The 129,602-nt window shown below is 49.9% G+C and overlaps 3 protein-coding genes across 4 annotated transcripts; 2 read left to right on the forward strand and 1 right to left on the reverse strand.

Annotated features, from left to right (window-relative positions):
* The first annotated feature begins 6,592 nt into the window (after positions 1-6,592).
* CCDC69 (coiled-coil domain containing 69) lies at positions 6,593-47,006 on the forward strand. The gene is made up of 10 exons (XM_047076843.1): positions 6,593-6,600; positions 8,832-9,033; positions 23,576-23,645; positions 26,109-26,215; positions 26,741-26,828; positions 36,413-36,486; positions 37,459-37,560; positions 38,031-38,150; positions 39,073-39,170; positions 39,914-47,006. Exons 1-10 carry the CDS (start codon positions 6,593-6,595, stop codon positions 40,089-40,091), a joined length of 1,047 nt encoding a protein of 348 aa, XP_046932799.1. The 3' UTR covers positions 40,092-47,006.
* LOC124510129 (platelet-derived growth factor receptor-like protein) lies at positions 41,969-52,274 on the reverse strand. The gene is made up of 6 exons (XM_047076857.1): positions 52,217-52,274; positions 46,280-46,610; positions 45,359-45,510; positions 44,817-45,110; positions 44,223-44,362; positions 41,969-42,667 (listed from the first exon to the last, which is right to left on the reverse strand). The coding sequence occupies exons 1-6, from the start codon at positions 52,272-52,274 to the stop codon at positions 42,452-42,454; spliced, it is 1,191 nt and encodes a 396-aa protein (XP_046932813.1). The 3' UTR covers positions 41,969-42,451.
* Positions 52,275-64,205: 11,931 nt separating this feature from the next.
* On the forward strand, positions 64,206-113,458 carry ANXA6 (annexin A6). 2 transcript variants are annotated; one of them, XM_047092272.1, is made up of 26 exons: positions 64,206-64,310; positions 75,033-75,076; positions 80,161-80,251; positions 80,952-81,046; positions 81,594-81,707; positions 82,762-82,852; positions 83,788-83,867; positions 85,956-86,012; positions 86,712-86,805; positions 87,236-87,331; positions 88,479-88,537; positions 89,621-89,743; positions 90,787-90,845; positions 92,177-92,255; positions 93,868-93,949; positions 95,172-95,266; positions 95,903-96,016; positions 98,163-98,253; positions 98,971-99,050; positions 99,832-99,885; positions 105,835-105,852; positions 106,615-106,708; positions 107,831-107,926; positions 109,302-109,360; positions 110,710-110,832; positions 113,034-113,458. In XM_047092272.1, exons 2-26 carry the CDS (start codon positions 75,059-75,061, stop codon positions 113,091-113,093), a joined length of 2,022 nt encoding a protein of 673 aa, XP_046948228.1. In that variant the 5' UTR covers positions 64,206-64,310; positions 75,033-75,058; the 3' UTR covers positions 113,094-113,458. The 2 variants fall into 2 exon arrangements, with proteins under 2 accessions (XP_046948228.1, XP_046948231.1); XM_047092275.1 differs by lacking the exon at positions 105,835-105,852.
* Positions 113,459-129,602: the final 16,144 nt, after the last annotated feature.

The raw sequence follows: 129,602 nt of genomic DNA on the forward strand, positions 1-129,602 counted from the left end.
CGTCCGTTCTTTCGGGACCCGTACCCCAGCAGATCCTTGCATGCTTTCTCCAACCCGCCCTACCAAAGTTAGCTTCTGTTAACATACCTCCCGCAATGGGGCACTCACTCCCGCTCAAACCAGACCCCCGAATCTTGGGCCAGTTGACAGTTCTTTCCTCCCAAGGAGACGGACTCTACATTCCAGGGTTCCTCTACCCACTGCTTCTGGTTTTCCGAGACAACTAGGAGGACTCCTCATCTTCGAGTGCTCTAGACGCAAAAGTGCGTCGAGGGGGAGTGGGGTGAGCTGGAGGTTCGACCTCCTTCCAGCCTTGCCCAACGTCCAAGCCCTGCCTGAACTCGGGCTTTTCCAGCAATCCAGGTTCCCGCGGCCGACACCCTCTGCAGCTGCTTCTTTAAGAAGTGCCAAGGGGCTGGTCCTTGCTACTGTCCTTGGATCCTGTCCAGGGCCCTGATTTAAAAGGTATTGCAACGTTTTTAAAACAAAACAAAAAACAAACATGTGTTGTAACCCAAGGCCCTGGTAACCACAACAGTGCTGGCTTCTAGCTGCCACCTCCCAGGCTAAGCGGGGAGGAAACAGCTCTCCGCCTACCCGAGGCACCCCATACTCTGCAGTGCCCGCCCGCCGTAGTTACCATATTATATTAGGCTGGGAGCTCCGTGAGGGCAGGGCCTGAGCTGGACCCCGGGGGCTGCAGTCCTGGACCGAAGTGTCTTTTGGACCCTCACCAGTTCTCTTAGGAACCATTCCGGGGGCTACTGGACGGCTCCAGGCCAGTGCTCTCTGTCCACTCTCCACCTGCACCCCAGAGTGAGCGTTTATAACAGCAGTCTGATGGTGCCTCTCCCACTGCCCACGGGACAGAGTAAAAGCAGCTTGGCTGGGCCTTCAAGGCCTCTCCCGCCTGTCTGCAACTCCTGCGCTCCCCCCGTTTGCCAGCCCTCCAGCCATACTGAGGCACTGAGCCGCCCCGAAAACCCACAGAGCCCTGGGCCTGAAAGGTCTTCCCCACTCTCTTTCTTCCTTTTTTTTTTCTTTATTTTTTTTTAAGTGCATTTGTTTATTTTGAGAGAGAGAGAGAGAGAGAGAGATTGTGTAAGCGGGGGAGGCGCAGAGAGAGAGGGAGAGAGGGAGAATCCCAAGGAGGGTCTCCACTGTCAGCGCAGAGCCCGACGTGGGGCTCAGACTCATGAACCCATGTGATCAAGAGGCTCGGGGCCTAACTCACTGAGCCACCCAGGCGGCCCCTTTTTTTTATTTTACTTTTATACATGTGTAAACTGCAAAATTATCACCACAATATGGTTAGTTACATCCATCACTTTCTTTACAAGAAGAACCCCTGCTTCATCTACAGTAGCCTGCGCTCAAACATCACATCCTTGGTGAAGCCTGCTGTGTCCTGCTCTCTCCCAGGCGGAATTCGCTACTCCTGCTTCGTGGTACTTTTCCATACCCCTTGTTACATTACTTGTCTACCTGGAGCAGAGGCAGTAGCACCTTCTGCAAATGTTTTATTTAGCTTGCATGATGGGGGGGGGGGCTTATACATTAAAAAACAAAATAAGACAAAAACGGATTTCTCGTCTCTCTGTCTCTCTTTTTTTTTTAGTTTATTTATTTCTTTTGAGAGAGAGACAGAAAGAGAGAGCGCTCGGGAGAGGGGCAGACAGACAGGGAGAGAGAGAATCCCAAGCAGGCTCCATGCTGTCAGCTCAGAGCCTGACCCAGGGCGCAAGCCACCGTGAGACCATGACCTGAGGCGAAATCCAGAGTCAGATGCCTGGGGCGCCTGGGTGGCTCCCGTCGGTTAAGTGTCAGTCTTGGGCTCGGGTCATGATCTCATGGCTTGTGGGTTTGAGCCCCACATCAGACTCTCTGCTGTCAGTGAAGAGCCTGCTTTGGATCCTCTGTCTCCCTCTCTCTCTGCCCTTCCCCCACTTGCTCTCTCTCTCTCAAAAAATAAATAAACATTAAAAAAAAAAAAAAGAGGGGCGCCTGGGTGGCGCAGTCGGTTAAGCGTCCGACTTCAGCCAGGTCACGATCTCGCCGTCCGTGAGTTCGAGCCCCGCGTCGGGCTCTGGGCTGATGGCTCAGAACCTGGAGCCTGTTTCCGATTCTGTGTCTCCCTCTCTCTCTGCCCCTCCCCCGTTCATGCTCTGTCTCTCTCTGTCCCAAAAATAAATAAAAACGTTGAAAAAAAATTTGAAAAAAAAAAAAGAGTCAGATGCTTACCTGACTGAGCCATCCAGGGGCTTAGTTTCTCTTGAACACCTGGAAGTCAAGCCCTCCTGATGCCCGTCCGCTGTCACGTACCCATTGGTGCTCCTTGCAGATGGCTGTGTGATTTCCAATTGGCACCCCCCTCCCCACTGATGTACCTACCCAGCCCTGTAGGCATTTCAGCTTTAAGCCGTGGACCTAGATCATTCCTCTCAGATATTCTGGCTCACTACCATTTACCAATATTTGACTTCCTTGTCCCCATAAATTCTCGTATCCCAGGAGTTCCAATATGTTGGCAAAGTGTAAACGAATGAATAGAATCGGGTCAATACAAAATACAAACGTCACAAATTCCTTTGTTAAATCATGTGTTCCAATCTTTGACTTGGAAAGCTCGGTGTCCGTCCTCACCATTCTCTGACTCTCATCCCAGTTACTTTCCTGCAGGGAAGATGCTCTCACTGGAACAGAGCAAGGAGGGTAGCATCAGGGCTAGGAAGAGCAGAAGGGCAGGGATGGGGCAGTTATCGGTGAGGAAAGGGTGGCTTAAATCGTGATTACATAGCAGTACACATAGGTGGACAAGTCTTCATTGTTCAAATTAAAGAACCGGGCGCCTGGGTGGCTCAGTCATTAAGCATCTGACTTCAGCTCAGGTCATGATCTCATGGTTGTTGAGTTTCAGTCCTACATGGGATGAGCACGAACCCTGCTTCGGGTGAGCTGGAGCCCTGCTTCAGGTAAAAATATGAGCCCTTCTCTGCCTCTCTGCCCCCCTTTCTTTCTGCCCCTTGTGGGATATTCTCTCTCTCTCTCTCTCTCTCTCTCTCTCTCTCTCTCCTTCTGCCCTTCACTCACTTGCATCCCCCCTCTAAAATAAATAAATAAAAATAAATGAAGCAGAGTGCTAGAAACAAGCATATACAGTGAACAAGGATGTACAGTAAATATGTCTGAAGCTGAAAGGAATTGAGAACATGCAGAACGTACAAACCGTCCTCTGATAAGGGATATGAGGGGGGTCACGTAGGAGGGGCAGGCCAATTACTGACTTAGGTGCCTGGCTATTCATCTCTGATCTGGAAAGACCCCAGCTAATGTTGGAGTCCCACTCATTCAGTTACATTTAAATCAACAAATGCTCATCAGAGGACCCTATCTAGGACTCAGTCTTAGTTCCTAGATATAAGGTGGCTCAGGGGCTGGTTCAGAACCCACAGCACAGTCCCTTGTGTTTCACACGGAGAGGGCAGTACAGGTAGGGGTGACTTAGACATCAGCCCAGCCAAGGATGTCTCAAACATGGAAAATCGGGCTCACACATAGACTCACTGAGCCCTGGACCTCACTTCCTACCTCATCTCCAAACTCATGTTAAAAAATCACCGTCAGGGGCGCCTGGGTGGCGCAGTCGGTTAAGCGTCCGACTTCAGCCAGGTCACGATCTCGCGGTCCGGGAGTTCGAGCCCCGCGTCGGGCTCTGGGCTGATGGCTCAGAGCCTGGAGCCTGTTTCCGATTCTGTGTCTCCCTCTCTCTCTGCCCCTCCCCCGTTCATGCTCTGTCTCTCTCTGTCCCAAAAATAAATAAACGTTGAAAAAAAAAAAAAGTTTAAAAAATAAATAAATAAAAAAAAATCACCGTCAGACATCAGGAGGACATAAAGGTCAAGCAACTCAAATATAAGCACACATCCAAATTGCCTGGAGGACTTGTAAAACACAGATGCCTGAGCCCCACAGCCAGCATTTCTGATTCAGGTGGTCTGGGGTGGGGCCGAAGAATTTCTAACAACTTCCCAAAAGATGTGAATGCTGCTGATCCCTGAGAACCACTGATATAAAGAAATGTCCACCCCTGTCCATTGCTAATATTTCCAGAACCTAGAGCCCACTTAAAGAAGTGATCTACAATTTTCCTTAGAGAAACTCATCGTGTGACATTGTGCTTTTCCTACTCTGTATTACCGTATTGAGATCCTCGAAGACTTCCAGCTGAACTCTATTGAACAGATAAAATGCTAACCAATGATGATTGACGTGCATCGACTCTTGGTAAAGATGGTAAAGTGAATCTTGCCTGCCGCCTCTCCCAAGGCAGCCCCAAATCCACGGGTATCCTGGGACAATAGGCAGGGGCGGCTTTTCACTAATTAGCATTACTCAGGCTCCATTCTCCTTTCCAAAAACTCCCCCATCAATTAGCTCAACACAATTCAGCATAATTTTTTTAATGTTTATTTATTTTGAGGGAGAGAGAGAGCAAGGGAGGAGCAGAGAGAGAGAGAGAGACAGAGGATCCGAAGCAGGCTCTGCACTCTTAGTGGGGCTCAAATTCAATGACCGTGAGATCATGACCAAAGCTGAAGTCGGGTGCTTAACCAGCTGAGCCACCCAGGCGCCCCTCAATATAATTTTTTTAAGTTTATTTATTTTGAGAGAGGAGAGAAAGAGAGTGAGCACGGGGGGGAGGGGCAGAGAGAAGGAGAGACAGAATTTCAAGCAGTCTCTGCACCTTCAGCTCAGAGGCTGATGCGGGGCTCGAACCCACGAGGAGGACTCCAGATGATTCCTTGAGAAACACTCTAATTGAAGCCAAAGGACTTGGGGTACCTGGTTGGCTCTGTCGGTAGAACACACTAGTCCTCAGGGTCAGTAGTTCGATCATCACCTTGGGGTAGAGCTTACTTAACAACAACAAAAAGCCTAAAGATTCAACAACTTTAGGTTTCCTCCCATTTTTTTCTCTTATATATAATTTCAAGAGGAAGCTATCAAAACCAACATTTCCATCAAAGGTCTGGCAAGCCCAGGGTACTTTTCTCAGCAGAGCCTCACTTCCTATCTCCAGAACTGAAGCTGGGGTACACACAGTGTCTCCAAAAGGAAAATATTCTAAGTTCAATGTAACAAACCTTATGAATTGGTTACAAATTGCATTCTGTTGCTAGTGACAAAATGTCAATGGCAGTGGCTTAAACAAAGTTGTTGTTTATTCTATTATGTGAAAAAATTAGGAAGTAGTTGATCAAGGCTGGTATGGGGGCTCGATAAATTCATCAGAGATCAGGTTCGTTCTATCTTTTTACTCAGGGTAATAAAATGGCTGCTGGAAGTCGGCCATCATGTCTGTATTCTGGGCAGGAAAAGGGGGATCCCTCCTCCCAGCTGAGTCATTTCCCTATTAGAAGTTTTCCTGGAAGCCCCAACCAGTAATTTCCCTTGACATATCACCAGTCACCCCCAGATGCATGGCAAGCTGGGTAAGCAGCCTGTTAGCCCACACGTTGCTGACCCAGAGAATATGATTCTGTAATTAAGGAAGAAGGAAGAATGGAAGTTGAGTAAGGTGTCTGGAAGTCTCTGCCACAATCTACAAAGTTCCAGATGGGGAAGGAGGGAGGAGACGGGAGCCATGTAACCTGCAGTGCATTAGCACACAAACTAGAACTCGGAGGAAAACTGCATGTGTGCTGAGAGAGCTGTGGAACAGGTACCACAGGGTTGTCAGGAGGAGACAGCATTTGAGCTGCTTCTTGATGTTCAGGTGAAACTATAACCCACAGAGATGGACGGTGCAGGAAGTCACTCCAGGCAGACAACACGTCTGGGGACCAACGGAGCTCAATCAGAAGAACCTGAACAAAAAAAGCTTTCAGAGCTTAAAGACATTTAGCAGCCACTGAGTTCAAAGGTTCCTAACCTGAGGGGCATCCGGGTGGCTCAATGGGTCCTACTCTTGATATCAGCTCAGGTCATGGTCTCATAGTTCATGGGTTCCAGCCCCGCGTAGGGCTCTGCTCCCCCCTGAAAAATGAATAAACTTCAAAAGGTTCTTAACCTGAGATGCACACATAGCCTTACTGCAGGGGCTTCAGGGGTCCCTGAATCACTTGAAATCCTTTTTTTTTTTTTTAATATTTATTTATTTTGAGAGAGAGAGAAAGAGTGTGTGTGAGCAGGGGAGGGGCAGAGAGAGAGGGAGAGAGAGAGAATCTGGGGGCTTGATCCCACCCCCCTGGGACCATGACCTGAGCTGAAGTCAAGTCAGTCGCTTAACCCACTGAGCCACCCAGGCGCCCCTGAATTGCCTGAAATTCTATGCAAAACTTTTTCTACGTGGGTATACTGTCCTTCTCTCATGAAAGATGTTCAGGATAATCCCCATATTATTCCTTCCAATCTTTCCCAAAAGAGCGCACCTCGTCCCCCAACTTGAACTCTACACACAACCCAGCCACCAACTCTAATTCCTCATTCCTCAACTCCCCCACCTCCACACTCTACCCTGACTGCACTCATGCTCTTCCTCCCCCTCCCCCCCCCATAGTTGCTCCTCTCTGCCTCTCCTCTTCCTCTACATATGGCAAGGTAAGTAGTGGTCTCCCCATCACTGGAAGTACAAAAGCATAGACTGCACAAACACCTGCAAGGGACATTGTAAGAGACGTTTGTCTTAGTTGCAAGCAGCAGAAGCCGGCCTGGGACTCTAGGATTCCTTTCAGCATGAAGGTCCTTTGGCTGTGCTATTCCTCCTGGAATTCCTCTTCCCTCTCCTTACCCACCACAGTCTCTTACCTTCTTTAATCCTAATAATTTTCCCGAGGAGTACACAACTTAACATTAGCTTTATCACCTGTTTTCTATTGTTCTCCCTCTTTTTCTATGTATAGGTGTAATGTAAGAAAAAGAAAAGGCAGATTATAACTAATTCAAGGACAAGACCTGAGTCTTCTTCCCTTTACGTTCGCTATGCCTTGCCCAAAAGGTGACCGATCATCCCAGTGGGCCCAGGACTGAGGAGACATGGGACCTTCAGAGCTAAAAGTGCAGAAACACTGAGCAAACCAGGATGAGTGAGCCACCCCACTTGCCCAAGAAGAGGGCACATCGTACCTGCTCATTGATTGGTAACTACGGTAGACATTTCTGCTGTTGGCCAGTATTTCTGGTTCTCTCCTTCCGGGTACGTATTGTACTTTCCCGCCCCCTTGAAGCACAGCATGACTATGTGACTTGCTTTGGCCAATAAAATGTGAGTGGATTTCAGGTGTGTCACTTCTGAGCAGAAGCATTTAAGACCCTTTGAACCATTCCCTTCTATATGCTCTCCTCTTGCCCTGGTGAACCCTGAAGGCATAGGGTTGAAATGACTGCATCATAGGACGGTGCAGAATGTCTGCGTACTGCAGGGCCCCCTGCCTCCCCACGCTGGACGTGGAGTGTGAACAAAACTTAGCTTTACTCGTGGTGAGTCACTGCAACTTATGTGTTTCATTACCGCAGTAGAACCTAACCTAACCTAACCTGACTGGTACATCAACCCCTGAAAATTCCATTAGCCAACCTTATTCAAACTCAGGTTGCAAAGCAAAACACAACACAACAAACAAACAAAAACCTTGCATGCTCGTGCATGAGCAGGGGAGGGGCAGAGGGAGAGGGAGAGAGAGAGAGAGAGAGAGAGAGAGAGAGAGAATCCCAAGCAGGCTGCATGCTATCAGTGCAGAGCAGGATATGGGGCTCAGTCTCACCAGCCACGAGATCGCGACCTGAGCCGAAGTGGCACACGTAACTGACTCAGCCGCCCAAGCACCCCGATAATTTCTATTTCTAACTAAGATATCTGATACTGTAGGCACTGCTGATTTGGGGACCACATTTTGTGAATCGCATGTCTTATATTATTCTTCCTTCCATGAGCCTAATATCATCTGGGTCTTTAGTTTCCTTTCTTAGAGCCTGCTACAATTGGTCTTATAGTCTGTGAAGCGGGAATATGTGGTCTCATATTCTTTCCTCACTCACGACCGCGAGCACCTTTTACGTGGCCATACCTCCCCAAGTGTCTCGGGGCCTTGTATAATTTGCTAATACACACACACACATGTACACTGATTTTCAAAGTTAGGTGTGCTTTTTCTGCACTGCCACTCCCAGAAACCTCAGCTGGTAACAAAGTGAGGGTAAATAAAAGTTCTTTTCCCCGGGCATTGACATGTGATGTCCCTTATTCCCACCGCATCTGCCCGTCTGCTCCACAAGGTTGTTGTGATGGGCAACATCTATCCAGGATGGACAGAGTAGTACAGACGCTCGTGAACTGGAAAGAGCTATGGACCCAGAAGTGACGAGGCATTACCACTGAACAAAGTATCATTATGTATGTGTAGGGACGTGGCTCGAAGCTTAGGTTCAGGAGCTGGAACTGGAATTTATTTGGGCTCTGGTACTTCCTAGTTTTGTGAGCTAAGGCAAATCACGTCTCTGATCCTCGTCTTCGTAACCTGTAAAGTGGAAGGAATAATACCTTCGTGGCAAGGAGATGGGAAAAAATAAAGTAATATGTACAAAGTAGCCAGGGCAGACCCAGCTCCCAGTAAATGGTAGCTGTTGTGTTTACTAAGTCATTGTTTTCATTTTTCTTCCTGGCCTTGTCTCTGCCAAGGGTCGGGGAAAACATCCATTGTTCATAGGGATCTTCTCTGCCCTGCCCCAAAGTTGTCACCATTTACGGAGAGTCTGGTCACTTGCCGCGGGCGGTGCCACCGCGAACCCCGAGGCCCTGCTCTTCGGGTATTTACGGCGCGCGGCCGCCCCAGCTCCGACTCAAGTCTGCGCTTCCAGGTTCAGTTTCAGGGTCTCGCCGGCAGCCCCGGCCGGCGGGCGCGCAGCGGGCGGCGGGGCCCGGGCGGCTGGGTCCTCGGGGGGGGCCCCCGGAGCAGGCAGGCGGCGTCCGGGAGTCCCCGGAGGAGGATGGGCTGCGGACACAGCCGGCCGAGCTGCTGCAAAGCCCCCAAAAAGGTAAAGGGCTCCGGCGGCGAAGTTTGCCTTCAGAGGGGAGGAGGGTGCGGAACCGCTCCGCCGCAGGGACTGTCGGCGCCGCCGGCCCCCCGCCGGTCCCCGCCCCGGGGTGCCAGGCGGAGGACGGCCAGAGGCCGGCGCGGAGGGAGGCGGGGAAAGCTCGGCCGGGCGACGCTCTTTCCCCCACCAACCCCCTGGCCCCGGGCTGAGCCGCGCGGGGCAGCCGAGTTTAGCCACACGGCCCCCGGGCCCGGGAAGCGCAGCTAATTCCGGCTGCCTGAGTAGGGAAATGTCTAGTGCTGTGGCAGGTGCCCTCTTCCTTCGGTCTGGGCGCAGCTTCGCTGTGTGGCCACGGACTAGTGACTTGACCTCTCTGGGCCTTCCGCTTTTCCCACCGTTCGGAGGCAGATTATCTCTAAGGCCGCTACTCGCAGAATGGTCCACGGGTTTACAGCAGCGGCACCACCCGGGACCTGTTTGAAATGCAGAATCTCAGGCTCTGCCCCGGACCTGCCAAAATAGAACCTGACTTTGTTAACGAGATACCGGGTGCTCACAACAGGCTTTAAAGTTTGAGAAGCGCCGGTCTGGAGCCTCCTCGAGGCCCCAAAGCCGGTGCATGTGGGCTGTCCTGGGGGTAGCTGGGAGGGGCCAAAGAGGGAGGAGATCTGCAGCCTGCTGCTGCCCTTCCTTTCCTTCCTGTCCCTCCCCCGAGGGGCCTCGGAGCTGGGTTAGGACCCAGGAGACTCGACTCGGGTTTCTGACAGTGGGCCCAGCTGCCCCTTGAGGTCTGACCAGCCCAGAAGGTCAGAGCCTGGGGCCGGAGGACTGTCCTCGGGGGACAGCCCCGGGCACAGAGAGGGAAGAGGGGACCCTCAAGTTCTAACTTCTCTTCCTACTACTGCCTGCCCTTCTGCCAGGTTGGGGACAGGTGGTCCCATAAACTTGATGAGCCTCTGGAGACCTTGAGAGGCTCCAAGCTGCCATAAAATGTAGTTATTTTTCATAAAACTTGAATCTCCCTGCTCTCTGCTCCTGCTTTGCTAAGGCCAGGACAAGCTTTCCCTGCCTCGTGCCTAGTTCTAGTTCAGGAAGATGAGTTTCCCCCCCCCCCAAGTACAATGCCTCTCCCACTTTCCTTGCTCCTCCTTTATTCCTAGTTCAAAAAACCTCACCAAGCTCTGACCCAGAAAGAGTCCCATCTTCCCTTACTCCCACAGGGAAACTGAGGCTTGCCTGAAGCAGTGGAAGCAGAGGGCTGGCTGACAGGGATGGTGGGCAGATACAGCCGAGCCTGGCTTGCGACTGGAATGAGCTGGTGATAGGTGGACGTCAGTTCTGGCTCTGCCATAAACAGGCTGTGTATCCCCGAGCAAGCCCTCAGCCCTCTCGGGGCCTCGGTTTCTCCCTCTGCGTGGAGAGGAAGAGAGATGAATGGGATGACTTCTAAGGGTCTGAGGGTCCGTGTTCTCTGAACCCGTGTCATCATCTGAGTCTGCAAAGTGAGCCGAGTGTGATTTCCATCTAAGCAGGGACAGAAGGAGACTGGAAGAGGAGCCCTGGTCTAGGCATGACCCTTCCAACAGTGAGCATGGGTTCCCTTGCCTCCTGGCCCTTCTGAGAGCCTTACCAGCTGTCCCTGTCTGTCCTTGGTACAGCCTGAACTGGACCCTCCCGCCCCAAGCTTTGAAGGGCAAGTCAAGTCCACACAGACTATCCGAGTGGGAAAGGGCCCTGGGTACCTCCTGGGCTGATATACCCAGTACACAGATGGGAGGTTAAGGCCTGGAGAAGGGAAGGAGTAACTTAGAGCGGACCCCGGGTATCCAGCCCCCTAGTCCAGTGCTCTTTGTCCCCACCCCAACTCTGTGCTTCATGTGGCTTCTTAGTGATTCCAAAGCCCTCTGGCATCAAAGCCTTCACTCTGTGGCCTCAGGGCAGTCTGGCCTTCCTTCCCTGCCCCAGCAATGCCAGGCCCCTGCCCCTGTGCGGCGGGACTTACAGGCCAGTTCTGTTTAAAGTTCATGCCTGTTTCCATCCCTGCAGGCTGTGCTCCTGCCCAATGTCTTATCCAAGGATGCTCCCAAGGCCATCCTCACAGGCTGTCAGTCCCCTGGGGGGACACAGGGCTCTAAGGATGGGAGGTGCAAAGATGAGCTCAGACTACAGAAGGGTCAGATCGAGGCAACGATGACTCACCCTTAGAGGCAGTTGACAGAGTACTCACGCTCACATCCTGCGGGCCTCGCAAAAGCCCTGGGAGCTAGGCTGAGCTGCAGGGTCTTCACCACTCCACAGGTGAGGACACCAAGGTTCAGAGAGGCGTGATGTGTCCAAAGTCATAGAGCCGGCTGGGGATAAAGCTGTGCAGCTGAGCTTGGTTTGCCACACCCGGCCTGATGCTCATAGCAGGTACAGAGCAGGTGCTGTGGAAATATTCGAGTGAGCAAATGGGGGCAAACAAGAGCCAGGCTAAGCCAGGGTGAGCCTGGGGTGCAACAATAGTACCTCCTTCAGCCTCAAGAGATACAGGACGGCTCCTTGGATTGGGGCAAAGTGGGGTGTGGGGATGCCTTGACTGAGTGCTGAAGGTTTGGGAGGAGTTACAGTCGAGGCAGAGGGAAGAGCCTGAGCCAAGGCTGAACCAGAGAGAGCCCAGTATGGTGGGGCTCCTTGGGGAGAGTGGAGGCGACAGGCGGCGAGGAATGAGTCTGGAACTTTCAGCGGGGACTACCCTGGCTACGGACAGGGGCTTGACCACTAGGACCTCTCTGTCCTTCCAAGTTCAGGGATGAGAGGGTTTGCTGAGTTCTGTAGTCTCCTGTGCCTGGTGGCCTTAGCTGAGAGACCCGGCCTGAGGCTAAGCCACTGATTGGGATGAGTTGACATCCTGACGAATGCCTGAGTGGGGATCGCTGGCAGCTGGGTGCTGTGGAGCCATCCGCATCACGTGGTCCTTCCTAAACCCATCTTGACTGAGACCATGGGTGATGTGGTCATGTCCCCAGGAGGCCTTGGGCGGAGGATGGACAGAGGGGAGGGACCAAGGAAACAAATTTTCCATGGACTTGCCTGTAGAAGTGACACGGGAGTACAGAGGGACCTTCCATCCCCGGTAGCTTACCAGGGGTGGGGAGGGGCTCCCAGTGCCTCGCGGTGGCCCCCCTGTGTGTGTGCCTGGCATGATGTCAGAACTGCCCAGTGCCCCGGGCTTTGGCTCTGGCCCCGGCACCTCAGCCCTGAGTAGAGTGTCAGAGAACTCACTTGGTCCTGCTCCCACGGCTGGGTCCTCAATGGGTGTCTTTCAGGAGCCCTTCATGAACACTTCCGGGTAGCAGGCCAGGAGAGAGAGAGAGGGAGGGCTGCAGAAGTGATTGACGTGGAAGAGCCCAGGCCTAGGCATAAATAATTCCGAAACAAAACCACGGACGCTAAGGGTGTGGGCTTTAGAGCTGGGTTCACACATTGTTTTCTTCCCTCTGCACAGCAGGCTCTGGGCTAGGTGCTGCTTCAGTCCTGGCTCTGTCGCAGGTCCATGAAGTGACCGTGGAAAGGACGTGGCTTCTTCGTGCCTTGGTTTCTCCATCTGTAAGATAGGCATGAGATTAGCTGCCAGGTCATAGGGTTGTTCTAGAGATTAGATGAAAGAATGCACGCAGGAGAGTCCCTGATACACGGGCTGGCAAGTAGTGTGCTGTTGATAAGAGGGCATGTGCATAATGTCAAAAGGGAGACCCAGTTATACTTTAAGGACAACACTGCCTGGATTGGACCCGAAGAAAGCAAACAGGGATGTGAGAGACAGGGGGACATGAATGTCCTTGGAAGGCTTTGGGGATTGGGGCAATGAAGCCTGGAGCCTGGCCGTTACCTCCAACCCTCTGAAGCGTTGCCAAGGGGGCTTGGGGAGCAGCCTTGTTCTCTGTTGTTCCAGAAGGCAGAATTGTGACCAGTGAGGGGAAGCTAAAGGAAGCCAGATTCTAATTCTCATGGGGAAGAAAGGTAGCGAGTTCTCCGTCTCTGGAGGAGTTCAAGCAGAGGTCAGGTGACATTTTGACAACAGAAGGGGGGATTAGGACTAGCAAATATTTAGGATTCCGCTTAAGAAATCTAATTCTGATTATTATAATGTTTAAGGCAAAATTTCGGAACTTGGAAAAACATAAAGAACTTTAAAAATCACTTTTAATCCCACCATTAAGACATAGCCTCTGTGTATATTTCGGTGTCATTCTATTTTCCCTACTATATATATAATATACATGAGGGTGACTATTTTTACACAATTGGGAATATATATATATTTTTCTAGAGAGTGCGCATGTGGGTACAAGCAGGGGAGGGGCAGAGGGAGTGGGAGAGATTATCTTTTTTTTTTTTTTTTAATTTTTTTTTTCAACGTTTATTTATTTTTGGGACAGAGAGAGACAGAGATGAACGGGGGAGGGGCAGAGAGAGAGGGAGACACAGAATCGGAAACAGGCTCCAGGCTCCGAGCCATCAGCCCAGAGCCCGACGCGGGGCTCGAACTCACGGACCGCGAGATCTCGAGATCCCGCAAGATCGCGAGATCGTGACCTGGCTGAAGTCGGCGCTTAACCGACTGCGCCACCCAGGCGCCCCTGGGAGAGATTATCTTAAGCAGGCTCCACACTCAGCAGGGATCCATGACCCTGGGATCATGACCTGAGCCAGAATCGAGAGTTGGATGCTCAACCGACTGAGCCACCCCCGTGCCCCAGGCATATATTTTAAAGTGGCTATACTCTCGTTAATATTTTGCTGGGTGCATTTTTGTTAAATCGTCCACGGAAGCATGATTTTTAATGGCCACCTAATATTCTGTGGATGTTCCATGGCTTATTTAACCAGTTTGGACCCTTGGTTGTTTATATGCCCTAGTCCTATGCTCATTTTTCGTGAGCATCCTTGTGTTTTCATGCTAAGGAGGGAGAGGGTGGCTTTGAGCTCAGAGGGGAGCAGAGGGACTGAGGGGTGGCTTCCTGAGACAGCTGGGTTTTGAAGGTTGGTGGGATGGGGGCTAGACAGTTGTTTTGGGGTAAGTGGGAAATAGGAAAGTCCGGGCCCCTGACATCTGGTCAGTAGGAACAGGGCAAATCTGACCTTTTAGCTTCGTTTGCTGAGGGTGGGGTGGTCGGGAGTATGAAAGGAAGCTGACTTTCCTGGGCACCGAGCCCTCTGCCCCAAGCATCGTGGAGACGTTGGTGTGTATGTAGCCTCCGAGCTAATGATTTTTGCCCAATCCGTAAAATCATGCCAGCTAAAGCCCTTACGGGCTTCCATACATATGCATTCTGAAAATCTTGTGAGATTGAAAGCCAGATTTCTGTTTTATAAAGGGACATCTGTACCCTGTGACCTAAGACGATTAGAAAAATTTCTAATAATCCTTGCCTTAGAGACTCAATCTTTGGCAACACATTTTCTGCACATGTACATGTTTTTAATTCTGTTCTTTTCCTTTGTAGTTGAATTCCCAGGTGGCTGGCATAGGTCCCTCAAGGGCCCCCAGCCACCTAAAGACTTGCATCTTTGCCAAAATTGGGTGTTGAGTTTGGAGCCTGTGCTTCATGTCTTTTGTTGTTGTTGTTGTTGTTGTGAAGAGAACAGGAAAGATGAAACTTCAAATTAGTTGCCCAGAAGCAGGCTGCTATGTCGGTCAAGCTGGTGACACTCTTGGGCCGGGGCGGGGGCGGGGGCGGGGGCGGGGGGGGGGGGATGGCCACCTGACCTCTCAGTATTCGTAGATCAGGTAGTAAACGAGTGTCTGAAATCTGCCTAGGAAAGGGTTTCTAAAGGGCCTCGGTAAAACATTCATGTTCGAAGAAGAAACCGGGAAAAAGTAGGAACACCCTCCAATAAAAGGAAGAACCTGATGGTTGGCCCGAGTTCTGGGGGCACTTGGGGTTCCATCTTTGTCTTCTCAGTGTCCTCCACCCTCAGAGCACTGTGATCCGTGCAGGATGACCTGGAGGGAGAGCAGGACCCGGAGGGAGAGCAGGACCCGGAGGGAGAGCAGGGGGAGCCCCTGTGAGTACACCGTGGGCAGAGAGAAGGCTCAAGAGAGCATCCATCCTTCTTCAGCGTGTGGAGATCTAAACCTGCCCGTGACCTGAAGACAAGTCACCTGGCATTTCTCGCCAGGTGAATTTTAATCCCTGAAAATCGTTGATCTTGTCACTTTATTTTCAAACCTGAATCTTCCCGAACATCTAGGCCAGATGCCTTACAATACCTAAAACACCCCTCCCACGGCCATGCTTTCCCCCAGATAAGTGATGTACAACCTGACCTACTTCCACGTCTCCCTCTCCCCCAATGGTGGAGTTCTTTCACTGAGTGTGCCAGAACCTTGTAGACCTCCTTGCCATTTCTCCACGGCTCCACACCACCCTACCTGCTGCCACTCCTTAAGGAAATAGCCTTGATGTTAGGAAATTTATCTGTACTGGAAATTTATCTGTACCCCCCCCCAACTCATGTGTACCTAGAACCCATGAATGTGACCTTATTTTGGAGATGGGATCCAGTTAGGATGAGGTCATACTGGATTAGGATGGGCCTTCATCCAATGACAGTTATCCTCATGAGAACAAGAAAATTTGGACAGGGAGAAGGCCATGCGGTAACAGAAGCAGAGATTGGAAGGATGCGGACGCACAGGCCAAGGGACACCAAGACTTGCTGGCAACTGCCAGAAGCCAGGAGAAGGAGCTAGGACGGATTCTTCCTCAGAACCTCCAGAAGGAACCCACTCACCTGACAACCTTGCTTTTGGACTTGTAGCCTCCAGAACTGTGGGAGAGCACACTTCCGGTTTAAGGCTCTGTCTTTGTGGTGATTTGCTACAGCAGCCCTGGGGAGCTTGTATGTCTTCGGGTTAATGGCTCCCACCCTCGCGCTCAGCCTTCGCCCCTGCCTTGCCAGCAGTCAAGGTGGACAGCAAGAGCCCACCCTTGGACCCATGGCTCACCAGAAGAGTAGGGAGCATGGCAAACGCGGAGGTGCTTGGACGAGGAGGCCCAGATGCTTTTGGCCACCGGCCACCGGCCGCGGCACCTGCGGAGGAAAGGGCCGCCCTGGGAGTCAGCAGTGGACGGACTCCTGCCTCTTCCACTAACTTGCTGTGGGATGGCAGATAGGAGGTTCTCTCCCTGGGCCCTGGCTTCTCCATCTGTAAAATGACTGCCGCGGCTGCTTTTAGGCTCAGAGACAGGTGTTTCTTCTCGTTAATTTCTTTGCACACAAGTAAAGTTTAAATACACTGTTGTGGGTTTTTTAAATTTATTTTTTATGTTTTTACTTTATTTTTGAGAGAGAGAGAGAGACAGAGACAGAGCATGAGTAGGGGAGGGGCAGAGAGAGAGGGAGACACAGAATGTGAAGCAGGCTCCAGGCTCCAAGCTGTCACCACAGAGCCCGACGCGGGGCTCGAACCCACGAACCGTGAGATCATGACCTGAGCTGAAGTCGGACGCTTAACCGACTGAGCCACCCAGGTGCCCTGGAATACACTGTTGTTTAAAAAGTCCTAAGAATGAAGGTAAAACTAATGCTACCCCTCCTTGGCCACAGCAATCTTCGTCCTTTCTCTGGAGATGACAAACAAGTGCCATCAACTTGTGCTTTTCTTGGCCCTTTACTCTGTTCTTTTGTGCGCAGTAGAAATAGTTTATTTGCATATTGGTGGTCTACCAGATGCCTTTCCAACTGGGTATGTAACATGTGCTTCAGTTTTTAAACTTACGAGTGACATCGCAGAGTATTATGTATCTTAGTGTATCGAGCCAGCCCCCACTACAGACGTGAGGCTGGTTTCCAGTGTGTTTCTGTTACAAACGACTCTGCTGTGAGCGCCCTGGGGGTGCCGTGTCCTCACTGACGGGCGCCTCGCTGCTAAGCACTGCGATTGCAGGGGGGTGGGGTATGCCGCCTGTGAGCTGGGGTGACTGCTGAGGTCCCTGTCAGCTTGCCCTTCCTTTTACTGCCTCCCCACAGGGGCTGCTCGAGAAGAGAGGGTGGTGTGAAGGGTGCAGGACACCCACCCAGGCCCTCCTGAGCAAAGGCACCTCCTTTCTTGTCCACTGGAGAAGCCCTCTTCATGCAGGGGTTGACGGCTGAGTGTGTCGGATCACCTGCCCTGCTCTGCCCAGAGCAAACGAGTGTGACGGGATTGATACAGGATGAGGTGTCCGGATGACCTCCCTCTGCCCCTTCTTCTACATCCCAAGCGTGTCAAAACCAGAAGGACTCCGATGTATCCCATTGCCCAACTCCGTGCCAGAAAGAGGAGGAAACAGAAGCCCAGAGAGGGTAGGGTACTTTCCCAAGGTCACACAGCAGGCACGTGGCAAGCCAGGGTTTTGACTCTGAACACCCACTGGGGAGTTTGCCATTGGGTTGGGGAGCAAGGTGGCTGTCTGGCAGGGTTACCTGTGCTCTCGGCACATCTCTTGCCCTGCCCCGGCCACTGACGTCGTTTTCTGCCCCACTCCTTCAGGGTCTCAGACTGACCCAAATGCCAGAAATGGTGCAGACTGCCGTGTCCAGCACCAGGCCCTCTAAGGTGATCAGAACTGGCAGACGCCCTGGGAAGCTGGTAGGCGGCCGGAAAAGGTAGGCTCTGGGGAGGAAGAAAAGGAATGTGGTGCATTGGAAAGCCTTTGTCTGGGCCTCGGCCTCTCTGTCTGTGAATGAGGATGAGCTCTGCATTCAAGGCCTGCCGCGCCGACTGCCATGGTCTGACTCAGTACTGCTGGTGCTTAAGAGGCAGGTGGTTCTGTCCTCCCCTGAGGTCTCATTCATCAGTCGATCAGATAGGAGCAGTCGAGACCACATCCGCCCCTGACTGGGGTGCTCTGGGGGCATCACAGGTGTTCAGAGAATAGGCGGTGGCCCCCCAGCCCAGCCGAGTGCAGGCTGGCCCTCCTCCCTTTAGGTCGGTCGTATCACCACACTGATCTGTATCCCCGGGGCAGTCAGTTGTGGCTGACCCCACGCTGTATGATATGAACAAATTGAACTAAATCTTCACCGCCCCAGGTACTGGGAAAATGAAATCAAATTCCGGCATTACTTTGGCAAAATACTTCTGCCCATTTTAGAGGTAGGGAAGCTGAGGCCTGTGTGTATGGTGATCAGAGCCTCTGTGATTTGGGTGGGAACGCTAATTTCTCAACCGCCCTGAACTTTTAGGCCTTGCCTTTCCTCCCGCTTCTGGAGGGGGCCCTTGGGGCCTCCACCCCCACCTCCTTCCTGCCTCTACCTCAGCCAATAGGCTTGGCCTGTGGTTGGTAAGCTTCTGAAACTACTGGTGTGGGGCCCCACCCACGCTGAGTCCAGACACAGGAAAGGCAGCTCAGATACTGCAGGGACTGAGTCCCTCGAGGCCCCAAATCATCTATCCCCTACACTTCAGCTACTGGGATAAATCTGGTGTTTGCATAAAGGAAACGGAAGGGCCTCCAGCCTCCTTGAATCCGGGTTCTCATTAGGGCTCTGCTCCCCTGCTTTGAGGCCTCTGGCAAATGCTGCCCATCCCACCACTGGGCCTCAGGTTTTCCATCTGGAAATGGAGGTGGGGATTGGAATAAACTGTCTCCAGGGGCCCTTCCAATCCTGCCTTCTGGGTTCCAGGAAGCGTTCCTCGGCCAGGATAGGTGTGATAGAACTATGTGGCCAAGGCAAGTTAGGGGACAGGAAAGGAACAGGTAACTAAAGGGTCCTTTGATTACTGAACTCTCTAAGCTAAGCAGGAATAACGAGGGCATATGTCATACCACTCCAGCAGAAATACACAAAGCCCGAAGGCCCACGGAAAGCATGGAGTGATGGTCCCCACAGCGAGGTTAGTGATGGTCCTAAAGTGTCTTCAGGAGGCTGAGCTATCCTCAGGGCTGCCCTTGGCTTCCACCGTAGCAGGAGTCCCAAGTGAGGAAGAGCTGGGCGGCTCCATCCAAGCTCCTTGTGCCTTACTCACTCCTGCCTGGTGCGGCTCAGAATTTGAGGGAAGTAGATATGGAAATTCACCTGTACTACAAAGTGCTACAACCCGGGTAATACTCAACAGAGCCCTCTGATACAATGTTAATGCTGGTGGGTTTCACATCCCATCTGCACTTTATGCTTAGCGGAGGTCTTTCCTTGCTGAACATCAAGGATACTTCACAGAATTTCAGACTGTTGGAGTTGAAGGTCCGCTGTGATCTCTCAGTCCAACCTGCGAAATGAAGGTTGCCTCTTCTTGCACACTACCAGTGACGGAGAACTCACTACCACCGCCAAACCCCAACCTCTAGTAAGGCAGGTTATCTCTGTTCCGGGGACAGTTCTGAAATTCTTCTTCATGCTGAACTGAAACTTCTCGAAACTTCTAGTCCTCAGCCACAGTCCTGCCCTCCAAGGCTGTGGGCCGCACACTAGAGCTTCCACCTTAGGATAGTCCTGTGAGATTTGAAGGCAGTGGCCAGGTTTTCTTGTCTGTTCTTGAGGCGGACCAACTTGTTCTGTTCACAGCACCTCCCATACTTTGGTTTTGTGCCTCCTGCCACGTCTTGTCACCTCCTTCTGGATGCATTCAGTTTGTCAGTTTACCCTTCAAAATGCAAGCATATTCTAGGGGTCTCACTAGACCCGATGTGAGCTCATCTGGCACCGCCCTCCCTCTCTGCCCTGACTGTGCCGCATCCCGTTACAGACCAGGTTTGCTTTAGGTTGAACCCAAGGCAGGGGTCTGGTCTGCTTGAACAAGAAGATGGGCCCCACAACCATGGTTGCTGCCAAGATATAAAGGCCCTGTTTCCAGCCTTATTAGTTGAAGGGCTGCCCTTGAGTTCAAAGGAACTGAAGAGAACACCTGTTCCAACCCTGGTGCATGACAGATAGAGAAACTGAGGACCAGAGTGGGGGACTTGCCTAACGTCTCATAGTAAAGCCGGAACCCGGGTCTCCAGGTGTCTCCCCCAGTCCTGGGTTCTCCCTACGTCCTGTGCTGCCAGCTGCCCCTCGAGCCCTCTTCTCCCAAGTTTCTCTTAACTCAGGAAACCCCACTGACCTTGCTAGCCCTCCTGCAGAGCTCAATCCGAATGCCCCACCCCCAGCCCTGGGCCTCCCCGCTCTGCTTTTGGAAGGGGAAATTCTTGTGTTCCCCTCCCAGCTCCTGTCCTCTCCCACTGCAGGGTGAACTCTGCTCCGTGGCCTCTGAGGAGGAAGCTGCCAGAGTCCCAACCTGGGGATTTTCCATGCAGTAGTTGCTTATCAATTCCTACTCGGCCCTGGGCTCTGTGTCCCCAGGCTTTCGTGATATCTGAACCACCTGCATAGATGGGCAGATGGGAGCTTCCTGGCACGTGTACCACCCCTTGGATTCTGTGCGTCTAGAACTGGGCCTGCGGGCTGTGTTAAACAAGCATTCTAGGTGGTTCTAATACGGGAGGCCCATAGGCCACATTCCTAGAAATACTGTTCTGGGCATCATAACACACATGCTGGGACAAATCCCAAGTGGATTTCAAAAATGGTCCTGGTCCTCAAGGAGCCCCTTGGCCTAGCTGGAGAAACCTGGGTAGCCAGGTAGGTACTCACATGGGTGTCTGAACATGCACTGGAGCATAGAGCTGATAGGAACTAACTCAGCCCTGGGGAGAGACCGAGGAGAAATGTTACATGAACTCAGCCCGGAAGCCTGAGAGTGTACGTCATGCTGGGATGGTCTTGAGCAGCTTGGGATGCTCTTGGACATGTGGATGTGCATATTGGGACCAGAAGTCCAATAGGCCTGTTTAGTTGGGCCCAGCAAATTTGCTGATTATTTTGTAAAAATGATACTGTTCCATGTTGGCAAGGTTGCAGTGACGCCTGCCTTCTTGTGTGCTATTAGTGGGTGAGTTCTTTTAACCTTTCTGGAGGGTAGAACCCGTAGCTTTGGCTATGTAAAAAAGTCAGTATGTTCACTAAAACATAATTCGGAAATTAAAAAATGGAAATAATTCAAATACTCATGCAGATTATGCATTAAATGATTGAATTCATCCACAAGGATGTAATGTTTGAGTCGTGAAAATTAATATGTGTACAGAATATTTAATGCCATGTAGTAAATGATCATAATATGTTTGAAAAATTAAAATATCAGGAAGCATAGGTAACATTCCTTTAATGAATAAATTATTACTACTACTATAATCGGAAGAAGATGTTTACAAATATTTACTAAGGAAGGAAGGAGGCCGAGGAGGACGGTAGCCTGAGGACGGATGGTGATGAGTCTTGGATGTTATTTGACGGAGTAATCCTGGGGAGTGGTTTCGTTAGGATCTGGGGACTCAAGCGCACAGTCACATCCTGCCTGTGGTCTGGAGGCTGTTCGTGGAGAAGAGTTTTCACTTCTCTGTGGCTGCTGTTTGGGAGAAGACAGTTTCTCATGAGCTTTATGATCTGACTTCAGGCCAGTCTGAGGGAGATCTCCCAAAGCATTTCAGGGTCTTTGTTCTTCAGAAAGTAACAAACTCAGGCAATGTCTGAGCTCTTAGAATATGTCAGACATTATAGGTGCATTATCCCATCTAATCCTTAAAGCAACATTAGAAATCTGAGGTTTGGAGAGGCCATACAGTCACGCAGGGTTTGATTTAAGATTCGAATCCAGGTCTGGGTAATTCTAGAATCCCAGAGTTCTTAACCACGCAGCTCCAGTCTCTAAAGGGCTGAGGCTTGGTTCTTTTTTTTTTTTTTTTTTATGTTTATTTGATTTATTTTTGAGGCAGAGAGAGCAGGGGAGAGGCAGAGGGAAAAGGGGAAAGAGGAACCCAAGCAAGCTCTGTGCCGACAGCAGAGAACCCACCACGGGGCTTGAACTCAGGAACCGTGAGTTCATGACCTGAGCCGAAGTCAGACGCTTAACTGACTGAGCCACTCAGGCACCCCAGTGCAGAGACCTGGTCCTGATGTTGATTTTGACATCAGGGCACAGTGTGATGGTGGCTTACCTCCCTGGGCTTCAGTGTCCTTACCTGTAATAGCCCTGCCTGTCAGTGCTATTGAGAGGATCTGAGGTCATAGGCTCCGAGTATGAACACCATGGGGATCGACTAAGACCTCCTTGCCTCTCCTTCACAAAGGAGGGAGCAGGTGCCCTGAAGAGGGAAGAGATTTATCCAGCTTTGTAGAGCCAGGCCTGGAATTCAGGAATTCTCAGTCCCATGAAAAACATTCCCAGATTAGTGTAACCAGTCGTGGCAACGGGGATGAGACAACCATTTATCTCCTCCTTCCTGCAGCCCAGGATAGAGAGGCTGGCTCCCGTCACTTCCCCAGATTCCTGCTTTGACAGCTTCCCTGGCTTGTTCCCTGGCCAGGCACCCCCACTCCCCGGGGCAGGGGGAGCTGAGTCTAAACAGGGTGAAAGGAAAACCCACTTGTCAGGCACGCCCAGCCACTGAGCAGATTTGAGGCACCAGGTCCTAGGGGAGGTGCCAGGTTGGGTCCAGCTTGTCAGGGGCTCACACCGTACCAGGCTCTGTGCTGGGCACTGTGGGGCAGGAGCAGAAGGTTGTAGAAGCCTTCCCTTGACTTATCTTCCTCCCCAACCAGAAGTATGCTTCCTAGCAGCGTTTCAGTCATTCTTGATTGTCAACCCATATCAACTCTCCTATTAAAAAATACGATTTATGAAACTTGATTATCTGGGTGCCACTGACACTGCTTTGGGATATAGCCTTTGGCATCGGTTCCCTCCTTTGATCCGATCCAACCAATCCTGGCCAAAGTTGCCTAACGTGCCCAGAGGTATGGCTAAGATACCTGACTCTGCCAATTATCCACTAATCTGCTTTGGTTGAGCCCTAACGTCACTCGGCCTCAACTTCCTGATCTTTAAATTGGGCACATTCATATTTCCCAGGTTCATTCTGAAGATTAGCTAAGATAATATAGATAGGACATCATAGCGTCCGGTACATCCTGAGTACGGTGTCTTCCCCCCATCAGTCAAGGTAAGTACCCCTGCCTCCTTATAGTTGGGGAATACCCCCCTCTAACAAAGAATAAGCATGTAAAATCATGGCTTGGACTTCTGATGCTTTGTCCCCAATATGGGGAACTTGGAAGGAAGTTGTGGTAGCCATAGGCCCTGAGAGGAAAGGGGAATTGTCTCTGAACTAGAGGTTGGGAAGTTTCAGCCATAACTGGACTGAGGGTAATAGCAGAAGGTCTGGCCAAGTCCTGGGAGAAGAAAGAGGTGGGCAGGGAGGGCCCCGTGGATGGCAGCACAAACCACAAGGCTCTAAGGACAGGTCAACCAGCATCGAACTCCCCCGTGAGGGTTCGCCTGGAAATGATGAGAAATTCTGCTCTGGGAACCCCTTCCCCTTTGGCTAGTGGGGGAGGCAGCCTAAGTAGCTGGATACAGGGCGGGCTCTGGCATAACTGGAAGTTCTGTCTTGCCTTTGGAAGGATCCTACACCCATCCTCACACTGACCTCTACCCTCTACCCTCACGTCATTGTTGTCTCCTTTCTTCCAGAGGCGCCGCAAACCAGATCAGCTACCCAGACCACAGCCACAGGAACTAGGTCCCCTCAATGGGGACACAGGTGAGTGGCCAGGCTATATATGCCCTCCCCACCATCCATGAGGTTTCCTGCCTTATAACCAACAAAGGTGATATAGCTGTTTAATTATCTCATGAGACCTTAAGTCAGTTACATTAATAGGAGTATCATGTCTAAAATGAGGGAGGTGATAGTCCTGACCTGTACTGGCCTGTTCCTGGCTATTGATGCCATACCTAGAGTGCGGAGTTTATTTCTGGAAAGTACACTTTCAGAAGAATCCAGAAAAATTGGAGGGAGTACAGTGGAAGGCAGATCAGGCTGGTGAGGAATCTAGAAGCCACGGCCTATAAGGAGCAGTTAAAGGAGCAGAGGATGTTCTACCTGGAAAGAAGATACTGCAGTAAAACACAACAGTTCTCTCCAAGTGTCTGAAGTGCCCTCACAGAGAAGAAAGATAAGCCTTGTTCAGTGTGACTCAGAGGTCAGTAGAAGGGCTTCAAGGCGGCAGAAACAGGCAGGCAGAATTCAGCTCAATCTCAAAGGATTTTTTGTGTGATTGTTGTTTTAGAACCATCAGAGCTGCCTCGTAATGAAACGAGCTCTCGTCTCTGAAAGTGTCCAGTTACAGGCTGAAGACTGTCAGGGACACTATAGATGAAGGTTAAGTTCCAGATCAGCCATGGGACCAGAATTCAGAGGTTCTGTAACCTGCCTGTGCCCAAGAATTACTTGGGGGAACATCAAAGATACAGATTCTGGGGCCCCGCCGCCGACCAAGTAATTAAGAATCTCTGGGAGTGGGGCTGAAGACTATTGTTGGTGACGATATCTGTCTTATAAGCTTCTCCCTGGCTGGGGCCAGGTTGTGGACCAAAGTCTGGGATGCTGAGCCAAATGGTTTGTTTGAGTCTGGGGTTCTCTGTACTTGACCACTGCCATCCCCCAGGACTCAGGGCACTGACTCACTCCCCCAGTGCTGGCTTCCTGCCTGGAGCCCCGTTCCTCACCTTTCTCCCCGTGCCCTTTGCCAACCCTGTCGATGGAGCTCTGTAATAATAATACTAACGTTAATAATAATACCCACCGCACCAGTAATGCCAGCCCCTCTAATGCTTGTCATGAGCAATAATGAATATCCAGAGAACATTCCGTAAACAATAAAGAACATTTACTGAGCTACTTCTAAATGCCTGGCAGGCAGGATACGGTGGTAGTTAGGAGCGTTTGCCGTGGGGTCAGACGGTGTATTCACAGCCCTTCTCCCCGACTGTGAACTGGGTGACCCTAGACAAGTTGCATCACTTCTCTGTCTCTCAGTTTCCTCGTCTGTGAAATGGGGAGAGTGACAGTACCCACCACGTTGGGTTGTTGCGGGGACTAGGCGAGTAGTACCCATGAGGCACTTGGAACGGGACTGGCACGTTCCCGGGCATGATATGCTCTCCGTATTCCTTACCTTGCTACTATTATTGCTGTTGCCATTGTTTCCTGATTTAATTATCTCAACAGCCCTGTGAGGTGGGTATTATTATTATCCTGATTTCACATATTGGGTAACTGAGGCACAGAGAGGATGGGTCATGCCCTAGGTCACACCCAGAGCCTACTGGACTCAGATCTGCGTGGGCAGGGCGGGTTTTGGAGTTTCCCTAAGCAAGAGCGAAGCTTCCTGTTGGCGCCTCCTTCCCACTCACGGCAGCCCCTCTGCCTCCAGCTGGGGGTGGGGCCTGCTAAAGGTCAGGGGTCACACACTCAGACACCTTCAGGCCCCAGCAGGTAAAGCAGGTGATGAGGCAGCCTCAGGAGAGAGAGGCAAGGCCTGGGGTAAATGGCAGAGCCACACCCTGGACAAAGCAGGAGACAGGCCGGCCTCAGCTTCATACACTGCCAGTTCTCCTGCTCCTTGAAAACAAGTTGGACAGACATCTGTACATGAAGTAAAAGCTGCCCAGTTAGTAAACCTCAGCAACTAATTTTTTTTAAATGTTTATTTCCTTATTTATTTTGAGAGAGAGGAGAGAGACAGCGTGAGTGGGGAAGGGGCAGAGAGAGAGAGAGAGAGGGAGAGAGAGAGAATCCCAAGCAGGCTCCGCATGGTCAGCACAGAGCTTGATGCAGGGGTTTGAACGCACGAACCACGAGATCATGACCTGAGCCGAAATCATGAGTCTGACGCTTACCCGACTAAGCCGCCCAGGCACCCTGCAACTAATTATTTTTTAAATTTAGATATTAGCTAGAGCAGATTGCACCTTTACGGGCTGAGTCTGGCCTGCAAGTTACCAGCTCTGCTGTAGATCCTAGAGGACAACTCAAGAGGGTCTCCCAAGCCAGAGAGATGTGCGGGGTTGGGGGGGCCTCTGGAGGTCGATCTCCCAACTGAAACCGTTCTTGAGGTGGACACTGGAGTTCTCATCCCTTAGCCCTGGCCTCCCACATCCTCTCTGCCGGACCCTGGCTTCTCCTCCGCTCTGTGCACATTTTTTGCTTCCTCACTCACAGCCACAACTGTCCAGCTATGCGCATCTGAGGAGGCCGAGCGGTGCCAGAAGGATATAACCAGAATTCTCCAGCAACACGAAGAGGACAGGAAGAAATGGGCACAACAGGTAAGTCCAGGTGACACAACCCCACCTGTGTTGAGCAGGAAAACCTCCTGCTCAGCTAACCTCGCTAAGTCCCAGAGTGAGGACCAACTTTTGATTTTGTTGTTGTAAGTATCTCTTACTCCATTACCAAGAAGGGAGTCCTTTATCTTTTGAATAAATATTTGTAACTGCTTGCATGTAATTCATTATGTACATTATATGCAATGAAAGGTCGGGAAACACTCTGATGCAGTAGAAAGACTTCCTGCCTGGAGCGGACATCAGGGTTGGAAGACCCCTACTTGCCTTCCACCTAGACGGTTCTCTAGGAGCCCCCTTCCAAGCCCTAAAGAAGCAAAGTCAGCCACATCTGCTGTGTCTTGGAGGCCTTGTGCCCTCTCCGAACTCAGATCGTCCCCATCACGTAGACGACAGGGTGGGACTCTGATCACCAGCCTCTGCAAAGCTCCAGGGTTCCGGGAGTGGATAAGTGAGGCTGTGCTGAACCTGCTCAATCTCACGCTGCTTACCACTTTCTGTCCCCAGGTGGAGAAGGAGAGGGAGCTGGAGCTTCGAGAGAAACTAGATGAACAGCAAAGAGCCCTGGAGGGAGAGCATGAGGAGGCACTGCAAGGTAAGGATGGAAATGCTTCACTAGCATAGATGTAGAAGGGTCCTTCTTGCGCCCTCACCTCACCGAGTTCACAGGTGGTCTCCCACTGCCTCCTCCCTCCTGCCTCTAGCCCCTCCCCCCTGCCTGTAGCCCCTCCCTCCTGCTATGGCCCCTCCCTCCTGCTATGGCCCCTCCCTTCTCTCACTGGCCCCTCCCTCCTGCCTCTGGTCCTTTCCTCCTACCTCTGGCTGTCCCCTCCTGCCTCTGGTCCACAAGCAGTTGGCTGCCTCCGCACTGGAGTCTTCAGGATCCTTGGACTTGTCCTTTCAGGAGTGGCTTTAAAACTCTGACGCCATGCTTTGTTTAACCTTAGTTGAGACGTTTTTTTCCCTTAAAATTTTAAAAGCAATTCATATTCCTTAAAGGAAATTTGAAAAATCTAGACAAATAGGAGAATTTTTAAATATCCATATTCCTTCCCTACAATGATGACAGCTCTTAAATTTTATGGTTAGATTATTTATATGGTTAGTTATTTTTTTCAAATAGCTTTCTTTCCTTTTATATGTGATGTAACCATGATAGAAAATTTAGAATCTATGGACTAAACAATACGATCTTATAGCATAGTGGTTAAGATCTCAGGCTCTGCAGCCACAGTCCCTGGGTTTGAATCCCAGCTTCCCCTCTTACTGGCTGTGCAACCTTGAAGAATTTAGTTAATCTCATTCCTAGGGTGTTTATGAGAATTAAATGATTTGTTAGACAGATAGATGGATAGGTAAAATTTAGAACAGTGCCTGATATTTCATAAGATACTTAGCAAATAATGATTAGTACTTATTTTATTATTGCAAAAATTAAAATTGTGTACAATTCTACCCAGAACCAGTCACTAGTCACTGTTACCCCTTTAATATAGATCCCTTTCACTGTGTGTGTGTGTGTGTGTGTGTGTGTGTGTGTGTGTGTGTTTGTATACACCTGGGATATTCTTCTATACACACACACATACACTGGGGGGAGGAGATAAATTGATTTTTCTGTTTCAATGGTATTAACATCTTGTCATTTAACTTCTGTAATATAAGTTTTAGCAACTGCACAGCATTCCAATACGTACCCTTATTCATTGACTGAGCCCCATTGGTTAGGCATTTAGGTAATTTCAAACTTTTGCCACTGTTTATAATAGCAATGATACTTACACAGTGAACTCTTTTGTAAAATCTTTGCCACATTCATGATTTTATCTTTCAAAAAACATTCTGGTAGAGTTGGTGTGGCAAAGTATATATATATATATATATATATATATATATATATATATATATACACACACACACACATACACACATATACCCATATATATATATATGAGTAAAATACATACAAGACTTACCATTAGTGACATTTAGTACCTTCACAGTGCCCAGCAACCATCACCCCATCCCGTTCCATCCCGTTACCCTAAAAGTAAATCTCATACCCACCAAGCAGTCACTCCCTGCACCTCCCCAACCTCCTAGCCCCTGATCCACTGGTAGCCACTGAGCCACTCTCCGGTCATGGGTTTTGTCCATTCTAGATGCTCAATAAATGGAATCATACCATCTCTGACCCCCATGTCTGGCTTTCTTCACCCAGCATAATGTCTCCGGGTGCATCCATGGTGCACATTACATTTGCACTACATTTCTTTTTTCCCCTCCCATTTTAAAAGCTACTCCCTTCCTTTTTATGGCTGAATAATATTCTATTATCATTGGCCTGGACACACCACATTTTGTTATCCATTCATTGGTTGGACACCCTTTGGCCACTGTGCATTGTGCCACTAGCAGACGCACCTGCTTGTACACCTGCTTTCAGTTTCCCTGGGTGTACGTCTGTCCAGAAGTAGAGTTGCTGGGTCATACAGCACATCTATGCTTAACTTTTTGAGAAACCGCCAACCTGTTTTCCACAGCAGCTGCACCACTTTGCATTCCCACCAGCAGTGCACGAGGGTTCCAATTGCACCACATCCTCGCCAACACTTGCTATTTTCCATTGTTGTTGCTGTTGTTATTATTGCTGTCCTAGTGAGGCGTGGAGTGGTATCTCATTGCGGTTTTGATTTGCATTTCCCTAATGCCTAGTTTTGCTGAGCATCTTTACATGTGCTTTTTGACCACTTGTGTATCTTCTTTGGCGAAGGTTGCGTGTATTTTTGATGCTATTGAAACAGACCTAGAAAATGCTATACTGGTGTTTCTTTTATTCATCAGTATTTGCATGATCTTTCCCCAGAACTCTCTTAAAATACAGTTAGGGGGCGCCTGGGTGGCGCAGTCGGTTAAGCCTCTGAGTCTTGACCTCGGCTGAGGTCATGGTCTCACCGTTTGTGACTTCAAGCCCTGCATCAGGCTATGCACTGATATTGGGGTGCCTGGGTGGCTCAGTCAGTTAAGCGTTTGACTTCAGCTCAGGTCATGATCTCACAGTTTGTGGGTTTGAGCTCCACATTGGGCTCTGTGCTGACAGCTCAGAGCCTTGAGCCTGCTTTGGATTCTGTGTCTCTCTCTTTCTCTGCCCCTGCCCTGCTCATGCTCTCTGTCTCAAAAATAAATAAAACATTAAAAAATACAGTTAGGATTATTTTGTATGTAAAATGTTAAGATCCTGTTCTTTCCATTTGACATTGTTTCCAGCATGTTTCCAAATAATCATGGTGCTTCTAAACGTTTATAAAGGTTAGACCACTGCATACATGGTTTTCCTTATTTCCCGTGAGTCTAGACATCTAGATTTTAACTACTGTAAGTAACACTGCACCAAAAGTCTTTTGCATAAATCTGTGCAGACATTTCATGTTATGTCCTTAGATTCCCAGAAATGGAATAACTAGAACAGAGGTCTGAACTTTTAAGATTCTTGAAACATATTGCAACATTAGCACAAAATGTTTTGAAATGGAATTGAAGCCCTCACCCTGGGAATTTGAAGAGTTATGTTTTAATTCCAATGTGCTATGTGACACTGGGCCTGTCACTCAACTTCAGTTCAGTTTCTACATCTCTAGAATCTACCTTGGATCTCAATTCATTTTCCATATCTCTACAGTGTACCTTCCCCACCTCATGGTGCTATTGTGGGAAAGCAGCTTTGCTGTCTGTGCATTGCTTTGATACTATTTTTTAGCATAATAGATAGGTTGATAAGAAAATGTTACTGTTGTAAAAACCCCAGAGGAGAAGGGACTGCCTATCTTGAATTCTTCCCATCAGTCAGAATTCTTTCTTAGTTATTTCTAAATCACTTGGCTTATATAAGGTGGTACATACATGTGTATCAAATGAATGAATAAAAGCATAGTGGGAGGGGAAATACAGGATTCTATTTGTTTGGGGTGTGGTATACAGATAACTGGGAGAAACAAGTGGTGTTTTTTGTTTTTTAATATTCTGTGTATATCTTGAAGTTTTCTTTATTTTATTTTTTATTTATTTTTAATGTTTTTATTATTTGTTTTTGAGAAAGAGAGCAAGACAGAGTGTGAGCAGGGGAGGGGCAGAGAGAGGGAGACACAGAATCCGAAGCAGGCTCCAAGCTCTGAGCTGTCAGCACAGAGTCCAATGCGGGGCTTGAACTCATGAACTGTGAGATCATGACCTGAGCTGAAGTTGGATGCTTAACCGACTGAGCCACCTAGGTACCCCTGTTTTGTTTTGTTTTGTTTTGTTTTCATTTTCTTAACAATGTATGTTGCAAAGCAAAGCTTTTAATTTTGATGAATTCCAATTTTTTTTTCTTGTATTGATTATGCTTTTGGTGTTGTATCCTAAAAATTCTATGCCAAACCCCAGGTAACAAAGATCTTCTATGTTGTCTTCCAAAATATGTATGGTTTTAAATTTTACGTTTAGATCTATGACCCCTATAATGGTGTGATTTTTCTTCTTTGGACTGTTAATATGGTGGATTACATTGATTTGAGTTTCTTTCTTTCTTTTCTTTCTCTTTCTTTCTTTCTTTCTTTCTTTCTTTCTTCCTTTCTTCCTTTCTTCCTTTCTTCCTTCAAGAGTGCACACACATGTGAGTGGGGGGAGGGGCAGAAAGAGAGAGAGAGAGAGAGAGAGAGAGAGAGAGAATCTCAATCTCACAACTGTGAGCCGAAATCAGGAGTCAGACACTTTAACCAGCTGAGCCACCCAGGTGCCCCTGATTTGAGTTTCAAATATTGAACTAGCCTTGCCTTCCTGGCATAAGCCCTACTTGGTCATGCTGCTATTATTACTCTTTTTTATATGTTGCTGAATTTGATTTGCTAATATTTTACTGAAGATGTTTGTGTCTGTGTACATGAGGGCAATTGTTCTGTACCATCTGCCCAGTTGAAGTTTTAAAGTATGACTTGCCTCATAGAATGAGTTATGTCCCATTTTCTTCCATTTATGGAAGAAATTATATAGAATTGGTATTATATCATTTTTAAATGTTCAGTCGAATTTGTGAATGAAATCATCTGTTCTCACACATTTGTTATCCAGAAAGTATTTAAGTACAAATTAAAATTCTTTAGCAGTAATAGGAATGCCCAGGTTATGCATTTTACCTTGGGTGAATTTTGGTAGTTTGTAGTTTTTTGGGGAATTGGTACATTTCATTTAAGTTGTCGAGTTTATATGCCTGGAATTGCTCGTAGTGGTCTCTTACTATTATTTTAAATATCTTCTGTGTCTTTGGTGGTTTTCCCTCTTAATTTCTTGATATTGGTAGTTGTGTATTCTCTTTTTTCTTTGTCAGTCTTGCTTAAGGTTTATCAATTTTATTAATCCTTTCCAGAAACCAGCTTTTGGGTTCATTGATTTCTTCCCCCTATTTTCAATTTCATTGATTTCTGTTTATTTCCTTCCTTTTTTTTTTTTTTTTGCTTTATACTTAGCTCTTCTTTTTATGGTATCTTAAACTAAAAGCTTAGATTGTTGATTTGAGACCTTTCTCCTTTTCTAACATAAGGCTTTAGTGCTATAAATCACCCCCCACCCCAAGCACTGAATTATCTGCATCCCACAGATTGATGTTTTGTGTTTTTATTTTTGTTCAATTCAAAATATCTTCTGGTTTTCCTTGAGACTTCCTCTTTGGCTCATCAAACACTCATAAGTGTTTAGAGATTTATAGTTCTCTTTCTGTGACTGATTTCCAGTTTGTTTTCATTATGGTCAGAGAACATGGTTTGTATTTTGCTCATTTGATAATTTGTTAAGGTTTGTTTTATGACTCGGGATATGGTCTATCTTGTGAATGTTTCACGTGCACTTGAATAAATGTGTATTCTGCTACTATCAGCTTGTAGTTTATAAATTAATTAAATCAGTGTGTTGACAGTGTTCAGTTCTTCTATATTGTTACTGATTTTATGCTTCTTTTTTCTAGTGAATACTGAAGAGCATAGAAGTCTCCAACTATAATTGTGTCTTTGTTGCTCATTTCAGTTCTGTTAGTTTTTGCTTCATATATTTCAAAGCTCCTTTGTTATGTATATAAACAGTTAGGATTACTATGCCTTCCTGGAGAATTGACCTCTTTATCATTATGTAATGACCTTCCTCATCCCTGTAATATTCCTTATTCTTATGTGTACTTCATCTGAAATGAATACAGCCACCGCAACTTTCCTTTGATTAATATTGCTTTTTCTACCTTTTTACTTTTAATCTACCTATGACATATATTTAAAGTGGGTTTCTTTTGGGGCGCCTGGGTGGCGCAGTCGGTTAAGCGTCCGACTTCAGCCAGGTCACGATCTCGTGGTCCGGGAGTTCGAGCCCTGCATCAGGCTCTGGGCTGATGGCTCAGAGCCTGGAGCCTGTTTCCGATTCTGTGTCTCCCTCTCTCTCTGCCCCTCCCCCGTTCATGCTCTGTCTCTCTCTGTCCCAAAAATAAATAAACGTTGAAAAAAAAAATTAAAAAAAAAATAAAGTGGGTTTCTTTTAAATAGCACATAGTTGGGGGGATTTTTTTTTAAGATCCATTCTGACAATCCCTATCTTTTATTTAGGATGTTTAGATTATTTAGTTTAGTGTTGTTATTGATATGGTTGGATTTAGGTTGTCATTTTTGTATTTGTTTTCTGGTTGTTCTGTTTTTATCCTCTACTTTCCTTTCCCTGCTTTATTTTGGAGTATTCGAATGTTTTTAGTATTCCACTTTAACTTGTCTATGGTCTTTTAATTATATCTCCTGTATAGTTCTTTTTTTTTAATTCTTTGCTCTAAGAATTACAAAATACTTAAGAGACAACTTAGAATTAATATTTTAAGATTTTTTAATTTTTATTTATTTTTGAGAGACAGAGAGACAGAGCACAGGCAGGTGAAGGGCAGAGAGAGGGAGACAGAATCCAAAGCAGGCTCTAGGCTCTGAGCTGTCAGCACAGAGCCGGACGCAGGGCTTGAACCCATGAACCATGAGACCATGACTTGAGCAGAAGTCAAACGCTTAATCGACTGAGCCACCCAGGTGCCCCCAGAATTAATATTTTGCCATGTCGAGTGGAATGCAGAAAGTTTACTATTGCGTAAGTCCCAATCCTCTCTCCTTTTTGTTGTGTTTGTCTTAGGTATTACATCTGCATACACTGAATGCCCCATCAGATAATGTTACACTGTTTACATTGATTTACCACCAATAGTAGTTTAAAGAGCACAAGGAAGAAGAGGAAGAAGAATATTACCCAGGCGTTTACCAGTTTGGTTGCTCTTCCTATAGTCCTGAAGTTTCAAGTTTTCCTCTGGTATCATTTGCTTTCTGTCTGAAGCATTTCCTTAAGCGATTCTTTTAGAAGGTCTGCAGGTGAGGAATTATTTTAGTATTTTTTCATCTGAGAATGTCTTTATTTCACCTTCTTTCCTGAGGATATTTTCACTGGCTATCAGATTCTTGATTCACCGTTCTTTTATTTCAGCCATTTTTATTTCTTATTTACGTTCTTACTTTTTCTCCTCTCCAAGGTTTCTGATAAGAAATCCACAGTCATTCTCCCTGTTGTTTTCTCTAAGTAATGCAGTTTTTCTCTGCTTCTGTTCCAGATTTTTTCTTGGTTATTAGTTTTCAAAAATGATGTGCCTGGGTGTGGATTACTTTCAGTTTGCTTTCTTTGGGGCTCAGGGAGTGTCTTCGATCTGTAGGTTTACATTTTGCCACATGTGGGAAGCACTCAAACCATCCTTTCTTCAAACACAGTTTGTGTACTACGCTCTCTCTCTTCTCTTTCTGAGACTCTGATGCACGAATGTTAGACATTTCCGGATTGTATTATGGGTCCCTGAGGCTTTGTTCATTGTTTTCCAATCGTTTTATCTCTCTGTTGTTCAGACTAGATAATCTCTATTGATCTATATTCAAGTTCACTGGCTTTTACCTATGTCATCTCTGTTCTGCTACTGAGCCCACCCAGGAAATTTTTAAATTTCATTTATCACATTTTTTAGTTCTAAAATTTCCTTTTGGTTCTTTTTAATAGCTTCTATGTGTTTGCTCAGGCTTTCTATCTTTCCATGCTTTTCAAGACTATTCACCCTTACTTCATGAAGCATTTTTTTATATTAAAAAAAATTTTTTTTAATGTTTATTTTTGAGAGTGAGAGAGAGACAGAGTGTGAGAGGGGGAGGGGCAGAGAGAGAGGGAAACACAGAATCCAAAGCAGGCTCCGGGCTCTGAGCTGTCAGCACAGAGCCCGACACGGGGCTTGAACTCACGGACCGTGAGACCATACCTGAGCTGAAGACGGACGACCAACCGACTGAGCCACCCAGGCACCTAGATCATGAAGCATTTTTGTATCGGGTGCCTTAAAGTCTCTGTTAATAATTCCAACATCTGTAGCATCACAGTATTGACATCTGCTGAATATCTTTCCTCAGCCAAGTTAAGATTTTCCTGCTTTTGCCGTTTGGATTCGTATGCTGAGTAATTTTGTATTATATTCTGAAATGATGTGAATACATACGATTCTGAGTCTTGTTTCAGACTATCGGTTCCGTGGTACTTTGAATTCTGTTCTTCTTCCCCCCTCTGCCTGCTACCATTTACCTTTCACAGTCTGCAAATAACTACTCTATTCAGTCTGTCTAGGTTTCATAGCTACATTCAGTGGGACAAACTATATGGAGTTTACATTTTCCATCTTACCTGGAATCAGAACCCGTCTTTTTTTTTAAGGTTTTTGGTTTTTTTTTTTAATTTTTTATTTATTTTTGAGACAGAGAGAGACAGAGCATGAATGGGGGAGGGACAGAGAGAGAGGGAGACACAGAATCGGAAGCAGGCTCCAGGCTCCGAGCCATCAGCCCAGAGCCTGACGCGGGGCTCGAACTCACGGACCGCGAGATCCTGACCTGAGCCGAAGTCGGACGCTTAACTGACTGAGCCACCCAGGTGCCCCCAGAACCCGTCTTAATAGGCAAATTAACAAATTAGGCCCATGATTTGGAAAAAGTTAGCCTGTAGGTTTCAAACAGCTGATCTTTTCCATTTTGACAGCTCTGACACATTTATGTCACTGAACACTGTTTTTGTGTGTGTGTCACTGCCCACTGTGATGCAGGCCCATGTATACCTGGGCCTTTGGTCATATGAAGCTCTTTTTTCCCTGTCCTCTCTGTCCTATTTCCCATCCCTCCCACTGGTTGGTCACTTCTCAGTTGTCTTCTTTCAGCGGAGACAAGGGTAGAATTTTCCATAAGGAGCTCTACAGAGGAGGAGGGATAATAAATACAACTATACTGGGGCACCTGGGTGGCTTAGTCCGACCAAGTCCAACTCTTGAGACCAGCTCAGGTCACAATCTCGTGAACCACGAGGTCACGCTCTGCACCTCCTGCTGACCACACCGGGCCTGCTTGGGGTTCTCTCTCCTCTCTTTCTCTGCTCCTCACACGCCTGTTCACACACGCATGCCACTCTCTAAATAAATAAATAAATAAATAAAACTATATTGATTTGGGGGAATCAATCAAGGGAAAGCCCTTGAGTGTCCTTTTCTCATGCCATCCTTCGGCCATCCCTTAGTGACAACTCACTTCACAGTTGAGGCAATGGGACTTTTAGGTATTCGAGGTGATCTTCGCAAGGTTTCTCAGTAGTGAAGAAGCAGAATCAGGGCAAGGTAGATTTCCTGGCCCCGGACGAAAGGTACTGACTGCAGTTTTGTGCCAGTGGTTTGATGAGTGATGATTTAACGGTTTCAAAGTTTGGGTAACCCAGCTTGCAAAACATTGGCTCTGTGCACGGTCCATGGCGTGGTGAACAAAATGAACAAGGTGGCTGCAAGATCTTTGGGGTCTTGGCCTCAGTGAGGCGTGGGTGGCGCCACAATCTGGTAGGGTTCACGGTTCCTCTGAGGATATAATTTGTTTCCATTTCTATGAGATTTTGTTAAATATCTCCTATATTTCTGGCACAGCTGCAAGCCCAGTAAACAAAGATTGAATAAGACCGTCCCCAGACCCTCGGCCCCTGGGGGGCCCTGCTAATCACGCGGGTTCTCCCGCCCTCATGGCGCCTGCCAGAAAGCTATGGGGTATCTGAGCTCACAGAGGTCTCCTTTCCCTGCAGTCCTCCGGGCCTCACACGAGCAGGAGAAGGAAGCCCTCACCCACTCCTTCCAGGAGGCCAAGGCAACCCTGCAGGTGAGAAGAGCTGGGCCATGGCAGACTCTGCCAGGGGAGGGGAGGGCCTGCGGGAAAACAGCACGTCCTCCACTTAAGGTGTGAGGGACAGGGACGAGTGTCTTCCGTGTATCCAGCCCCTCCATGTGGCGACTGGGCTATCAGCTCAAGAGGACTCGCTCTGAGATTAGGGTTGGCCTGTTTTTCTAAGGACTGTTGGAGGATCTTAGAGACCTCACGGACCGGGCACCACAGTGTGACTGGGTTGGCAGGCGGAAGCACGAAGGAAGGTGTCTGAGCCAATTTGTCAGGTCAGGCACTTTCCAGAGGGATGAAATCTTAGCTGGAACCTGAAGGATGGGTTGGAATTCTTCAAATGAAGAAGGGTAAGAAGGATGCCCTGGGCAGAAAACAAAACAAAACTGTGCTTAAAGACTTGGAGAGGAGAGGGAAATATGGAGTACGTGTAGAACTGAAAGAAGTCCAAGATGCCTGGGGTGAAGGGTATGAGTGGGAGGGAGCTGAGGTTGGACAGGAGGCGAGGGCCAAACTGTGGGGCCTGGGGGCCATATCGAAGCCCTACTCTATCCTGAAGGTAATGGGCAAGGTTGGGGTGCAGGAAACTCCTGACAAGGGAGAGTAGGAGGCAGGAATGTACCCAGCAGCAGAAGGACTGGTGTGATGCCTGGCCGCAGGAACAGCAAGAGGGAAGACTGGGAAAGTGCAGAGCCTTTGAATGCCAAGCTAGCACCAGCCTCAAACACCGGGACATTGTCCCCAAGGGCATGGGGAGCCATTAAGGCTCTATGACGAGAGATAGGGCTGGCGTGTTTCAGGCAATGGTTGAAGCAAACCAAGCCTGCATTGTTGGGTAGGACAGAGTGAAGATAGATGGAAGAATCCTAAACTGACCCCTTTCCGGGATGCACAGAAGTCCACCTTCAGCCTTTATGAACCAGGCTTTGACCATCTCCCTCCCACTCCCTTCTCCAGGAGACCATTGATGGACTGTCCTCACAGCTGGAGGTCTTCCAGGCCAAGATGAAGAGGGTAGAAGAGTCCATTCTGAGCCGAGACTATAAGAAGCACATCCAGGTGGGTGGCAGAGAATACTTTTCCTTCTTGAATCTCCAGGGAGGTCAGGGTCTGGGCAGCAGGAAAGGCCAGGCCTTCCTCAAGGCCAGGGCTCAGACCTGAGCCTGGAAGAAATAGGGTCCCCGTGTCACTGTGGGGAAAGAAAGACTTAGAGCACAGGGGGGATGGTAAAATGCTCAGGTTCTGGATTCAGGAGGAACGAGGTGCAAAGAGCTGACCTACCACTTAGCGTGAGTGACTTACCCGATCGGCGCTGCGGTTCCTCAGCTGGGGTGGTAGTGGGGCCTGCCTCGAAGGGCGTCATTAGGCTAGAATGAGATCACGCGTAGTAAGCACTTACCGTGAGCCAAGAGAAGGAGGCGGCATGTGAGAGGCAAACAGTGATTTGGAGACACAATGGGGAAGAGGCAGGTAGCCCCTGCCCCTCTCTCCCTGCTGGTCTGGTGAGATCACTTCGTGTCCCCATCTAGGATTACGGAAGCCCCAACCAGTTCTGGGAGCAGGAACTGGAGAGCTTACACTTTGTCATCGAGATGAAGAACGAGCGTATCCATGAGCTGGACAAGCGGCTGATCCTCATGGAAACAGTGGTGTGTGACTGGAAGGGGGGGGCTGGGAAGATACACCTCGGGCTTCTGTTTTCCGGGCATTTCCTCTGTAAAGTGTGTGGAGGGAAGATAGTTTGAGGAGGCCCCAGCCTGGTCCACCCCAGCTTTGACCTGCCTTCCATGCTGGCCCTGGGGACGGCTGTGGCCTGTCTGTGGCCAGTACGGGTCAAGCAGTGGCTCCTTCTCATAGGGCCTCCGTGCTTTTCTTGACTATTCATGTTTCTCTAGCTTGGGTGACACCAGGGCAGGTAACCTGGCTAATCAGGAGGGGCTGGCAGATGTCCCCTGTCAGGCAGGGGCCGGGGAAGAAGCCGAGGCTGAAAAATCGGACCGACGTAGGAGGCCACAGTGAGCGAGGACAGGCCTGGGGAGTGGTGGGCGTTGGGCACACAGATGGCTTTGTCTCCAGGAGAAGGGAGGCCTTGGGAACCCAGGGCTGAGTCCAAACAGAGATGATGTTGCTCTGGAAGGAGTCTCCCCACCAGCGCGTACCGCACAGCCTACATTCTAATCAGGCCCGTCTCAGAGAGTCCCTGGGAATTCTGTTCAACCACGCTTGTGGAATAGTATAACAGACACACGTAATTTTATTTATATAGATTATATCCTTCTGACTTTGGGAGAACCAAAAATATCCATTCTCTTATGAACTGATGGAAATGTTATGTGGGAGTGGCTGTGTTCTTTTCCTACATCTCATGTGGCAAAATCGAAAGTTGGCAACCCTGTGTCCCCTCCTTAGTTACATACTTTTTTTTTTAAGTAATCTCGTTGTCTCACGAAATGTAACATCTAGTCCAGAATGAGTCGGTGTTTTCAGTGACCACAGATAAGAGGGAGGTGACGAAACACACTGTGCCATGTGAGTCGGGTGGCTTTCTGAGCTCCTTCTGATGTGTTGCAGAAAGAAAAAAATCTGATGTTGGAGGAAAAAATCACCACTTTGCAGCAGGAGAATGAGGAGCTCCATGTCCGGGGCCGCAACCAGATGGTTATGTCAAGGTAGCTGCCTCCCTGCCTCCTCTCCTCCCACCCCCACCCTTTTGGCCAAAATCTCTACTTAGGAGGGTCTCTGAGAAGCCTGGGGAATGGATTGGCAGGTAGGCCCAGGCCTTTCTGGGGAATGTCAAGAAAATGGGAGTCAAGAATCCCAAGGGACCCAGCTCTGCCTAGAAACCTGTCTCAGTGCCCTGACTGCTATCTGTCCCCATCCTGGCTGAGCAGGCTCCACGGCAAAGCCCAATACAGGAAGAGAGGACAGGAAATTTCTAGCTGAGGTGACCTAATGAATGAATGAATGTACATGAATGAATGAACTCGTTCGAAAGGCTTAGAAAATGAGAGCCTGCCTCATGGGTCAGACGTAATTCGTTGAATACTTTACATATGGTCTCACCTAATCGTCATAATTACTCGAAGAGCTGAGTCCTCCTATGATCAGTCCCATTGTACCCATGAGGACGCTGAAATTTGTCAAGAGTCAATAACTTGTCCAAGGTTACACAGCTAACTAGTGGGGCGGATCTGAACCCGGAGCTGTCTGCCTGGGAGGGCCGGGCTCCACTGTCAGCCAATCGAATGAATGGCCTCCTGCACACAGGCAGACGACAGGACGACAGGGCGGTGGGGGCCCTGGAGCGGGCTGGCGGCCCATCCGAGGAAGGCCTCCCAGAGGAATGGGTTGGTCTGTGCGGCAGCTGACGGGCTGCTTCCCCCTGGCGACGTCGGCCCATCTCCATCCACAGGCAGCTCTCGGAGGACCTGCTTCTCGCCCGCGAGGCCCTGGAGAAGGAGTGCCAGTTGCGGCGACAGCTCCAGCAGGAGAAGGAGGAGCTGCTATACCGGGTCCTCGGGGCCGATGCCTCCCCCGCCTTCCCTCTGTCCTCAGTCACCCCCACCGAGGTCTCCTTCCTCGCCAGCTAGGACGCAGGGCCAGGACGCCTGTGGTCACAGCGCCCTCTTGAGGATTTACCAGAGAAGACAGCGGGGGCCTCTCGTTCCATGCCCAGGAGGGGCGGAGGGCAGGAGCGAGATGGGCAGCCAGGGTGTGAGCCCAGGGAGCCCTGAGGGCTTGGGCCGTGCAGGATCACCCACTGGGCTTTGAGGCCCCAGAAGCACCTTCCCCTGAGTTGGCCCAGGAAACAAGCAAAGAGGAGTCCTTCCATCCCTCCCAGTTCTCTCCGTCCAAATCAGGGAAGTCCCGAGCTTTTCCCAGGGGAGCCAGTGCCACTGAGGCCATCTGACGAAGAAGTGACAACCCACTGGTCCTGACTTGTCAGCTCCCCCCCTCCCCGAGATGTTCCCACCTCTGGTCGGGCCCTCCCTCAGCCTCAGGTTACCTCTCCTCTAAAACAGCCAGGGGAACCCAGCGAATGATACTTGAGTCACTACAGTGCCCCATTCTAGGATGGTGCGAGGCTCAGACCAGGGGCTGGGGGACTGGGAAGGAAGTGGCCCACACCCTGGGAATCAACAGGGAAAGGCGGGCCGCTGGTAAGGGGGTCACTGGAGGCCCTTGGGGCTGGGGCTGGGTATGGTGTGGGGCAGGCGACTGCTCCCGGTCCCGGAGTCTTGCTCAGCCCAGGGGTTAAGCCAGAGCAACTCCTCAGCCCTCCTGGTCCCTCAGTCTCAGTGACACCCGGGTACACGCAGAGCTGGGACCTCATCCCTATACCGACAAGGAAACCAAAGTGGGGAGTGGTGCCCCCAAAACAAGGACTAGGACCTCCCTCGGTCATCCAGCTCTTCGTGTGTTGTGCTTGTTTTTCTCCCCAGGCTCTGGAAGGATCAGATGTGTGACTTAGTCTTTCTCCTCTGACCTCTACCTGCCCCACTCACTTCCGGTCCCTCTCTTACTCCTCCCTATCTTGACTCCTTCTACCACCCCTAATGCCAGGCGCCAGGACCCCGGAATGTGGCCCTCAGCTTCCCCATCCGTGCAGAGGGGCAGCTAGAGTAACCAAACTCAGCATGCCTGTCCAGCCCAGACCGTCTGTGGGTTTACTGTTCTTCTCAGGAAGCTTCAGGTCATCTGGATGCCATCATGATAAGCCCTCCCCTGCACAGAGCATTTTAACTCAGTGCTCTCAGCTACACTTCCCTCCTCTCATCTGCCTAAGATTCTTGAAGCCGGTTCTCATCCCTCTTCAGCAGCAGAGCAAACAGATCACAGGAGCCAGAGGGCCTTGCCTGAGATCCCTCAGCAATAGCCCCACGCCCCAGGCCAGCAAGTAAGAAAAGACAATCCAGTAGAACGGAGGTTTCCTCCATCATCCCAGATCTCAGACTGCCTTCTTTATTCCCCTGGATATGGTCTGGTCTTTAGCCATGTGTAGTTCTGGGAGTTCAGATGTGACTGTTTCTCCATTCCTCCCCTAGTAGGGCTAGAGGAGTGCTGAGCTGTTTCTCCAGCCATAGGAAAACAAGTTATCTATCTGGGAGCCTTGGGAACAGCTCTGGAGAGAAGTGCACACATAGTTCTTCATGAAACTTTTCCCAAAGCTTGTCTGGGATACACTCATTCATTGCACATTAATAGGCATGACCAAGAAAAGAATCGATGGCCAAGTAATTTGAGAAACTCTAGATTCAGTCCAGTTAAACAGATCTGCAAAGTGCAGGACTTCTCAGAACCTTTAATATGGTAATGTGCACTACAAATTTCCAAGAAGGAAGCAGTGTCCAGCATTTTCTAAACCTCTGCGACCAATTTTCTACCCCAGCCTAAGCACTTCAGGCTGCAGAATGCACTTTAGAGAGCATGGTTTTAATTGAGAGGGGCCGGGCTGGAGAAGGGGCAAGTCATGGGGAGCAGGGTTTCCCTCAAGTAACCCATGGTGGATGCAAGGAGATAAACTGCAGTCATGGCCTCACACTGGGGCAGACAAGCCGTGGAAATAATGGTATTGTGTTTATCTGGCCCCTGTGTTTTCCTGGAACGGGGAGGAGGTGGCTCCTCTCTAAGGACCTTTGCCAGTGGCAGGAATCATTGAGGAGTATGGTCTGGGCTTGGGTGACTCATCAGTGACTCTGTACTCCCTCCTGGACTTCTGGTACCCCACTGGCCCTAGCTTTGCCCAGCCTTGGAGTGGGGCCCGATGTTGGAGTGATAGCTGGCCGTTAGAAGAGGTCATGGGTGGGCAGAGTCTCAGGGGTCAGTGCAAAGGCTCTTTCTGCTCTGCAGGGGACAACGGCTTGGCATAACAACACCAAGGTTCACACAGTTACCTACCCCTGTTTCTGCCCGCTGCTCCACACCAGGATGCCTGCAGCCAGGGACAGAGCTAGGAAGGGGCAGGGGACACATGAGAGCTTCTGGTTACACGGACGCGGGTGGTGGCAGTCCCCGTGCCCTGAAGGTTGGTAGCCCTGCAGGTGTAGATGCCAGAGTCCCCAGCCCGGGCCTCTTCCACATGCAGGGTACTCCCTGCCTCCTGCTGTACCTGGCCCTCTTGGCGAACGACACTGGCCCACTCGCTGACGTAGGGGGGTCGGCCCAGCTGCAGGGACAAAACATAACTGTCCATCAGCTACCCCAGGTGTCATCTCTGACTTAGGCACCAGCAGGCAAGTAAGAGGTACTGTGTCCCTTCAGGGAAAGGGAGAGTGACTCGCCCAAGGTCACACACATATATCAGAGCACCTGAAAGGCCAGGTTCTTTGTGGGAAATGTGGGCTTCTCAAGTCCCTGGGGAGAAGCTGGGGTCTCCTCTCCTACTCAAGGAGACACAGGAAGTGACTTGGCTGGGAGCAGCACCCCGCAGTGTGGGTTTTGCGGCACTCTGGTTTTGTGGGGTTGTTAATGGGTGCTGCCTCCCCAGAGAATGGGAGGTGGGGTTCTATTATGAAAATTGTTTGAGAAACACTGAGTCAAGTAAAATTAAACTGGGGAGACTCCGGCCACTGAGTCTGTCACATGTGCATGTGAGTTTTGAACCTCCGAGGCAGGCGATGGTTATAAGAGGCAGTGTTTTCCTAAAAGCACTTTTTTGGGAGGTTGGGGCTGGACTTTCTGGTATGCTACCATTCCAAGGAACATGTTTGAGGAAATGCTAGCACAGTGAAGCCATGTCTCCCAACCATGAGTGTGTTCTTTACCGCTTGCTGGGTCTCAGTTTCCATTTTTGACAAATGGGAGGATTATCCCCCGTTCGTTCCCTCCTAAGGCCTCTGGGGAGCTCACCTTCACCTTGTCTTTGCTGGGTCCAGCCCACCCTCTGAGGCTCATGTCAAATCCCACTCTTCCAGGAAGGCTTTTTAAGAATTCCTGAAGTTTTCAGTGCTGGTGGATCTGCTTTTTGACCCAGGTGCTCCCCAGATGTTTGCAGGCTGTGGGGCTAAGTTCTCTGAGAGGAAGGAACATCACTATCACCTCTCCAACAACCCCTTAGGAAGGTCTAGCCCACGGCAGATGCCCAGGAGAGAGTTGCTAATGTATTTTGTTCATCTCTTATTATACACACACTGGCCACAGGGACTGAGCACTTGCCTCGGCTCTGTTCTCATGGGATTTGGGCCAGTCTGGTCTCAACTCAAATGTCACCTCAGAGAAGACTCCTTGACTCTATCTTAAGGTGCTATCGCATCCGTCCTGTCGTATCCTCAGGGTAGCACTTAGTATTCTCTTGATGACCGTGTTCATTTGCCACTGTAAGCTTGCAGACAGCAGAAGCCATATCTCTTTTCGCCTCATCCTTGTGGTCTCAGCACTTAGCACAGTGTCTGGCCTGTGGTGGGTGCTCAGTAATTATTGGATAAATTAACAAAGGAACGAATTTTACACAGTAGCCTGAGAAGTAGCTCTATTTAACAAATGAGGAAATTGTGGCCCAGGAAAGGGAAGTGACTTGCCCAAGGTCACACAGAGAAGCAGTGTCAGGTTCCTCTGAATCTTAGTCAAGCAGTGGTTCCACTCTGTCATGATCGCTCCTGATCCTCCTCCTAATTCCTCACCCCCATGCTCCTGCCCAACACACCGTCAGCGCGCGCACACATATGCACACACACACACACACACACACACACACACACAGCCTCCTCTTACCCTCGGCTTACCTTCTGCCCTGGATATTCCCAGATAAAGTCCACAGCAATGTCTGGCTCACCCAGAGCCGTGCAGGTCACACTGAAGTTCTCTCCCAGTTGGACTGATGTTGCTGAAGCTTGGATGGTGGGTTTGGGGGAGGATGTCGGGTCTGCCATGGAGAAGACGGGAGAGAAATGGGAACAAACATGTTGAACTGATTGTTGGAACCATTGAATGAAATGAATGGGTGGAATGGTTAAGGTCCCAGAGGGGAATGGTTGGGGTGCTTGAATTGATAGGGGATGGGTAGATGATGGAATCGGTGATCTAATGGAGGATGGATGAATGGAATGGTTGGCTTGAGGGCAGATGGATGGATGGAATAGTGTGACATGATTGAGAATGAGTGGATGGACAGAAAGCCTGCACTGATGCAGTGTCGATCAATGGCTGGCTGACTGGCTGCCTGTCTGGACAAGATGGTTGACTACGTGGGGTGTTCTTGAAAGCTGGTTGGTTGTTCAGCGTTCCGTGATCCACAGAACTCAAATCTGAAGTCCCTAAGAGGTATCTCTCCCCATATCCTCCCTCGCCCCACCCACCCCAGCCCTAGGCCCACGCACACTTGATGTAGATCAGCATGTACTTGGTAGAGATTTGTCTCAAGCCACCCAGGCTGGCCAAGCAGAAGAGGGCTCCAGCCAAGGAAGCCCGGGGCCGGTGGATGGTGAAGCCCTTCTTCACGTCAAAGGAGATGTCTATCCCATCCACTGGGACTTCCTCCGGGGGGAACTCCCGATGCAGTGTCACGTGGGCCAGAGGGTTGGTCACCTGGCAGGGAAGCAGGACTGGTTGATGGCTGTGCAACTGCACCACCTTATAATAATCCTCGGTGGGGACAAAGAGTTCCTCTGGGTCTGGGAAGGAAGGAGGGAGACAGACGAATGCGCTTGGCACAGATTAGTTGTTTCCTGATGCTCTACCACCGCCCATGAACATGAGGTCCGTCTCGGGGACTTCAAATCCCTCTTTCCCTGCCCATTCCTGCCCTGGGGTGCTTTTTCCTCTCTGGTAAGGGCTTCTAAGACTGACAGCTGAAGACCAGCCTGCTAGTTCCAGCTTTGTCATTTTGACTGATGTTCTTGGAGACCTGACTCCGGGGCACCTGTGAAGAAGATGAAGGTCTTTCCCTGGCGGGCCTCGCCTTCTGCGCCCTCGCCATCCTGGCAGTGCTGAGCCCAGCAGCTGTATTCCCCCATGTCCGCGCCCGTGGAGTTGACCAGCTGCAGCTGGCTGTGACGGCTGAAGTGCTTGATTCTGAAAGACAGGTGTGGGGCTGGGCCAGGGTGAGGCAGGCAGGAGACAGGGATGGCCTGGGACACCTAGTGAGCAGCGTGGAGTCGTCTGAGAGTCCCCCTCCCCAGCTTTCATCACATGGCCCACTCAGTCTTCTCCCTTCCCCACTTAGGCTGTAAGGGTTTCTGATTGCTCGCCTGTCTCTCTGGCCTCATGCACATCTTCTGATTAGTCCATCTACCCCTCACAGACCTTGTCCTTGCGTCGCAAATGGCATCGCAAACGGCATCCCCCAAACTCTTTTGTTGTCCTTGGCTCCTTCCCTGTGTCTTGCTCTTCAGGCCAGTAAATGCCCTCTAAGCAACTCTACCCCCTAAAGGAGGCAGGGTTCCAGGAAATCTCACCCTAAGAGGCTGAATTGAGAGAAGGCGGACAAATCTCCTGAACCCTTTTATGTCCCAGCCTCTGCCTGATTTTCTTCTGGACCTGGGGTGAGCGATGCTGGTGGGTCAACTCTGCCTTCATTTCTGCCTCCCCTATGATGTCATCCCTGACATAAGGGCGTCTCAGCCCAACATTCCGGCACAGATAGGTCAGACAGCCTGTCCCCCGTACTACTGCCACCTTTCTCCCTGCAGGCACCATTTGCTGCCCCCAGAATTGACATCCCGGATTGTGGGAAGCCATGGCTCTCATTCTGTTAAACTGCTCCGCAACTGGTGGGTCTCGTGAGCCCATCTCACTGTTTCTTTCAGATGCCTGTAGTCAGAGGAGCTACTCCATCGCATACCTCAGGCGTTCCTTGCCCTCCTCTTCCAGGTATACAGGCACCCTCCAGTGGACCACCTTGCCCCGGCAGCGAAGCTCCAGGGGATCCCCAGCCCGCAGGCTGAGAGAGTCCCCCACCTTCTGGAAGCGGCCCCTCCCTAACACCAGGGTCAGAATGGAGGAGGCTGGGAGGCTTGGGGCTGCAGCCTCCATCTGTAGGGTCTTCTGGCTGAGGTCTGCTTTGGGTTTTTTCCCACCTGGGGCTCCTGGGGGCTTCACGTCTCCAGGGCTGGCTGCTTTGAAGGCTCTCTTTTTCTGAGCCTTGGGAGTTCTGCCATGCTCCTGGATTTCAGCTGTGGAGAGACAGGGTGGGTTTGGGGTCACCAGCCTTCACTGTTCATCGCAAATGGGGTCCTCTCCTCACCCCAGCAGTTGATAGAACCTCAGAGCTCTGTTACCCTTTATGCTTATTACTACTACAAAGGTAATCCTCACTCTATGATAAAATACAGACAAACCTGAGAAACAGGGTTAAATTTGCCCCAAAACTTACCATCCAGAGATAACCACCATGAGTATTTAAAGCATAGTTTTCCAATTTTCCATTTTTAATGCACATATTTTGAAGAAATGGTCAAAAAATAAAATGGAACAGGATAACACATATTTTTAATAACCTACATTTTCACTTAGTAATATGTTGTGATTATCATTCCATGTCAATAAACATGTATACTAAAATATTCCAACAATTTGCTTGGTATTTCATGGTAGGGATGTATGATGACTCATTTCTTCATTGTTGGGCATTTGGGGTTTTCTGCATTCTCAGCCAAAATAGTTCTGCAATAATCATCTTACACACCTTTGATCAGATTGCTTCCTTAGAATGAGTTCCTTCGAAATGGAACTGCGGGGAGTGGGGGGGCCATGGAGAGGAACTCACACACTTTCTTATCTAAGTGGCCACCAATATTTCAAACCCTTCTAGAGCATGCTCCAAAAGAGGTCACTTAATCCGCACTTAGGTATGTCTACTGATGGGGAGCTCAGTAGTTAGCATTATTAAATAATAAATAAATAAATGCAGTCTGGCATCTAAAAACAAAGATTCCCTAGGGAGTTATGTAGGCCACTCCAGAGCTACCACTGATGGTGCCTGCAGTGTTTCTGGGATAGCACCTGTCCCTGTCTATATATATATTTTTTATTTCATCCTCTTAGTGAATGCAAAGTATTATTCTCATTTTACAGATGAGGACTTTGGGGCTCACAGAAGCTCACTTTCCCCCGGCACTGTGCCAAGGAGTGGAAGACCTGTAACTCTGACCCAGGTCAGTCTGGCTCCAGAACCCACGGTAGCTTCACCGGCAGCATATCTTTTTTTTAAAAAAATTTTTTAATATGAAATTTATTGTCAAATTGGTTTCCATACAGCACCCAGTGCTCATCCCAACAGGTGCCCTCCTCAATGCCCATCACCCACTTTCCCCTCCCTCCCACTCCCCCTTAACATTTATTTATTATTGAGAGACAGAGACAGAGCATGAGCAGGGGAGGGGCAGAGAGAGGGGGAGACACAGAATCTGAAGCAGATTCCAGGCTCTGAGCTGTCAGCACAGAGTCCGACGCAGGGCTCAAACTCACGCACCGTGAGACCATGACCTGAGCTGAAATCGAACGAACGCTTGACCGACTGAGCCACCCAGGCACCCCCAGCAGCATATCTTAGGGCTGAATGGCTGTGACTGCTAAAAAGACCTTTCAGACCCACTATCTTCAGCTCTTACCACTGATCTAACTTTTCTTCCCTGTGGAAGAGAAAGCAGTCATGTCCTGTGCCTGCCTTCTACCCCAGCGCCCAACCGTCTCTTCACACAGAGAGGGCTGTGCAATTCGTACCAAGTTCTGAGGCTCTTTACTCTCCGTCCTGATAGTTCCCAGACACAATCTCTCGTCGTGCCCACTGCTGTGACCACGCCGTCCAAATCCTGGTCAGACCTCATCTAGTCTGCTGATGTAGGAACCCAACCGGTCTTCTTGCTTCCAGTCTGACACACATCACACACCTCTTCTTAAACCATCACGGTCAGGGGCGCCTGGGCGGCTCAGCTGGGTAAGCGTCCAACTCTTGATTTCCGCTCAGGTCATGATCCCACACTTTGTGAGTTTGAGCCCTGCGTCAGGCTCTGTGCTGACAGTTCAGAGTCTACTTACCCGCTTGTGCTCTCTCTCTCTCTCTCTTTCTCTCAAAATAAATAAATAAACTTAAAAAACCTCCCACATGATGGGTTATTTCACCAGTTCCAAAAGCCTCAGGCTACCCCATCCATCATGGGGGAGCAGGGGACAGGGGCAAGTGGTGGATATAATGTTTGCACAGCAGCAACAGAGAAGATCCCAATGGAGTTTAGCGATTGTCTTTTTTTTTTTTTTTTTTTTATGGCTCCAAACCACCATCATCAACACACACAGGTACCAATGGGTAAAAACAAGACAAGATAAAGAAAGAAACCAAACCACCACGTTTAAACCTGAGTCCTCTGTTTTTCACAACTGTTAAGAAAAAACTACACATCTCTTGTGTGTGTGTCATTTACGCTCACATGACTACCACACTCACAAGACTTCTGACACCAGATTGGGGGAGGGGGTTTCCACACCAAGCAGTTCTCCGAGACACCATCTGGGTATTGCACAACTTAACTCAGGTCTAACACTATTTGCCTGGAAAGAGCATCAGACCCCCCAGCTTAAGGTCCTCAAGACTGCCCTTCCCCCCGCTTCAGATGCCAATCTCAAGTCCCAGGTTGTCACTCGTGCTTCTGACCAACCAGCTATAAGTCAGGGTGCCCACAACCCCCTTGGGGGTTTGATAATTTGCTACAATGGTTCACAGAACTCGGGGGAACACTTATGTTTACTGGTTTAATTATACAAGGGGATGACAAAGGGTAGAGATGAACATCCAGGTGGAAGGGGTTCGTAGGACAAGGGGTGCGGGAGGAGGCGTGGAGCTTTCATGGCCCCTCCCAGTGCACCAGTCTCCCAGAACCTCCACGTGTTCAGCAACCCAGAGGCTCTCCAAACCCCACCCTTTGGGGGTTTTTACGGAGGCTTCATCACAGAGGCACGATCCATCATCACCTCAGTTTCCAGACCCTCTCTCTCCCCCTTCTGGGGGATGCGAGGTGGCCCTGAAAGTTCCAAGCTTCTATTCATGGCTAGATCTTTCTGGTGTCCAGCCCCCACCCTGAAGCTCTCCAGGAGTCCACCGGCAGTCACCTCATTAGAACAAAAGCCATTCCTATCACCCAGGAAATTCCAACAGATTTAGGAACTCTGTGTCAGGAACCAGGGTCAAGGGCAAATATTAGAACAAAACATGTTCCTAGTGTTCTTACCACTTAGGAAATTGCAAAGGTTTTAGGAGCCCTGTGCCAGGAACTAGGGGCGGAGATCAATATATTTATTTTCTATTATTTCACAACGATGTAAAAGGTCTCCCTGGTGGGAACATCTATCCTGGGGGCCTTGCCTGGCCCTGGAGGGATAGGGTACCGCAATGGTTTGGGGAAGTTGTGCTAGTTTGGCAGTAGGTTTATTCTGAATTTCTTACACGGGAGAGCACTTAGTTCACAGACAATTTTTCCAAGTCACTGTCTGGTTTAATCCTTGCTATAACCCAAAAAGTGTCCCCAGCAAGCATTATCATCCCCTTTTTACAGGTTGAGAAACTAAGCCTCAGAGAGAACAGCTAGGCTCAGTATATTAATGAGGTGACCTAGAACACTGCAGTCTGGCATCTAAAACAAAGATTCTCTAAGGAGTTATCTAGGCCACTCCAGACAAGGGGTGGGGAGCCTGGGTGAGTTCATAGAAGATGGACTTTAGAGCCAATGGTTTAGAGCTAGGCTTTGAATCTTTGCTCTACTACAAGCTAGCTGTGTGACCTTGGCCAAGTCATATAATTTCTCTGAGCCCCATTTTCTTCATTTAGGAAATGGGAACAAAAACACCTGCCTTGCAGGACTGTTATCATATTAAATGAGATAATATATGTGAAACACTGAGTGCAGTGCCTGGCTTATAACAGAAGCTCAATAAATTGCTGTTGTCAAGAATAGTGTATCATTTCCTATTGTCCCTGTAACAAATTACCACAGACTTAGTAGTTTAAAACAGCACAAATTTAGGGGCACCTGGGTGGCCTCAGACTGGGTGGCCTCAGTTGGTTATAACCAAAGCCTCAGACTTCAGCTCAGATCATGATCTCATGGTTTGTGAGTTCGAGCCCTGCATCAGGCGGTCTGCTGTCAGCACAGAACCCACTTCGGATCCTCTGTCTGTCTGTCTCTCTCTCTCTCTCTCCTCCTAGTCTGATCTCTCTCTCTCAAAAATAAATAAACATTTTAAAAAAACCCCATCAATTTATCTATCGTCTTACGATTCTGAAGGTCAGAAGTCTAAAGTGGGTCTCGCTGGCTAAAATCAAGGTGTCTGCAGGATGCAGTCCTGCAGACTCTTAGAAAATCTGTTTCCTTGCCTTTTCTGGCTTCTAGAAGCTGCCCAGATTCCTTGGCTTATGGCCCCATTTATCCATCTTCAAAGCCAGCACTATTGGATGGAATCTTCCTCGAGCCAGCACCTCCGTGGCCCTGCCTCCTCTGAGTCCCTCCTGTAGTTTCAAGGAGGCTTTTTTTAAATTTTTTTTTTTAATGCTTATTTATTTTTGAGACAGAGAGAGACACAGCATGAGCAGGGAAGGGGCAGAGAGAGAGGGAGACACAGAATGTGAAGCAGGCTCCAGGCTCTGAGCTGTCAGCACAGAGCCCGACGCGGGGCTCGAACTCACGAACTGTGAGATCGTGACCTGAGCCGAAGTCAGACGCTTAACTGACTGAGCCACCCAGGCGCCCCTTGGGATTACATTGGGCCACCTGAATGAATGGATAATCAGGACCACTTCCCTACGTTAAGGTCAATTGATTCGCAACCTTGATTCCGTTTCCAGCCTTAATGCCTCTTTGCCTTGTAAGGTTCTGGGGATAAGGACGGAGACATCTCAGACATCTCGGGAGGCTGTTTTTCTGCCTACCACAAATAGTAAACTTTTTCAAATGCAAATGTAAAGCCAAGGCTTTCAAAGCCAGACTTCCATAGATAGAGTCCTTCCAGGAAGCAGAAGCAAGCCAATCAGAGGGCAGGATAAGAGAGGGTGTGGGGTACCTGCTGGTTCTCTGAGCTCCCTCATTGATAGGCTGTCGCTAGAGCAGCCGGCTGGCTGGAGGTATCTCTGGGTTCTGTGTCTGGCATCCTATTTGATCTGGATGATCTGGAGTTTAAATCCAACCATGGGCTGGGTTAGAGTGCCCCCCGCCAGCTGGGGCTGTGCTGGCAGAATCAGGGCCCCAAAGGACCTCTGGGAGGGTGCTGCAAACACATCTTTCTCAGGAGAGGCTCCACCTCCCAGCATGAGCACCGCTGGGCTGTGGGGGAAGTGGCTCTCTGGGAGCCATCTAGACATCCTTAGCTTTGCAGCTTCTGGGTTTGCCAAGCCAACAAGTCACCCAGGAAAAGTCGTGAAGATGTCAAGTCTCATCTCGGGACCTGGGGGTGATGACAACGATCTGAGCTGAAAAGTAGCGGGCACCCGGGAGCTGTGCAGATTGTTTCCCGTAACTTAGGTCATGTAACACACAGGGGTGTGGAAGGGGTTTGCAAGATCACGCAGTCCATCCTTGTCATTGTGCAGATGGGGGAGCTGAGCTCAGAGAGGAGACCCTGCCGAGGCGGCACAGACAGCCCGTGGATAAGCTGAGCTTAGGGGTTCCAGTGCTCACTGTCCCCGTCCCCACCATGCTGTGAACAGGGTACTCCTGGGAAAGGCAGAGACAAGGGGGGGGGGGGGGTCTCAGGACCCCTGGGGAATAAAAAGATTCGAGATTGATGTCCATACCTGAAATGACACAGATGAGCAGGCACCAGGACAGCCAGCAGCAGGCTCGGGGGACCATTGTGCAGAGAACTAGAGCCAAGGTGATGTGGCACAGAGACTGCAGGGGAGAGACTGCTGGGGCCGTGTGAGCAGGGAAGTGGCCAGGGATGAGGGATGGGGGTGGGGGGGGGCGGGGGGAGAAGCGAGGGGGCCTGATTTCAATGGTAAATCAAAGTCTTGGCTTCTCTAGGACTCCAAACAAAATTCCTTTCTCTGGGTTCCCCCCGCCAAGGTGAATGGAGCTATTCAGAGCCCTGCTCAGGAAAAAAACAATTGTGCAGCCAGGAGGGGAGTGTCCTCAAGGGCAGAAGGGGAGAGCTGGGAGGCAGCCGGAGGGGCCGCTGAAGGTCACAGAAGGGTCATGACAGGGCCTGAAGGACAGGACTACTTGAGGACACAGCAGGTGAGTGTGGCAAGGAGGGGGTGAGGCCTGAACCAGACCTAAAGCAGAGGCTGGCACGGCCAAAGCCATGGGCTGCAGCCCACTTCTCCACAGCCCTGAGCAAAGAATGGCTTCACATTGAAAAAAATATACATATGGAACCCTTCACGAGTCCCAGTTTCAAGTGTACACGCAGCCAAAGTAGGCACTTCTCATTTTTAAATGGCTGAAAATCCATATTTGGAGATACACGGAAATGATATAAAAGTCAAATTTCAGTGTCCGTGAATCAAGCAGTATTGGAAAACGGCCACACTCACTCCGGTACGTACTGTCTGAGGCTGCTTTTACACCACCACCCAGCTGTGTACAGAGACGCGTGGCCCACAGAGCCCAAAATATTTACCACCTGGCCCGTTGCAGAAAACGTTGGTCAACGCTTGCTCTAAAGGTTGGTATTTATAAAAAATAATTTTCTGGGGGCGTCTGGATGGCTTAGTCGGTTATGCGTCCGACTTCGGCTCAGGTCATGATCTCACGGTCCGTGGGTTCGAGCCCCGCGTCGGCTCTGTGCTGATGGCTCAGAGCCTGGAGCCTGCTTCAGATTCTGTGTCTCCTTCTCTCTCTGCCCCTCCCCGGCTCGCACTCTGCCTCTCTCTCTGTCTCTCAAAAATTAATAAACATTAAAAAAATAATTTTCTGAACTAAATAAGATGTAAATAAGATTCATTCTCAAAAAATATTCCACGTGAAGCTTAAGTTCCCTTTGACCCTCCTTCCCACTCCTCCCCCCTGCCCCCCCCCCCCCCCCCCGCTTTCCTCAGGGGTTACTGTCTGGGTGTGTGTTCTAGATCTTTTTCTGCATTGACATAAGCATATGTGTATCCACAGGGAAACAAAGGATTGTTTTGTGAATTTGTTTTTCTGTAGATGGTTTTACACCGCAAATAGTTTTCTTAAAATTGCTTTTTTCTGAACTCAACAATGTTCCGTGGCCGCCTATATGGACCTACCTTTATACTTTTTAAAGCGCTACATAATATTCTATGGCTTGGCTCTCCTGTTTATTATTCCCTTAGGAGAGGACATGTAAACTGGTTCTATTTTTGCTATTGGAAACAATGCTACAAAGAGCAAGAACTAGCCCTTCAAGGCTCAAATAGCTACATTTCCTTGAAGAAAATGCTTGTTAAATGAAAGAATGGTATGCAACGCAGGCATGTGACCGATGTACTCTCACTCATCCATGTTTGTGACTAAGTAAACACCACCAGGCAAGTCCCTCCAAATGTAGGTGTAAGCCTCTGGCTGAAGTTTTGTGTACCTGCTAATTACTGGTTGTAAGCAGGTGGAAAGCCTCCTGGCTTCTGGTTGAAACAGGATTCCCTCTGTACAAACTCAACGGGCATTCTTGGAAGGTAGTGTGATGGGTGGGAAGCAGCAGAGAATGGAGAGCCCGGGCACTTGCGGCCCCATTCTCACCTTGCCACTTGCTGTATGACCTTGATCAGCCTCTTCTCTTTGGGCCTCAGTTTCCCCATCCGTTTAAGGAAGGTGTTGGACACTTAGAGCTCTGGCCTCGCAGAGCCTTAACCTCCTCTTTTCAGTGACCGAGTCCTTCAAGGAGTGGAAGGGCTCTGAGAAGTGATGGTGTAGCTTCCAGCCACGTGGGCAGAGTGCTCTCAAGGGAGGTGTTGGGAGCAGGGCAGGGCCCCACCACTTTGAACCCAAGTTCTCACTGATTGTTCCCCAGGGGAGAGATTTCACAGAGTGTCCGTGCAGCCCAGCCCAAGGCCCTAGAGAACGCCCATGGCGGACTGGAACCCAACGTCCTGGGTTTGGACTGCTGGCTACCAGACGCTCTTGGAGCACCCCGTTCCCCTCTGTTCCACAGCACTTAACACAGGTTGTTATTTATGGGAATTTGTGTGATTGCGTCATGAATGTCTGGCTCCCACTCTGTAGGGCGAGAGCTCTGTGAAAGCTGGGACCAGGTCTGTATTGCTCAGCCCTTATCCCAGTCCCCTAGCACAGTGCCTGGTACTTTGTGGGCACTGGACAAACACCTGCTGAATGAATAAACGAGCTGCTCCAGCCTGGTTTCAGAAGCAGAGACAGCCTTCTCTTTAACCCAAGGGCCCAAAGGGGCAAATAAGGAGGAGTGGGGAGCAGAGGGGGCGCTGTGCAAACATGCCAGACAACATCACAGAATTAGAAAGGTCATTCCCTTCCTGGGTGTCAGCCCACCGGTGGGCTGGGGATGGGAGGTGGGGAGATTCTGGAAGAGTAGGCCTTGGGGAATTGGTACTCACAGAAGCTCTGAACTGCAGTATTTATTCATTCATTCATCTGTTTCATCCATCAAATATTTACTGAGAATCTACTTTACCAAGCAATGGAGACAGATATTAGCCAAAATCACACAAATAATGATCTAACCACCAGTTAGGACAGTGTTGTGATGGGAAAGTAGGATCCTAGGAGAGATAATGGGGAGGGGTATATAAAGTGCACTGGAGGGGGTGCCTGGGTGGTTCAGTTGGCTGAACCTTGACTGTGCATCTGACTCTTGATTTTGGCTCAGGTCATGATCCCAGGGTGGTGGGATCAAGCCCCGCTTAGGGTTCTGAGCTGAGCACGGAGCCTGCTTAAGATCATTGCACCATCTCTCCCTCTGCCCCTCCCCTGCTTGTGTTCTCTCTCTCTAAAATAAATAAAAATAAATAAAATAAATAAATAAATAGAAAAGTGCTCTGGAGAAAGGATTAGGAAGGAATTTCTGAAGAAGTGCTATTTTAAGGAAAATCCACAAGAATAATGAGCTTCTATTAGTAAGCTTCCAGGCTTACAAGAAGAGCCTTCATTCCATGGAAATGGAATGTTTCAATAAAATTTCGAGTGAGTCACGGGATCTTGGAATCCTAGAAAGAGAATCTCAGAGTCACAGAATCTTAACCTCACAGAATCCTGAAACAAATACTTACAGATTCTTCAACAGTAAGTGGAACCTTAGAATTCAATGTTAAAGACTCAGAATCTTCACATAGAAGAACAAAGGGAATCTTTTTTTTTGCAATTTTTTTTTTAATGTTTATTTCTTTTTGAGAGAGAGAGAGAGTATGAGCAGGAGAGAGGCAGAGAGAGAGAGAGGGAGGGAGACACAGAATCAGAAGCAGGATCCAGGCTCTGAGCTGTCAGCACAGAGCCCAACACGGGGCTCAAACCCACGAACCGTGAGATCATGACCTGAGCTGAAGTCACACGCTTATCCGACGGAGCCACCCAGGCGCCCCAAGAACAAAGGGAATCTTAAGAGATAATTTTACTTGCATCACCTTCTCTCTCCTATTGTACAGATAGTAACAGAACAAAACTAAAGAGTGCAGTCATAGAAGCCAGCCAGAACACTCACTTCTTATTATTAATAGATTAGGACTCCATACGTTTAGTAAATAATAATAATAATAATAGCAACAATGGTTACATTTACTGTCTCATTACTATGTGCTAATTGCTGCTAAGTGATTTATATCCAACACCAAACTTGTGAAGTATATATTTTATAGTACCCACATATTATAACTAAGAAAACAGAATCTCAGGGGGAATAAAAATGGTTAATGGTCACTCAGCTAGAATGCGGTAGAAACAGAACCCTAGGGCGTTTTTGCTCATTTGCGTTTTAATTTAAAGACTGTGCTCTAATGCACGGTACTACACAGCTTTTTTTCTAATTACAGCTGTTTTCAAGCCTCTTCCCAGTGACCCCAGCTTTCCTGTAACTTTGCCCTTAGGAGTAAAAGTACTCTCTTGGCTTGAGTTTGCTGTGGGGTGATCAACTTCCTGGAAGATCTGTAATACACTCTCATGTCAAAGAAGCCTTCTGAAGACCTAAATGTGCTGTTAAGCCTAAAAGAAGTGAGTTTGTTTATGGGATCCAAGCGACAGTATGACATCAGGAAATTTAGTTCCCATCTGAGGTCAGGCACTAAATAGCTATGTTTTGGCAGCTAAGTGATGGAGCCTCCCTAGGTCCCAGGTTCCACGTCTCTTAGATGAGCTTCTAGGGCCATGGAGAGATAATGCATGCAAACATGCTTTGTGACTTATGAAATAAATGTAAGGATCCTAAGGTTCAATGGTGTCTCTTCTACCTTGTGAGTGAGAGCGTGGTTGGATCTCCCTCAATGGAGGGCAATTTGGAAAGATGAGGAGCCTCAAAAAATATTCATTACTCTTTTATCTGGAATTCAAGTTTTAGGAAACAATCTCGGAGCCATGCTGAAAAATTCAGAATCAACCTAAATGTCTGACAACAGGCGATTAGATAAATAACTTATACTATTACCATATAATGGAATTTGATATCGTTACTTTAAATGTTTTGAAGAATATTTAATCACATAAAATATTGTTCATAACAAATTAAGGTATATCAGAGATAAAATAATATTCAGAGTAAGTTCCAGGTTTTTACAAATGAAAGTATATATGAGTGGCACATAAGTGATCCATAAATGTTGCTATCATTATTATTATTGCTGTTGATGTTATGTAATAAAAGAATGATATTAATCATAGTGTTAATGTAGGCTGTCTTTGGATTATAGGATTATGGCTTTAAATTATTTTCATCTTTTGATGAACTATCTATCTTTTGATGAACTATCTATAATGAACGCCTAATATTTTTCCAGGAGAAACAATAAAAATCATGAGAAAAGTGATTCTGTGACTTTTAAGCCTATTTTTTGTTTGCACTCTATTTCTCTATCTCTCCACCCGCTAAGTGACCTCTGCCCCAAACTAAGTGTCCTCGCATCCCTGAGACCTATAGCCAAAAATAATCTGTTTTGTGCCAAGTGGTTAGAAAGTCCTTGTGTTCTTCCCCACACAGAGGGGCAATCCCCGTCTTTCGGGGGAATACCGGACACTGATATAGGCCTTTCTCGTAGGGGAAGAGGGTTTTTCTGGTGTTCATATGAACAGTCCCCCTGCCCTGGGACTCCTTCCTTTAACTAAACTTAAAAGTGAGACCCATCTTTGGGCACACTCTCCTGATGGAGGCCGGCAGAACTGGAACCTGCCAGCAGGTGGCAGTATCTACCCACTTGCAGCTCTCCAGGGGGCCGCCCAGAGATTTTGAACTTTTCTCCTGAAATCAGAGAAACTACCGCCCAGAGAGAGGGGGAAGACGGTCTGAAATCCCAGTGCATTGTTCTACCCACATCTCCACACCACACTGTCTTCCTCTGTCACAAACATTTTGGAAGGACCACTCCATGTAGGAAGGGGCTTGGAACAGAACCAAAAAGATGAAGTCATGTCAGTGTGTTTCCTTCCCATATTTGCCTCCTTCCAGGCTTTGTTCCCACCAGTCAGTGACAGTGTGTGACATATGCTTACTTGCTTCCTCCACAGCCCCTGGATGTTTATGTTGTTTCCTTTCTGTGTTTAAAAAATATGGTGTAGGACCTAAAAAGCTTTCTCTGTAATTCAAATTATTTTTCTTAGGACTGATTCCTAGAAATAAGATGACCCGTCAAAGAAAATGAGCAGTATATTAGCCTTGTTTCTGCAGCTCAGGGAGGGAATAAGGCCCTGGGCCCAGGCAGTCAAGGGGACCAGCCTTTCAATCCTGCCTCAGTCATCTGGGCTGACTTTGGGCAAATGCTGTATTTTCTCTGAACTTCAGTAATCTTTACCCCAAATAAAGGATACTAAGAGCCCCTCCACTTGTATACTAGATACTATTCTCGCTCCAAATATCACTCCCCTCTCTCTTCCATTTCTTCACCCTCTATCTGGTCATTCCCATCAGCTCACAAATATGCTGTGATTTCACCAATCCTAAACAAAAAACAATCCAGAACTCTCCTTTTGATCCTCACCCCCCACCAGGGATGTCCCATTTCCTTTGCTGGCCTTTGTGACAAAACTCCTGGAATAAGTAGTTTGCACTTGTTATGCTAAGCCTGTTCCTCTAAGGCCCTTGTCCCCAACACTCTACAGAATCTGCTCTCCACGGGAAAAGTTGACCTTCATAATACTAAATACAGTGATGGATTCTTGGGTCTTGTCCTACTAGACCTAAGAGTAGCCTTTGGCACAACTGACCACTCCCTCCTCCTTGAAGCCCTTTCATTCACTTGGTTTCCAAAACACCACACTCCCTTGGGTTTCCTTGCACCTCACTGTGAGCTCTTTCCCAGATGTCTTTGCTGGGTCCTTCTCCTCTTTCTGATTCTTACTGTAGGAATGACCCTTGGTTCTCTTCCCCTTTGATGAGCTCATTGCTTTCTCTGGCCTTGAACAGTATTTATATGCCTGTAACTTTCAAATTTGTATCCCCAGCCTGACCTCTTTCTTGAATGCCAGAGTTGTCTATCCAAATGGCTCTTAGACATCGCCTCTTGGATGTCTAATAGAAATCTTACCAAACTGGTCACAGACTTGAAGTCGATCTTTTTTCCCACTTTCACTCTCCAAATTTCTCCTCCTGCAATTTTGTTCATCAGAGTTCAGAGTAACTCCATCCTTCCAGTGGCTCAGGCCAAGATCCTTGAAATCATTCCTGACTCTTTTTTTCTGTCACCTTATATCCAATCCTTCAGGAAATCATGTTAACTCCACCTTGAAATATATCCAGTCTCTAACCACTTCTCACCAACTCTATGCCATTTTGGCTGAGCCACCAGCATCTCTCACTCAGATTACTACACAAGCCTCCTAACAGATCCCCAGTGCCTACTCTTGCCCCCCATTAGTATTCAGTATCCTTGACACAGAAATATATCAACTCCAGAATATATAAAGAGCTCTTAAAACTGACCAGCAAAAAGACAACCCAATTTAAAGACAAGCAAAGGAAAAAAAAATTAAAATGGGCGAAGGACATGAATAGACATCTCTTCAAAGAGGATGTGTGTACAAATGGCCAATCAGCACACGAAAAGATGTTCAGCATCATTAGTCATTAGAGAAATGCAAATCAAAATCATGAGATACCAAAAAAAGAAGGAAAAAAAACAACTCAGCTACACTTCAGCTACAAAAAGAGAAAATAAAACCACAAGATACCATTTCACACTGACTAGGACGGCATTAAACAAAAAATAAAAACCAGAAAATAACGAGGGTTGTCAAGGACATGGAGAACGCTTGTGCATTGCTGGTGGGGATATAAAGCGGTGCAGCTTCTGTGGAAACAGCTCAGCAGTTCCTCAAACAGTTAAATACAGAATTACCATACGGACTAGCAATTCCACTCTTAGTAAATACATAAGAGGACTAAAAACAAGTACTCAAACAAGGGTTGGTACACAAATGTTTATAGCAGCACTACTCACAATGGCCGAAAAGAGGAAAAAAGCTAAATGCCCATCAGCTGATGAAAGGATAAGCAAAGTGTGATATATCCACACAATAAAATACTATTCAGCCATAAAAAGAATGAAGTGGGGCTACATGTTGCAGCATTTAGGAACCTCGAGGCCATTATTGTGATGGTTAGTTTTACATGTCAACTTGACTGGGCTAAGGGATGCCCGGAGAGCTGATAAAACATCACTTCTGGGTGTGTCTGTGATGGTTAGCAAATGAGTCACTGAGAGATTAGCATTTGGTGCAGTATACTGAGTAAGGAACTGCCCTCACCAATGTGGTCTGGTCGGGCATCATGCAGTCCATCGAGGGCCGAATGGAACAAATGACAAATGGCAAAGAAAAGGCAAATGCAGCTCTCTCTCTCTCTCTTAAGTTTATTTATTTTTGGAAGAGAGAGAGAGAGAGCAGAGGAGGGGCAGAGAGCACCCCAAGCAGGCTCTGTGTACTTTGCACAGAGCCTGATGCAGGGCTCGAACTCAGGAACCGGGAGAGGACGACCAGAGCCCAAATCAGGAGTTGGATGCCGAACCAACTGAGCCACCCAGGCGCCCCGCAGCTCTCTTCTTGGGTTGGGACGTCTATCTTTTCCTGCCCTCAGACCACCCCTCCACCCCACCCCCATTCTCAGGCCTGCAGGCTCTAACTAAATCACACCACTGGCTTTTCTGGTTCTCCACTTTGCAGCCGGCAGTTTATGGGACTTGTCAGTTTCCACAACTGCCTGAGCCAATTCCTATAATAAACCTCCTCCTATATATATCTGTTTCTATATAGCCTGTTGGTTCTGTTTCTCTGGAGAACCCTAATACGATTATGCTAAGTGAAAGAAGCCAGACACTAAAGGCCACACATAATACCATTCCGTTTATATGACCCACTCAGAATAGGCAAATCCATAGAGGCAGAAAGCAAACTGGTGGTTTCCAAGGGTTGGGGGAGGGGACACTGGAGATTGTTTAACAGGTACGGGTTTTCTTTTAGGGGGATGAAACTGGCTTGAAACTACGCAGAGCGGGTGGTTGCACAACAATGTGAAGGTACTAAATGTCACTAAATAGTTCCCTTTAAAATGGCTGATTTTATGTTATGTGAATTTTACCTCCGAAGAAAGAAGAAAATAAACGTCCTGTCCCTCCTCTGTTCCACACCCTGCAACAGCTCCCCAAATGCCTCAGAGTAAAAGGCGAAGTCCTCACAAGGGCCCACAAGCCCCCTCCTCACCCCCATTTCATTGGGTCCCTCCTTATCTCTGCTCTCCTGATACTCCCCCTCCCCCTCCCTCCACTCCAGTCACACTGGCCTCCTTGCTGTTCCTGGAACATTCCAGGCCTACTGTTGCCTCCAAGCACTTGCTCCAGCTGTTTCCTCTGCCCGAAGACACTCTTCCTACAGCTTGGCTACCTTCCTTACCTCTTCCACGCTGTCGTTCACGCTGTTTGGCCCCTGCCGATATACCCTACAGAATACTGCAACTTCCTGTTATCCTGGGAACCTTCACCTGCTTTTCCTTCTTTTTGTCCACAGCACTTGTCACCCGCTAAGATACTGTCATGTCTGCTTATCGCGTATCTGTCTCCCCTCTGCTGGAACGCAGAGGCCAGGAGGGCAGAGATCTTCATTTTGTTTGCTGATAAAGCTCTGAAAATAGTACTTGGCCCATAGCAGGTGCTGAATGAGGATTTTCTAATGAATTGGGGAGATGAAATGTAACATCACAAGTAAAGCTCTTACAACACTGCCTGGCTCACCGAAAATGCTCAGTGAACGGCAGCTACTATTTATGATGCTTGAGGAACCCCAACCTCCACCCTGGGGCCAGCCCCTTTATAATCTAAGAAGGTATTGCCTCATCTACTAGAAGATCTGTTAAAAACAAAATCCAGACAGGTATATTTGAAGATCCAGTTGGCTTCATTAAATAACTCATGAATTGGGCAATGTCCCACGTAGGAGGCAGAGGGGAGCCTGGAAGAGTTGTACAAAATGGAAGGTTTTTATAGAAGGAGGGTGAGCAAGAAAGTTATTAGCAAAAGAAAAGGGGTGTTCCAGGCAAGGTGGCTTTTCCTTAGGGAGAAAAGCAAGGGGTCTTATCCTGTAGATCATCTCATCTTTCTTTGGGGGGTCTCCGTGGCAGATTCATTGGCACTGATTGAAAAATTCCTGACCGGTGAAGCCTACATTTCTGGGGGAGGTTGAAACGGATTAGGCATTAATCCCCAAGCCATTGTTTGTGAATGTAGCCTCAATGACACCATGTTGGGCCTGTGGTTTTATTTTTAACAGATCTCATTATAAGGTAATTATTTTAATTTCTTCTTAGTCTCCCACGGGATTCTATTCATCTTTCTGGTCAACATCACTCTCACCTGGGTGCCTAGGTTGGGTCTATTTGCTGTGGGCCAGCATTGTATTTTATAGTTTACAGATCACAAGTGTCCAAACTTCTTTGTAACAATGACCTAACTGTTTGTCTTCTGTGAGAGTGGACGCTCCATGAGGGCAGGTCAGGGCCCCCACTTCCTATTTGCTCACTTCCATCTCCCAGCTCAGTACCTGGCATGCAGCAGGTACTCAATAAATGTTGTTGGGGGAACAAATATGTTGGGGAGGAAAAACATCCTCTGCCCTTCAAGATCCTTCTAGCTAGACTAAGAATCAAATTGACATGAGACAGATTAAAGGGAAAAAATCAAATTTAGTTTCATACATAAGGAATCCACATAAACATGGAAATCCCAAAGGCACTGAAGCTATGCAACACTTATATGAGCCTGTTATGAAGATAAGTTTCTTAGGCTAATTGGAATGTCTTGTTAAAAGCTCTCTTCTTGGTACAGGCTCTTTCCAGTGTAAATTTAGGCAGTTGAGGGGGAGGTGGAGAGCTTTCCTTGAATCTGCTGGGTATGGATTGCTTTTAACTCAAAATAATCTTTATGCCACAGTCACCCATCTTGGAGCAGCCTGCCCTTGGCGCCTACAAATAGATGGAAGGACATACTTTCCACCCAGGTCTCCTTGTAGAATTCTTAGAGGACTCTGAACTGGTGACAGATTGAGGACAACCATTGGAAAAAGCTTTTGGTCATCCCTATCTTTTGGATGAACAAATTGATTTTTAAAGCAATTACATGTCTTGTCCATGCAAACTCAGCAGGTGAGTGGGGAGCCCAGGGTTGCCATCTGTCCATCTTTTCACCCAAGCAGAACTTTTTTTTCTTTTTAAAAAATATTTTTTAATGTTCATGTATTTTTGAGAGAGAGACAGAGTGTGAGCAGGAGAGGAGCAGAGAGAGAGGGAGACACAGAATCCGAAGCAGGCTCCAGACTCTGAGCTCTCAACATGGGGCTCGAACCCACGAACTGTGGGATCATGACCTGAGCTGAAGTGTGAGGCATAACTGACTGAGCTACCCAGGCGCCCCACTGAGGCAGATGTGTGGGGGATGGGAGATACTACTGAACTTTATTATAGGACCACCTCCTCCAGGAATTCTTTACAAATATCCTGGGGGAACAACATTCTCAATTTCCTCTGTATTCTCAGTTTATTGTTTTTTATGTTCTAGAATTTTCCACACAGCCCTGGATTTTAACAGCTGGTCTTTCTGCCTTTCCTGTGAACTATGCACTCCCCAGAGTCAAGCTCTAATAAATGTCCCTCTGGAGTCTCTGTGGCCAGGTTCAAATCCCAGCTCCACAACTTACCGGCTGTGCCACGTTGGTCAAAGACCTGGACGTCTCTGGGCTCTCCTCCGAAAAGTGGGTAAGTAATGTCACGGGTATGATGGGGCTACTGAGGAATGTAATCTGACCAGGCAGATAAAGTGCATGGCCTCAATTTTGTCAAGTCTCAATGTTCGGTTTCTCAGCAAAGTTTTGGCAAGTAGTAGGAATTTGGGGGAGAAATATCCAGCTCAGGGAATCAGAAGCCCTGACTTCTGGCCTTGAGTAGCCTTGGCCAGATCCCCCTACTTTCTCTAGGTCTTTGCGGGGGTCTGAGCACTGACGTAGGTTCTCCGGGCTGTGGGGCTGGGCCGCTCGGGGCTGGTGACATTCTAAGATTCCAGGAGCGAATGAACTTGGGGGGTGGGGCTGGGGGAGAGGAGGCGGGGCGAGCCCGATTGGCCTTCGCGCGCCACGTGTCCTGCGGGGGAGCAGCCGCCCGCTGTCCTCCCGGCCCGCCCCGCGCTGCTGCTCCTGCTCGGCTAACGGGCTCCCACCCTGCGAGCTCCGCGTCGCGTCCGCGCGTCCGTCTCCCAGTCCGCTACAGGAAGCCTCCGCCGCGCGGTGAGTGGGTTGAGGCCGGAGAGGGGATCGCTTCGAGGGATTCCTCTTCCTGGGGGCTGCAGGGACGCGGGGACGAGCAATAAACGCCCAGTCATTGCTGACCTGTGCCTCCCGCGAGGCTCCTGGGAGGGGTGCGGGCAGGTGGAGGGCGCGGGCAGGTGGGGAGTGGCGGCGGGGCGGGAACGCGAGGGCGCGGTAACCCGGGAGGGTCGCGGGCTGAACGTGCCGGGGGGAACGCAGTGGAGCAAATTTAGAGCCTCGAGCGTAGAAGCAGAGGCGAAGGCGCTCTGGCTGGGGGAGGGGAGAGCAGGAGGGGAAAGGAGGGGAGGAGAGGGGCGGGCGGACCGACCTGCAGCGGGTGTGGTCCGGGGGCTGCGGGCAACCCGGCAGACGCAGAGCCGGGTGCTGGCCGCGCTTTGAGAGGGGGCAGGGGCTGGAGAGACTTAGAAGATCTAGGGTTGGGGACAGCTGGACGGGGGTCTAAGGACCCGCAGGGAAGGGTGTGGCTGAGGCCAAACGGAGACTGAGGCTGCAGGAAGAGTCATATCGTCCAGCCGCTGGTGCAGCGGTTTGTGGGTGTTGTTGGAAAGAAGGCTCTGTGTGCAGACCGATGGGGGGGACTGGCTTGTTCACACCCCAGGGACCCGCCCGTCCCCTTTGGATCACCGCTGGCCTAAAGGAGACTTGGAGCCGGGCTCTAAGGACGGAGGCCCCACCCTTCTTTCTGCTCTCCGGAAGCCCATTTTAGGCCTAACCAAAGCTCTCGGGGCTTCAGATAACTCCCAAAATACCCGCATGGGACTGAAATACCCTGAATCCAATCCCAGCTTCACCATCAACTTTCAGTGTGACCTTGAATCCGTAGCTTTCCCTCTCTGAGCCTCAAGTTCCTTTTCCAACTCCAGAGCTGATAAACTCAGACCCTCTTGGTGGAAATGATGGCTATCGTTAAAATTGATTTGTCAGCTGCAAGGAATGATTGCAAGTTTGGGAAGTCTTGATTACAGGCTTGGGAAGCCTGGGCGACCCTTGTAAGCCCTGTAAGGGGAAGGGGTGGGGGTAGGGGTGGGGGCTTTTGCTAAGAGAATCCAGCCTTTGCTTCCTCCCTCCCCTTCCTTTTCTCTAAACCCCCTTGGGTCTTCCTGACAATTCCAAATTTGGCCATATGGCTCCCGGGTTGGTGAAAGGACTCTGGTTTCCTCCTTCAGCTCTTTTCCCTCACTTCCCCCGCCCCACCCAAAGCACACCTTAAATTGCTAGCCCACTGACCCAGGAGGGACATCCTGTCCTGCTTGGCCCTCCAGGTGAATGATCCATCCAGCTGCAGCTCCTGCAGACCTTGCCCTTCCAGCTGGCAGGCCTGTGCCATGCAGAGGGCACTGGCCTGGGAGTCATGGAAAGCAGGGTTACAGTTCCAGGTGCTGGAGGGGTCCTTGGGCAAGGCCCTTCCCTCTCTGGGGCTTAGTTAACCATCCGTAGCAAAGGCTGCTCAACTGGCTGTCGCTTCCAGCGCTGGTGTTCTAGGATTCAACTGTTCTAGGACTTAGGATTCTGGGAGTTGGGTGGGGCCAGGGAGGGAGGCACAGGCCTGCATCCCCCTCTGCAGCTGTGACAGTCACTCATCCATCTTTCCTTGCCTTCTACCCTTTGTTCCCAAGGCACTGGCTGCTCAGATTCAGAAAATATTTGCGGTTTCTGAGTAAGGGCCATAGCTCTTGCTGGGGCAGAATGTGGACACCAGTGTGCAAAGGGGGGGGGCTGTCCTTTGGAAGTGCGGAACCTTGCCTATTGGAGCTGACCCCTGGGACGGGGCGGGGGAGTTCTGCAGTGTTGGGAAGCTGCCAGCCTCTGGAGCATCTGCAGTGCAGCACCCAGCAGGAGCCTTGGGCCACCAGGCTCCAGCCTCGGCCCCAGCCTCTGAGTAGCTGGGGCCCTGGGCACATCTACCCTTCTGGGCGTTAGTTCCTTCCTCTGTAGAGGGGTAAGAGATGTGTCCAGGGCATCCAGCTGGTAGAGTGGGTGCAGGCTGCATGACTCCTCATGTTGTATTATTCTAGGATTTTCTGGGGAGGCCCAGTGGTATCACTTAGCCTCACCCCACCCAGCTTCTCCAAGATACTTCCTGGGTGGGGACAAAGTGCAGGATGTGGTCTGTACCCTGATTTCTGAGCATGCAAGTCCGGGTCTTGTCCTCACACCCGCCCTCCCTGCACCTCCACAACGGAGGAGACGGAGTCTTTTTGGCGGGGGGGACTGTTATGCTTATAAACTTCTTGGCTAGGCATCCAGCCACTGCATTTCCTTTCCTCCTGGGATTGAGAAGCTCCCACAGAGACTGGCTAGGGAGAAATGACTGTCTTTGGGTTCTTTGAGCTTCAGATTGCCCTCCTGTAAAATGAGGAGGAGGTTGATACCCTCCTGAGATTATAAGACAGCAGCTGTGAAAGCGCCTTGTAAACTGCAGAGTGCTGTGCCCAGAGAAGCAAGTGCTACCGTTGTCATCTCAGAAGGGTGTGGTGCTTGAGAAGTCAGGTGACCTGAGCCTCAGGTTCCTCATCTGTAAAACGGGTGTCCTGGTGCTTCTGAAATAATAATAAAATCGTAACCTGCATCGTTTATTGAACCCTTCCAACTTGTCAGGCTCTGGCCGAAGCCTTGATATATTACATGCTGTTACCATGCCTATTTTGCAGACCTGAGAAGTCAGCCCTCAGAAGTTTAGGGAAGAAATAATACTAATGGCTAACGTTGTGTTTCCTGTGTGTCAGGGCCACTTCGAGGCTCTAGATGTGTCTTCTTTCTGTCCTCGCCAGCACTCCTCTGAGCTGGGCACTCTTTTTATCCTGTTTTGCATACGAGGCTAAGTACTTGCCCAAGGCCAAACAGCTCCCAAAGTGCAGGTCAGGCTTCACTGTCAGGCAATGGGGCTCCAGCGTCTGTCCCATTAGACACTACACATTGCTGTCTCTCACAAAAGTGACCTGAACTGGGGTTCAAACCCAGGCCCATCCAATTCTAAACCTGGGGCAGCCCGAGGATCTCCTGGGGACTTGCCCAACCCTGAGATCAAGGGTTCTGGGTCAGGAGAGGGAGAGACACTGCTCTCTAAGAAACCCGAGTGCCTCCAGCTGGGGGGGTGTGCCCAGGCACAAGGCCAGGAATGGCATTTCCCCTGGCTTCATCAAAGGCTTGCTCCCCGAGGACTGTGGGGCTGATCCTGGTGTCTTCCTGCAGACTGGGGGAGGAGCCATCAGGAAAAGGGGAAGGGAAGGATATCGATTTTATAGGCCAGGGGCCTCTGGAGTTGGGTGCACACATCCTGGGGGGCGCGAAGATGATTTTCTGGGGTACAGGAAGAGACAGGCCTCTTCTTACATATGCCTTTAATCTCATGCTTACAAAATATATTTTTATCGTGATGAATGCTCAATTTTTTGTTGTTGTTGTTTGTTACTGGTGGTATATGAGATCAAAACAATTGTGGATTACTGCACTGGATTGCCAGCTTTGTGTGGGTGGGAGACTCATCGGTCTCAGTTTTTATTCTACCCCCATCTCCAGCCAATGGACAAGCTCAGTAAATATTTTTTGAAAAATGAGCCCCTGCTTCATCACTAGTTTTCTTAGTGACCTTGGGCAAATAATACTTAACCCCTCAAGTTATTTCCTCTCCTGGCTATATAATGAGGAATTAAGCACAGTTTGAGGAATTAAGCACTAGCCTGGATGTCCTCTTACTGTATGATTTTTTTCCCCACAAGGGGGTCACTAAGAAAGTATTAAAACAGCTCAATGTATTTCACCCAACAATCCTTATGAGTCAAACCCTATGCTAAGGGGTACAGCAAAGAAGCAGGAACAGTCATTTTTAAGAAACAGTAAAATCATGATTCAAAAGATACAAAAATGGTCATGTGCCAAGATTTTATTCTACTAGCTTACTAATGACTGGACAGGCAGATGTTAAAACCAGCTTGAAAGAGAATCAGTAGACACTTTTTTTAAAAGGAATTTTCAAATGGAGGCAAACTGGTTTTTCCGGCAGAAGGAGAGGGGAATTAATTGGACCTTTATCAGATAGAATAGTATGAGGGTGTCTATAAGAATTATTTTATATTACCACCATTTACCTACAAATTACTGAGCTGTAAAATAACTCAAAGACAGACTGGAATCAGATAACCCGGAGGGTTTGAGGTAGATTTTTTTCCTAGAATACCTTGGAGGAAAGCAACCTCCCTCTATTTGAGGAGTGGTAAATCCAAATGGTTGACCGAAGCCAGTCTAATATAGGTGATTTCTGAGTACTATGGGGGGTTCAGAGGCAAGAGAAATCCCTCCTGGCTTCCTGGAAGAGTTGGAAGAATCACCTAGAAAGGTTTTTAAAAATTACCAAAGCCTACGCCTCACCCCAGAAACCAATGAGTCAGAATCTCTGGGCATTGACCTTACGCTTTGGTAAATTGGAAAAAGTCCCCAGGTGGCATTAATGAAGCCAGAATTGAAAAGCACTGGTTTTGATGCTAGAAGGCTGGATAGAAAATGCTGGTAGAAGGGGTTGTGTGGGCTTAGTGGGGAAGGAGTGTGGTGGTGGGTGAAGGAGAGAGAGGGGAAGACAAATCAGGAAGGATGTCGTGAGCCTTGGATGCTGAGCTAAGATGGCCTGCATTGAAAGGAGTCCCTGGGGACAAGTGGGCAAGGAGTGACCTGGCCCAAGTTAGAGTCCCCAGGCCTTAGGGGCACAGAGGTCTGGCTGAGTGTGTGACCTTCCAAGTAATTTTTTTTAAATATTTTTAATGTTTATTTATTTTTGAGAGACAGAGAGAGACAGCATGAGTGGGAGAGGGCAGAGAGAGAGAGAGAGAGGGAGACCCAGAATGTGAAGCAGGCTTCAGGCTCTGAGCTGTCAGCCCAGAGCCCGACGCGGGGCTCGAACTCACAGACCACGAGATCATGACCTGAACCGAAGTCAGAGGCTCAACTGACTGAGCCACCCAGGCACCCCCCAAGTTATTTTTTGATTATTCTCACATTTACTTCCCCCCACACACCTGGTTTTACCCCCTACGCTCAGCATTGCCACCCTCCCTGAAAGCGCTCTGTCTTCCTCCAAAGTAGGCAAGACACCTTTGGAGAACAGAAATGCTTTTTTCTTACGCTGGTGTTTCCGTTCAGTCTGACATCTCCTGTCCCCTCTATCTGCTTCATTCCCTTGAAGTCCAGACTCCTGATTGTGCACATCTATCAGCCTGAACCCCTAACATGCGTCTTATAACTGTATATATTTGGCACAAATGCAACAGAAAAGGACAAGGTAAAAAAAATTGAGAAAGTTGTAATGTTTTTGTCCTGCACCCCAGTGGCTTGTAGTGTACCCCACTTTGGAGACCACTGCTCTGCAACGGTGACCTTGATAACAGAAGCCATCACTTACTACACATTTAATGTGTTCCTGGCCATGCTGAGTATTTTACCCACCTTAATTTATAGAATTTTCACCAAAAACCTTAGGATATTAGCATTTCCCAGATGCAGAAACTGAGTCAGAGAGAAATGACAGAACTTGCCCTAGGTCATGAGCTAAGAATTTTCTGGAATGTCTGGAGTTTTTTCCCCTTTATAAATGTTGGTTTATTTATTTATCTATTTATTTATTTTTTTAATGTTTATCTTTGAGAGAAAGAGGCAAAGTGTGAGCCAGAGAGGAGCAGAGAGAGAGAGGGAGACGTAGAAACCAAAGCAGGCTCCAGGCTCTGAGCTGTCAGCACAGAGCCCATCACGGGGTTTGCACTCACGAACCCGTGACCTGAGCCAAAGTCAGACGCTTAGCCGACTGAGCCACCCAGGTGCCCCTGTTGTGTCTGGACTTGAACTGAGGCCATGCCTGCAAAGCCTGCATTCTTGATTACGATGCCACTCTGCTTCCACTGTAAATGTTTGGTTTTATCATAATAAAAGCTACCATTTATTGAGACTTTTTTCTGTAATAGGCACTGTGCTTAGGGCTCTTCATCTGCTATTTCATTTATTTACCAGTACTTGAAGATAAGTTTTACGTGCATTCTGCAGATATGGAAATTGAGATTCAGTTAAGGTAGTTTACCTAAATCACACACTGGGGGTGGAGCTGTGACTCCCAGCGAGGTCCTAACTGAAAGCCCACGCCTCGGGGCGCCTGGGTGGCGCAGTCGGTTAAGCGTCCGACTTCAGCCAGGTCACGATCTCACGGTCCGTGAGTTCGAGCCCCGCGTCAGGCTCTGGGCTGATGGCTCAGAGCCTGGAGCCTGTTTCCGATTCTGTGTCTCCCTCTCTCTCTGCCCCTCCCCCGTTCATGCTGTGTCTCTCTCTGTCCCAAAAATAAATAAACGTTGAAAAAAAAAAAAAATTTAAAAAAATAAAAAATAAAAAAAAGAAAGCCCACGCCTCTTGCATGATTTGGCAAGACCCTTCCCCTGTCCAGCTTGTGGTTTCCCAGGTCTTGCACTTGGGCAGTGGTAAGCCATAAGTCCTGCCAGCTCTGGTGTGTTCTCTACCCTAGAGCATTCCTCCTGGAATCAGTCTGGAGCTCCCAAAGGGGAAGGAAGGAAACTTGATTGCTTGCAGGCTAAAGGACTAAGGCAGGGGGGTAGCCAGAGTAGCAAAAAGCCACTGGGAGACTCTTGAATAGATTTAAAAAAAAAAAAATTGGGGGGATACCTGGGTGTCTCAGTCGCTTAAGTGTCCGACTTTGGCTCAGGTCATGATCTCATGGTCTATGAGCTCAAGCCCAGCATCGGCCTCTGTGCTCACAGACCAGAGCCTGGAGCCTGCTTCAGATTCTGTGTCTCCCTCTCTCTGCCCCTCCCCAGCTTGTGCTCTGTGTCTCTCAATAATTATTTAATTATTAAATAATAACTAATAATGTTTATTATTTATAATAAATATTTATATATTAATTATTAAATTAATTATTATTAAATTATTTGGATTAATAATTTAATTTGGATTAATTATTTGGATAATAATTATAAATTAATTATTAAGATAATTATTATTATTAATTATTATTTATAATAATATTTATTATTAATTAATAAACATTAATATTTATTATTAATATATTTAATATAATATATATAATCACAATTGTCAGATAATATTTAATAATTAAATAATAATTAAAATAATTATTTTTTTTGAGAGAGAGAGGCATGCACCCACATAGCAGGGGAGGGGCAGAGAGAGGGAGGGAGAGAATCCCAAGCAAGCTCTGCAGTCAGCACAGAGCCTGACACAGGGCTCAACCTCACAAACTGTGAGATTACGACCTGAGCTCAAATCAAAAGTCAGATGTTTGACCGAGCCACCCAGGTGCCCACCCCCTGCCCCCCACCCTTGAATGGATTTTTGGAGTGATCAGTCATCATGAGCCCTGTTGCATATCCGGGTCAGAAGAGGTTCAGGGTTCCTGGGAGGAGAGAGGCACAGGTCTAGAATGGCCATACCTGCCAGTCTTGTGAAGCTATTTCAACCAGGATGATAAGACTTGCATATTAGGTAGGGGGGAGGCTTAGGGATAGAGAAGAATCCTGTGACCTGGGAGAGAAGCCCCTGAGACTAATATTCTAGATTTTGCTATGAAAATTCATGGTTGAAATCTATAAAAGCCTCTCTCATCCACTCTGCATTTTCCCAAAGAGAGAGTGATATTATCCCCATTTTACAGATGAAGAAACTGAGGTCCAGAACGGGAACCTGGCTTGTCTGAGGTTACAGACAGATTGAGAATCAGACCTAGGTCTTTTTCTTGGGCCTCTCCTAATATCCCATTGCAGCCAGGGTCCACAGTGGTGTAAGGGCTTATGACCTGGGGCTTGGAGGCACAGATATTGGCCATTGTCTGGGCCTTGGCAAGTTACTTACCCTCCCTGAAATGCCTTTACCTCATCTAGAAAATGAGGGGCCTGAAGTAGTGGATGGTTAAGAGCCCTCTGGGATTCTGAAATATTGTATATAACACATTCATTCAACCAATTTGAGAGGTACAGTCTGGGTTGCTCTGGGAGGGGTCAGAGACCCTTGTAAAGCCAAGGTAGATGGCGCCTCTGATTAGCACCAGGGCTTCCCTAAGCCCACAGAGGAGGGGCTGTTGGAGATTCAAACCCCTCCCCACCCCACAAATGGCCGTCTCAACCTCTAGTTCTGGAAGAAGTTTGCTTTTTGTGTAGACACAAGACGTGCACTCACATGAAGCACACACAGACTGCTCTCTGAGCTGAGGATATTTTCCCAAAGACTTGGAGGCCCTTCCTCTAAGCCGTCTCTCCTTGGAAAGGGCTCTCGTCCAGATGGGCCTGGGCTACAGCCAGCAGCTGAAGTTTCCAGCAACAAGGCCAAAGGAAAATGCTTCCAGACTGGAGGTGCAGGTGACAGGCCTTAGCCCTGCCTGCCTCAGCGGACTTCCCAGGCCTCTTTCTGTCCATTTCTATGCTGGCCTTGGGGATCCCTCGCCCCCTGCCCACACCATGCCCCAGGCCTGGGAAACCCCTGAGCTGGCTCCCCCGCCAGGCCCTGGGGTAGACTTGGGCCCCCCTCCCCTGGGGGGGGGGGAGTTTCCATTTCCTGGTGAGAGTTGCATGTTTGTACAGAGGGGCCCCTGGTTGTCAGGGAAACAGCAGGGTTTCCTCAAGCTCTGCTGGGGTTGCAGACAGATCTCTGTCCTCTGCTGTTCACTCCCAGCCCCTCCTCCTGTCTGTCTGCTGACTGCAGTGTGGGGGACGCATGATCAGGCACTGGGGACACAGGCAAACACGACAAAGCCCTGTCAGAACTTCCCACCAGTGCAGTGAGTACCTGGCCTCCTGTGCTCTGCCCTTGACTTCAATTAAAATGTCTCCTCCTCCAACAGTCCTGCAAGGGAGCAAAGGGAAAGCCCCAGTTTTGTACTTGAGATGACCTTGAACTCAGAGATGAGCAATATGCTGAAGGGCACGTAGCTAATTAGTGACAATCCAGTTCTGTCCACCTGACTCCAAAACCTGTGTTCTCTCTACCGTGTCACACTGTCTCTAGTGCCCGAAGATGGGAGCAGAATTATGGACTGAGGTCAAGGGCTGACTTCCCCTAAGTTTTTGTTGTTGTTGTTTTTTGGGTTTTTCTTTTCTTTTGGTGGTGGTGGGCTACACGGAGAACGGGAAAGCACTGAGCTAAAATGCCACCCTGGTTTCCGCTCTTCTAGTTCTGCTCCTTGTAGGAGCTGATCGAGGTTATTATTCTTACTTTTAAAAAGTAATACACAGGGGCGCCTGGGTGGCTCAGTTGGTTGAGCGTCCGACTTCAGCTCGCGTCATGATCTCATGGTTCAGGAGTTCGAGCCCCATGTCGGGCTCTGTGCTGACAGCTCAGAGCCTGGAGCCTGCTTCGGATTCTTTGACTCCCTCTCTCTCTCTGCCCCTCCCCTGCTCACCCTCTGTCTCTTTCTCAAAAATAAATAACTATGAAAAAAATCTTCAAAAGTAATACACAGACATGGTTTAAAAAGACCCAATCGTACGGTCCTGACTGAAACGGAATGGACCGGCCCTTCCTTCTCCTCTTGTCCCCGGAAAATTGCTTCACTTCCATCCCTGCCTTCCTGCTGAGAGTGCCCATTAGCCTGCCCCGCCCCTGTTCTTCCCATTTCCAAACGAGTTACAGCCCCTTTTTCATTTCTTTTTTAGGTAAGACATTTTTGTTCCTTATTTCTTCACTCTAGACGCTGTCTCCTACACCCCCTTTGATCAGATCATGTGTCCCATTTGTCCTATCAGCGAAAAGTCCTCAGTGCTGGTCCCCTGCCTCCACTCCCTGCTGCCACATTAGCCACAGTGAGTCCATTGACCACACTGCCCCCAGGGATCGGCATGGTTCTTGCGATCCTCTGATCACTCAGCCTAGGCTTGTACCCCGTGTCACTCTCTCCTGACCAAGTATTATCTTTTCTTCTTACTTTTTGCCATATGCATGTTATTCTTCCCCATTATGGAGTAAGCCACAGAAAAGCAGGGCTTTAAAAATCTCTTTTACAGATTGCTGTGTCATCAGTGCCTAGAGCAGTGCCTAATCAGAGTAGACGCTAAAGAAATGCTCACTGACTTCCACAGGAATGACAGCCCTTCAGATATTTGCAACAGGTGGCCCAGAGCCCTTTGAGCACTCTCATCTGTAGAACGTTAAGCCCTGGCCTCTGGAACCATTCTTGGTGACTTAGACATAGAACATGCGTGGTGCAGATAGCATAGACTCTGGAGTCTGGACTTTGTTGCATTCATCTTTAAGCTGTGTGACTTTGGGTAAATGGTGCAACCTCCCTGACTCCCCCCATCCTCCATTTCTTCCCCTGTGGAAAGGGAGAATCTGGTGCTGGGAAGTGATCGCTGTGAGGGTTAAGTGGGATACCTGGGCAAGTGCCCTGCACCGCCTGGGGGAGTCGTGTGGGTCGGTGGTCGCTCCCTGTCTCCTTCTGGGTTCCAAGTCTCTTTCCCATCCTGGTGTGAGTATCTGGACACAGGCTAGTCTGTTCATTGTCTTCTGAAAAAGGCATCTGGCCCTGAAGCAGGTCAGGGGGTAATCTAACCAAAAGGGCTGGACGCAGCTGGAAAACAGTAGGGGGAGCCTGCCTTCCCTTGGGAGGAAAGATGGGTGAGGAAATTGGGGGAAAGAATGGAGGGGACCAGATCTCACGGGTCTCTTTCTTCTCCACAGTGTTATCTGCTGCAGAACCTGACACCATGGCCAAACCAGCACAGGTAAGGAGCCTTTCCCCTCCTGAAGCCTGTGCTCTGCCTTTCCTGGGCTTCTAGAGTCACGAGGCCCACTCTGCAGATCCCTGGTACCTTCATCTAGAAAGGAGCAGGGGAGGTTCTCAGGCTTTGCTTGCTCCTGTTACAAATCACATCCTTTTTCATTGCAAGTGACCAATGACAGCATATAACATCCTAATCAGATGTATATTGGCTTATATGACTGAAAAGCCCAGGGCTTCAGGTTGGGCTGGTTCCAGGGACCCAAATGATATTGTCAGGATTCTGCCTCTGTGAACTAGAGTTCCTCTGCATGGCGTCATTCTTGGGCGGCTCTTCCCTGATTTGGTGCTCTAGACATCAGCTGTCCTAGGCTTCCATTCTGCTTCCTGGTGGGCAGCCTGGAGGAAACAGCCTAATTCATTCCCAGTGATTCCAGGAAAAGTCCTAGGTTTGGCTCTCATTGGCTGGGCCAATGGTAACTTGGATTCAGATGGTAGAGTTGGTCCTACCTGAACTACATGGCTTAAGTGGTTCCCCAGGGAGATGGCTACCGGGTAGGCAAAAGCATTAGAGGGTTCTCTCTGCTCTGGAGATGGAAGTGTCCCTTGTCACATGCACCTGGGATATCCTGGCTTGGGAGACCCCAATGTCTCATGCTGCATGACCACTTTGCTGGGCAGTAGAAGCTAAGGCGTGGTGGAGCTTTTACTCCTGGGCGTGGCCAGGATTGGGTTCCGTCCTTGGGCAGAGCTACGTGTCATTCTGTGCCATGGTTCACCTGAGAGTGACCCTTGTTGGCTAGCCTTAGAAAAGGAGATAGGGCCACTGCAATGATGATGACCAGGAAGGGAGAATAAAACCAAGGGGGCACCTGGGGCACCTGGGTGGCTCAGCAGGTTAAGCATCTGACCCTTGATTTTGGCTCAGGTCATGATCTCACAGTTTGTGAGTTCGAGCCCTGTGTCCGGCTCTGCATTGACAGTGCGGAGCCTGCTTGGGATGCTCTCTCTCCCTCTCTCTCTGCCCCTGCCCCACTCAAACACACACGTAGGCGCTCTCTCTCAAAACAAATAAATGAAAACATTTAAAAAACACCCACAGGGGACACCTGACTTGGCCCCTTTTGCTCCTCACTTCAGTCACAGAGCTGCTGGCTATAGACCTAATACAGGAGCTTTGTGATCTTGGGGGAGTTCTGACTCTCTCTGGGCCTCCCAGGGAACAAGGGCCTTAAGGGTACCTATTCTTAAGGATATCTTCACAATTTTTGAAGAGCACAGTGTATCATGTGATATAGGAGCCATAGTCAAAAAAGTCCTAGCTGTGACCTCCCTATCAGCCTCTGAGGAGTGCACTTGCACAAGTGGTCTCTCTGACCAGGAAGAGAAAGTGTTAGTGGTTATGGGCAGAGGTCCAAGGCATAACTTGCTGTTCCCCATTTCCCATATGTAGTCATGCCGGAGCTGTTTCTTGGGAGGCATTCAAACTGCAGGGTTCTGCATGACCCAAGGGGACTGCGCAGATCCTGGGAGGTCAGAGGGGCCAGGACCTAGGGCACGGAACTTTGGAATCCTGTTCCAGTGCTGCCAGGCCACGCTTCTGCCTGGCTGACCTGTGGTTTCTTGTTGCCATGGACCAGGGGGCAGTAGACAGTCTGCAAGCAAGAGTCAATGGGTGGCAGGGCCTTAGAGGTCCCTCATCCCGTGAGATGAGCTGTTATCCCCCATTCATGGCACTCATGCTCTAGTGGAGGCATAAAGGAGCTCTGTGGGCACGCAGGTTGGGGAAACTGGGAAAGGTGCCTGGAGAGAGCTACTGGGTAGGAGCAAGGGGGCTGATGTGCTCCAGAGGGAGGGGACAGTGGAACAGAAGGCCAGAGAGAAGTTGATGTAGGGTGTGCAGAGCAGCAACAGTAATTTGGCACGCTTGGGGTGCAAGGGTTTGGGGAGGGAGAAGGTTGCCGAAGACAGTACCAGAAGGTCTGAGAAACCCTGCGCACACGTGCACAGAACCAGCCGCTCACTCTTTTATCTGGTCCAGATCACCCGCAGTGTTAATTGTGCTATTCTCCCAGTGTTTCCTTCTAGAAGTGGTGAACTTGAGGCCCAAAGATGTGAAGAAATAGCGTGGTGTCAGAAAGTCCCCAGATGCATGGCTCTGTGGCATCCATTTCACAGGGATGTTCTGGGTTTGAACTCGATGATGGGGGATGAGAACACTGAGGGCGGGGCAAAAGGGGCAGGTGCCGGTACCTGGAACTCTAGCAGCTGCAGAGATGAGGCCTGGGTCAGGTCTGGTCAAGGCTGCTCTGAGGTGGAGTCCTGGCCGGGCAGCCATCTCTCCGGGTGACATCAGCTCTGCTCCCGAGAGGCCTCAGGCTCCTACTCTAGCAGCAGTTGGGGTGGGTCCCGAGACCTCAGAGCCCCAGGGTCCAGGCTGCTCACCAGCTGGCAGGACCTGCTGAATATTTCAGGGTGGAAAGTCCCTTCTCTGTTCTCCCCTCCCCTTGGCCATGGGTGCTGGAGGCCAGGAACCTGTCTGCACGAGGAGTGACAGGCCATCTGGGTGAGGTGGAGAAGAGGGGACAGGTACACAGATGGCACCTGGAGATGCAGAATTCTTCAGGTTGGCGTGAGGATGACCAATGGTGGGAAACCAGGCCTGGGTGATTTGAAGGACTGTCTCCTGCTTCTAAATGTGACCAGTGCTAGGGCCCCCCATCATGTCCCCCTCTTCTAGTGGCTGTGATCCTGAGGGACCCTCCTGGGATAACTAAACTGGCCGCTGTCCCCTGGAAGAGTTTATTTCCTTGTGCAAAGACATACATGGGAAACTGGCCTTGCTCCTCACCAAGCCTGTCTTGAAGGGAACATTTTGATCGAGCTTCCTGTCCGTCATTAGATGTCCCTTCCCCCAAGACATCCCTTCCCCCATGATGGCAGTGCCTCATCTTTCGTTTGCAGCCCTGTCCTCAACACCGCGCAGGGTAGAGGTGCAGGAACAGCAACAGGGGAGAGGGTCCTCGGCTTGCTGCCGCGACCCATGCCCTCCCACCTTCTCCTCTTCTCCTTCTTTGGTCCCATGGTCTTGGCGACTTTGGGCGTCTGCACTGAGCGCTGAAGAACCTGGGCCGCCTCCCTGAATGTTCTTGCTTGCCCTTGTGCCTGGGACTTTTCCATGCTGTTTCCTGTGCCAAGCCTTCCCCCTCTCTGCTTTTCCCGTCCCCTGCCCCCAGTCCTTGGGGCCGCTCTGTCACTCCTCCTTTAGGGCTCATTTTAGAACTCACCTCCAGGAAGTCTTCTTGGATTTGCTCAGAATATATTCACAGTCATTCATCCATCCTCATGCCTATCCATCCAGGAAACAGATATTCAGTGAGTACTTAGTTGTGCCAGGCTCTGTGCTAGGTGCTGGGAATGCTCGGTGAGCAAAACACACACTGCTAGGGCTTTCTCAAGGGACTGTGTCTTTTCTGGTCCCAGGATTTGGCGTGTGTTACTAACTCTCCTTCTCTGCCCAGGGGTGTGATCAGGTTGCAGGGGATTCACGGGTGGCGGGAAGAAGGCCGTGTCCCTTTTCCAGTCACCGGCCCTGTCAGAACTTTAAATAGCAACCCTGCGCCCACGCATGCATACCTCAGAGGGGCAGCATCTGCAAACAAACCAAGGGGGCGTCCATACAGCTGGCCAGGTCCTTCAGGGTGGGCCCTGGGGGTGCAGGAGGCTGTCAGAGGCTCATTTTTGCCTTTGCTTCTTACTCCTTTTTCTTTTAATTAAAAGTTTTTTAACATTTATTTATTTTTGAGAGTGGGGGAGGGGCAGAGAGAGGCTCTGAAGCAGGCTCAGCGCTGTGATCCTGGAGCCCGAGGCAGGGCTCAAACCCATGAACCCTGAGATCATGACCTGAGCCAAAATCAAGTCAGTCTCTTCACCGGCTGAGCCACCCAGGCACCCCTGCTTCTTATTCCATTAAGGCATGGTGTTTGTGCACCCTTAACCCTTGCACAAAGCCTTTCCTGGTTCCCTCCCTTAGCTGGAACCAGCCTCCACTGTCTTCCCAAATTACTGTGCCTCTGTCCTAGGGTATTTATTACGAGCTCGTGCTGATTTGTGTGCATGTCTCTCTTCTGGGTCCGAAGCTCATGAAAGACAGGGTCAGGTGTTCTTTCTCCCCGAATCTTCAGCCCTTAACGTTGGCCCCGGCCCAGGCTTAAGTGCCCTGTCACCATGCCGTGTGCTCAGTGCCTTGGGCTGTGGCATCCCCAGCTCTCCCAGTTCTCAGCCACTCTCCTGGCCCCATACTTCTCTGGGGCCATGTAGCTGACCCACATCTGACTTCTCTGTGAACCAGCCCATTGTGCATTCAAGTTCGATGTCTAAGATCCTCTGGCTCTGCCTCTCCTCCCTTTTACCCCAAGGACCCAGCCAGCTTGTCCTCAGATGCCAGTTGCCAGCTCAGCTTACTGGGCCCAGAAGGGCGGCACCTTGTCTTGGCATCGATTCTGAGGGTGGCTCTGGGCTTCCCTTGGGCCACGACCTCCCCCTCAGAAGCTGGCAGCTGCAAGGTTTCTAGAGCTGGAGAGCAGAGGGGAACAGACCAGAGATCTGGGGTCTGTGGGATCCCCAGCAAGAGGCTTTCCTTCTTTGGGCTTGGTTTGTTTTCGTGATAACAGATCATCTTAAGTGCTCCTACGAGTTGGAAACACATGAGTGGAGGCAAAAGGGCCTTATAAACTGTAAAGTGCCGTGAAAATAGGCAGAGCTCTCATTACTCTTGTAGGGATCATCTCTACCCCTTGCACTCAGCCTGGCTTTTCTCCCTCCTGGGTTCTGGGAAGGTTGTGCAGTACTGTGGGCTCAACGGAGCCACCCTCCCATGGGGAAATGGCACTGTCCTTGGGGACAGGCTGTGGCAGGAGGTGTAGGGAGAGTCGTCCTACCCTTGCCCAGGCTTTCTGTGGCCAGCGCTTAATTTCAGAGGAAGGGAACTCAGCCTAGACTCTGACTGTGCCCGGGCTTGAGAGTGTGACCTGGGGTTGGGGCTGGGAACTCAAGGTCAGCAGTTTACGTTCCTTTCTCTCTCCACAGGGCACCAAGTACCGGGGCTCCATTCATGACTTCCCAGACTTTGACCCCAGCCGGGACGCCGAGGCTCTGTACACGGCCATGAAGGGCTTTGGTGGGTGCTCAGCTACCAGCAGGGGAGCCCTAGGAAGGGGAGCTTGGGGACGTTCCCACATGTGGGCACAGCCCACGCCCCTGCTGGGGGCAAGGGGGCCAGTGAAATGTTGAGACGTGCTCACTGATTCTTTTGTCTCCTCTTTGTATTATTCTTCATAATTTTATAATGAACTATTCCAGACCAACCAAAAGGTCTAAATAATAGAAGCTTCACCCACCAGCCTGCCACCCACCTTGAGGAATTGCACTTGCTTCCTCGTAGAGTTGAAACCTCCTTGATAGGTCCGCTCCTGAAGCATCACTCCTGCCTTTCCTCTTGGGGTAACCACTACCCTGAACTTGGTGCTGGTTATTCTCTTTTATTTTTCTCATTGTTGAAGGAACCCTGTCTTGGGTGTTAGGATACCTGTGTTTTTCTAAGCCAGGTCTCACTGTAAAAGCTTGGATGAGCCCTTGTTCCTCTCTGGACCTCAGTTTCATCATGGGTCTGATGAGGGGGCTGGATCACAGGTCCTCCGAGCTCAGAGACTGTGGGTGCTGTGATCCTTCTCAGTAGGGGCTTGGTGGGTCCCCATAGATCCTCCCCCACCCATACCACTGCCTCATGAAGGCTGGTCCTGAAGACTGCAGGGAGTAGCCCTGGTGGGCTTCCTGGAGGCAGGTTGGGGTAGGGTAACAGGTGCCCTCCTGTCTTCCAGGCAGTGACAAGGAGGCCATATTGGAGCTAATCACTTCTCGGAGCAACAGGCAGAGGCAAGAGATCTGCCAGAGCTACAAGTCCCTCTATGGCAAGGTAACCATGGCAACTGGAGGGCAGGTGGGGTGGGGCTGGGGACCTGACTTCATATGCCTGTGTGTTCATTCAGGGTCTTTCCTCTTTTATTCCAGCTCAGCCTCTGTGCTGACCGTTCTGCCTTCCTTTCTCTTCAGCCACAGATACATCTCCAACACTTGCTACATGCTTGGGCACTGTGCTCGGTGTTAGGGCTACACAGGGGAAGGAGACCTGTGAGGTGTCAGCCCTGTGGACTCACAGATAGTGGGAGACACACCCAGTAAACAAGTAAACAGACAATGCTGGGGAAGAGACACGGTGCCATGGACTTGAATCCTGCACCGCCATTTGCTAGCTGCATGATTTGGGGCAAGTTACCCGACGTCTCTAAGCCCGTGTCTTAGGGTTGATGATAGCACACGCCTCCAAAAGTGACAATTCCATGCGCTTACGTAGCCTGGTGCCTTACAGCGTAGGTGCTCATTAAATGTGATTCTTATCATAAGTGCTCCTCCCCTTCCTCCTCCGTCTCGTCCTCCCTCCCTTCCCCTGACCCTAAACACAGGACCTCATTGCTGACTTGAAGTATGAGCTGACGGGGAAGTTTGAACGACTGATTGTGGGTCTCATGAGGCCACTTGCCTATTGCGATGCCAAAGAAATTAAAGATGCCATCTCGGTAAGAAGCGTGGGTCTGTGTATGTGTGTTGCAGGCGGGGGTGTGATTAGTGGGAGGATTCTGGTCCCTGCAGCACGTACTCCATGAGCCCTGTACCCGCCAGCAGGGTGCCCTGCTGCAGGAGACAGCTTGCTCAAACCCCATCCCAGAGGGGCACCACAGTCTCCTCCAGATGGACAGAGTGGGACAGATGTCGGTGGGAGGCAGACCTCGTCAGGCGGGCCTTTGGCCCGGGCCCCAACCCAGCAGCTTACAGCCCCGAGGAAGCAGGATACAGGGACGTGAAGACAAATTACACTCAATACCCAAAGGCCAGGAGAATACTAAAGGAGGTCAGGAGGGCAGGCCCAGGGTGACTTGAGGGGGCGTCACAGAAAATGAGAGATCAAGTTGTGCCCAGAAGCCTGGGGAGGATTTGGTTGATTGGAGTGAGAAGGTCCTTCCGGGCCGGGTAAGAAACGTCAGGAGCGGTGGCGGAGGTGTGTTCAGGATGGGAGGGGCAGCTCGGTGTGGTCGAAGGAGCAGGTAGCCCCCCAGCAAGCAGGGAAGGATCAAAGGTACACCCTTAAGTGCACCTGGCACTTTACAGTGTGTAAAGCGCTGTCATCTTTGCCTCGGATGAGCTATCCAGCATGAATGCACTTCATATGTTGGTAAGTTCAGCGATGTGAGAGATGGCCTTCAATGTCCTGAGGAGTTTGGCAGAGCACCTGGCGTCTTTTCCATTTTACAGATGGGAAAACCGAGGCCCAGAAAGACAGTTTCTTAATGAGAGGTCACAAAGCAAGCTGCTGGCAGAGGCAGGACTAGAATCTATGTCTTTTGATGCTCAGGGCAGCAAGCGGCTCCAGTCTGGTGACCAAGAGCTATGGTAGGACCACCCTGACATTCCCTGCTGGGAACGTCATAGCTCTGGCCACTCCAGGAACCCAGCCCATGGCTGGTGGTGGCCTCCTATCCCAGCCCTGGCGCCTGTGTCCCTTCTCTTCTCCCGGGCATCGGTACTGACGAGAAGTGCCCAGCCCCGACGCCTGTGTCCCTTCTCTTCTCCCAGGGCATCGGCACTGACGAGAAGTGCCTCATTGAGATCTTGGCTTCTCGGACCAATGAGCAGATCCACCAGCTGGTGGCAGCATACAAAGATGGTGAGATGGGCCGAAGGGGCCGTTCAGCACTTTCAGATAGGCAGTGAGGGTAATTGGAAGGGTGGGGCCCTAAGACTCTCCATCCACCTGCTTTCCTCCTTCCCTCTGATCTGTCCATCATCTCACCCGCTCATAAATAGCTGCCCTGTGCAGCACTGCTCTAGGTTCTCAGGATATGGTGGGAGGGCAAAACCCATGTCATCCTTGCCCCCTAGAACTCACAGACTAACAAGGTGACAAGGGATACAGACGAGACACAGGTAAACACGGTGATGACACATTGTGGTTAAGTGTTATGAAGGAAACAAACAAGGTAACAAGAATCAGACTTTAATTGGGGAGGACCTGCTCCAGACAAGTGGTCAGGGAAAGCGTGTCTTGGGAGGAAATGAGAAAGAAGGAACCTGTTGTGGAAGGAGTGGGGAGAAGATCCTGCAGGCAAAGGGAAAAGCAAGTCCAAAGGCCCTGGGGCAGAATTAATTCTGGTAGCCGGTGTGAGGCCAGAAGGGTCGAGAGCAGGACAGGGTCACATGGGGCCTTGCAGGCCAAGAGGAGGCAGTGTTTTATTCCAAGATTAGCGGGAAGCAGGGGAGCTCATGATCAGAGAGGGCTTCAAGAGTCACCTTTGTTGCTGTGGATTGGAGGGCGAGGGGAGCAGAAGCAGGAGGGAACAGTTAGAAGGCCGTAGCCACTGTCCAGGTGAGCAGCCATGGTACCCCGGGTAGATGGCACAGGTAGGGATAAGGGAAGTGGGCAGATTCCATCTCAGTGTGTCAGGGTCAGTACAAAGCACTGTGAAAGATACATCCTGGGTCTTTCCACGGCCATCATGGAGACTGGGTTTTGGGATTTGTAACAAATATCTGATCATCTTGGATAATGGATCCCTGAGGTCTCATGGGGATGGGACTAGAACCTGTGTTCCTTCCCTGCAGCCTATGAGCGAGACCTGGAGGCTGACATCATTGGCGACACCTCTGGCCACTTCCAGAAGATGCTCGTGGTCCTGCTCCAGGTTGGTCTACGTGGGGGCCCTCCCTGGAGCTCTCTACCAGAGTGCGGGCAGAGGGCTGTGGGCACCTTCTGCCTGTTGTCCCAGACAGGGTGGTCTGTGAGGGGCTCCTCGGTGGCTCCTCAGGTACAAAGTCCTCGTAAGCTGTGGCCGCTCCCTCCCCCAGCTGCCCTTTTATCCTCGAATTTGAGATGGGTTCTCTCTGGCTCATGTGGGTATAGAATCTGAGCATCCAGGGGACTGCTCTGTTGTCCTCGGTTTGTAGAAGCGAGAAGACGACCCGCATTTCTCTGTCTCATGTCCCTTCTCTTTTGTGCCCAGGAATATTCTCTCCTATGGCCTTCCTCTCCCCACCCTCTCTCTCGCCCCTCCCACTCCTCTCCAGGCCTCTCTCCTGCCATTGTTTTCCCAGCCGTGTTTGACACGGCTGGCACGTCCCTGTGTCGCCAGCAGAGATGTGGCCTTTCTGGGGCTGCCTGCATTGCATCTCCCACAGCCAACCCCCGCCACCCCTGCCTCCCACCCACGAGTACTTAAAAAGGGACCATGAAGAGGCTGCAGACGGTGTCCACAGCCCACTTCAATCTGCCAAGTTTTTTTTTTTTCTGTTGGTTTTCCCATACAATGTGTTTAAAAATTTTTTTTAATGTTTATTCATTTTGAGAGAGAGAGGGAGAGAGAGTGGGAGGGGCAGAGAGAGAGGGAGACACAGAATCCGAAGCAGGTTGCAGGCTCTCAGCTGTCAGCACAGAGCCCGATGCGGGGCTCAAACTCACGGACTGTGAGATCATGACCTGAGCTGAAGTCGGACGCTCAACCGACTGGGCCACCCAGGCGCCCCCACAATGTGTTTTTTTTTTTTTTAAATGCTTTGAGTTAGTTGCTAACATTTAAAAATAGGGAGCTTTTGCTCAAAAGCCAGATTTCTACACTCTTTTGAATACCTGAAAGTTCTGGCAATAGCAGGCTTGTGTTCTCTGTGACGGCAGGGGGCTAGAAAACATGTCCCGCTCCACTGCCCCACCTTCACCTGCCCGGCTGCCCAGAAGTCTCTGTGACCACAGGCTCTGTGGGGACAGGTATTGAGAAGTTTGAAGCCCAGCTCCAAGGACCAAACTTTTAGGAATTCGGCCACTTCTTTGTTTCTTTCACCTCGTCCCTTCCCGTAACACATTCTACCACGGCTGCCACCAGGCTTTTTCTCCGTTGCCATAGCAATCCGTATCCCATATGAAGCAGCTGGGGAATGGTCAGGAACATCAGGAGTAGGAAAGTGTGACCTTTGCCCCCATGTTCAAAGCCACTTGTTCTGGAGAGGAGAGCTCCAACTCCTCCCCAGCATCTAACAGCCGGTGGGCAGTGTCGCGGCATGGATTGTAAATGTGGGTGCTCTGTCTTCTTAAGCTCAGTCCCCAAGAGAAGCAAGGGCTTTGGGATCCTGAGATGCACAATCCAGGGGGGAAGAGGAGTTAAGCAGTAGGTCTGACCTGTGCCCACGTAACTAAGATGTCCAGTAAGGCTGGGCCCTGTCCCCTGGGAGTATTGTCCTTTTTCAGATGGGACACAGAGCATGGGCAGAGCAGCAGAAGCCAGTAGGCACCAGTAGGACTTGGTGCCTTCACTGCTTCTGAGCTCGGATCTCAGGGTCCAAGTCTCAGATCCTCACTGGTGAGTTCTTTGGGTTAAGTTATGGGAGCCCTCAGTAGAACACAGACGTGCAGACTCTTTACCCCTGCAGTATCATTGTTGGAGGGCATCGTGAGCCATACCGGGACTTGTGTGGGGTCCTGTTCTCAGTACAGGCCCTTGCTTGCTCTGGGATGGGCACCTGGAGGGACCTTGGTCATTGCCCAGACTCTCCTCTTCCATCCCAGCTCTGAGGATAAAGGGAAAAGCCAGTGGGCGGGACCCTACGATTCCCTTTCACCCAGTAGGTGCTTTGGCTTTGATGTAGTGGCAGCCGTAAGTTACTGCTCCAGGACACTTCTGGGCCACCACCCTCTCTGTTTCCACCCCTGGCATCCAGGCCTTCCCCTCCCCGCCGCCCCTGGCTCTGGTATTTGAACCTCATGTCCCCGTGTCTCTGCCCAGGGAACCAGGGAGGCGGACGATGTGGTGAGCGAGGATTTGGTGCAACAGGATGTCCAGGTAAACCAGCACCAAGGGAGGCACAGCAAGGGAGCCCCGAGAGAGGGGAGGTTGGGAATCCGGGGAAGGGTCCCAGGTGAAGCAATGTGCATGAAACACCAGAAATAACCAGTTCATGGCCAGCATTTTTACAGCACGTTGTTGAAGAAAGGATTTATTATCTTTCAAAGGCACACAACGTATACAAAGTTGGTGAGATATATTTTGGAGCTTTTGTCATTCATTCATTCATTCATTCATTTGTTCAGTTAATTAATATTTATTGAACACCTACTATGTGTCAGACACTCGGCCAAGCACTGGGGAATCACTAGTGAACAAAATCAGACAGTGTTGGGAGAGACAGGCATACAAACACCTTCTCTATGGATGTATCATTGCATATATATCATTATAATACACAGTGGAGCAAAGCTATAGAGAAGCAGAAAACTGTAGGAGCCTAGAAGTGGGAAGGAGGGGAGGAAAGAGAACTCTGCTTTGGGGACATCAGGAAGTACTTTGAGAACAAATGGGACATTTACTCTGGGCCTTGAAGGTTGAGTAGGAGTTTCCCCAGAAAGAGAAGAAGGTATACAGGTGTATGCAAAGGTCCTGAGGCTACCAATTACTGGTATGATCAGGGATCCAGCAGCAGTTGATTGGCTTGGCCAGGGAGTTCTCTCCTCTTTCAATGAAGCCCTTCCTCTTTCCTTTCAGGACCTGTACGAGGCAGGGGAACTGAAATGGGGAACAGATGAAGCCCAGTTCATTTACATTTTGGGAAATCGCAGCAAGCAGCATCTTCGTTTGGGTAAGTTCCAGAGAAGAAAGACCTACAGCTGGCCCCTTAGGGTTGTGCCTGGAATTCCATTCTTTTTTCCTTTTCTCCTAATAGAGCACGATAGCTACTTCATCGACAACTCAAGTACTAGTCCCAGTTTTATTAGATGGTGGCCTGTATAGTCCCTCAGCAAAGTCCTTAACAGGACACTCAGCCTTTCCTTCTGAGTACCAATCCTGTCCTCATGCTGGAGTGAAGTATATGTAGTCTCACCTCATACACGGCATGAGTGCACAGTGGCTGGTGGTGTGCCAGGCCTCCTGCCAGCTAGCTCCTCAGATACCAGCCCTACCTTCATGTTGGGCACTCTAGTCCTGGCCACAGCGCCCTCCCCTCCTGAGGTCTTGGGTTCTTCTCAGTGTTATGGGAAACTCTCAACATCCTTGTCTCTCTGACTCAGTGTTTGATGAGTATCTAAAGACCACGGGGAAGCCGATTGAAGCCAGCATCCGAGGGGAGCTGTCCGGGGACTTTGAGAAGCTGATGCTAGCTGTGGGTACGTCCTGACCTTGCATTCCTAGGGGCTTTGCTGGATTCTGGGATTCTGGCCCAGGAACAGGGGGCCAAGAATGAAAAAGGGGGGTTATGTGGTATGGAGGCAGGGAGGAGAAAGTCGGATGGGCGATGGATTCTGAAGGCTGGCCAGAGCACATGGAGGCAGGGAGGGGAGCCTCAGGCCCGGACTTCCTGCCACTCCGTCCCCCGGTGTGTGTGGGAGGGTGAGAGAGAGCGCTGAGCCTGGGGAAATAACCAGCGGGAGAGCGGACTTGGCATAGAGCATATACGGTGTGCTGGGCGCTAGCTACACTGAGTGTTTAATCTTGAAGAAAGACCCAGGAGTGGGCATTATCTCCATTTCACAAATGAGGAAACCACATCTCACGGAGGCTGTGTCACTTGCCAGAGAGTGGTTTTGTAATGACTTGGGGGGTACTCTGAGCATGGGGCGTGCCAGGAGCTGACTAGTTGGTGGTGGAGTCAGGGTTCAAACCCAGAGGCTTCTCCCAGATCTGCCGTTGACTTGGAGCAAGTCACTATCCTCTCTGGGTGTCAGTGTCCTCATCTGATAAATGGGGGCAGGGAGGATGGACTGCCTGACCCAGAGGCCCTTAGAAGCTGGACATTGCAGGAGTCGCTATGTCTGCACCTAGGGTAGGTAGTATGTGCGTTTTGGGGGGCGGGGGGGAGAGCTGTATCCCCAGGCTATCCTCTTGCACAGAGCTGCCCCTACCAAGTCTGTTTCAGGCAGTCAGCCTCTAGCCTGCCCTGTCAGTAAGATCCAAAGTGATGTAGCTGCCAGTACCTCTCTGCAGCGGAGGCTAAAGAAACATCTTTCCCAGTTCCACCCCAGATGCTACCCGCCCCCGCCCCCACCTGGCTCAGTTTGCCTGCAAAACCCCAGAGGACTAGAAAGATGAAGTGGGTTTTTGAGATGCACATTCCACGTTTCAACAGCCCCTATTTCCTGATTTCATTATGCTCTGGGTTTGCGTTAAAAGTGGGTGGGGCCTCAGGTTATCAGGAGCCTGGTTCTTCCTGGGTTTGCACTTGGGAGTCCCCAGGCAGTAAAAACAAAGAGGGGGTCAGGCCACCCTGACCCGGAGACCGCCAGAATAACTCTGCCTCTTCCTCCCTCTTCTCAGTGAAGTGTATCCGGAGCACCCCAGAGTATTTTGCTGAAAGGCTATTCAAGGCCATGAAGGTGTGTGGTGGGGTTGGTGGGAACCAGCTGGGGTGGGGGTGGGGGGGGTCTATACCCATCCCCATGGGACTGTAGAGATTCTTTGACAAGTCTTTGGGGCCCACTGGCCAAGGAGCCCTCAGGGGATTGGCCACAGGAGAGAGTGATGGGCACTCTTCCCAGGTGAGCTCCTGAACCTCGGATGCTGTCCGGTCATACATCTTCCCACCCAAATACCTACTCTAACTTCCTGATTGACCACAGGGTGTCATGACAGCCTGCACATGATCCGTCAGCCAGATGGGCTGGAAACCCACACTCTGAAAAAATCTTAATTAACCAGAATGACTAATTAACCAGTGTACGTAGGCTAGACCACTCTGGAAGATACTTGTTCTTGTCTGCTAAGGCTCGTGATGTTTATCCCAGTGACCCAGCAATTCTACTCTGGATGTGTACCTGAGAACAGTGATTCCCACGAGTTTGTGCAGAGGACACACAGCAACTGATGACAATTCCATAGCACAATAGGGTACATGAATGTAGTCATTTGTGGCCAGATGCCACAGACCCAAGGCCCCGGGAACTCAGGCCTTCCCGGCCCTGTGTGTCCAGCCCACAAGGGCAAGTGAACTGTAGCCTGTTCACTGTCTTTCATTGTGCCAGAGTAAAGCCTAGCAGCTCAGCCGGGGAGAGATGGCTCCTGTGTGCATGCATTCATGAGACTGTTCGTGGCAGTACTGGCCATATTAGGAAAGAATGAGAAACAACCCAGTGTCCGTCAGGAGTACCAGGAGAAATGAATGGACAGTGGTGTATTTACATAGTTCCGAGATATACAGACCTAAACAGTATATGCTTAGAGTTGCAAAGTTATGGTAAAATGATAAGGAAAACCAAGAATGGGGCTGATGTTTGAATGGGGAGGGAACATCGAAGCAGGAGGGACACGTGGGGAGCTTCAGGGAGAGTGGCAATATTTTGCTTCTTTTGTTCTTCCTTTTAATGTCTCATCATGACCATGGTATTTTCACCTAAGCTGGGGGCTGTTTGCATTTGAGCCTCCGCTCACATCCCTGTCCCCCAAACCCATTTGTTTTCCAGGGCCTGGGGACCCGGGACAACACCCTGATCCGCATCATGGTCTCCCGTAGTGAGCTAGACATGCTGGACATTCGGGAGATATTCCGGACCAAGTACGAAAAGTCCCTGTATAGCATGATCAAGGTGAGCGGAGCTAACGGGGGGTACGGAGAGGAGCACAGGGCTCGAGAGCCACTCCCAGGAGAAAAGAGCCGTCTCAGAGAGCTAGGAGTCTCTTGGGGATTCCAAGAGGAATGGAAAGCAATTCGATAGAGAAACAAGCGTCTGGTGGTACTTGAGTCCCAAAGCTCCAGAGGAAGGCGGGACTGGGTCAGGAAGGGCATGCAGGCTGAATTAAGGGTGAGGACTCTATCCCAAAGGCAGGGAGAGGTCAGGCTCCAAGGGGGAGAACGCTTGGCCCCAGGCCAGGTGATTTGTAATGACTGGGGGGGGGTCTAGCCCATGAGACTTGGCCAAGAGAGAGAGAGAGAGAGAGAGCCGGGTTGTTTTCTTTTTGTGGACGAGTGAGATCAAGCTTTTATGAGGTCCAGCTACGTTCCCCAAAGTATATTTCCAAAGAGGAGTTTTATAGGTATCACTTGCAAAAATGTGCCATGAGAAATGTTTGGAAAAAACTAGTTTAAGTAAAGATAAGCACGTTGGTTTATTTCAGAACTTCTCACGGCCTTTACCATGTCAAGTCCCGTTATGAAGCTCCGGGAGGGATATAAAATAGGCTACATCTATTTGTTCGGTTTTGGCATTTCCCAGTGTTTTTGCTCATAGAGCCCTATTTTCTTGGAGTATTTCAGTTGGAAGGGCTGGGCTGGGGATTATCTGGGGCCGGCTTTCACCGGCTTGGGAGAGCAGCGAGCATCTTCACGTTCAGTGAAATCTGCTGATGGCTCGAAAGCATCCCTTGTTGGAAGTATTTACACCACAGAAATTGGCAGTTGTTACAAATCGGGGCTTTTTTGCTTTTGTTCCCAGAGACTAGGTTGTTAAATACGTGCCAGCATTACCACTGTTTGGTGGTCTTAGCCACCACCCCCGGACAGGGGGAGAGTCGGGGCTGCTATGAATAAATGTTCAGCCTTCCCCTATCCGGGCCTGTGTAGAACCTTCCCTCCTAGTCCGAGGGGAGCCCAGGAGTGAGTGAGAGGTAACCTTTGTCTCTTTCTCCCCAGAACGATACCTCTGGCGAGTACAAGAGGGCTCTGCTGAAGCTATGTGGGGGTGACGATGAGTAAGTGTCTCCTTGGCCCCAGGCTGGAGGGAGTGGCCTCGGGGGGTGGCAGGCCTGGACTCCCAGCCCTCATCCTGATGGATGGATGGATTGGATGAGCTTGGGGCTTCCTCGGTGCCGGGAACAGCGCACAGGTGAAAGTCTGTCTGTGTGTGTGAACGTGAATGTACTCTCCCAGACGTGGAGATGTCTGCTCTTGTGACCTTGGAAAGTCAGTCTGGGGGTGTGGACTGGAAGCCAGAATGTGAGGGTCCAGGCCCTGCTACTTCATAGCTCCCTTTCTGTTTCATCAGCTGTTAAATGGAAAACATACAGGTGCCTGCTCTGCGTACTCATTTGTTCATCGTACTTGTGACAAGTACCCTCTGTGAGCAGGCATTGCGGGGAAGGACCGGTGAGGCCCACAGCCCGGCGACGTACACAGACCAGTGCAGGGTGGTCTCGGGATGGGGAAAGTATACGTGTCTATGAATGCACAGATCAGGGCACTAGCCCATCCTGGGGGAGGCTCCTGGAGGTAATGAGGCAGAGAGGCCCAAGGAGGAAGGTGAGGAAGAGGAGGAGGTGAAGACAGGGTCTGAAGGAGAGTGGGTGGAGGAAAGGCCTAGTGATGTGCCTGGTTCGTTTCTGTAACCGAGGCCACACTTTTGCAGAGTGCCAGGGAAGAGAAGAGGCTGAGAGGTGGGCGGGACCTGTGGGCCCCCTCCTGGCATAGGAACCTCTCCCCGGGGTGGTGGGAGCCATTGAAGAGATTAAGTTGGGCTTGACTTGACCAGATTTGTGTGCTAGGAAGGGAGCTGTAGGTAGTCTGATTTTCCCTCCCAGGGCTTATAAGGATCCAATTAAGTAAGGAATAGGAGAACCTCCTGTTAACCTCTGACAGGTGCCTTGGGGGTTGATTTCAGTTCAACAGACATTTACTGAGCCCTTGATATACCCAGGTGCTTTACAGGAGGCGATAAAGAGGTGACACGGCCATAAGCTGGTCATGGACTTGTTTGAAAGGGGAGACTTGGACAGAAATCACTCAAGTTATAAGGAAGAAAGGGGAGGTCAGAGGATTCAAGAAATCCCATCCTGCTGGGAACTTGGGGCCAGGAAGGCTGCTGGGCAGAACCAGCATTGCAGGGGGTCTCAAGAGAGGGTAGAAGGTTTTCAGAAATGGGGGAGAGGACTCTGAATGGATGAGGCTAGAGAGAAGGTGGAGCCAAACAGATTTACTTAAAGCCTGTGTCGGCGTATGTGTGTGTACGTGGCTGTGTGTTGTGTGTGTGGAGCCTTGCCCACGATGACGTTCCCTCCTGTCCTCTCCCCAACCCCCTCCATTCCAGTGCTGCTGGCCAGTTCTTCCCGGAGGCAGCGCAGGTGGCCTATCAGATGTGGGAGCTTAGTGCAGTGGCCCGAGTAGAGGTCAGACCCTCCCCACCTCCTGCTTGACCTCTTGACCACAAGCTTGGACTCTTCTGCTCGCACCTTCCTGCTGCTCTGTTTGGCACCCAGCCGCCCCCTGGTGGCCAACCTGAGACATTGGTTTCCCACATCTGAAGCTTCCTTGTCTTCTAGGAGTGATGAGTTTCTGGTGTGGGCATCTGATTCCTGCATTAACTTCTAACACACTGGGAAGCGTTGTGGCCCACTAACTACTAACAGGGCTTGCTGAATGGAGACATGTCTGGTTGTGTGGAGAGGCCTGTCTCATCCTGGGGCAGACAGTTGGCCTTTGGAGGCATGAAAACAGAACAGAGGGGCACCCGGAGGGGCACAGGACGATTCGAGGTTGTTCTGACCACCCGGAGGCCCAAGGTCCACAGAAGTACTTGGGGCAAACCGTTCCAGGCCCTGGTAACACTTGGTCCACATGAAAACGTTTGGAACCTTGCAATCTGTTACTCACTTACCAAGCCCCCTCTTTCTGGGCCTCTGTCTCCATGTTTAGAATGAGGTGTTAGACACAGCAAGCTCAGTGCCTTCCCAGGGCTCTTGAGCTCTGATGCTCTAGAACAGCATTTCCCAAATTACAAGGCAAGAGCTGTCATTGCAGATGACCTTAAATTATATAAGAAATGAATTAGTGTGGAGGTGGGGAGCCTCCGCGGCATTAAATAAGACTGAACCTCACGGAGTGAGAGCGTTACTCCTTTTCGATTTCATCAACGCAACTCATTTTGTCAGAGAGGCCCCATTGGGTGCCACACTCCCCAGCTTTCCTTTTTCACAAACAACTTAGCCGGCTTCAAGTTCAGAGTTTTTGGCGAGCAACGGCGTCTCGTTAAATTTGGTGATGTTTGACAACGTCGTGGTTTTCTCTTTCTTACATTTATTTTCATGGCTTATCATCTGTTTATGGCACATCATACCAATTTCCTCTTCATGAGAGCGGTGTAAAGTTATTTTCATTCATTCAGCAAATATTTTTTGAGTGCTTCTGTTGTGGATACTTCGGATATCTCCAAGAACAAAATGAACAAAACTCCTTGCCCTTTAGGAGTATTTCAATGTACTTAAAAATGAACGCATTTAAGTAAAACAGAAAAGTTGAATTACATAAAAATATGAAGAAATAACATAGGATGTATGCAAATATGACATCAGGAACCTCACTTAGGAGTGACTGAAATTTGGGAGATTCTGTTCTGGTATTTCAGGATATTTTGGTTGCCTTTTCACAGGGAGGGACTCTTGAAGAGGCAGGAGGGCCTTGGGGACAGGGCACAGTTCTAAGGGACTGGGGAGGCCCCAGTGGAGCTAGGACAGAGCTGACTTCCTGGGGCAGGAAGCTGGCCACTTTTCCCTTGACCAGCACTTGCCCTGCTCCCAGGCCTGGGTCTGTCTCTCCTCCTCTCTCTTTCTCAGCTGTAGGGCAGGGGCCTGTCTGCTGTGCCTTCACCCCTGCCTCTCTCCCCCCAAGCTGCTTGGTTTGGGGCTCGTGGGGAAAGCCTCCCTTCCCTTGCATGCTCCTCTAGTGGCTTGGCCCCCAGGGGGGCCTGCAGGCACCTGCTGAGTCTCTTTCTGCTTCTTGCAGCTGAAGGGAACTGTGCGTCCAGCCGATAACTTCAACCCTGATGCAGATGCCAAAGCGCTGCGGAAGGCCATGAAGGGACTTGGTAAGGGGACACGAAGGGGGCAGGCTGGCCTCTGGGGCAGAGGGCACGGCAGGTTTGGCAGCGGGCCAGGCAGGAGTAAGAGCTCAGGCCTCAAAGGAGGGTCCATAGAATGAGGCAAATTTTAACATAAGTCTCTAACCTCCAGAGGAGACTCCTGGCTCCCTGAGTATAGGGAGCAGGGGAGTGAGGAGGTTTGTAAGGAACTTGGCACAAGCCCTTTCTAGTGCAGAAGAAAGTACGAGGTTATAAAGCCTGGGTTCTCCCACTGGCTTTGCCTTAGACTCACTCTGTAACTTTAGGCAAGTCCTTCAACCCCTCCAAGTGTCCACCCCCTCCCTGCCATGCGTAAAAGAAGAGATGTGGACCCGTTGATCCAAGAGTCCCAGTTCTGGGCTGAGAGCACCCTCTGCTGGTTATCACATCACATTCTCCATTTGGAACGCGTGGGAAGAACCACTCTGGACAGATGCCCTGTTCTCAGAAAGGCCAGCAGGCACAGAGCATCCAGAATCTGGCTACTGTCGTCCTTTCTCCCCCCCAGTCCGTCTAACGGCACCTCCCAGGGGCCTTGGCTTAAGTTCTCTCCCTTCTGGGCCTCATCTTCATTTGTTTCCTGGGAATGATAATATCTACCGAGCACAGCTAGGACTGTAAGATGACAGGTATAAAAGCACTTGTGAAAGGTAGAGTCCTGTGCCAGGTCTGAGGTCCAAGGCATTAATCTGAGAGGCTGGAGGTGGTATCCTCATGTCTCCCAGAGTCAACTTGCTGTGGTTAGAAGGACTTGGGCTCCAGTTTCCAGGGAGTTGAAGAGGAGGGACACGGGGTCCCCGTGGGATTTAGATTGCCAGGCTAGAAGGATCCCCTAGTAACTACTCCGGGCTCTTCAGGGGATAGGTGTGGAAATTGAGCCTCAGAAAGGGGCCAGGACCTGCTCAGCCGTTGCCAGAACCAGGGCTGGAACTTGGAGGCCCTGCCTCTCAACCCAGGGCTCCCTGCTCCTCTGGGGGTCTTTTTCTCAGCCAGTGAGCAGACAGATGGAAGTGCCAGGAGGAACCTTGGGGCAGTCAGTGGCTTGGGCCAGAGGCAGGCTTCCCGCAGGTGCTCAGGGGCCCTAGCCAGGCTTCTACCCTGCCTAAGATTGGGACAGCCCATCCGTGGGGGGACGTGGGGAAGCTGGGCCACGGGCCTCCCTCTGAGCCGTGTGGCTTTGGTGATTCAGGAACTGATGAGGACACCATCATCGACATCATCACGCACCGCAGCAACGCCCAGCGGCAGCAGATCCGCCAGACCTTCAAGTCACACTTTGGCCGGGTGAGGCTTCAGCCGGGGGCCCGGGGCCCGCACCCTCCCTCCTCCCAGGGGCGTGGCCTGTCACTGCCAGCTCTGCACAGTTGGGCACCTGGGTCTTCATGGCACTGGGGCTCCTGTGGCTCCCTGTGGCTCCCGTGTTCTTGGAGTATCTCCCACATCGGTTTCGGGCTGCCTGCAACACGTTCTCTCCATCCCCCGCTTCCTTGTGATCAGTACCTGGGGGCAGAGATGAAGGACATGAGTTGTTTTCATGTAGCATTTTCTGGATCTCGGAGCTCCAGAGGCTTCTAGGCCCCAAGGCTGAGCGTCAGTGATTATTGTGCCTTGGTGTCATGCTGGCAACTTTCCCCCGGGATGGAAACGATGTCCCTTGGCATGTCCCTTTCCTTGCCCGCCTCCTTGCCTCCAAGGAGAGTGGGTCTTCCTGCTGGTTTTTTTTTTTTTTTTTTATCCCGCCCTCTTTAGCGTCCTCTAAATAGTAAACAAAGACAAACAGCAGCAAAGACAGACACAGTCTCCCTCTATCCCCTGCATTCACATGGAGCCCCCATTTCCTCATTCCATATCTCCTCCCTATCCTGGGTCACATGTGAGCAAGTGCTGATGTTGGCGTGACCTCAGCCCTGCCTTTTGTAGGACTTGATGGCTGACCTGAAGTCGGAGATCTCTGGAGACCTGGCGAGGCTGATTCTGGGGCTCATGATGCCACCGGCCCATTACGATGCCAAGCAGTTGAAGAAGGCCATGGAGGTATGGTGTGCGCATCGACGGGATGGGGTCTAGTCTGCAGGTGGTGGGGGGACACAGGTGCTCCTCACAAGCCCAAATGGCTTGGCTATAGCTCCTTGGCTGAGCCCTTCCCACGCCCGGTTCAAACTAGCATGAACACCAAAGGGGGTGTTGGCTCCTATAACTGAAAGGTAGAGGCCTCCCATCTGGTTTTAGACATGGCTGAGTCCAGGGACTCAAATAATGGTATGTGGCCTCTTATCTCTGCCCACCTTGGTTGTCTATCCTCTGTGGTAGCTTCACTCTCAGAGACCGTTTCTCCTCGTCATAGACAGTAGGACAGCTGGTGTCTGTCCTACCAGCTAGCACCTCTGTTCCTTCTTCCTAGGCGTTCCGCCAAAATCTTGGCTTCTACTCTGGTTGATGCAAGTGAGGTCACATGCCCAGTGATCGGTGGTGTCACTGGGATCTCAGGGAGCAGTAGAGGAAGCAGAATGGATCTGGAAGGAAAACAACAGCAGTTGGATTCTGTATTCTAGTCCGGCCTCACCACTAACTTACTGTGTGATGTTGGGCCACTTGCACTAAGTTTCTATGCCTTCAGCTGTGAAATGGGAGCAGTCATCCCTGCCCTTCAGACATTAGAGTGGGTCAAGCAAGGTCATGGGCATGGAGGGCACTATTAACTCTGAAGACCTGCCCTTGTGATTGGTTAGCAAGAAAGGGCATTATGTCCTGGCGCAGCTGTTTCTGTAGCTGCTTTTCTTCCCGAGGCAGCAGCTGTACCCGGGACTGGTCTCCTTTCTAGGAGCATCCAGTAACCTGTCCCTGGCTCCATATACTAGCTCAGCTGCTTGTCTCAACCCACAAGGCAAGGCTTTTACTTTGTCCCCGTTTTACAAGTGAGGAAACTCATGTTCAGAGGCCAAATTACTTGATCAAAGTCACAGCATTATGAAATCACAGGGCGGGGATTCAGAACAACTCTGTCTGACTCTAGAGCCTGACCCAACAACCACATGAAACCACTAGGGCTTTTGGCCCGTTGAGGATTAAGAGAAGAAAACAGACATTCCCTGGGCAAAGCAAATCGAGATTATTGTCCATTTAAAATGCCCCGACAAAAAAGCAAATGATTTGAGAACACGGAGTTTAGAAGTTGAAGGGACCAGTGAGCTAACCTGACCTAACGCTTTCCATTCCCACAGTTTACAAATGGGAAACTGAGGGAGGCCCAGCACATCTGTGAGCTCGGGGAAGGGAAGGGTGGGGCTAGACCCTGGGTCTTAGGATGCTCTGAGGATCAGGCTGTCTTCCCCACGTGCTTGCTTTTAATAAAGAGCCTGTTAAGATCTCAGTCAGCCTCAGTCTGCTTGAGGTCAGAGAACCCACGGACTGGCCGACCAGCAGGCAGTAACCTCCAAGGGCGGTGAACGCTCCTTACTTTTTTTTTTTTATAGTTGTGGCCGCAGCAGCTTGTTCAGTGACTGGCACATTGCAGGTTTTTAACAGATATTTGAATCTATCGATCGATCTGTCTTGTTCACCTCCCTCCCTTCCCCCAAAGTGGGGACCTTTGAGTAGCACATCCCCCCCAAGCCACCTTAATCCAGAGGGCCTAATGTATCTGTCCATAGATCACTCATCAAATCCAAATATAAACAAATACGGCATGTTTTTTTCCTTAAAGCACAAAAATTTCTTCTTCTGGCAAAATAACATGTGAGAAAATACAGAGCAAAAAAAGAAGAAACTAGAAATCACCTGTGAGCCTTTGCCCACCCAGAGACCATAATCACTATTATACTGTGATGCATTACTTCTAATTCTTTTTATACCCTTATGTATAAATATTTATAGTCAGAGACATATGTGTATATGCCTTTTTATATGCACATACCCATATACCACATACTCTTTTCTTTTAAATTTTTGGCCCAAAGCACTTCTCGTGGAAGGTTCTGGAAATCTTGACAAGCTGGCATGTTCCATCGTGATTGTGCTATCTCTGGTCTGGGGGTAAGGAGAAAATCCAGGAAGGCTTGGTGGTCTGTGTGATTGCCTCCTGGGTGGTTTCTTGGACCAGGGACCTCCTTGGCCGGGGCCCCTCAGGCCTCTGATGGGGGTCAGGGCTGTGGCTTAAGTGTTCTTCATCTTCACATTCTAGGGAGCTGGCACAGATGAAAAGGCTCTCATCGAAATCCTCGCTACTCGGACCAATGCGGAAATCCGGGCCATCTGTGAGGCCTATAAGGAAGGTGAGTGTGGGAAGCCTTGGGCCCAGTGCCTCTGGGAGGTGGTGGGAGAAGAGTGACCTCTCCAGCTCTGACGTCACCCCACTGCTCTGCCCCATCTCCCCTCGCTCAGGCACGAGGCTGTGATAAGCCCCTGGGTGTGCGCAGCCCTGTGTCTGAGGAAAGGGTGCCCCAGGCAGAGAGTCGCAGCTCCACGAAGGCCTGGAGGAAACAGTGAGAGGAGAGAATGTCCAGGCCTCTGGGGGACAGGAGGGCAGCGTCCTGGGTGGGCGGCCTGTGCAGTCACTCCGAGCCCTCATTCAGAAGGCCTGTGCTTGGTCACAGTATTATTTTAAAGAATCTTGAGTACCCATCAAAAACGTTTAAACTTTCCCCTTATAAGCGGCTTTAAAGCGGTAGACCTTTTGAGCAGGGGAGTGACACGGCCTGAGCCCTGCTCATGGGTCTGACACCTGTCCTGCAGGAGGGAAGACAGGGAGGCTATGAAGCAGGAGAGGCAGGATTCCCAGAGTCCTCAGCTGGGACAGGGGGAGGGAGGCGATGGACTGGGGGCATCAGTGTCGCGATCCACAGTTCCATGGCTGGAGGCTCCCAAGAACCAACCACAAACTCCTTCATCCCCACCACTCCTGCCAATGCGCTCTGGCTCAAGTCTGAGGTTCTAGAAGCAGCCCCCCATCCTTGCCCAGCAGCTGCCCACACACCCTCTCTCTGTCTCAGACTATCACAAGTCCCTTGAGGATGCTCTGAGCTCAGATACGTCTGGACACTTCAAGAGGATCCTCATCTCTCTGGCCACGGTGAGTGAGTTCACGGCCCCCCCTGGGGGCCCGGGACGATGGCAGGGAGCTAGGAGCCCAGTCCTGATGAAGAAAGGGTGTCTTCCCCACCCACGTGCCTTCTCAGTCCCACTGCTGAGACCATGACTGCCTCATGTAAGGCCTTCTCCCACTGTTCACTTTCTTTTTCTTTTTTTTTAAAGTTTATTTATTTAGAGAGAGAGAGCACACAAGCAGAAGAGGGGCAGAGAGAGAGGGAGAGAGAGAGAATCCCAGGTAGGCTCTGCACTGTTAGTTCAGAGGCTGACATGTGGCTTGATCCCATGAACTTTGAGATCATGACCTGAGCCGCCAAGAGCCAGACACTTAACTGATTGAGCCGCCCAGGAACCCCTCACTGTTCAGTTTTCAAAGCTGGCTTGGTGCCACCTTCTCCCAGCAGGCCCTCCCCAGTGACCCTCAGCCCAGCTTTTTGGGCCCCCAGCTCATAGGGCAAAGCCACGTGGGTGACCTCCATACAACCCACAAGCTTCCTTCACCATCACCTGACTTCCTGCAACCCGGTCGCCAGACCCCGACACACAGCACTGCAAGCTCATTGTGTCCGAGTCGCCCTGAGCTAAGTGCCTTCAGGTTTAACGTTCACAACAGCCTCGCTCTGAGGGCAGGATTATTGCCCCCATGTGAAAGCTGAGAGAAAGGGTTCGGAGAGCCAGAGTAGCTGAGCCAACGTCCTGTGGCCGCTGAGGGGCAAAGAGGGTGGATGTGTGGGGACTGATCTTTCTCGCTGGTCCTGCTGCAGGGGAACCGTGAGGAGGGAGGAGAAGACCGGGACCAGGCCCGGGAAGATGCCCAGGTGAGAACCCCCCAAGTGGCTCTAGCTGACATCCGTCCGTGCCAGACCCTGGCTGTCTGGGAGTGGGGAAGGCTCCTGGCAGGGACATGGCTGACTTAGTTGGTGGATATTTAGACTCATGGACCCCTTGCACCTCTCTACCCCTTAGAAGCAAGACTTTGAGTGTTTTCACAACTTCCAGAAAGATTCTCACGACTGTGGTGCTGGTCCTACTGGCATTTCCTGGGTGAAGAGTAGGCTGAGAGCCCTCAGACCTTCAGAGCTGAGAGGGCCTTATAGATCATCCGGGTCAAACTCCTCATGTTACAGTGAGAAAATGGAGGCCCAGGGAGGATGAATAACTTCTGAAAGTCACACAGCAAATCAATGGCCCAGGTAGAATTGACCCAGAGGGAGCAGGTCCAGAAGCTTGCTGGGAAGGGGCCCTGAGTGCTAATGGTCTCGAGTTTATTATTTATGAAATGGAACCAAGATTGAAGGAAGTGTCCTGGGAAAACCTAGAAAATGAGTTCATCCGGGGCTGGGATCTTTATCCTGCTCACTGATGTATCCAAAGTGGCACATGGTCAGAGCTCAGTAAATATTTAATATTAAATGAATAATGGAGTCAAGGGCTCTCTTAGGTCTCTTAGCTGCTCTGCTTCTGTCCTGCTCCTTAGGCTGGGGCGCGTGAGGTCTGGAGGCTGGACAACCCCAAATCCATTATCCCTGAGAGTCCTTATGGTTGGGCAGTCCCTCCTGAGGCCGTGTGCACTGTCCCCACTCACCTGTGCCTTGCTCCCAGTACCCTCTGGCCTGACCCAGGTCCAGGCATTGGGCACAGACACCACAGACTGGGATCTGGCCCCACTTCCTTTACAGTTGGTGGGTTGAAAAGAACCCTGATGGATTGGGGGTGGAGGCACCAGCTCCGACCCCTGCTCCGCCAACAGAGAAGTGGGGAGTGTTATACCAGCATCTGAGCTGCGAGAATCCTTAGCTATAACCCAACGGTTACGAAACTATAAAATGCATACCAATACAAAGCATGATGCTAAGACTGTTTTATACTTTATCATATTCCCTTTTTTACGGGAGGAAAATGAAGCTCCTATCCAAGGGTTTGGTTTCTAAGTGGCTGTGGTGTGACTTGAATCCAGGCCTGCCTGACTCCAAAGTTTATGCTAATACAGGACCCAGTATGGCAATTTCCCTGCAGCTTCCAGACCAGGTGGCTGCTGCTTTCCAGTTGTGCGGCCCCTGGTTTGGGATGCAGGTGTCAGAAGCTGCAGGGCTCCGTTTAAATGTGGTTTTCCAGCTGCATGTGGGCGTATTTATGGGGGCTAGCCTGGGAACCCAGCCCCTGGGGCGGCCTGTTGAGGCCACATTTCGTTCGCTTATTCAACATATGTGTATTAAGTACTACTACGAACAGTCTCATTGTGCCCTTGAGGGTATTTGAACGTGGCTTCCTCCTTAGAGCTCACCCCAAATCCATCCTCCACCCTGAAATTCATCCTCTAGGGAATGAGTCCACCTGGGGCCTACCTATGGGGCTGTGCTTCCAGTTGTGGCCAGCAGGGGACAGTGGTGGGCCACACTGGCTAACAGTGCAAGGACGAAGGGGTGAGAGAGAACCTGGGTGGAAACACAGAGGCCTGCCCATCTTAGCTGCCCGTCCAGATTCACAGATGCTAGACCCTGATTAGTCTTCATGTGGGCTCATTTTCTTCGAGCCAGAATACTTGGTTTCAAAAGTAATACATATTCCTCTGTAGAGCCTCTAGAAAATAGAGACGAGCCAAAATAAAGAAAGAAATCCATAACCTACTAGTAATAGCCATTGCTCGTATTTTGGAATATATCACTTTAGTTGTCTTTTTATGTGTATATAAAAATGCATTCCTGATGTATAACAGTTAAAAATTAATATTCTGTGAGTACTGTTCCTATTGTTTTTAAAAACTGACATCCCTTCATGGCCATGTACTATTCCATTTAAGAAGCTACCAAGCTTTCTTTAGCCAACCCTCTTCCTGCTCACCAACTCTTCCAGCATATGCAGGAATGTTTTCCTTAAATAGGTTTCTAGAGGCGAAATGGGAAAGCCAGAGGAAAATGTATACAAAAATTGAAGGCGTTTGGTCTGTAGAGGGGCACCTGGGTGGCTCAGTCAGTTGAGCGTCTGACTCTTGGTTTTGGCTCAGGTCATGATCTCACAGTTCATGAGATCGAGCCCTGCATCAGGCTCTGTGCTGACAGCACAGAACCTGCTTGGGATTCTCTATGTCCCTCTTTCTCTGCCTCTTCCCCGCTCATGCCCTTTCTCTCTCTCTCTCTCTCTCTCTCAAAAGAAACATTTAAAAACAACAAAAACAAAAATTGAAGGCATTTGGTCTGCAGAGCCAGGTTCCTCCTAGAAAGATAATGCATATCAGTACTTGGCACTGTTTGTTTTACACCTTCTCCTTCCCACACTCTACCCTGGGTTTCTAAAACACCCCTGAGCTCTCAGAAGTCCGGGTCTGTTATTACAGTGTGTGTGTGTGTGTGTGTGTGTGTGTGTGTGTGTGTGTGTGCGCGCGCGCGCACGCAGTGTTCACCTGTTGCCCCATAGGGATTGCTGATAGCTTCCTTTCCATCCTCCCCATGTTCCAGTTTGAGCAACAAATAATATAGGCAATCTAATTACTGGAGACTCAGAGTGAAGAATTGGTGCCAGTTTGGGATACCTTAATCCCCAGGCTATTATTAATATAACAGTTCTATTGAAATATAATTCGTATACCATACTATTGACCCAGTTAAAGCCTCTACTTCAGTGACTTTTAGCATCTTCACAGATTGAATGCAACCATCACCACCATCAATTTTAGGACATTTCATCACCCCCCAAAGAAACTCTGTACATGTTGTACTTATTTCTCATTTCCTCCCAACCCTCCAGCCCTGAGTCACCACTAACTTACTTTCTGTTTCTATAGATTCACCCATTCTACACATTTCATATAAGTGGTGCCATACAATATGTGGCCCTTTGTGACTGGTGTCTTTCACTTAGTATGTTCAGTGTTCATCCACGTTTATCATATATCAGTACTTTATTCCTTCCCACTGCCAAATAATGTTTCATTGTATGTATATATCACCTTTTTTTTAAGTTTATTCATTTTGAGAGAGGGAGAGAAAAAGAGCACATGTTTGGGGGGTGGGGAAGGATGGGGGCGGAGAGAGAAAGAGAGAATCCCAAGCAGGCTCCGAGTTGCACAGACCCTGATCTCGAGAACTGAGAGATCATGACCTGACCCGAAATCCAGAGTCAGACGCTTAACTAACTAAACCATCTAGGCACCCCATCTTTTTTTTTTTTAATCCATTCATCAGCTAACTGACATTTGGGTTATTTCCACTTTGGGGCTATGCAGAATAATGCTGCTTGCTATAAACACATGTATGTGTTTGCTTTAGAAAATTTTTTTAATGTTTGTTTATTTTTGAGAGACAGAGACAGAGCATGAGCGGGGGAGGGGCAGAGAGAAGGGAGACACAGAATCCCAAGAGGCTCCAGGCCCTGAGTTGTCAGCCCAGAGCTCAACGCAAGGCTCGAACTCATGAATCATGAGATCATGACCTGAGCTGAAGTTGGGCACTTAACCAACTGAGCCACCCAGATGCCCCACATGTATACATGTTTGTGTGTGCACATATTTTCATGTCTCTTAGGTACATAGGAGTGGAATTGCTGGGTCCTATGATAGCTGTATGTTTAACTTTTGGAGGAACTTCCCAGATTGATTTTTGCCCGAAGTAGCTAGGCTAATAAGGAAAAGCCTTTGTGTCAAATGTTTGGAAAATTATTTTAGCATCCCACTGCATTTTTCATATTACACATATTACTGTCTTAAAGATGCTTTGAAAAAACAAATATGTCTGGGGTCCTCTGGCTCAAATAAATGAAAAATGACACGTCAGATTCTTTTGAAAAGAATGCTAGCATTTTTAGCACCACTTTTTAAAAATTGTGGTGAGAAGCACATAACACATAATAAAACATGACACATAGTAAAAGTTGCCATCTCAACCATTTTTAAGTATACAGTTCAGTGACGTCAAGGACATCCACGGTGTTGTGCAACCATCACCACCAGCCCTCTCCAGAACCCTTTTCATCTTGTAAAACTGAAACTGTGTGCTCATTAAACAGTAACTGCCCATCCCCCTCCCCCTGCCCCGGCAACCACCATCATACCCTCTGTCCCTGTGAATCGCACTACACTGGGGACCGCGTGCAATTGCAATCAAACAGCATTTCCCTGTTTGTAACTGGCTTATGTCACTTTCCGTAATGTCCTCATGTTTCAGCCAAGTTTTTAATATCAAAAGGGGTGAATAAAAGCCAAAGGATCCCATTATCCCAGTAGCCCCAACAACACCTATCTGACATTAAAACATAAAAAGAACGCATTTGCACATTGAGAAGATGTGAACATAAAATCTCCGTTAAAATAAAATGCACAAGCTTTCCCAGCCCTTCTCTTCAAAGGTAACCACTGTTCATCTTGACTTGTGCCTCTAGCTTGGCTTACCACCAAATACGTAAGTGTAACTGTGCATTTACCTTTCCTTAGCTAAACTTTTTTTTTTTCCTAAAGATTGGCTTTCCAGGCCTTTTTTCCCCTAAGTTTATTTGCTTATTTTGAGAGAGACAGAGAGAGAGCACAAGTGGAAGAGAAGCAGAGAGGGAGAGGGAGAGAGAGGATCCCAAGCAGGTTCCTCGTTGTCAGTGCAGAGGCCAATGCGGGGCTCGATCCCACAAACTGAGATCACAACCTGAGCCGAAACCAAGAGTCGGACACCTAACCACCTGAACCATCCAGGCACCCCGTCCCCAGCCTTTTCTTAGCTAGATAAAAGGAACATTATTATACACATATGCTATCCTTAATTTTTTTGCTTAATTTAAAGGGAAACTCTCCTTATCAGTCTACTGTGCTGATGAGAGTTTCCCTTTAAATAATATTCTTTTTAATAGTTGCATGGATTTCCATTATTGGGTAGCCATAGTGTGCTTATCAAATCATCGGGCTATTAGTAGTTTCCAGTTTTTCTCTGTCACAAAGTTATACTGCAGTGAACACCTTGTATTATATCTTGAATGGCTTTGGCCAATCTATTGATAAAGGCACACTCCTAGCCACGTAACCGCTTGATCAAATGGCAGGTGCATTTAAAATTCTGAAAGACGTTGCCCATGTATATACCGGAAAGAGTGAAGGCTATTGTGAAGTTTATAAAGAGGATGGTTTTGGTTTGCCCAATTGAAAAAAGTGGTCGGCAGAGTTTCAGGGAAACAGGCAAGGGCAAAACCCAGTCTAGGGAATACAGGGCTGGCTGTATTTTGTTCCCAGGCACTCCAGGGCGCTGCTGCTTGCCTAACAAAATAGTGCCCTAATGACTCAGCGTAGCACAGTGATTAAAAGTCACCCTTGTAAAATGACTGGACAGCTGGCATCGTCCCACCTGATTTTGGCTTTGTGCCCTTCTCCCACAAGTCCCCTCCCTTCCTGACCTCAGCTTTCCTGTCTCTCCTGCTGTAACTTGAGGGGGTGAAATGACAGGTCTCAGACCCCCTTGTGGTAAAGGGTGTGGGGAATTCAGCACTTCTCTTTCTCTAACTTCTGGGCGGCTCTGTGGAGACAGGCAAGCTGAGGGCTGGAGTTGCCCTAGGTGGCTGGGGGTGCCAGGTAGAGTGCCCCGTTCTGTGTCTGCCCCGACCCCTCAGGTGAATACTTCAGAGTTAACTCCCAGTCCTCTCCCCCTTGTGGGCTCTGGCCCAAAGATCAGGGAAAGGTGTTTTCCCTCCGCCCTACCCCTGCCCCCAGGGCCCCAGAGCCCCTGAGCCACCCTCTCCCAGCCTCCTCTGACTCAAGCCTTCCCTCTCTCCCTCCTCTCTCTCCTCCCTGCTCTCAGGTGGCTGCTGAGATCTTGGTGAGTGTCCTGTTCTTCGCGGGGATTTTCATGGCTTCTCTGAGCGAAGGCTGAGTGACTGTGCCTCTGGAAGGGCCAAGCGGCCAGTCAGGCAGTGGTTGGGGCTGCCCCCAAGTTCTCTCTCCCCCCTTCAGGGCCTCTTAAGAACCCCACTGGGTAAAAAATGGGCCAGGCAAGTGTTTCCCGCATTTCAGCCGCTCGCCTGCCACATGAGTTGTGCCACACGCCATCAGCCGTGGGTAGTTTTCTTTAAAGGGGCCCTTTTGAAATCTGAAATGAACTCTTAAAGGGAAATTTAATGTCAATACAAATGGAACTAGTGGCTGGCTGGAAGACTATTGTGGAAGCATGTATATGTGGTGTGTCCAAATACATGTGTCCATTTACCGCACTTGGCTAAACACTGGCTAGGCTGTTTTCTTTGCACATGGACAGACACACTTTCCCAGAGGGGCTTTCAGAAGGGCTTAAGGACAGAAGAACTCTGAGTCCCCGTGCCCGGTACCTATTTGCCCTCCCCTGGGTCCCAGTCTCGAGGTCCTGAGGCCAGAGTGGAAATGCCTGGTGCTAAGCCCCTCTGTGTCAGTCCAGAGGGTTCCTGGGAACTGGCGGTGGGGAACGTGGAGGCTGAGGAAGGAAGAAGGGGCCAATGTCAGCCTCCTTAGGTAGTTGCCCTCAGCCTAGGCAAAGACATGAAAGTGAATAACCAAGGCCTTCTGGTGTCTTCCCTCCCAACTCCTTGCCCCCACCTGGGCTCTGCAGGAGATAGCAGACACACCCAGTGGAGACAAAACTTCCCTGGAGACACGTTTCATGACGATCCTGTGCACACGTAGCTATCAGCATCTCCGGAGAGGTGAGGTGTCAGTCCCTTCCCTTCCCAATGTAGCAGGAAGCTCCCCAGATCTGATGGGAAGCTCCCCATTCTCTCTGACAAGAGGAGCCGGTTGCCCACTCCTTACCCCAGAATATTGTAGCTGGTGCCGAGTCAAGTCCTGGCTCTACCACTAACGTTCAGCCCCGGACCAACCCCCTTCACCTCCTTAGGGAAGCAGGTGGGATGCCTGAGATAAGGGATGGCAGGTGGCTTCCGCCTCCAAGGCCACTTCAGTAGATTGGTAGTGGCTGCCTAGAATATTGTGTTGAAGATTCGAAGGTTCAGTGTCATGAACCTTTGCTGATGTCTGCCGGGAACAAGGCAATGAGGGGTGCTAATGGCACAAGGACCGCCTGCACCTCTTTGAGCCCCAGGCTGTCACATGCACAGGGCACACCAGTACATGGTGGCCCTGACATTAGGTGCTCAATGAAGCACCCTGTCCACTAAGACATTTTTCTTTTAACGTGCATTTGCCTGGCACTCAAGGTGCTCTAGCTTAGTGGCTAAAAGAATGGACTTGGGAGCCAGATTGCCTCGATTTGAATCTCCCACTTACCAGCTGTGTGACCTTGGGCGAGGTAGTGAATATCTGTGCCTTAACTCCCTCATCTATAAGTTGTGATTTTACACGGTTACACGATTGTTGTCAGGATACGAAAAATATAATGCGTGAAAAGCCCTTTGGGCGATGCCTGGCACTTAGTAACTTCCTCAGGGTCATCATGATGATTACTTACATTAATCTCTATCCCAACTTGACACAGGAGGAAAGGGAGGCCTAGAAGGGGGAAGGGGAATTACCCAAGGTCATTCAGTGAGCTCAGGGCAGACCTTTGCTAGGACCCAAGCTCCTTTTGCTATCCCAGCCTGGGTAGAACTGGTCTCAGGCTCTGGAGCCGTGTCTGACGTGACACAGATTTGGCTCTGAGCCCAAGGAGGCTCAGTGAGTCCTGCCCAGTGAGTGCACTTAGGCCTGGGCTGTGGCCATACCTGCTGCCCCTTCCCCCTTTCCTGGGGCATGGCCTGGGGGGGAGAGGAAGGGTGATCTCTCCCCTCCCTCTGAACTGAAGTTCACCCACCCTCTTCTCTTGGGGCCAGTCTTCCAGGAGTTTGTCAAGATGACCAACTACGACGTGGAGCACACCATCAAGAAGGAGATGTCAGGGGATGTCAGGGACGTGTTTGTGGCCATTGGTAACTATTGGGGACCAAAGGAAGGGGATGGACGTCCTGGGGAGGCTCTGGGGACACTGGGAACATGGCCAGATTCCCTGGACAAGTGTGGCCATGGCAACTTCCTAAGCTACTATTACTGGAAAATAACCCCTGCTGCTGCGGGGGTCCTGCCAGTGTGTGGTTGGTGGGGTAGCGTGAGGATTTGTTCCAGGCTGCAGGGCAGGATGACGGAGCAGCTTTCCCTGGGGACGTAATGGGGGGCGGGGGGAGGCATGGCAACATCGGGTAGGGGCACAGTGTCCTGCAAGACTAGGGTGTGCACACGCATACTATACATGAGGAGTTGGGAAGGTTAGTGTACAATGTGATCTTTCCCCTGGGTTCCTGAGCCAGTGCGTGGCCACATCTTGGGTGACCATGCCCTTGGGGTATGCAACTCCAGCCCCTTGCCCCCTGCCCTCCTCCCAGAGATACCTTTATATCCAGAGTCGTTCTGGCTTTCTGGCACTAGGGTCTGATTCCCTCTCCCTGAGCTGCCTGAGACACCCTTGTGTGGGCTCTGGGGCCTTGAAATCCAGCAGCTGCTGAGGGCTGGAGACCCCCTGGGCCTTGAGAAAGGGCAGGGACCGGCAGAGCCAGGCAGACGTTATCTGGGGTGGTGACGGGTGGGGGGCAGGGGCTGCCAGTGAGGCTCTGGGGCAAGAGTCAGCCCCTGGAATTCACATGTTGCCTTCAGTTAGGCCAATAGACACCCATTCTCTGGCATAATATTCCTCCAAATCAGTAGTTCTCAAACAGTGGGCTGCACCAGAGTAGGGAAGCCAACCATTCTGATTTGCACTAAAACCCCGAATGTCCCGGGCAAAGTGGGTTACCTCCCTTCAGAGTGGCGTTCTCAGCCCATCTGGGGAGGGCCGTGAGAATTTGCATTTCCACCAAGTTCCCAGATGCTGCTGCTGTAGCTGTCCAGGAACCATCCTTTGAGAATCGCCGCTCAAAATATTTCTTGAATCTGAGTCTGTAAGGGTGGAGCCTAGAACCCAAGTTTTCAACAAGCTCTCCAGTGATTCTGATGCACTTAGAAGTTGGAGGCCCTGTGCCTTGGGCTTCTGAGGGTTTCTTCCCTTTGTGTCCTCCACTCACCTTGGTTAGCTGCAGGCACCTCAGCAGGATTGAGCTGCACCCCAGTGAGAGCCAGGTCTAGGATGAGCGGGAGGAGGGGCTTCGGGAAGGGGGAGGGAAGGTGTCAGGCCCTGAGGACGAGCCCAGGGTTGGCAATGCCCTGCAGGCCCAGGCAGGGGGGGAGAGGAGGTGGGCAGATACAGCCGGGGCCCATAGTCTGGGCACGCCACCTCTGACCAAGTTTCCTGCGTCTCTCTCCTCTTCCTACCAGTTCAAAGTGTCAAGAACAAGCCTCTCTTCTTTGCCGACAAACTGTACAAATCCATGAAGGTAAACTTGCGTGTTTGTTCCTTTCCCTTCCTGCCCTTGTACTCACCCGCAAACATGGGTGTGTGCAGTTCCCCGGGTCAGGACTCGTGGCAACTGTGTCCCCCCACTTGGTATTTACCAGCATCTGCCTCATGTCTGGCTCCACGATAGTAGCTCTCAAGTAGGGGTGATTTTTGTCCCCAGGGGAACATTTGGCAATGTTCAGACGCAACCTGGGGAGTGTTGCTGTCCTCTGATGGGATGGGAGCGGGGATGCCGCTCAGTGGCCTGTAATGCACAGGACAGATCCCGCAACGGAGAATGACACGGCCCCAAAGGCCAAGGTTGAGAAACTTGCTCTGGGGACACAGGGCTGAGTAGGGCTCAATCTCTGCCCTCTTGGAACTCACGTTCCAGTAGGTGACACAGTGTCACCTCCTATGACGAATGATCACAAAAGTAGCAAGTGCTGGGCTCTGGGACTAGCTCCGGCTTCCTGAAAACCCCAGCCACTCTGGCCACCTTCTCAGCCCAGCAAAGGGACTGCCCTTGGCTGCTCACAGAGCCTGGGCAGGCTGTTTGGTGGGAATGAGCCTGAGACCCCTCTCGGCCTACAGTCCCCAAACATCATGGCCATTTATTGAGCGCTCACCACGTCCAGCTTTGACCCCCAAGTTGGTGTTCCTGAGCTGCGTGGGGGCAGAAGTGGGCCGTGGCTGCCCACACATCCCATGTCATGTGCCTGCTGCACTGGCCCCCTGTTAATTTCCCAGGGCTCCTTTATCAAATCACCACAAATTGACAACAGAGATTTTATTTTTTTGTGGTTCAAGAGGCCAGCAGTGAAAAATGAGGGTGTTAGGTTCCTTCTAGGTGCTCTGAGGGGAAAACTCTCCCATGCGCCTCTCCTAGCGCCTGGTGGTTGCCAGGAATCCTGGTGTTTCCTGGCTTCTGGATGCCTCCGTCAGACTCTGCCTTATCTTCACATGGCCTTCTCTGTGTGTATGTCCATGTGTCCTCTCTTACAAGGACTCGAGCTGTTGGATCTAATCCCGCCCTAATCCAATATGACCTCAACTCATTATATGTGCAAAGACCCTATTTCCAAATTAGGTCACATTGTGAGATTCCAGGTGGATCTGAATTTGGGGGGCATACTATTCAGTTCATACAGGTTGGTTTTGCCTGTCTGGCCAGTCCCAGGCACAAGGGAAGCAGGGTCAGGACTACTTGTGGAAGACAGAGGCGGAATACCCCACCCTGGTTTGGAGGGAAAAGAGAGACAGGCAGACAGACACCCATGAGCTCTTGTCTGACCTGACCCTGTTTCTTCTCCTGCCCTGTGTCTCCTTCTCACCTGGCTCCACCAGGGTGCTGGCACAGATGAGAAGACCCTCACCAGGATCATGATCTCCCGGAGTGAGATCGACCTGCTCAACATCCGGCGGGAGTTCATCGAGAAATACGACAAGTCTCTCCACCAAGCCATTGAAGTAAGGGGGAGGGGTTAGAGGTCAGTGGGGCAGGGGGCGTGAGTGTCAGATCCCTGACCATGAGAGTACAAGTCCTTTCTCTTCCCATAGTCTTTTTCTCAAGGAGTTCCCAGTCAGGACATTGATAAATGAAAGACCTACTTCATCGTGTATACCAAAATAAATTCCAGATGGCTCGAAGGTTTATAAGGAAGATTTCCAGATAAAATAGCCTATTTTGTTTTTTGAAGATGACTTTATTGAAATATTATTTATAGACCATAAAGTGCACCTGTTTTAAATGTTTATTTATTTTTGAGAGAGAGAGAGATCGTGAGCAGGGGAGACGTAGAGAGAGAGGGGGACAGAGGATCCAAAGCAGGCTCTGTGCCGGCAGCAGAAAGCCCACTGCGGGGCTCCAACTCACAGACTGTAAGATTGTGACCTGAGCCAAAGTTAGACTCTCAACCGATGGAGCCACCTAGGTGACCCAGTATTTTTTTTAGCAAACTTAATGAGTTGTGCACCATCGCCACAATCCAGTTTTAGAACATTTCCGTCACCCCACTAAGATCCCTTGTACCTCCTTACTTATTCCCACCCCTGCCCGCCAAGCGACTTTGTGTCTCTATAGATTTGCCTTTTCTGGCTATTTCATAGAAATAGAACCGTGTGATGTGAGATCTTTTGTATCTGACTTTTCACTTACAGAGCCCATTTTTTTGGCTTCGAGGTTGGCCAAGATCTTAAAGTTTGATACTGGGCTTGGCCGACAAGACTGGGAAATGTTATAGCAGCTTCACACAGATTTGGTGGGGAGGATGTACATTGTTAGCACATCTTTGAAGAGTAGTCTGGCAGTTTTCAAAATGTTAAATGCGTACACTTTGGACTTGCTGCTTCTGTATGTGGGAATTGATCCTATAGACCTAGCTACACATGTTCCCAAAGATGTGTAAGAGAATATTTATGTAGCAAAATATTGGAAGTCCTCTGTACAGAGCTGGTTAAAGAAAGTATGGTAAACCTATACGATAGAGCACGATACAACCATGAAAAAGCTTGAGGAGGCTCTATCTGCTGATTTCGGATCTCCTCTAAGCCAAAAAAAGTATGCCCAGAATAGTGTGAGTGCTATGTGTCCATTTGTGTAGAAAAGGGACATTCTACACATATACATATTAGCATATGCTCAGATTGTTGCTGGGAACCCACACAAGACAACAGTAATCGTAGCTCTCTCTTGATTTGGGGAAAGAGAAGTCAGGAATGGGAGATTTTTATTGTATCATCTTTCCTTTGACTTACATCGTTATTTATAATGATGATTTTTTAAAATGATGATGATTTGATATAATGATGAGTTTACCAAAAAAAGGGAAAAAAAGCATATATCATAAAAATAAAAATGAGGGGCGCCTGGGTGGCGCAGTCGGTTAAGCGTCCGACTTCAGCCAGGTCACGATCTCCCGGTCCGGGAGTTCGAGCCCCGCGTCGGGCTCTGGGCTGATGGCTCAGAGCCTGGAGCCTGTTTCCGATTCTGTGTCTCCCTCTCTCTCTGCCCCTCCCCCGTTCATGCTCTGTCTCTCTCTGTCCCAAAAATAAATAAACGTTGAAAAAAAAAATTTTTTTTAAAAAAATAAAAAAAATAAAAATAAAAATGACAGGAGCCACTCTAAAAAGAGGGAGAGTCTGGCCTCCCACAGTTCTGCTGGAGGCCAGGTATTATGTGTCAAAAACACAATGACATTCACATAAATTCCTGCAAGGGCCTGGTACTCAGTAAGTGCTCCACAGTGTCTGTTCAAATAAGGAATCTCATTTGCGCATGTGTTAATGGCTGTGGGAGGAGGAAGGGAAGAACAGAGGGCAGGAACACTTCACAGAAGAAGGGGCATCAGAGGCCAGGCAGGATTTGGGAGTGGTGCAGAGGGCATGCTGGACACAGGAGTGGTAAGCATTAAAGTAGGAAGATGAACCTAGATGCTCCCAGAAGTGGGGGAGGGGGGTGAAGCCACCAAGCTTCATGGGGGTCAGACCACAAAAGGCCTTGAGGCCAGGCTGAGAGCTTGGACATTTTCCTGAGGGTAGTGGGGAGCCACAGAAGGGACATAGTCACATTTGTGTGTTTGGGAGACATTAGGCTGACAACAGCTGGGAGGAAGGGGCATTGAGGCCATCAGGATTGTTTTAACTCATTGCTCTTCCTCTGCTCCTGCCAGGGTGACACCTCTGGAGACTTCCTGAAGGCCCTGCTGGCTATCTGTGGAGGCGAGGACTAGGGCGACCAGCTTTGGCCGGCACCTGTGCCGAGAAATGGTCAGCAGCACCAGCCGCCATGACCGAGCCTAACTGCTCCAGCTCCAGAGACTAAGGAAGGGACAGGGGTGGGGGGAGGGGGTCAGGGGTGGGCTTTTGTCTTCAGCTGGGGTTTAGGAAAGGCTCCCACTCCCACAGGCCACTGAAGGCCCAGCACGGTCACTTCTGCTCACATGTGAGCAACTGAAGAGCCGTAGCCACAAATCCCGTCCACCTCCACTCCCCATCTTCCTCTTCAGCCCTTCCCAGCTTCCATCCCTTACGGCAGCCCTTGCCCTGCTTTGGGCTTTGTCAAATCCAAAAACATACTGAGCCTCTGTCTGTGAAATGAGTGAAGCGTGTGCTTTGAATGGCAGCGTGTGGTGGCAGGTGCCGATTAAGTGTCCTGGGGGAGAGAAGGGTCGGGTCAATGCCTTCCAGCCAATTGCCAGTCCCCCCACTGTTTCACCACTTGCCCCCATCCAGAGAGATGGAACCGGGAGTCTGGCTACCTGGGTTCAAATTTGCATCTGCCACGTGTATGCGTTCTAGCTTCAGGCCAACCTCTGTCCCTGCCTGAGTCTCTACTCTCTTATCTACAAAGTAGGAGAGTTGGATGAAAGGATGTTGGCTTTCTCTAACATTGACAGTGTAAGATGTGCCCCCAAGTCATTCCCTTTCCACTTTCCTCTCTAACTAGAAACAGACATACAGACACATAAACATATTTCCCACGGGGTCTGTGTTTTTGACCTAGACCTGCCGCTGGACTGTCCTCGTGACAGCCTGAGGTATTCACCCACCCAGGAGTAAGTTCTACCCTCATGCTCTTGACTGGGAATCCGAGTGAGAGTCTGAGCTAACATCTAGCCTGGAAAGGCTGCCTCAGTCCCCACCAGGTCTCAGATACTCCCTCCTCCCTCTGCTGCCTGGACGTGTCTCTGTGCATTCTTCATTCATTACAACCAAACCAAAACTTCCTCTTTTGAGCTCTTCAGGGGCACCAGATGTGATCGTGATCTGGGGAGGCCCGCGGAAAGTTTCTACTTTGTGAAGATCACTGATAAGCAGCAGCTTCTCCGTCTCCCTTCCATCGGATGTGTTTCTGCTCTGAGACTTGGGTCTGAAGTTGTCTGGTGACGGTGACAGAGGTGCGAGGGCGCCTGCTGACTGGGGGGCCCTGCTCCCTATCCTGACTGGCCTGACCTACTTTGACAAATCAAGTGTGTCTGCTATAGTAGCTGTGCAGGGGGTTTGGGAAACTTGAGTGACCTTGGGCCCGCCACTGCCCTTACTGGGCCTCAGTTTCTACATTTGTACAGTGAGGGGTTGGATCCAACAATTTTTTTTTTAATTTTTTTAAATGTTTATTTGTTTTTGAGAGAGAGAGACAGAGCGTGAGCAGGGGAGAGGCAGATAGGGAGACACAGAATCCAAAGCAGGCTCCCGGCTCTGAGCTGTCAGCACAGAGCCCAACTTGGGGCTCGAACCCACAAACCATGAGATCATGACCTGAGCCAAAGTCGGACGCTTAACTGACTCAGCCACCCAGGCGCCCCTGGACCCAGTGGTTTTAAAGAGTCCTATCTTCATCTCTGCCATAATGAGGCTGAAAGCAAGATGGTTTATCTTGTTCTGTCCTCCACTTTCTTCCCTCCACCAGGCTGGGAACCCACATCCCAGGAGAGTCAGCTGAGAGCTTTTTTGGGTATTTACCCAACTTACTGCAACTATTATCAAAAGACAAATTAACAAAGTAGTTAAAAGCTGTGGAGTCAGGCCCTTGCCGCTAACTGACCGTGAGCATGGCATTTCTGAGCCTCAGTTTCCTCATCTAGAGAACAGGGCGTCCAGTTCCACCCATCTCTTAGCCTTTGAGGAGGAAATGAGGTAATGCAGGGAAGTACTCGGCAGGGGCCTGCCTTGCCCAGAGTCAGCTGTCGGGCACCACCTGCCCAGAGCCAGGCCCTGTTGTAGGAGGCTGGTAAGTGGATCCCAAGATGTTTTCTGATTCTGCTGTCAAGTCAACTGCAGATCACAGAGGCACCCAAAAACGAACATGAAAGCACCTTAAAGACATGTGCCGAGGGAAGAACAGTTCTGGGAGTGGCAAGGAACGAGTGATGGAATCGGAGGGAATAGAAGGGGGAGGCCCTCTGAGGCCAAGGGGAACACACAAGCAGAGAGGCCAGGAAAGTCTCGAATTCCCAGAAACCAGGAATGAGGATAGCTGAAACTGATCACTCGCAATGTACAAGCCTGTTGTAGTTCCTCAAGGTGCAATTTTCAGTTGCTTTTCAGTTAAGGTGGGTTGCATTCTGGGATTGGTCTCTAGTAGGAGGGAGACCCTTAGGGCTTGTGGGATGAGGCAGACGGCATTAGAAATGGGAGTGTGCACCCAACTATGGGGGAATGTCAGGATTTTATGTTACACCACAGGGGAGCCTTTGGAGGTTCTTAGAGGGAAGGTATGCAACTAGCCACACGCTTGAGAAAAACCAACCGTGTAAGGGAAGGGTGGCCAGCTGGAAGGCTAAAGCAACAATCCCACTTAGACTCAGGTGCCTGCAGAGCAAATCACATTTTTTTTTCCCTTGGAGCTGTGGCAGAGGAGGCAGCAGCCACTATTCAGAATCCCTGCACTTCATTCATTCATTCGTTCGTTCATTCATTCACTCTTGCAGCTTACACTTCTGGAATGCCTCCTGTATGCTGTGCCATATGTGGTGGATACTAAAGATATCAAAACTTAAGACTGTTGCCTCCTAATCCTTGAGAGCCGACATTTGAGTGTCCCTGTCACCCAGCTTACTCCAAAATACGCTGTTAAATGACACCGGAGATTGCTTCTGTGGCCAAAGTTCAATGGAGAGAAGTGGCGGGGGACTAAATTAAAACTAAAAGGAAAGAGAAAGCAGAAGCCCAAACCACTGCTGTCTCAAAATGGGAGAAAAGGAGGATGGTGGTGATGTTCTAAGTGTGGAAGGGGCCCTCGGAAAGTCTCACCTCCCTCTCCCTCTCACAGACAACTGTCCCAAGGGCACTTAGCGTTTCTGCGGCGGGCAGAACTGGAACCCTGCAGTCCTGCCCCATCTGGTGCTCTTGGACCCCCGCCCGTGTCTTCTCCCACTGTCTTCCTTCTTCCCCCTTCTGCCACGGGGCTTCTCTCTCAGCCTCTCCCCAGCTCCGCCCCTTGCTCTTCACCCGGCCTCCTGCCTCCAGCCCTGCATTTTCCGTTCAGAGCGAACCCTTCTCAGAAGCTCCAGACTGGGAAGCTCCAACCTCGCTCTTTGGGGCCACAGGGAAACATCTGAAGTGACTGGCCGGAAGGCGGTTGCCCTTCTAACCCGAGCAGAGAGCCGCTATTTGAGAACTGCCACGGCCACATTTCCAGCTGTTGGACAGCGGTGTGGGAACTGCTGGCTATCTGGAACGCCCTGATGTTTACTGTGCCCCAGCTTTGCTGAGAATAATGGGTAATCCCTCGGGAGGAGGGCAAGGGTGATCACCCTTATTCTAATGAGGAAACCAAGGGTCCAAGCGGTCAAACAAACTGCTTGAAGGTACAGGACACATGTGGATTGAGCTGGAAATGGTCTTGCAGCTCATCCAAACCAACGCTCTTGTTTCAGGAGTTCAAAAATCAAGACCCAGTGACCATGGTCTTACTAAAGGCTAGGTCTGGGGTTAGCACCTGGGTCTCCTGATTCCTGCTCTGCTCACTACTCACAGGTCTTCCTCCTCTTGGTTACGGAGGCCAGGCTGAGCTGAGAATGGGAGGGAGAAGTGTCAAGTTGCCCAACCCGAATTTCAGAACCCAAAAGCAGCACATCGGTGTTCTAACAGGCCTATTAGACCTCAGGTTTCCCCAGGCAGACTTCCTCACTTTACAGTTGGGTTAGGCAAGCAGGAAATTCTAGTTCTTAACTGAGCCCTCTACTCAGAGGTTAACCTATGGAGGCAGGCAGGCTGGCTGGATCGAATCCCAGTCAGCCACTTAGAAGTAGATAAGTCACTTGGCCTCCCTATGCCTTGATTTCCTCATCTATAAAATGGGAATGACAAAGGTCGCTATTTCACAAGGTTGTGAATCAAAGAAGCCAATGCATGCACATCTCTGAGCACACTATCTGGGACATAATAAGAACTCAATAAATATCAGCTCTTTGGTATTAATAAGTAGGCTAGGTTCCATTTCATAAAGGAGAAGAACCCAGAAGGGGAGTCTAGGCTAAAGTGTGGACCTTACCCTCCAGGCCTTGGCCAGCCCCAAAGGTGCCAGGGACAGGAGTAGAGATGTCCTTTAGAAAGACATCTCTGTGGCCAGTGTGAAGAAGGAAACGGGCTGGGAGACCATTGGACTGGCTTGCAGTGTTCCTCCGATATAGAAGGATGAGGACAGGAGCCAGGGCAGGAAAGCAGACATGGAGAAAAGAGCCTTAAGAAAAACATGGGGGTGTGAGAAACCAAGGAAACTGCCCAATCTGCCATGGGGGATTAGAGAGGGAGGGAGATACAAAGCCAGAGGTAATGTCATTACCCGGGAACCCAGAGGCAGCAGGTGCTTTTACAAGCAGCATGTGAGGCCGGAGACCTCCAGTGCAGGCCATCTCACTGCCCACCTCTCAGGTGAGAACTGGAGAAGCCATACGGGAGCTGTCTGGCAATGGCCCCTTCCCCTGGGCCAGCTGTTGTAGCAGTTTGCAGAACATGCATTTCCTTCTGTGGGACAGTCTCACCCCCCCCCACCCTCAGCTACCCCCATCTGCCTAGTGTGCTGCCAGCTGCAGCCAGAACCACCTAGTGGCTACCTCATTGGGATGGCCTTGGACCTTGACCTGGAGATAGCCATGGGCGGGGCTGGGAGGGCCTGATAGGTGAGCAGGAAGGGTGGGGAATGGATCTAGAGATCCCAAGTCTGTGCTGGGCTAGTGATTTCTGTTCTCCCACACGGCTGGTGTCCACTCAAAGCCCCCAAATCCCATTTATCACACACACAGAATTCCACATCACTGCCAGTCATACCCATGGGGACACACCATGTATATCCCAGAATCAGAAGCACACTGCTGGTAACACACACACAGAAATGCACACTGTGGACCACACGGGAAGATAAAATGATTAGGCCCACAAATACGCCGCTCAGAAATACAGATACTGTTGTCCATATGCGTACTACACAAAACTCCTCACACAAGTACCTAGACTCGCCTTTCACACGCACTCACCAGAGCACGTATGCACTCATACTTTCCTTGGCACACAGCCTTAGTGTGTAGCACACAACTCCGGGAATCACTGACCTGCCTGCTCTCGGGTATGTTCTTCGACAGCAGAACAAACAACCAGGCTCTGTGGAGAGCAAACTTTGCGCCCAAATGCTCTGGACTTGAGCTCTGCTCCTGTTTGCAGCCCTGCTCTGGGGGAGGCAAGACCAGCTCCTTGGAGAACCAGGCAGTAAGCGGGATCCGCCTTTGAGAGGAACGAAATCCCCAGGGAAGTCTTTGTGGAGTAGTGAGGCTCAACTGAGTGAAATGTAAAGAGGCAGGAGGGAGAGATTTGCTGTCAACAGCCCCCGTCCCGACTCAGTCCACTTTTCAAGGAGTGTTCTAGAAGCTGGCGGTGAAAGGGTTAACAGTGCCACTGCTGCACACCCCACCTTCGGGCTTTGGAAAACCTGAGTGCAGGGATTTGCCCAAGCGGAGTCAGGGTCCCTACGTCCCCGCTTGCCTTTTAGCTGTCCCCAGGACAAAAGTCCCCAGGTGAGTGAGATGGAAACCCAAAATGAAACTTTGCTAGGCTTCTCCCACTCGAGCCTTGTCACTGTCACTCTGGTCAGCGGCAACAGCAGCGGCTCCAACTCCACCCTCGGCATTGCTCTCCAAGGCCTGGTGTCCCCTTGGGGGTGCACTGCGTTCTCTGGGGCAGACCTGCCTTCCCTTCACTGGGCCTCAGCCCCCTCCCCGCCACACCCCCCGCTTTCCTACCTAGGTGGCTGTTCTGGGGACAAGATGAGACACAGCACAGGAGGAGCCTAGCACAGTGCTGTCTCCCTTTGCCCCTCTGCCGTTCTGGGGTCCAGGTTAATTGGAGTGCATCATTTGCATAGACATGAGACCTCACCCCGGGGAAATTCCCCCTGGTGACCAGGCTTCCTTTCTGAGGTCAGGCCACATCATCAGACTCAGCTCCTTCCTCTCCAGCTCACCCCAGCCTCTTACTGGCTTTGGCCCCTGGTATCTGGCAGGTGGAGATCCAAGTTCCCAGATTGAGTCCTATCTTGTGACTGGGGATGCTGTCCAAGAGAATGTAAGGGTGGAGGGTGGGCTAGGGGCCTGGAGCAAAATCAGAAGTGGTCGTGACCCGTGCTCAAGGGCTAGAAGAAAGGCAGCAGGCAGGAGGTGGTTGAGAAGCCTAGTAACGCCAGCTTGTCAGGAACTCCCAGCCTGGCCTTGGGCACAGGCCTTCCCCTCCCCGAGCCTTAGTTTCCCCTTCTGTCCAGCCAGGGGAGTGGCCAAGATAATCTGTAAGCTTTGTTCCAGATCAAATGAGCTAAGAAGCCACTTCCTTTAGCAGCACAATCTTGCAACATTCGTCCTTGGATCTTCTTCCTTTGACAAGAACCTTGCAACATACTGCCCTATATCTGTTTTTCTTTCCTTTCCTTGGAAAGCACAATTTTGCAAAATGCATTCCTGAATCCCACTTTCCAGATGCCGACAGAATCAACATGTACCTCATCTCCTCGGAGCGACTTGGTTTGAGGTTTAATTTTTCCTTTCACATCCACTATGTAGAATGCCGTGTGACCACAAAAAGTGGAACAGAACTCCCTTTTCTCCAGATTCTAAGATCAGTTGTCCTCTTGGTCTCTGACCCTGGTACCGAGAAGGCACTTTCCCTGGAACAAAAAGGGGGAACAATGAGGTCCTGGGACAACCTGCATCAGAACCAACTCTTAGAAAGGCAGCTTTGAGAGAGGGAGTCACAACTTTGAATCACCTGGGGAGCTTTTAAATACCAGTCCCAGGCCACCCCCCACCCAAGATTCTGATATAATTAGTCTGGAGTAGGGCCTGGGCATCTGTGTTTTTTTAATGCATTTAAAATTTTTTATTTTAGAGAGAGTGCAAGCAGGGGAGAGGGGCAGAGGGAGCAAATCTCAAGCAGGCTCCATACCCAGCACAGAGCCTGACTAGGGGCTCAATCCCAAGACCCTGGGATCATGACCTGAGCTGAAATCAAGAGTCAGACGCTCAACTGACTGAGCGACCCAGGTGCCCCGAGCATCTGTATTTTTACAAAGCTCTTCAGGTGATTCTAATGTCCAGCCAGGATCGAGAGCCACTGATCTAAGGCCCTACCCAAGACCAAATCTGGCAGATGCTAAAGTTGATGAACCCCTGACCTATGATATTGTTTATGAAATTATCCTATCTATTTATTTAGTTTTAATTTTTTGAGAGAGAGACAGAGCGTGAGCAGGGGAGGGGCAGAGAGAGGGTGAGACAAAATCCGAAGCAGGCCCCAGGCTCTGAGCTGTCAGGACAGAGCCCGACGCTGGGCTCAAACCCAAGAACGCGAGATCATGACCTGAGCTGAAGTTGGACGCTCAACCGACTGAGCCACCCAGGTGCCCCAGAAATTATCTTAATGGGCATTTCTTCTATGCGCACAGGTATTCCCAGGATTATGCATGGACAAAAAGAATTGACTCCCTTTCACAGATGAAGAATATAAAGGACAGAGAGAAGAAATTGCTGCTCAGGTCATACAGGGTTAGTAGTGGTCCTGGCACCTAGTGGAAGCTTATAGACTCAAAGTATTTTGGGGGGCACCTGGGTGGCTCAGTCAGTTAAGCGTCCGACTCTTGATTTCGGCTCAGGTCATGATCTCACAGTTTCTGAGTGCAAGCCCCACATCAGGTTCCACACTGACAGTATGGAGCCTGCTTAGGATTCTCTCTCTCACCCTTTCTGTCTCTGCCCCTCCCATGTTCGCTCTCTCTTGCTCTCTCTCAAAAATAAGTAAAAAACAAAACCAAAACAATAAAAAAACTTTTAAAAATTTATTAAATTTTTTTTTTTTTTTTTTTGCAAAAGTCACGGATTTGTTACATGGGTGACCCAGAGAAGTATTAGCAGGTTAGTCCCACTGGTCTGTGACAGTGAGTTCTTGGCTGCCTTTCTATGAGCAGATAATTCTTACTTTGGAGTTAGAAGACCCAGTTAGGGATCTTCGACCTTTCAAACTACTAACTACTGAGATAACCCCTGGGAGCTTACTAAAAATGCTTCCACTAGGGCCCTGTCCCCCAGAGAATATGATTTCTTAGGTCTGTGGTGGGACCCAGAGGTCGGCTCAGAGTCCTGGGCTAGGTCCCAATGGTACAAGGATTTCCCATCCCTGAGGAGCATTCAACAGACTTGGTCAATCAGGAAACCCAAGGAGTCAAATTTAACATTTGCTAAATAAATATCGACTGACTATTGTGAGACTGGCCCAGTGCTGTTCCCACAACATCAATAAGACCAGAGACGTCAGGGTTAGAGAGGTGGGATTGGGTGATTAGGTATCAAAGGAGAGGGGCCTGTGCATATGCCAATTTCACCCATCTTTTGAGGTCTGGCACAGGCCTTGTCCCCTTCAGGTGACCTCTGCAGATATGACCTGAGTTTGAACTCCAGCTGTGCCGTGTGTTAGCTGTTGGCTTAAACCACTATGAAGCTGAGTTTCCTCATCCAAAACACAGTGGTACCAATCTCACAGGGTTCTGATGAGGAATGCATGAAAACAGTCTACTTAAGAGCCTTTAGCATCAGGTCAGGTACATGTTCATCTTAAATATTAGCTATTACTGCTATTATTTCCTGATAGTCTTGGCCAGCCCTGATTTCTCCTTTCTCTGAACTTTTGGACTTCCTTACGGTGTCAAAATGGAAGGTCCCTTAGTGATCATCTTGTCTGATTCCTTCACAGTCTAGAAGGGGAAGCTGAGTATCAGAGAAGGGAAGGGACTTGCCCAGAGCCACACAGCAGAGCCAGGACTCAAACTTAGCTCCGCTAATGCCCAGTCCAAGGGCCTCTTCTTTCTTGATGTTCTTCCCGTGGCCTGAACAAAGAAGGCAATTTCAGAAAATCCGTGGCTGGACAAAGAAGAGGTGAGAGAGAAGACAGGGGAAGTTAAGTGTGTTCAGCATTCCAGTAAGGAGAGCCCAGAGCTAATCTTCCCCCAGGATGTGCAAGCCGTGTTCCTAACTGAAGATTCTAGTTCATATGGGTCTACCTCCTTGAGCCTCCTTAGCCCTTCAAGGTCCTGCCACCATTTATGACGCCATGAGCAGGAACCGGTCCAAGCAAGGCTTTGTGAACTCACAGAGGATCTATGACTATTGTGGCCTGTGGAGAGAAAATATTATGTTTAGAGGGAACACTGCAATCCAGGAATGTCAGGGCTGAATGACACACAATACCGATGAGGAATCTGAAACCAGAATTCCTCAAGGAAGGGACATTGCTCAATTTCACAGAAGGCTCTGGCTGACCCAGATGGCTGGTCACAGGTCACCAGGAGGCTTCTCAAAGGGAGCCAGGGACACAATCTCTCTCTCTGATGCTGAGTCCTGCCACCATCCTAAGTCCCAGTTGGGGACATAGGTGAGGGAGGCCCTGCAAGTTGGTATCAGAAGACAGAGAGGGGAGCATCTGACAGCCTCAGTGTGAAGTGTATTTTTACTCCCTGCAGAGAAAAGGGTCTATGTGCAGGAGTGTGTATTATCCTTTGCACCTGGTCTAGCTCAGGGATTGGTGTTATTCGTCCTATGGAACTTTCTGTGATGATGGAAACATCTGCACAGTCTGGTATGGTAGCCACTTGGCCACATGTGGCTGTTGAACACTTAAAAAGTGGCCAGTGAGACCAAGGGACTGAGTGCAGTGTGGGAAACGGCACTAGACTAGGAGTCAGGAAGTCCCTTCATTTACTCACTTGGAAAGTCACTTCCCCTGTCTGGCCTTCACTTCCTTATCTGTAAAGTGAGGCTGTTGGGCCAGGAGGTGCCCCTAGCATTCCCCATGGGATTCCAATCCGAGGAACACAGAAGCAGCAGAAAACTGGATTCAGTGGACTCTCTCCCTCCCTCACCCCCTACCCTCCATTTCTCATCCCCCTGCTCAGGCTGTACGTGGCCCCATGTGACTTGGCCCTGTTTATTTCTCCAGGCCCAACTCTGTTACTTCCCCCTTGCCTGCTTCAAACTCCATGCTCCACTCAGAGTGAACAATTTTCAGTTCCCTGAATGTATTCTCTCTTTGCATATTCTATTCCCTTTCCTAAGAACACCCTTCCTTGTGCTCTTGCTTTGGCCATTTTCAGGCCTCAGCTGACATGTCACTTCCTCCAGGAAGACGTCCCAGATCCCCCAATCCTGACTAGATGCTCCCCTGTCCAGGCTCCTGTAGTTCCCTGTATTTCTCCTGCCAAAACACATCTCTACCACACTTTGTTATAATGATCTATTAGCCTCCAGCCCCCAGAGCAATGCTATCTGATAGGACTTTCTGTGATGATGGAAATGTTCTATACATGTGCAGTCTACCGTGATAGCCACATGCGGCTGGCTGCTGAGTGTCTGAAACGTGGCTAGTGCTCCTGAGGAACTGAGTTATTAACTTACTTAATTTTAACCAATTTATATTCAAATAGCCATGTATGGCTAACAGCTACTGTACTGGACAGGGCAGCCCCAGAGTCTGTGACCTCTGAGTAGGCAGGAAGTGGGTCTGACTGGTCCATTCTTGTATCCTCAGTGGCCTATAATGTTGCTGTTAAGAATAAAGAAACTCTGGAACCTGAAGTGATCAAGAAACCTGAAATGATCCAGAGCCCACCCATCCCCTCTGAAAGCATCTTTTCAGTGGATAATGAACTGAGATCTTATGTTTGTAAAGTACTTGAGAGTTTACAAAGGATGTCAGCAAACCATTTTATTTCAATTACCTTCACAGGCGGCAGGCCCAGCAGGACTCATTACCCCCATTTCACAGCAGGGGATCACTGAGGCTCCGGATGGGGAAGTGAGGCTCAGGAGAACGAGCTGGTTAGTGTAGAGCTGGGCTGCTCCGTGGTGGGTAGGTCCCTAAGGCCCCACTTGACATCGAAATGAGACCCAGCACAGAGGGAAGGAGTGAGTTTTTCCTTCCCTGTGGAGAGTCCACAGACAATGAATGGAAACAGACAGAAAAGGAATGGGAGGGGGGGGAGGAGAAAGTGGGCTGGGCATCTGGAGGTTTCCTGAGGCCCTTGGGGGCTGGAATCCCCCACCTCAGGCAAAGGAGGAATTAGCAGTCCAAGGGAGAACCCAGGGGTGGGGTAGGTGGGCAGACCAGGTCGCCCCTGCCCCCCTGCCAGTTCCTGGTCCAGCCACAGAATCATCAGGCCCCCAGCTCCTCCCCAGAACTCCCTCCCCTCCCTGGAATGCTTGGCAAGTGATAGCCAGTCTGGGAAGCGACAGGTGGGGAACCGACAAAGAAGGGCCCTGTGCTCTGCCAGGGGGCAGGATGGGGCCTCAGCTGGGCCTTGTGGGGCTGCCTGGCGGCTGGCTCCTCCGTCTCGGGGAATTCCCCTCCTGCCTAAAAGTCAACCCAGCCCAGCCCTCCTTCCTGCAGAAGCACAGCGAGCAGAGAAGCCTTCACAGGGCGGCAGCCCCCGCTGCACCCACCCTCGTCTTCTCCTGCCCCAGGTGAGTGACCCAGCCTGGGCGTCCATGAGCCAGGACAGGGGTGAGGGCTCACTGCACAAGGGTGCTGGGGCCACCAGATCACCCCCCAGCTCTGCGCCAAGAGCCACCTGGCCTCCTACTCTCCTGCCAGCTGGGTTTGGCTGGTCCCCTGTGCCAGCTCCCTCTCCCCACCGCCCCCCCCCACCCGACCCAGGGCTTGGGCTCTGGAACTCTCTGCCTCCTTGCCTGGCCTCATTCTCCTCTTGCTGCTCTCCCTCCATTTCTTATTTCCTCTTCCTGTCCCCCTCTTCTTGCCCCCTCCTCAGCCAGTGTTTTTCTCTCTAGTCGCTGCCAGTTCTTCCAAAGGGAAGGAAAAGAAAAGTCGCTTTTTGTCTTACCTTTCCCTGAAGGAAAGGGATTGGGCTTACCAGTGTGAATGTGGATTTGTGTCGGTGTTGAGAATGTGTGTCCATGTTTGCGAGCATGTGTCAGATCTATGGAGGTATATATGCATGGGCCTGAGCGCAAGTTCACAAGCATGTCTGTGTTGGGGAGTGTCCGGGTCATTATGTGAATGTGTGTGTGAATGTGAGCTTTGGAGGGTGAGTGTGTGCGTGTGTATCAGGCACTTTAGGGGTCTACAGCGAGGTAGGAAGAGACCAGGTGGGAGTCTAGCCCTGCCTTCCTTGGGAACACGATGGAAGGCTGGGACCCTCCTTAGTGCTGGGGCAAATGCATCTCTGGAGGGCTCTCTCACCTACTTTCTCCCTAGGGCTGGCTGGACCCTTCTGCGGTTGAACCTTTAACAGAGGGCCTCAGGCACTGGGAGTGGGTGAGAGCTGGCAGGCAGTGGTGATACGGCCTCCTCTTTAAACCCCAAGCAGTCCAGATTTTCCAGAGCTGGTCAGAGGCCCAACCCAGGGAAGTCCCTTGCTAGGAGGAGCAAGAAGCAGAGACCAAGTCCCTATCACAGCTGCTTCTGGGCTGGAGAACAATGGAGGGGGAAGCAGGAGGGACCTTGGGAGAGGGAGAATGAGAGAGGACACGGGGTGAGGCTGAAGGAGGATGGCTCTCTGGGCCCTGTCAGGGCTTCCCAGGATTAGGAAATGTCTGGTTCCCATGGGGCTGCCTCCCTCAGGGGATGGGCTTGGCTGGCCTCTCCCCGCTTCTAGGAGGGTGACAAGGAGCAAACTTGGATCCGAACCCAGATCTGGCTTGACATGCTGACCTGAAGACAGGGAGGCTCAAGGGAGAGGAGGTGGACCAGGGGAAGCCTGGGGCTCCCAGGAACTGTGGGAGGTGCCTGGTTAGGCCACATATGCTCTGAGGCCGGGAATTTCCCCCAGAGTCACTTGGCTCTTTCCTCTCCGCCAGTGGCGTCCTAGAAACCCTAGTGTGACTGGCAGGCCCAGGGCCGCAGCGGAAACAGCTGGGAGGGAGAAAGAGGAAAACAGGAAAGACCCTGGAGAAAAAGTCAAGAGAAATGCCTTCTAGGCCTGGTGTTTCCCAGAACGCTTTGTGAGGTCTAGGGCAAGTTCATCCTCAGCTCTGGGCCCTGGGCATCGCTGCCTTTAACTCACCCCGGGCCCCGTGGCATCTCGTTATTTCTCTACCCTATGCATCAGACTCTACACTTCAGGTTATTGGTGAGGAACAGGCAGAGGGCGATCATGAGGTGTAAGGGCAGGGCTGGGACCTAAACCCAGGTCTGTCTGACTCCAGAGCCCACACCCTAATCCTTGCATGGCATGCATGCTCTTGGAGGAGGGGGAAATCATGAATATGAGATGCTTTAGTTCACCTTAAGGTGCATAATGAATGTGAAAAGTTATGGATATCTTAAAGCCATCCTATCCATCCCTCTGGCAGTTATTGGGAGGTAGACAGAATTAAAAACACTTCTTAGGCCGAGGGTGGGAAGCAGAGACTATAGGTACTGCCCACTTATTTATTTCTTACCAAAAAATATGATTACCTACGACAATTTCAGTCAACATCATGTGCTCGATGTGCATTTCTCATTTAGCTATCACTAAAATCTCTCGTGTGCACACACCCAATACCAAAAAGCACCTAGAATCCACCGTGGGTTTCATATTCCCAAGATTGCCCTGGGCTATGGAGACAGGAGCCCGGATGGAAGGAGGGGACCCAGACCCAGGATTGCTCTTTTCCTAGTTCATTAGCTGCTCACCTTGACTTTCATTCACCTCTAGTCAACACCCCAACTCACAAACTCACCTAATAGAGTGAGGCTGAGTTTGTTGGTTTTAGAAGCTTCACTTCCCATCGGTGGGGTGTGTGAAAATAGGACTGCTCTAGGAGCAGGAGCTGTGGGTCCTAGCCCTGAATGTGAACCACAGACTTGCTGTAAGACCTCCAGCAAGTTCCTACCCTTCTCTGGCCCTCAGAAGCTTCATCCCTATGAGAAGAAGGCTGGGTCTGATCCTTTCAAAACAACCCTTTAAGGACTGGCATTTTGAGCTCTGTCTTAGTAGCTGGCAAGCCTCTGGCATAATGCTCAAGAGCATTAAGCGGTCAGGAGTCTGGATCTTCAGGCTCCAGTTACCTGTTGCTGTGTAAGACCTTGCACAAGTCATCTAACACCTCAAAGCCCCAGTTTCATCTGTGAAGTGGGGATGGCAGTGGTAATAACCTCATGGTGGCTGGGAGATACCCTGTTATGTTAAAGTGCAGACCTAGCACATAGCAAACACTCCATAAATGCTACCTCTTAACGTTTTTAATATGCTACCTCCACTCTTCTTTAGAAACTTGATTTGGAGCTTAATCAGGTATGGGTGAGTTTGGGGCTATGTTTTTTGTTTCCCTCAAACGTGGGCTTAGATCTTCCTTCGGGGCAGCCTTACTGGAAGTGGTGCAAGGGTAGGGAGTGGCAGGAAGGAGATTGGGAAGTTTCATGTTTTAAAACAAAACAAAATAAAACACAGGCCTTTGATTCTCCTCTGAGGTAGAGCTTTGTGCCCATGGTTGTTGTCACTCTGGAAGAGCAAGAGGTTTCCGGCTGCCTGGGTCACTCAGCTTCCGGCTTGGACATCTCCTTCTAGATCTGAGGGTGGCAGGGGGTGCCAGGCGAGGGGTGCTGTTTCCCACTCCACCTGGGGACTAGGGTCCCATAGAGGATGTGGATGGTGACATGGAACTTGGGGAGGATGCATTCCTGGGTTTAACAGTGAAGTTCTGTCCAGTGCTGGCAATCCATGTTTAGATGCCACTATCATTTTTTTTTTTTACTTTAAAAAATGTTTATTTATGTATTTTGGGAGAAATAGAGAGAGGGAGAGAGAATGAGTGGGGGAGGGGCAGAGAGAGAGAGAGAGGGAGAGAGAGAATCCCAAGCAGACTCCTTGCTCAGCACAGAGCTGACTCGGGGCTCGATCTCATGACTGTGGGGTCATGACCTGAGCCAAAATCAAGTTGAGTCAGATGCTCAACCAACTGAGCCACCCAGGTGCCCCAATTTTGCTTTCTGTAAAATTGCCACTATCATTTCTTGAGTGCCTACTGGGTGCCAAGCTTTGGGCTTTACTTGCATTATCTCACTTATCTTGATGATCACCTTAGGGGTAAGGTACAATTATTTTCTCCATTTTATTAGGGAGGGACTGAGGCTTAGGGAGGCCACCCAGGTAGCAAGTGGTTGAGTAGGGGTTAGAACCCAATTAGTTAAATTCATAGCCTATGGTCATAATGAATGTTGAGTTTGTGTAAGAAAAATCATGATACTGGGAAAACAACATGGTACAGTGGAAAGAGTACACATGACTGGAAATCAAGGTCATGGTTTCCAACCGTGAAGGCATCACTCAATGTATGTGGCCCTGAACAAGTCCTTTACCACACTGAGGTCTCGGTTTCCCTACCTATCAAATAGGGGATTGTGAACAATGGTCTCCATGGCTAATGTGGTGGGATGCTCTGAATTCAAACTAAGACTTAAAAGGAAGGATGGGTGTGCTCATGACCTTGAAGAGGTAAGTTTTCTCACATATTGTAAGTGTGAAAAACTATCCCAAGATTGGAAACCAGGCAAAAAAATGACCATATGACTTTTTGATGTAGTACCAGAGCACTGTCCAACAAGTCCACCTAGGGGTCATCAGACGCTTTAAGGCATGAAACTATTTGTCTAACTCTCTAAGGTCAGATATTTTACAAAAACAGTTGAAATGGTTTGGAAACAAAACGCAAATAGTTGGAGACTCTTCGTTTTTTAAAGTAAATTTCGGTGTTCATGAGAAGACTTAAGTTGAGAGTAGGAAGACAGCATTCCAGGAGGAGGCAAATTGGGAAGTGTAGACAAATAGCAAGAAGAAAACCATTTTGGGGAAGCCTAATGGGTGGTGGTGATGCCTGAGAGCTGCTTATAAACCGTGGGTTGGAGATTCTAATCCCCCTGTACCCCACCCCCCATTGGTGACACTCAGCGGTGCTTTGCTTGGCCTTTGCATTCCCTCCCCCCACCTCTTTAAAAATCAGAGTATCTGAGTACTTATCTTCATAAGTAAAATGAACCAGAATATTGTTTTGAGAATTTGATAACACTTTCGAAGTAACTTAAAGCATCCCAGAATTTGGAAACGTCTTTGAGGTAACAGAACTTACAAAGCTACAAAGGAGACTCCTTGGATTGGGTCTATATTTGGGTAGGCGTGTGTGTGTTTATGTGTATGTTCACACAGTCACAGTTGATTGACAGATCTCTCCTTCCCTAAAATGAGGGCCTGTATGAAATACCTCCCCAAATCC

Source organism: Lynx rufus, unplaced genomic scaffold, assembly GCF_022079265.1.
Source record: "Lynx rufus isolate CCGP_SWC_20201006 ecotype Redwood Valley unplaced genomic scaffold, mLynRuf1.p SCAF_1, whole genome shotgun sequence".
Lineage (NCBI taxonomy): Eukaryota > Metazoa > Chordata > Mammalia > Carnivora > Felidae > Lynx > Lynx rufus.

What these genes read in the sequence shown, in the direction of transcription:
- CCDC69 (XM_047076843.1), top strand. An exon ending in TCCCCTCAATGGGGACACAG is followed by an intron (nt 23,646 to 26,108) that starts GTGAGTGGCCAG and finishes CCTCACTCACAG; the next exon opens with CCACAACTGTCCAGCTATGC. An exon ending in AACCAGATGGTTATGTCAAG is followed by an intron (nt 39,171 to 39,913) that starts GTAGCTGCCTCC and finishes CTCCATCCACAG; the next exon opens with GCAGCTCTCGGAGGACCTGC.
- LOC124510129 (XM_047076857.1), bottom strand. Translation starts at nt 52,274, where the DNA reads ATGGTCCCCCGAGCCTGCTGCTGGCTGTCCTGGTGCCTGCTCATCTGT. An exon ending in GCTCATCTGTGTCATTTCAG is followed by an intron (nt 46,611 to 52,216) that starts GTATGGACATCA and finishes GTCTCTCCACAG; the next exon opens with CTGAAATCCAGGAGCATGGC. An exon ending in GGGAATATCCAGGGCAGAAG is followed by an intron (nt 42,668 to 44,222) that starts GTAAGCCGAGGG and finishes TTGTCCCTGCAG; the next exon opens with CTGGGCCGACCCCCCTACGT.
- ANXA6 (XM_047092272.1), top strand. An exon ending in ACAAGTCCCTCTATGGCAAG is followed by an intron (nt 81,047 to 81,593) that starts GTAACCATGGCA and finishes CCCTAAACACAG; the next exon opens with GACCTCATTGCTGACTTGAA. An exon ending in AGTTGAAGAAGGCCATGGAG is followed by an intron (nt 96,017 to 98,162) that starts GTATGGTGTGCG and finishes TTCACATTCTAG; the next exon opens with GGAGCTGGCACAGATGAAAA.